Source organism: Myotis nattereri (assembly GCF_964212035.1).
Source record: "Myotis nattereri genome assembly, chromosome: 21".
NCBI classification, from domain to species: Eukaryota; Metazoa; Chordata; class Mammalia; order Chiroptera; family Vespertilionidae; genus Myotis; species Myotis nattereri.
Window position 1 is genome coordinate 830,001 of NC_138097.1, and position 127,500 is coordinate 957,500.

At 64.4% G+C, this 127,500-nt stretch overlaps 3 protein-coding genes and 1 pseudogene across 4 annotated transcripts; 2 read left to right on the forward strand and 2 right to left on the reverse strand.

Moving 5' to 3' along the window:
* Positions 1 to 2,681: 2,681 nt before the first annotated feature.
* RASGRF1 (Ras protein specific guanine nucleotide releasing factor 1) lies at positions 2,682 to 57,940 on the reverse strand. Its single transcript, XM_081114915.1, has 27 exons — positions 57,630 to 57,940; positions 44,689 to 44,795; positions 42,329 to 42,476; positions 38,591 to 38,692; positions 34,913 to 35,166; positions 33,150 to 33,229; positions 31,773 to 31,966; positions 31,045 to 31,154; positions 28,251 to 28,369; positions 26,470 to 26,630; positions 25,332 to 25,395; positions 24,486 to 24,622; positions 22,344 to 22,426; positions 20,448 to 20,696; positions 18,962 to 19,338; positions 17,712 to 17,897; positions 16,730 to 16,900; positions 16,405 to 16,511; positions 15,396 to 15,508; positions 15,112 to 15,172; positions 14,054 to 14,157; positions 13,845 to 13,929; positions 12,035 to 12,232; positions 9,971 to 10,050; positions 6,793 to 6,910; positions 5,840 to 5,908; positions 2,682 to 4,030 (listed from the first exon to the last, which is right to left on the reverse strand). The coding sequence occupies exons 1-27, from the start codon at positions 57,903 to 57,905 to the stop codon at positions 3,938 to 3,940; spliced, it is 3,846 nt and encodes a 1,281-aa protein (XP_080971041.1). The 5' UTR covers positions 57,906 to 57,940; the 3' UTR covers positions 2,682 to 3,937.
* Positions 57,941 to 64,748: 6,808 nt separating this feature from the next.
* On the reverse strand, positions 64,749 to 65,420 carry LOC308535757 (ferritin light chain-like; annotated as a pseudogene). Its single transcript has one exon. The product of its transcript is annotated as a ferritin light chain-like (transcript).
* Positions 65,421 to 84,391: 18,971 nt separating this feature from the next.
* On the forward strand, positions 84,392 to 88,097 carry TMED3 (transmembrane p24 trafficking protein 3). The gene is made up of 3 exons (XM_081114955.1): positions 84,392 to 84,650; positions 85,567 to 85,815; positions 87,466 to 88,097. The coding sequence occupies exons 1-3, from the start codon at positions 84,471 to 84,473 to the stop codon at positions 87,697 to 87,699; spliced, it is 663 nt and encodes a 220-aa protein (XP_080971081.1). The 5' UTR covers positions 84,392 to 84,470; the 3' UTR covers positions 87,700 to 88,097.
* A 27,120-nt stretch (positions 88,098 to 115,217) lies between these two features.
* On the forward strand, positions 115,218 to 125,403 carry MINAR1 (membrane integral NOTCH2 associated receptor 1; the record flags this gene model as incomplete). The annotated part of the gene is made up of 3 exons (XM_081114916.1): positions 115,218 to 117,584; positions 121,046 to 121,297; positions 124,666 to 125,403. The coding sequence occupies 3 exons, from the start codon at positions 115,218 to 115,220 to the stop codon at positions 124,861 to 124,863; spliced, it is 2,817 nt and encodes a 938-aa protein (XP_080971042.1). The 3' UTR covers positions 124,864 to 125,403.
* Positions 125,404 to 127,500: the final 2,097 nt, after the last annotated feature.

Consider the following 127,500-nt stretch of genomic DNA (forward strand, 5'->3'; position numbering starts at 1 on the left):
ACTGTTTGTCTTTAAACGGGTGTGAAATCTATAGAACATACAATTAGCCGTTCTGAGGCGTGCTGTTCAGACTTCTCCCATCAGCCGACCTGCCTGGCCTCCGGTCATGAGGACTTTTCCACGAGATGAGGGCTGCCTTCGGTTCCTCCCCTTATTTGTTTTTCTTGGGGTTCAGTTCCCATCACATGCAATCAAGCATTTTAAAGTGTCTTGTTCTGGGGCCTTGAGTGCCTTCACGGTGTTGTGCAACCACCCCCTCTTTAGTTTCAAAACGTTTTCACCCCAAAAGTGCACCCTTCACCCATTCAGTAACTGCTAATCTGCTTTTTTGGAAGTACTTTTAAGTATATATATATATATACACACACACACACACACACACACACACACACACACTAATGGCCGGTGAACGAAATTTGTGCGGGGGGGGGGGGGGTGTGTGTTGTCCCTCAGCCTGGCCTGCACCCTCTCCAATCTGGGGCCCCTCGGGGGATGTCCGACTGCTGGTTTAGGCCCGATCCCATTAAACCAGCAGTCGGACATCCATCTCACAATCAGGAACCGCTGGCTCCTAACCACTCACCTGCCTGCCTGCCTGATTGCCCCCTAACTGCTCCCCTGCCTGCCTGATTGCCCCCTAACTGCTCCCCTTCCTGCCTGATTGCCCCCTAACTGCTCTCCCCTGCTGGCCTGATCGCTCCCAACCGCCTCTGCCCGGCCCCACCACCGTAGCTTTGTCCAGAAGGACATCTGGAAGGTCTCCCAATCTAATTAGCATATTACCCTTTCATTAGTATAGATTTTTACTGATTTCAGAGAGGGAGGGAGAGGGGGAGAGAGAGAGAGAGAACATCCATGATGAGAATCATGGACCGACTGCCTCCTGCACGCCCCACACTGGGGATGGAGCCCGAAACCCCAGCCTGTGCCCTTGACCGGGAATCGAACCCTGACCTCCTGGTTCCTAGGTGGACGCTCAACCGCTGAGCCACGCTGGCCGGTCAATCATGATTTTTAAAGTTTCCCCAAGGTTCACTTTTGAGCACACGAGTCAGGAATGCAGTTAGATTGCCAGGTTTAACCTGTGTGTGTGAGCTTTCCCGTGGGGTTCTCATTAATTCAGAAGAAGAGTGTTGAGGGGTCCCGTTGGCCAGGAAGTTTGGGAACTGCGGTGCAGGGTGGTGGCAGAGGTGGGAGGAGCTGTCGCTGGCTGCAGGGTGCAGGATGACCTCGCCGGGACCCGGTGAGTCCCTGGAGGTGGAGGCACGGTAACTCCGGGGTTCTGGCTGGCACACCCGGGCGGGTGTGGCTGGAGTTGACGAGGTCAGCGGGTCCAGCTGAGTGTGAGGCGGCAGGAGGGCACCCACATGGGGGCGGCTTCCAGGGCGTCGGCTGCGAGGGCCTGGAGCCTGCAGGGCAGCGTGGGCTGGAGCTGGAACGGGGGCTCCTTGCTTTGTGGGTGTCCCCCTCACTGGGCAGGCGCCCTCGGTGGTCGGGGACTCAGGCCCGGGGCTGGGTGCGTGTGGGTGCGTGTGGGTGCGTGTGGCCGTGTGTGGCAAGCTGTGCACACCACATGCAGGGCCCGATGATGACTGGGTGGTACCTCGTGTTCCTGTGACAACAGCCACCGGGCCTCCTGCCCCCACGGCATCGAGGCCTCCGCAGGGCACCGTCGGGAAAGGCACCAGGACCGGTGAGCACAGGGCGAGGCCTGGCCGGGGCCTCAGGTGGTTGGCCATCACCCTGTCCACCAGGGTTGCAGGTTCGATTCCCGGTCAGGCACACCCCTAGTTGGGGTGTGTACCGGAGGAAGCCGTGCGATGTTATGTTTCTGTCTCTCTCCCTTCCTGTCTCTCTAAAATCAATATAAACATATCCTAGCCCCGGCCAGTGTGGCTCAGTGGTTGAGCATTGACCTATGAACCAGGAGGTCACAGTTCAATTCCCGGTCAGGGCACATGCCCGGGTTGCGGGCTCCATCCCCGGTGTGGGGCGTGCAGGAGGCGGCCGATCCATGATTCTCTCTCATCACGGATGTTTCTCTCTCTCCCTTTCCCTCTCTCTTCCTCTCTGACATCAATAAAAATATAGGGTGTCCCAAAATTCACGCAAGATTTGAATTTTGCGTGAGCATTAACAACAACAACAAATAAAAGCCTGATTTGACTTGGTTGATTGAATCAGATTCTCATATCTGTTGCCCTTGGATGCCAATCCCTTCCATTGGATCAGCATCCCCAAGTACCAATGACGGCCCAGGAGCAGGGACAAGGAAGACCCATGAAGACCGTCTGTGCCAGCAAAGCCGGGGAGGCCATGGACCCGATGTGCTATTCCGTACATAACCCTAGACTGTCTACTTCATGAATCAATAAAACATTTACAATTTTTAATTACAAACCCGTGTTTTCTATCAAAATCACTTCTTGCGTGAATTTTGGGACACCCTATATATTTTACAAAATGAAAATAGACAGAGGCGGCCAGGCTTCTCAGGGTCTGGCCTCAGGGTGCCCAGAACATCACACCCACAACATTAATAACAATAACACACTACGGCAATCGCTTGGGTTCATGTTGTTGGGTTGTGTTCTGGTCCCAACGCCTACACCCCCCCCAATAGGGACCAAGTGTCCCCTCAGATTCCTCCCCGGGAAGGAAGGACACCCCCAAACTCACTGTTCACCCTGAGATAGAATAGATTTATTTAGCAAGAGGTAATCAGGAAACGTACATCTTTACAAAAAACGGAAAGTTCTTTTTCTGTGTTTTTTTTTGTTTTGTTTGTTTTTTTCTCCAAACGAGCCGGACGTGGAAAGAGGGTGTAGGGCGGGAAATAGAATCCTCAGACCAGTGGGTATTGCTCACGGCAGACGTGGCCTGGGGCTGCCACAGCGCCTGCCCCCCCCCTCCTCGCCCCCCCTCCTCGCCCCCCCCCCGCCCTCTGTCCCGCGTAGAAAACGGGGGTGGTGGTCACAGGGTGAGCATGGGGGCCTATGTGCCTCGAGGGGCCTTTGGCAGGAGGGCACACTCCGGACGGGGCTCTAAACGCTACGGCGGGCGCGATGGTCAGGGTCAGAGACGGACGCGGAGCATCTCAGGGAGGCTGGGGGGCGGGGGGGGCACGAGGCGTCTGATGGAGGAGAAGTGGCGTGTGTGTGCGTGTGCGCGCGTGTGTGTGCGTGTGCGTGTTCCCAGCTCGCAGGGACCTGGGACAGCAATCGGTCGGCCGGTGTCGACTTGGCGATGTGCCTGCGTTTTCCTCGGCGAGTTTCGGGGCCTGGTTCCCGCTGTCCGTCTGTCTGTCCGTCTGGTGTGATTCCCAGAGCAAAGGAGTACGGGGTGCCCGGGCGGGTGTGGGTGTCGCGGAGCCTGGGTCTCCCCGGGTGGGGGCTGGGGGGGACCCCCTTGCGTCCAGGCGCCCGGGAGATCGGGGGGCGATGAGTCCCCAGGCCTGCGACTCTGGCGGACACGCAGCGGCTTTGGGAGATGGACGTGGCCGTCCACGGGGAGATCCGTCGATGGCTGGGCTTTGGGGTATGGCCCCCCCGTCCCACCTCCCCCACCCCACCCCACCCCGTTGTAGCAACTACATGGGACATGCTGGGAGGTGCTGGTGGCCGGCTGGGCCCGGCTGGGGGGGGACAGAAGCTGGACGTGTCCGAAGGTTCATGAGCGCACGGCCTGCCGCCCGTGGGGCCGGACCGGGCGGGAGGGGCGGGGAGCAGGGACCAGGCCCCGCCGGTGGACAGGGCTGGGCGGGCGGCGTCGGGGGGGCCGGAGCAGTCACAGTTCGGGAACGAAGACGGGGCCGGGTCTGTGTCCTTGGAGAAGCACACGGAGGAGGAGGAGGAGGAGGAGGATCCGGAGAGACGGACGAGTATGTACAGTGCGGCCCGGCGGCCTCCGGGGGGCGCGGGCGGGCGGGCGGGCGGCCTCAGGTGGGGAGCTTGGGTTCGATGCGGAGGGAGGCCTCGTAGAGGCTCTCCTCGTCCATCACGAAGGACCGGTCCAGCAGGTACTGGGTGACCTGAGGGCGGGGCGGGAGAGGGGGAGGGGGTGTAACCCGTGACGGTGGGCACCGGGGTCTCCCGGGAGCCAGGCACTCCTGGGGGGCACCGGCAGCCGAGAGGGGTGAAGCGGGGTCTTGTCTTATTATTAATATTACTAGAGGCCCGGTGCATGAAATTCGGGCAAGAGCAGGCCTTCCTTCCCCAGCTGCCGGCACGGGCTTCCCTCTGGCACCCGGGACCGGGGCTGGCTTCCCTCCGGTCCCCGCTTTGTCCGGGAGGACATCCGGAGTGACGTCTGGAAGGATGTCTGGTCTAATTAGCATATTACCCTTTTATTATTATAGAGTTGCCATTGTTCGTCCTCACCCGAGTCCATGTTTTCCATGGATTGATTTTTAGAGCGAGTGTGAGGGAGGGGGCGAGACCGAGAGAGAAGAAGATCAATGTGAGAGGGACACCCTGACTGGCTGCCTCCGGCCCGCACCCCGACCAGCGCAGGGGATGGAGCCTGCAACCAGGGCATGTGCCCTTGCCCGGAATCAAACCCGCGACCCTTCAGTCCGTGGTCCAGTGCTCCAACCACTGTACAGCACTGGCCAGCTGGGACTCTTCTGATCGCTCCCTTAGAAAAACCACCTCTTGGCCAGGCCGGTTGCACAAAGGTTATCGCACCAGCCTGCACACTGAAGGGTCCGTTCTTGGTCAAGGCGTGTCCCTGGGTTGCAGGTGTGACCCCTGGCCTGGGTCAGTGTGTGTGTGCGGCAACCAATCCATGTGTCTCTCTCACATGTGTCTCTCTCAATCCATGTGTCTGTCTGTCTGTCTCTCTCTCTCTCTCTCTCTCTCTCTCTCTCTCTCTCTCTCTCGTCCCCGGCCCTCCCTCCTGCTCCCTCTAAGGATCAATGGGAACAATGCCCTCCAGTGAGGATTAACAATAAAAATCAAATACATCGGGCTCCTGGGTGCGTCCGGCTGGCTGCCGGGGGAGGGCTGGAGCCCGAGGTCTCGTGGGCTGGTACCAGCCACCGATGAGCGGTTACAGGTCTGCCCAGGGCTCCCGCCGGCCCCTGCAGGCAGGCAGGCAGCTCAGATGGGGTCTGGTGAACCCGTAACCCCTGGGAAAGACGGGGTGGGGCGCCTCACGGCCCCGGAGGCAGACTCGTCTTTCACGCCTCGCCGGGAGCTTCTGGGAACGGCCCTGCTCGGACCACAGAGATCTGCACCCTCCCAACCCCTCCTCCATAGTGAGCTGGCTCAAGGTCAAATCGCCTTCAAGGTCATGTGCCTCAGGGTCGTCTCCTGCTCAGGTTCTGCTTTAGGGGGTGACAGTCGAAGCTGCCGGTGGAAGGGTCTGAGAGCAGGGAGGGTCCCTGGCATCGCTGACGGGGCTCGCGGGAGAGTGTAAGGCAAGGGGCCCAGGCCCAACGCCGGGCCTGGCACACAGCAGGTGCTCAGTAAATGCTGGCCTAAGAGAATGAATGAGTTCAGAGCGAGGGAGATGTTGCCCAGTGGTTAGGCTGGCGATATGCAGCTGATGGGGGCCGCAGGAATTTTTAAGCCCGGCCGGCGTGGCTCAGTGGTTGAACGTCGACCTGTGAACCAGGAGGTCAGGGTTCGATTCCCGGTCAGGGCACAGGCCCGGGTTGCAGGCTCCATCCCCAGTGGGGGTAGGAGGGTGGCGTGCAGGAGGCAGCCGATCCATGATCCTCTCTCATCATGGATGTTTCTAACTCTCTCTCTCCTCTCTTCCTCTCTGAAATCAATTTTTAAAAATATTAAAAAACCCACAAAAACAAAACAAAAGCGGAAGTGACATCGCCCCTTACCTTCGCCTGGTGCTCTATCTTGTAGGCGGTTTGCTGGAACTGGCGAATCTCTCGGATAATGTGGGATATCTGCGGGGAGGAAGGGGGTGCTGGAGGGAGACAGGCTCCCCTCTCAGTGCCACCCCCACTCCCCAGGGCAGAAAGGCACCCCCACTCCCCAGGGCAGACAGGCACCCCCACTCCCCAGGGCAGACAGGCACCCCCACTCCGCAGGGCAGACAGGCACCCCCACTCCCCAGGGCAGACAGGCACCCCCATTCCCCAGGGCAGACAGACGCCCCCACTACGCAGGGCAGACAGGCACCCCCACTCCCCAGGGCAGACAGGCACCCCCACTCTGCAGGGCAGACAGGCACCCCCACTCCGCAGGGCAGACCAGCAGCCACAGCTCAGGCTGCAGGCAGCGTCCTGGCCACGGTTGAAGGCCTCCGCCTCCCTCCCGTCCTGAGGGCCTACTGTGTGCAGGCTCCCAAGAGGCCCCTCTATTAAGCGGGGAGCCCGATACATGTGGGGGCTCCAGGGGGGAGGGCAGAGGGGGAGGGATGGCGAGCAGCCAGGCGCCCCCCGGCCCCCCTCTGGGGTTCCCCTCTCCCCGAGAGCCCAGGCTGCTCGCTGGGGACAGGTGAAACCTCCCGGCCGTGGGAGGAGCTGCCGGAGTGCCTGTCCCGCCCCCGTGACCCGCGGTCCGTGCACAGGGGGACGGGCCTGAAGGAAGGTGTGGCCGGGGTCAGACAGACAGGGCTCTGGTCCCGGCTCTGCCCTGGACAGAGGGGTGCCCGGGGCCGGTCCCCGCCGCCCCCCCCCCCCCAGCCTCGGTGTGCTGGTCTGTGGGGTGGGCAGCACAGGAGGAAGGCGGGAAGGCTGCCCGGGCGGCCACACGCCAGCCGCTCGCTGCCCGGGTCCCCGGTTCTCACGGGAGGGGCCGGGCCGGGTGGGGGCCGTGGGGAACGCACCATCCTCATCTTGGAGAAGTTGACCAGGCCGTCCTCCGTGTAGTTGGGGGTCCCCTCCTCGATGAAGGCCAGGTCGGTGAGGTACATGCCCAGGTAAGGGACGCAGGGCGGGTCGCAGCTTGGAGGCAAACGCAGGGACATGCGTTTTCACTCACACACGGGCCCTCGGTTACCGGTTCGAGACCGTTACGGGGTTCGGGGTTCGGCGGGCTCCCGCTGGAGGAGCTCGGAGTTTGGGGAGCAGGGACGGGAGAGCGTTTCAAGCCCCAGCTCTTGACCCTTCAGGGGCGCTGAGGTCAGTGCCGTGGGCGTGGACCAGATGAAAATAAAAATACTTTTTCTAGAAAAGTAGAATTGCCTGGCCGGAGGGCGGAGGCCTGTGAACCAGGAGGTCAGGGTTCGATTCCCGCTCAGGGCGCAGGCCCGGGTGGCGGGCTCCATCCCCAGTGGGGGGTGTGCAGGAGGCAGCGGACCAGTGATTCTCTCAGCATCGATGTTTCTCTCTCTCTCCCTCTCCCTTCCTCTCTGACATCAATAAAAATATATTTAAAAAAATAGAAGAGAGGCTGGGGTGGGGGGGAGACTTGGGGTGCAGTGTTGGCCGGCAAAGGCAGTGAGACCCGCTCCCGTGCCAGGTGCTGGCACAACACTGAGTATGTTAGTGAAAGGGGCCCCTCCCAGCTCCCTGTCTGTGCCCACAACTGCCCCCCCTACCCTCGCCCGCTGTGCCCGGCCTGGGGAGACCCCCCGGTGCCCACGCAGCTCGCCGTCTGGGAAGCCAGGGCCTCAGGTGGCCCCAACCTCGCCCCCCTCTGCAGGGCGGGCCGCGTGTCCCTGAAGCGAGAACCCCTCTGAGCTCAGGTCTGGGGGGCCCTCTCCCCCCAGTGCCCGCGTGGCAGGGCCGGGCGTGGGAGAGGCACTTACAGGGGCCCAGGGGCCCTGGGGGAGGGGCGGGGAGGGTGGGGACGCAGACAGAATGGGGCCCGCGGGCCTGGAGGCGGAGGCAGCGGGCGGCCGAGAAGCCATGTGAAGGAGGCGGATGGAGGCGGATGGAGGCGCCGGGGGCGGGCGGACGCACGGACGCACGGGTGGTGAATGCACGGAGGGGAGCTCCCCACAAGCACCGTCCACGGGGCTCCGGGAGCCCGGGCGGGGGGCACACGGCGGGCAGCACGGAGGGGCAACGTGGTCTGAGGACACAAACAGAGGGCGATGGTCAGGCCATGGACGCGGAGCCGGCGGACAGACCAGACGCGGGAGGACGCGGGGAGGGACAGACGGACAGGCGGGCCCAGGGCTGAGCCCGGAGCGGGGCTCCCCATCGGCGGGCACCCTGGGGCCCCTGGGGAGACGGGAGGCGTCCGGGTCTCCATGGTAACCAGGGTCTCCCGGTGTCTCTCCAGGGCCCAGGGGTAGCCAGTCGCGCGGGGAGAGTGGGGACAGGCAGAGCCGCCAGGGGGCATGGCAGCCCCCCTCCTGTGAGCTGGGCCTCGGGTGTCCAGGGCCCCCCTGCTGCCCTGGGGAGGCCGGACACCAGCTCCGGGGTCCTGGTCTGGGGGGGACGCAGGAGGGGGCCTGTCAGCGGAGGTTGGCCTCCAGGGGGCGTTTGGCAATGTCGGGGCTCTCCTGGGGTCGTCGCTGGGGGTGGGGGTCACTGGGGGCGGGGTCGCTGGGGGCGGGGTCGCTGGGGCGGGGTCGCTGGGGGTGGGGTCGCTGGGGGTGTGGGTCGCTGGGGGTGGGAGTCACTGGGACAGGGGTCGCTGGGGGCGGGGTCGCTGGGGGCGGGGTCACGGGGCGGGGTCGCTGAGGGCAGGGGTCGCTGGGGGCGGGGTCACTGGGGGTGGGGGTCGCTGAGGGCAGGGGTCGCTGGGGGCGGGGTCACTGAGGGCGGGGTCACTGAGGGCAGGGTCACGGGGCGGGGTCACTGGGGGTGGGGGTCACTGAGGGCAGGGTCGCTGGGGGCGGGGTCGCTGGGGGCGGGGGTCACTGGGGGCAGGGGTCGCTGGGGGCGGGGTCGCTGGGGGCGGGGGTCACTGGGGGCGGGGTCGCTGGCATCTCGGGGGCGGGGCCAGGAGGTTGCTGGCCGCCCTGCCGGGCACAGGCCGGGTCCCCCCCTGCTCTCGGGGACCCGCCGGGGCTGAGCACCCTCAGGGGCACGTGGACGAGCTGCAGGGGCGGAGGGGGGGCGGGGGGGCGGGTTCTGCAGACCGAGGGGCAGTGATGGGCCGAAGGGCGTTTCTTTGATTCTAAGATGCACTCACTGTCCGGGAAGGGACTTACTGTCTGACCCTCACCCAGGCTGTCTGTCCCGCTGATCTCGGGAGAGTGGAGAGGAAGATAGACACACGGACTGGCTGCCTCTCCCGCATCCCGGCCGGGACTGGCGATCAAACCCAAACCCGAGCCCTGGCCGGTGTGGCTCAGTGGACAGGGCATCGGCCTGCGGACCGGAGGGTCTCGGGTTCAATGCCGGTCAAGGGCACGTATCTCCGCTGGAGGCTCATCCTCGGCCCGGGTGCAGGGGGGAGGCAGCCCAGGGATGTGTCTCTCTCACATCGATGTTTCTCTCTCTCCGTCTCTCCCCCTCCCTTCCACTCTCTCTAAACAACAACAACGACGACAAAAATCAGTGGAAAAATAGCCTCAGGTGAGGATTAACCAAATAAATAAATAAAAGTAATTTTTAAAAATCTGCAACCGAGGTACCTGCCCTCGACCAGGAATCGACCCCGCGGCCCTCCTGTGCGCAGGCCGACGCTCTAACCACTGAACCACACGGGCCAGGGCGTCACTTTTGTTTTGAGGCCCGATTCCCAAGTACAGGAAGTAAAAACACACTCCTATTCGAGAGAGTCGGCGCCTGTAAGACGTATCCCAGTGTCAGAAATACTAAAATGTTAAAGAAAAATAAAAATCCCCAAACCGTGCATTTTAGAATCAAGGACTCTGACGCCCGGGTCCTCCCTGGGCCTGTCCGGGAAGGGCCCCGAGGGAGTTTCTCCGGCAGAGGGTGGAGGACAAGGCTGGCCCGCGGGGGGGGGGGGGGGATCTGGGGGGAGACAGACGGACACACAGACACACAGACAGACAGACTCCTGCTCCAGGCAGATGGGGTGCGGGGGGTGAATGCCGGCGGCGCAGGCCCCGCGGGGAGGTGACGGTCGGGGGACACACTCACTTCTTCAGCGCTTCTCGCAGGTTCTTAAACCGGCCGTCGGAGGACACCAGCTTCTGCAGCTTGTCGATCAGCGCTTTCGTCTGCGGAGTTAGAGGCGCTCTAGCCCGCGGCCCGCGCCCCACTCTGTACCCCCACTCCCTGCGCCCCCACTCTGCGTGCCCACTCCCTGCGCCCCCACTCCGCGCGCCCCACACTCGCTGCGCCCCCACTCTGCATGCCCCCACTCCCTGCACCCCACTCTGCAGGCCCCCACTCTGCAGGCTCCCACTCCCTGCGCCCCACTCTGCAGGCCCCCACTCCCTGCGCCCCCACTCCCTACACCCCACTCTGCGCGCCCCCACTCCCTGTGCCCCACTTCCTATGCTCCCACTCCCTGCGCCCCCACTCCGCGCGCCCCACGCTCCCTGCGCCCCCACTCCGCGCGCCCCACGCTCCCTGCGCCCCCACTCCGCGCGCCCCACGCTCCCTGCGCCCCCACTCCCTGTGCCCCACTTCCTATGCTCCCACTCCCTGCGCCCCCACTCCGCGCGCCCCACGCTCCCTGCGCCCCCACTCCACGCGCCCCACGCTCCCTGCGCCCCCACTCCGCGCCCTGTGCCTCCAAGGCTGTGTCCAAGACCACGTGTGCTCTGCCCTCCGTGGGCGGAGTCAGGGGTTCCTTTGGGGCCCTCCCTGGGCCTGGGAGCTGTGACCCCAAACTCCTGAGGATCCTTGTGCCCACACACATACCCTCCACACACACACACAGGGAAGTGGGGCGCCGGCAAGACCCGGAGGTTGGAGGAGGACTTGGTGGGTCACCCCTGGAAGCCGGCACCCAGAGTAATTGCTGGGCTTCTCACACCTTCACGTTTCTCTATCGGGACCCCGCCCACATTCAGGAATTTAGGAAAAAGACAGCAAAAAAAAGTCCCCAGGTGCTCTGGCGGTGTGGCTCAGTGGTTAGCGTGCTGGCCCGCAGACCAAAGGGTCTCAGGTTCAATTCCCGTTCAAGGGCACGTATCTCGGTCTCAGGTTCGAACCCCGGCCCGGTTCGGGGCACGTGCAGGAGGAAACCCATCGATGTCTCCCTCTCACATGGATGTTTCTCTCTGTCTCTCCCCCTCCCTTCCTCTCTCTCTATAAATCAATGGAAAAATACCCTCAGGTGACGATTAACAAACAGAACAAAACAGAAAGTCACGGGGCCCCGGAGGCTGGCCCTGGCCCCTGTGGTGCCCGCCCTGCCCCCGCACACATGCCCGCTGTGGCTGGCGCACCCCCCCAGGTGCCAATGACACCCCCAGCTTTCAGAACTGCCCCTCGGACCCTGGCAGGGCCCTCAGTCCCCAGGCAGGACCCTCCTATGGGTCTTCAGACCGTGTTTTGAATAAATCAAGATCAAGGCCCCCATTGAAGATGGCCAACTGGCCGGTGGGTAGCAGGGACCGCCTGGTGCTCTGGTGGGCAGGGGTCTGGGCAGGTCAGGGTCCTGAGGAGGGGCCTCGGGATCCCCGAGCACCATCTCAGCCACCGGCAGGATGTCCCAGGTGTGGGCTGGGGTCCCCACGAAGCCCCCACGCTTGTCCCAGCTCAAGGAGAAGACTGTTGGGACCAATAGTCAAGCCCTTATAGTCCCCATTTTGGGGTATTCGTTCATTTTTTTTTTTTTTTAATTTCAGAGAGGAAGGGAGAAGGAGAGAGAGAGAGAGAAACATCAGTGATGAGAGAGAATCACTGACCGGCTGCCTCCTGCATGCCCCCTACTGGGGATCGAGCCCGCAACCTGGACATGTGCCCTTGGCTGGAATCGAACCTGGGACCCTTCAGTCTGCAGGCTGACGCTCTATCCACTGAGCCAAGCCGGCTAGGGCTGGGGTATTCATTCTTCAAGTGGGAGTTACGGACGCTCGGCCCCCGTGCCACACCTGTGGGCCTGCTACCTGGTCCCAGGCGATGCCCGAGTGGGTCTCTGTTGTGCCCGGGAGTGCTGGCCCTCACGCTGTCCTCTGTCCACCGACGGCTGCCCAGTGTCCAGCGCCCTGGCCTCCCTGCCCCGGCCCAGCCCCGGCCGCCCGCCCACACCTGCTTGGAGACTTTGAGCCACGTCTTCTTCAGCCGGAAGATGGCGCTGCGGTTCATGGAGGAGGTGATCTCCAGGACGGCGTTGTAGTTGTGCAGGCAGCGGCAGATGTCGGCCACGGCCACCCACTTCTCGATGGCGCTCACCCGGGCGCTGATGTCTTCGTTCCGGATGATTTCGGACGCGATCAGGTTACTGATCTTGAAGCCCATGAGATACGACAAGAAAAAAATAAGGGTGAGAGGAACGCGTGTCGCCAAGGCGACAGGTCACCGTGATCTGCGGACGATCTGAAAGTCCCGAAAGAGCAGCGACGGACTCCACAGACAGGCCTGAGAAGCTTTTCTCAGAATGAGGCAGACCAGTGAGAGGATACAGTGAAAACCGATTATCTTCAAACTACCGGCGGGAATCTGTGAATTACCTGGGATGCAGGTGGGACGGGATATGAGAAACAAACAAGTAACACACAGGCACCGAAGGCTATCATAGGTCTGAATAATGAAGAAAAAGGTCAGATTCCCAAAGGGAAATATAGAGATGCCATTTTTCTTTTCTTTTTAAAAAAATATATTTTTACTAGAAGCCCAATGCACGAAATTCATGCACGGGTAGGGTCCCTAGGCCTGGCGGGTGATCAGGGCCATCTGTGGGGCGACTGGTGGGGCGATTGGGGAGGGCGGCGTCCTGCTGGCACCCGCTTTGGCCGGCCTGGGGCCTGCAGGCTGGGGGCAGCTCCTGTGTTGAGCGTCTGCCCCCTGGTGGTCAGTGTGCATCATAGCAACCACTTGTTCCACTGGTTGTTCTGCCGGTCGATTTGTGTATTAGGTTTTTATTATATAGGATTGATTTCAGAGAGGAAGGGAGAGGGAAGGAGAGAGAGAGAAACATCCATGATGAGAGAGAATCACGGATCGGCTGCCTCCTGCACGCCCCCCACTGGGGATGGAGCCCTCATCCCGGGCATGAGGCCCCGACCAGAATCGAACCCGGGCCCCCTCCGTCCAAGGGCTGACGCTCTATCCACTGAGCCACACTGGCCAGGGCAAGATGCCATTTTCCAAAAGCAACGTGTGACGCACATTATCCTAAATGGGGACATAGGAGAGGCCTCTCGCTAAATCCACGAACGAGATGCACTGTCTTAGGGGCCTGGACTGGAGGCCGCTGGTGGGGCAGCAACAGCCACGGGAGGGTGGTGGCTCCTTGGGATCCGCCCCTGGGCACCTGCCTGCCTCACCCTCCCGGGTGCTGGCCCTGAAGGAGGTGCTAGCTAGCCTGTCAGGCAGAGAGAGGACCTGAGGCCAGAGGGACCGGAAACAGCAGAAATGTCTGTGCCAGGAGATGAAACAGTCTCAGGCCACGGTTAACCCGCCACGGAGGAGCGTATACTGTGTCAGAAAGAAACGGAAGAGCCGGTGTGGCTCAGTGGCTCAGTGTCGACCTACGAACCAGGAGGTCACGGTTCGATTCCCGGTCAGGGCACAGGCCCGGGTGGAGGGCTCCATCCCCAGTGTGGGGCGTGCAGGAGGCAGCCGATCGGTGACTCTCTCTCATCACGGATGTTTCTGTCTCTCTCCCTGTCCCTGCCTCTCTGACATCAATAAAAATGTATTAAAAAAATAAAAAGTGAGCACAGCAGGGCCCTCACCCTGTCCCTCCCAATCTCCTTCCCTCATGTGGGCGGTCTCCCCAGGAAGCTGCTGGGAGGAGCAGGGATGGGGTGGGGTGTGGGGGGTGTGTCCCTTCTCCGCCCAGCCCCTCGGGCTCCTGCGGGGCGAACCAGAGAGAAAGGGCGGCCGCCACACTCACGTCGTTGAAGTGCTTCGTGGTTTTCATGATGTAGGGCGTCCTCTCGTTCTTCTCCAGCTTCATCCAGCCTTGTCCGAAGAACTCCCTGCAGGACACGGGAGGGGCCCCAGGCGGAGGCGTCAGGCGGCCCTCGGGGTCCCTTTGCTTCCGAGGCTGTCATCTGGGGGGGGGGGGGAGGCGGGGAGGCCCGCACCGCCCCACGCACTCACTCGTAAGGGATCTTCTTGAAGACCAGGTGGTCCAGCAGGGTCAGCTGCTCCGCGATCTCCAGGGCCGAGTGGTTCTCAAAGGGCTCGGCCTTCACGCCCGCGGCCTGTGGGGGGCCAGGTCCCCGTTAGCCCCACGTAGCCGGGTGGGGCTACCTCCTGGCTTCCAGACACCTCCCCAGGGGATCGCCACTGATGGGGGGGGGGCAGGTGGATGGAGGGGTGTGACTGGGAGGCCCCTCCTGGCAGACCAGATGGGAGAGGAGGCCTGGCTGGGAGAAGGTGTGCTGGGCAGGAGGGGCAGGCTGCCCCCTCAGCTCCCCCGCTCCTGTTTTTATAACCTATATTCTTTTAATAGTTATTCTTTTAAAAAATATATTTTATTGATTTTTTTACAGAGAGGAAGGGAGAGGGACAGAGAGTCAGGAATATCGATGAGAGAGAAACATTGATCAGCCGCCTCCTGCACGCCCCCCACTGGGGATGTGCCCTTGACCGGAATCGAACCCGGGACCCTTCAGTCCGCAGGCCGACGCTCTATCCACTGAGCCACACCGGCCAGGGCTCCCTCTGCTGGGGCCTAGGAAAGAGGGTGAGCCTGGGAGCAGAGGTGGGGGGCGGGGTGGGGGTACAGCCTCCTTCCCCCTTCGCAGGGCTTGGCGGAGCCCTCACAGCAAGAAGGCGCTCTGAGGCCACCGGAGCCTCCTCCAAGCGGGACGTGCCGCACACGGGCCCCCAGGGCCCGGCAGCTCAGGGGCACTTGGTCCGGAAGAGTCTCAGGCTGTTGCCCTCCAGGGGTGAATAGTCCAGCCGGACCCCATGGGGGGCAGGGGCCCAGGGCAGCCGCTCCCCTGCAGGGAGGTGCAGGGCGACCCCTTCTCCCAGGGCCAGTCTGAGAGGAGCCGTGTCTGTGCAACCCCCTTCCCGCCCCAGGGGTGAGGGTGGGTTCCAGACGAGCCCCCCGAGCTGCCCTGGGGATGGGGCAGGATCTGGGCAGGGTGGCTGTGCTTGCTCAGGGAGCCTGGGGGGCAGCGGGCGGGGGCAGGGCAGGCCCGGCTCACCAGCTGCGTGATCTCCTCCAGCGTGATCTGGTTGTCCCCGGGGTCCTCCTGCGTCAGAGTCCTGGGGGCCAGACGCAGAGATGAGCTGTCTGCACCCACCTGGACTCCAGGCACCCACCTGGCCTCCGGGGCAGCCCCTGCCGGCCCCTGCACAGACGCCTGCAGGCTCTCCTGCCTGGCTGCTCCAGGGGTGACTGCCCCAGGCTGCTGGCCACCCCTGTGAGTCAGCGGCCGGCTAATCCCACCCCCGAGCCCGTCCCAGCTCATCCAGCCCCAGGCCCCACCGCACGATGTTGGCGGCCGCCTTCCGCTCCTGGGTCAGCAGCTCGGGGTTGCGCGTCACCTCCTCCAGGAAGCCAACCACCTTGCTCTTGAGCTCCTTGTTGGTCTCAAAGTCCTGCGGGAGAGGCGCCGGCTGTGGCCACTCCGTCCCAGCTGCCCGAGGGGTCCCGGCTCAGGCCGGGGAGGCGGCGGTTTCCAGTCCCACCCGCGGAGGCGCCCCCTCACTCCCTTCTCACGGGGCCCCAGCGGCGCCCGCAGACCTTCCGTGAAAGGCTCACGCGTGGCTGCCTGTGCCTGGGAGCCCGGGGCTGGGCGGGGCCCTGGGAGGTAGACCTACTTTGCACCCGAGACAGGAGCCCAGCAGCCCTGCTTCCCACGTCCCAGAGGCTGGGTGCGCCTGCCCTTGAATGTCCCTGGTCCCCTCCCCGGGGTCTGAGACGGCAGATGGCGCCCTGGCTTCCCCTCCCGCTGCCCTCGCCGCCCCCTCTTCCCAGATCTGTGCCCACGCCCCTGTCCCCGCCGCCCCTGTGCCCAGCTTCGTGCCCACCCCCATGTCCATCCATCCCTTGTCCCGCCATGGCCCCGCCCACCTGCGCGTGCTTGGACACCCAGTGCCCAGCCCCACCCACCTGTCCTGTCCCCGCCCACCTGCACGTGCTGGGACACCCAGTGCCCGCCCCCCCCACCTGGCCCCGCCCGCCCATCCCCTGCCCCGCCCACCTGTGTGCTGGGACACCCAGTGCCTGGCCCCGCCCACCTGTCCAGGCCCCGCCCACCTGCGCATGCTTGGACACCCAGTGCCCGGCCACGCCCACCCACTTTCTGCCCGCCCACCTCCCCGGGCCCCGCCCACCTGCGCGTGCTTGGCACCCAGTGCCCGCCCCGCCCACATGGCCCCGCCCACCCGGCCCCGGCCCCGCCCATCTCGGCCCCGCCCACCTGTGCGTGCTTGGACACCGAGTGCCCGCCCCCGCCCACCTGGCCCCGCCCACCCGGCCCGGCCCCGCCCACCTGCGCGTGCTTGGACACCCAGTGCCGCAGCACGTTGAGCACGCGGTTGGTGGCCGCCCTGCGGATCACGAACTCCTTGTCCCCGTTCCTCTGGTCCGGGGGGAAGCCTGGCGGCACAGGGCAGGGGGTCACGGGGACACGGAACCCGCCTCCCACTCGCCTCACCTCCTACCCCGGGCCTGGCGGACAGAGCCCGTCCCCGCCCACCGGGGCCCCCCACGTGCGCGAGTGGGAGGGGGGGGTGCCCGGGCGCCGTGGGGAGCGGGCCTCCCTCTGGGCACAGGCTGCCCACGAGGAGAGGGGTGAGCGAGCCCCCGCCCCGCACCTGTGCTGGCCAAGGACATCCGCCGGTACTTCTCCTTGTTGGGGGTGCCCTCGTTGGCGCCCGAGGTGGCGATGGCGAAGGCGGAGGCCGCCGACAGGCCGCTGCGGCTGTTGTCCAGCTCGCGACAGGACCTCATGACCACCCCGTTGTTGTAGGAAAAGAAGGGGAACTCTGGGGAGGAAGGAAGGCCAGGGTCCCAGGGCGGGGGCAGGGCCGAGCTGGGGAGGGGTGTGTGCCCTACCCGCCCCCCCTGTGCCACCCCCTCCATCTCCCCGCCATCTCCCTGCCTCTCCCTGCTGTCCCAGACCCAGCCGGGCACACGCCGCGTCCTCGCCTACATGCTGTGTGGCCTCGGGTAGCTACTTAACCTCTCTGGTCTCAGGAGGCAATCAATCTGTGGACAGTGGGGGTAGGAACACGCCCTCGAGGGGGCAGGTGAAGGTGAAAGGAGGTACTGGGACCGTGCAAAAAGCTCTGTGTCCGCAGATGCTATCAATAATGCCTGTTAGGCTGGCCGGTGTGGCTCAGTGATTGAGCGTCGACCTGTGAACCAGGAGGTCAGGGTTCGCTGGGCACATGTCCGGGTTGCGGGCTCCATCCCCAGTGTGGGGGGTGCAGGAGGCAGCCGATCGGCGATTCTCTCTCATCATTAATGTCTCTCTCTCTCTCTCTCCCTACTCCGTTCCTTCCTCTGAAATAAAAAAAAAAAAAGGAAAAGAAGAAAAATGGGAATAACCCGGCCCCTCGATGGGGCTCCCAGGAGTGGCCCTGGGTGCTGGCCCTCCGGTCCCCTGTGGGGCGGGTTGCGCATCCTGTCTGGGGCCAGGGGTGAGTGCCGGGTGTAAGAGCAGGACCCACCCAGTCCCATGGTCGCCCCGGGTTACGGGGCGTGGGGCCCAGTGGCTCTCTCTCTCTCTCTCTCTCTCTCCTGCCCGCCCACCTGGTCCCTGCCCGGCCCCGCACGCCCTCTGGTGAGCGGTACCTGAGGGATTTTTGCTTTTGACGGGCTTGGGTGTCGTCGGGGATTTGGTGGGCGACGTCTCAGGGTCGGCCTCGTCACTCTGGTTCTGGTCCGTGTCCGACTCCTCCCTCATGGAGACGTCGGAGCCTGGGAGGGGCGGAGACGGTCTGACGTCTCCCAGACGGTCCCCGATTTTTGGATTCGGGCCTGTAGTTCCGGATGAAACAGAATTCGTGTGGGGTTCTCCGTGGGGGAAGGGTGAGCGGCTCCCCAGGGCCCCTCCACCCTTGCACGTGGGAGCGGGCGCTGACCTCCCGGCGGCTCTGCCCTGAGTGGCCGACAGGCTCCAGGGGGCGCCCCCCGCTGGTCCACGGGCCGCACTGGGAGCAGGAGGGTGTGAGTGAAGCATCTGAGGCAGGCGACCACCTGCCCGGGGAAGCCGGGCTTCCCACCTGCCCGTGCACCGGGGCCTGGCCAGGAACTCACAGGCTCCCCGATCCGGGGAGACTTGTGGGCAGGCACTGTGGGGGAAGCTGGCGGGGTACACGGAGAGATCGGCTCCCGCGTGGGGGGGGGTGCTCAGAAAGGGCCTCTCCGGCCCTCAGTTTCCCCGACTACAGAGCGAGTGGGGTTGCACCTGGACGTGTTAGAGAGCTCACGGGACGCCCGCCTTCTCTTCAGAATACGGAGTCCAACATGTGTGTGCACACATATGCAAACACACACACAACACACAGGAACACACGCAAACATGAACACACATGAACACAAAGCACACCAACACACAAACACAAACACACCGACATATACATGTGTGCACATGTAAAGCACACGTCCACGTGCACATGTACACACGTGTAGACACAAGCACACAGACACGAACACACATGCACACAAAGCACACCAACATATACACAAACACATGCATGCACACAACTGTATACACACATGCACATACAAAGCACACAAGCATGCATGCAAACATGGACGTGCGTGCACACACAAAACACACCAACATACAAACACACCACTGTATATGCACACGTGCACATACATGCACACACACAACAAACACATGCACGAGCACACACACAAGTATGCGTGCACGTGGGCACATGTACATACAAGCACATGCACACACAGTCTGGGGGGCGGGACCAGTCTGGTGGTGACTGTGGCCTGGCCCCGGATGCGTCCCCTGTGGAGACGACACCCCAGGGACTCAGAGGGCCCCCCCCCGGAGCGGAGCCGGGGCCCCACGTGCCACTCACTCTGCTTGCCGGGGGCCGAGGGCTCGTCCGGCTTCTCGGCGGCGGGCTCGGCCTCGTCGGCGATCTTGCTGGCGAAGCCGCCGGACATGCACAGCTTGCCGGTGTCCAGCGCGGCCTTGCCGAGGGGCGCCACGGCCGAGTAGACGGGGGAGTAGCCGTTGGAGCCGCAGCCGAGCGCGGCCAGGTCCAGGGCCTTGCCGCCCGTGATGATGGGGATGTTGAGGGACAGCTTGCGCCGGCGGCTGGGCGAGGCCGTCTTGGTGGTGAGCGACAGCGGGGGCGGCGAGGAGAACTTGCGGGTGGCTCGCGGGGACTTGGGGGGGTCCCCGTACAGCAGCTTGTTGTTCTGGCCGCTGGCAAACAGGAGCTCCAGGGACCTGCGGGGGGGGGGGAGGGTCGGCGTGGCCCAGGCTGAGGGTCGGGGTCCCCCATGCCTGCTGGGCCCCCGGGCACGTGCCCATCCTGGACGGGGTCTCTCCTGCTCTCGGGGCCCCTGGGGGGCTGGTGCCGAGGTCAGAGCCGCCCGTGGGGCCCGAGCCGGTGGACAGTGGGCGCAGGTGGGGGTCCTGGGGGGCCCTGGCAGGTGGGGTCGTGCAGGAGGCCTGCCCCCGACAGCCGGGGGCCCAGCTCCAGCCCCATGTCGTGCCTGGGGGGACGGGGAGCACAGCGCCCACACTGTCCCCCAGCCTCGGACGGCCGGGCACCCGCGGGTCAGCGAGACCAGGGCTCCGGGTGCAGGCGCCCCCTCAGCCACGGACTCCTCTGTGGGCCTCGGGGGCACGTCACAGGCTCAGGCCTGCCGCCCCGTGCTGTGCCCATAGGGACCCCACTTCTCCTCAGAGCAGGATGCGGGCTCAGAGAGCAGGAATACGTTCCCGTCTCCTTCCCTCCATCCCTTCCTTTTTCTTTCTTTAAATATTTGTATTGATTTCCGAGAGGAAGGGAGGGGGAGAGAGAGAAACATCACTGATGACAGACAACCATGGACCGGCTGCCTCCTGCACCCCACAACCTGGGGATCGAGCCCGCAACCCAGGCCTGTGCCCCGACCGGGAATCGAACCCTGACCTCCTGGCTCACAGGTCGACGCTCAGCCCCTGAGCCAGGCCGGCTGGGCCAGGCTTTTTCTTTCTTAAATGGGGAAGGTGTGAACTCTGACCCTTGGAGAGGGGTGGGCCCAGCTTCATGGAGGGGCTGAGAGGTGAGAGCGTGGAGGACAGAGCAGGTGTCCACCTGCAGCGGACCCCACCCGGGAGCCCGAGGGAAGAGGTCAGCCCCCCCCCCCGTCACTCGGCTCTGCTCTGGGGGTGCCCGCCTCCCCCGCTCAGGCCACGGCTCTGCTCTGGGGGTGCCCGCCTCCCCGGCTCAGGCCACGGCTCGGTTCTGGGGGTGCCCGCCTCCCCGGCTCAGGCCACGGCTCGGTTCTGGGGGTGCCCGCCTCCCCGGCTCAGGGCTCAGGCCACGGCCGGCCGCTCCGGGCGCCCACCTGGCGGGGATGGCGCTGATGGGCCGGCGGTAGATGGCCACGAGCTTGTCCAGGACCACGGCGGCGGAGGTGAAGACGCGGTAGGAGTGCAGGAAGGTGTTGAGGAAGTCGATGCTGAGGAAGCGCAGGTCGGTGAGCCGCTCCAGCAGCCGGCCCACGCTGGCGTAGCGGATCTGCAGCACCTTGCAGGAGTTCATGGTCTTGCTGAAGCGGATGTCCACGTCGTCACAGTACAGCGAGGCGTCCGACCTGCGGGGGCGGGGGGGGGCACCGGGTCACACGGGGCCGGGGGGAGGTGGAGGGGGGCGCTCGCCACCGGGCATCGCTGTCTCCCGATGCACTGACAGCCAGGGCGGGCGGACGGACAGACAGGCTGCTCGTGGAACAAGGAGGGCTTTGGGAGGAGGACACCAAGAGGAAGAAGGGGCTGCGACTTATTTTATTTTTTTGGCAACGATACTCTTAGCAACCGGCCACTGTTATTATGTTTTTTTTAAAGTGTTTTTATCGCCCTAACCAGTGTGGCTCAGTGGATAGAGCGTCGGCCTGCAGACTGAAGAGTCCTGGGTTAGATTCCGGTCAAGGGCATGTACCTGGGTTGCGGGCACATCCCCAGTGGGGGGTGTGCAGGAGGCAGCTGATCGGTGTTTCTCTCTCATCGATGTTTCTAACTCTCTATCTCTCTCCCTTCCTCTCTGTAAAAAATCAATAAAATATATATTTAAAAAAAAACACAATTGCTATTTCCTTTAAAAAAACAAAACAAAAACAAACAAAACACACACACACACACACACACACACACACACACACACACACTCTAGAGGCCCAGTGCACAAAATTTGTGCACAGGTAGGGTCCCTAGGCCTGGCCAGTGATCAGGACCAATGTGTGGGACGACCGGCAGGGTGATGCGGGGGGGGGGCCCTGCTGGCACCCACCTTGGCTGGCCTGGGGCCTGCGGGCTGGGGGCAGCTCCTGTGCTGAGCTCCTGCCCCCTGGTGGTCAGTGCGTGTCATAGCGACTGGTCATTCTGCTGGTCTTTCCACCATTTGGTCAATTTGCATATTAGGCTTTTATTATATAGGATATACAGTGGGGCCTTCACTTACGAGTTTAATTCGTTCCGTGACGGAGCTCGTAACTCAGATTACTCGTATGTCAAATCAACAGTGAACGAGTGAGACACGTGATGCTGGGCCGATGTTGTGGCGTTCACTGTGACGTTCGCTGCGCCAACTAGCAGTGGGGTATCTGAAGCTGGCTCATAACCCGAATTTTAGCTCACAACCCAAAGCAAAGAGTCGGCTGAGAGACGGCTCATATCTCGAAAAACTCGTTAGTCAGGACACTCGTAAGTCAAGGCCCCACTGTATATACTTAAAAAAATGATGAGAGAGAATATGCATATCCCACACTGGGGATGGAGCCCGCAACCTGGGCATGTGCCCTGACCGGGAATCGAACCGTGACCTCCTGGTTCCTAGGTTGACACTCAACCACTGAGCCACACCAGCCAGGCTCCACTGTCATATTTTAAACAGCCTCAGGCAAAAACCCAGTGAGCCAGAGCCGTCTTCCAAACAGGCATGAACTAGCCCTGACCGCGTGGCTCAGTGGGTTAGAGTGTCGTCCCCGTGCTCCAAGCTTGCGGGTTCGGTCCCCGGTCAGGGCACAGACAAGAATCAAGCAACGAACGCATCCATCAATCAGTGAGACCACACACGGGTGTTTCTCTCTCCACCCCCCCTTCTCTCTCTCAAATCAATAAAATTCTTTTAAATAAGAATTTAAAAAACCCCAAATAGATATAAACTCAAAACAGACAAATACCCAAGAGACAAAAGCCGGGTGTCAGAGCCAGCACGGCCGGCCCAGGGGGCCAGGGGCACTCACTTGATCATCTGTGGCACCGTGACCTTGGAATTCTCCTCGAAGGCGTTCATCATGAGGCCGTTGCACCGGATGTTGTCCACGCACTGGAAGCACAGGGGGCCCCGTGTCAGAGCCGCCGTCCCCATCCCGGGACCGGCCCAGCGGGGGCTCCGCCCAGCGACACAGGTGCCCGGCCCCCGAGGGCCCCGTGCATTGGGCAGGGGCAGGGTGGATGCATAGCCACCCACGAATGTTGGTCAGAAGCCAGGCCCCTGCTCAGGGACCTTGTGGGGGTTCCCCTGGCCTCCCTGAGCCTCAGTTTGTCTACCTGCAAAATGGGGACAAACCGAGGCTGGCTGTTTGCAAGGTCTGCTTTGAATGGGAAGTACCCACTCGAACCAAAGAAAAGCTACATCTTGGTGTGTGTGTGTGTGAGACCTTTCCCCTCTCATTGTCCTCTGCCCCAAGCCCACACGTTTCTGCCCGGAGAGGGTTCCTCCTTGGCTGGGGATGTGGGTGTGGGGGAGGGGGGCTGTATTGGGTCCTATCCCAGAATCCTCTGGTTTCAGGATGCATGTGGTGGCAGTGGGGACGTCACTGGGGTGCAGCAGACAGGCGGTGCAGTGGGAGGTCAAGGCTGGGGCCCCCCGCCCCCCAGTTTTGCAGCCCGCACTCCCGGACCCTCCCCAGCCCGGCTCCAGCGCAGCCCCGACATGCATCACAGGGCGGCTGACCCAGAGGCAGGGCTTCCCAGACCCGGCTTGGCGGGCGGCCCAGGGAATGGACGGCCGGCCCGGAGGACACAAGCCTTGTCCATCGGAACCATCCAGGCGTGGGGGGCTCAGGTGTGGGGGGCCAGGCGAGGAGGGGCCAGGGGTGGAAGGGCCAGGGGTGGAGGGGTCAGGGGTGGAGGGGCCAGGGGTGGAGGGGCCAGGCGAGGAGGGGCCCAGGGGTGGAGGGTCCAGGGGTGGAGGGGCCGGGGTGGAGGGTCCAGGGGTGGAGGGGTCAGGGGTGGAGGGTCCAGGGGTGGAGGGGCCGGGGTGGAGGGTCCAGGGGTGGAGGTGTCAGGGGTGGAGGGGTCAGGGGTAGAGGGTGCAGGGGTGGAGGGTGCAGGGGTGGAGGGCCCAGGGGTGGAGGGGTCAGGGGTGGAGGGGCCAGGCGAGGAGGGGCCCAGGGGTGGAGGGTCCAGGGGTGGAGGGGCCGGGGTGGAGGGCCCAGGGGTGGGGGGGCCAGGGGTGGAGGGTCCAGGGGTGGAGGGGTCAGGGGTGGAGGGCCCAGGGGTGGAGGGGTCAGGGGTAGAGGGTCCAGGGGTGGAGGGGTCAGGGGTGGAGGTGTCAGGGGTGGAGGGGTCAGGGGTAGAGGGTGCAGGGGTGGAGGGTGCAGGGGTGGAGGGCCCAGGGGTGGAGGGCCCAGGGGTGGAGGGTCCAGGGGTGGAGGGGTCAGGGGTGGAGGTGTCAGGGGTGGAGGGCCCAGGGGTGGAGGGCCCAGGGGTGGAGGGTCCAGGGGTGGAGGGGTCAGGGGTGGAGGTGTCAGGGGTGGAGGGGTCAGGGGTAGAGGGTGCAGGGGTGGAGGGTGCAGGGGTGGAGGGTCCAGGGGTGGAGGGCCCAGGGGTGGAGGGCCCAGGGGTGGAGGGGCCAGGGGTGGAGGGGTCAGGGGTGGAGGGGCCAGGGGTGGAGGGGTCAGGGGTGGAGGGGCCAGGGGTGGAGGGCCCAGGGGTGGAGGGGTGCAGGGGTGGAGGGGCCAGGGGTGGAGGGTGCAGGGGTGGAGGGGTCAGGGGTGGAGGGGCCAGGGGTGGAGGGCCCAGGGGTGGAGGGGTGCAGGGGTGGAGGGGCCAGGGGTGGAGGGGTCAGGGGTGGAGGGGTCAGGGGTGGAGGGGCCAGGGGTGGAGGGGCCAGGAGTGGAGGGCTGAGGCTTGGAGGGCCCAGGGGTGGAGGGGTCAGGGGTGGAGGGGTCAGGGGTGGAGGGCCCAGGGGTGGAGGGGCCAGGGGTGGAGGGGTCAGGGGTGGAGGGCCCAGGGGTGGAGGGGCCAGGGGTGGAGGGGTCAGGGGTGGAGGGGTCAGGGGTGGAGGGGCCAGGAGTGGAGGGGTCAGGGGTGGAGGGGTCAGGGGTGGAGGGCTGAGGCTTGGAGGGGCCCAGGCTCTGGGGAACGGGTCATGGGCTCACCTGGCTGATGTCACTGGTCCAGGCTGCCTTCTCCTGCCGGGACGAGGCCACCAGGATGACGGTGAAGGGCGGGGCCTCCTTGGGCTCCACCCCGATCTTGAAGTCCAGGTGGTCCATGTCCTGGCCGGACCCTTTGGCTTCCGGGTGCAAAACACGCAGTCAGCCCAGTGAGCGTGGGCCGGGCCCCTAACGCTCTGCCCCCCCGGGCACAGGCCTCTGGCCGCCTCCTGTCGCCCCCCCGCCCGCCAGCCCCCCTTCCCCCTGCCCCCCCATCCCCGGGGACCACGCCCAGCCTTCGGGTGAGTGTGCGTGTATGTGCGTGTGCGTGTGTGCGTGTGCGTGTGTGCGTGTGCGTGTATGTGCGCGTGTGCGTATGTGCGTGTGCGTGTGCGTGTATGTGCGTGTGCGTGCGTGTGTGCGCGTGTGCGTATGTGCGTATGTGCGTATGTGCGTGTGCGTGTGTGTGCACGTGTATGTGTGCGCGTGTATGTGTGTGTGTGTGCGTGCGTGTGTGTGCGCGCGCGTGTGCGTGCGTGTGTGCGTGCGTGTATGTGTGCGTGTGCGTGTGCGTGCGTGTGTGTATGTGTGTGTGCGTGTATGTGTGCGTGTTTGTGTTTGTGCGTGTATGTGTGCGTGCGTGTGCGTGCGTGCGTGCGTGCGTGTATGTGTGTGTGCGTGTGTGTGTGCGTGTATGTGCGTGTGTGTATGTGCGTGTGTGTGTGCGTGCGTGTGTGTGTATGTGTGTGTGCGTGTATGTGCGTGTGCGTATGTGCGTGCGTGTGTGCGTGTGTGCGTGCGTGTGTGTGCGCACACGCGTGTGCATGCACGCGCAGCTCCCACACCGACCTTCCTCCTCCGTGCCCTCCGGGTCCTCCAGCAGGGTGCACTCGATGAGGGACACCACCCCGTTCTGCAAGAGAGCGGCCAGGGGTCGGGAGGCGGCCTGACCGTGAGCAGCCACGGCGTGTCCTATCCCGGTGGCCTTGAGAACATGCGTCTCTATTGGTTTCACCCACTGACGTTTCTCTCTCTTAGAGACATCCATGACGAGAGACAGTCATGGATGGCCGCCTCCTGCACACCCCCCACTGGGGATCGAGGATTCGGGGGTTTCCGACGGAGGGCTTCTCACCCCCACCGTGCAGACCCGCACACGGAGGGAGGCTCAGGGGGGCCAGGTGCCGGGTGCGAGGTCCGGGCAGTGACGCCGAGAGCCCAGCCCCGCCCGCCCCGCCCACCCCCTCACCTTGGTCAGGTGCAGCTTCCCGCCGGAGCCCCGCCCGCCCCCTCACCTTGATCAGCCCCCGCCCCCCCTCACCTTGATCAGCCCCTGCCCCCCCCCTCACCTTGGTCAGCCCCGCCCCCCCTCACCTTGATCAGCCCCGCCCGCCCCCCCCTCACCTTGATCAGCCCCCGCCCCCCCTCACCTTGATCAGCCCCCGCCCCCCCCTCACCTTGGTCAGCCCCCGCCCCTCCCCTCACCTTGATCAGCCCCTGCCCCCCCCTCACCTTGGTCAGCCCCCGCCCCCCCCTCACCTTGATCAGCCCCGCCCGCCCCCCTCACCTTGGTCAGCCCCCGCCTGCCCCCCTCACCTTGGTCAGGTGCAGCCCCGCCCCCTCACCTTGGTCAGCCCCGCCCCCTCACCTTGATCAGCCCCCACCCGCCCCCCTCACCTTGGTCAGGTGCAGCCCGCCCCCTCACCTTGGTCAGCCCCGCCCCCTCACCTTGGTCAGCCCCTGCCCCGCCCCCTCACCTTGGTCAGGCCCCGCCCCCTCACCTTGGTCAGGCCCCGCCCCCCTCACCTTGGTCAGGCCCCGCCCCCTCACCTTGGTCAGGTGCAGCCCCGCCCTCACCTTGGTCAGGCCCCGCCCCCTCACCTTGGTCAGGCCCCGCCCCCTCACCTTGGTCAGGCCCCGCCCCCCCTCACCTTGGTCAGGCCCCGCCCCCTCACCTTGGTCAGGTGCAGCCCCGCCCCCCCCTCACCTTGGTCAGGTGCAGCTTCCCGCCGGAGCCGCGCGTGCAGATGATCAGGTGCTTGGAGAACAGGAAGCACTGCCGCTCGCCCTCCTTCCTCAGGGACAGAGACCCCAGGCGGCCCCGGGGGATCTTGCCCTTCTCGGACATGGGCACCTGGATGAGGGAGCCTGTGGGCCGAGGGAGAGGCCGGCTGACCCCTGGGTGACCCCTCTCCAGTTTGATCCCTGACCCCTGACCCCTGGCTGACCCTTGACTAACTCTGGATGACCCATCTCCAGGTTGACCCCTGACCCTTGACTGACCCCTGGCTGACCCTGTCTCCAGGGTGGCCCTGGCCTCTGAGCACCGTGGGAGTTGAGCGTGGGACTGAGCTTAGGATCAGGGGGACCCCAGTCCTGGCCAGGCACGGGGACAGGGCTGGGCGGATAGAGAGGCGCCGTGGGGGACCCCGTGACCTCCCGGCCAGGGCCAGGCCTGGGCGGCACGGAGCCCTCAGGACACGGACCCCCGGCCAGAGGTGGTGGTGTGGTGGGGGGGGCCTTGGCTGGCAGGAGGCTGACGGGGGGAGGGGCTGGCTGTGGCCCAGGGGGACGAAAAGAAACGGGAAGATGAGGAGCCAGGACGGAGGGATTGACCTCCCCGCCCCCTCAGACGCTGCAGTGCCCAGACGTCTGTCCTCACCCTCTGCCCCCGCGCTCCCCAAAGGGACACGTCACAACCGTCCACTGGGACATGCAACAGGCAACCCAGGCCGCCTGCGAGAGCCGTGCCCACACTGGACAGAAGGAAACCGGAGCCAGAACCTTTGCATCTCCCCCCAGCCCTGGGGACCCGCGGTCACTCCCCCCAGCCCCGGGGACCCGCGGTCACTCCCCCCAGCCCTGGGGACCCTGTGGTCACTCCCCCCAGCCCCGGGGACCCGCGGTCACTCCCCCAGCCCCGGGGACCCGCGGTCACTCCCCCCAGCCCCGGGGACCCGCGGTCACTCCCCCCAGCCCCGGGGACCCGCGGTCACTGCCCCCAGCCCCGGGGACCCGCGGTCACTCCCCCCAGCCCCGGGGACCCGCGGTCACTCCCCCCAGCCCCGGGGACCCGCGGTCACTGCCCCCAGCCCCGGGGACCCGCGGTCACTCCCCCCAGCCCCGGGGACCCGCGGTCACTCCCCCCAGCCCCGGGGACCCGCGGTCACTCCCCCCAGCCCCGGGGACCCGCGGTCACTGCCCCCCAGCCCCGGGGACCCGCGGTCACTGCCCCCAGCCCCGGGGACCCGCGGTCACTCCCCCCAGCCCCGGGGACCCGCGGTCACTCCCCCCAGCCCCGGGGACCCGCGGTCACTCCCCCCAGCCCCGGGGACCCGCGGTCACTCCCCCCAGCCCCGGGGACCCGCGGTCACTCCCCCCAGCCCCGGGGACCCGCGGTCACTGCCCCCAGCCCTGGGGACCCTGTGGTCACTCCCCCAGCCCTGGGGACCCTGTGGTCACTGCCCCCAGCCCTGGGGACCCTGTGGTCACTCCCCCAGCCCCGGGGACCCGCAGTCACTGCCCCCAGCCCCGGGGACCCGCGGTCACTCCCCCCAGCCCTGGGGACCCGCGGTCACTGCCCCCAGCCCCGGGGACCCGCGGTCACTCCCCCCAGCCCTGGGGACCCGCAGTCACTGCCCCCAGCCCCGGGGACCCGCGGTCACTCCCCCAGCCCTGGGGACCCGCAGTCAGGCCGGCAGGCGCGGCAGCCACAGCGGCCAGAGGGGCCGAGTCCCCCGCCCCCGGCCGGGCTGGCGCAGGGCCCACCTTGCCTGACGAAGGTCTGGCTGGTGTCCAGCAGGATCTCGCAGCCCTCGATGATCATGCGCTCGATGGCCAGGTTCTTCCGGATGTTCTCCGTCTCGCTCACCTCGTCGTGCATGATCCTGGGGGGCGGACGGGGAGCGGCGCGGTTGGACGCAGCTCGGGCGGCCGCCCCGGGGGGGAGGGGTGCCGGGCCCAGCCAGGTCTGGGGAGAAAGCCTGGCACCCCCAATTCCCAGCGGGGCCCCCCACAAAGGGGTCGGGAGCAGGAAGGAGCCAGCGTGCTGGGCAGGGAGAGGCCCAAGCTCATGTTATCTCCCACAGCCCAGGAGGCGGGCGATCTTGTGTCAGAGAAAAGGAGATGGAGGTGAACAGCCAAGACGCAGGCCGCTGGGATTTAAAAGTCTGACACATGCCCAGCCGGTGTGGCTCAGTGGTTGAGCATCGACCTATGAACCAGAAGGTCAGGGTTCGATTCCCGGTCGGGGCACATGCCCAGGTTGCAGGCTCGATCTCCAGTGGGGGGCATGCAGGAGGCAGCTGGTCCATTATTCTCTCATCATGGATGTTTCTCTCTCTCTCTCCCTCTCCCTTCCCACCCCTCCTGAGGGCTTCTATACTTGTGGTTCCATCCCCACTGAATTCTCTTATATGGCTGTTTTTAAACTTATTATTTTTAAAAATAACGTTTAAGTTGACTTTTAGAGAGAGAGGAAGGGAGAGGGAGAAAGAGATAGAAACACGGGTGAGAGAAAAACATCATGGATCGGCTGCCTCCTGCATGGCCCACCCTGGGGATGGAGCCCGCAACCCGGGCCTGTGCCCTGACCGGGAATCGAACCCATGACCTCTGGGTTCCTGGGTCGACGCTCAGCCACGGAGCCACGCTGGCCGGGCTTTGGCTGTTTTTTAAATCCTGGCTCGGGCTTGGCTTATTGTCAGAGGTCAGGGCAGTGCCGCCGGCGCAGGGACAAACCCACTGGGTGAGTTTTGTAGGTGCTGGCGGGGCTGGGAGGGAACTTGGCTGGGTGCGTCCCAGTCTGAGAAACAAATCAAGTCCCGCCTCTCCCTGCAATACCGCCCCTGTCCACAGGGTGGCAGCATTCACTCACTTTTTTTGGGGGGGGGGATGCCCATTCGTGAAGGTGGAACGCACGAGTTCGTAGCCAACTTTGCTTGCAAACTTGGTTTCAGAAACTAGTTTTGTCATTTTTTAAAAAAATATTTTTACTGATGTCAGAGAGGAAGGGAGAGGGAAAGAGAGTTATAGAAACATCCATGATGAGAGAGAGCCATGGATCGGTGCCTCCTGCACGCCCCCCACTGGGGATGGAGCCCACAACCCGGGCATGTGCCCTGGACCGGAATGGAACCCGGGACCGTTCAGTCCGCAGGCGACGCTCTATCCACTGAGCCACACCGGCCGGGGCTGGTTTGTCATTTTTGAGCGACAGTCTGAACAAGTTTCCTGCCAACTCCTTCTCAGGGTCTTAGTATTTCTTTCCCCAGGAACCCTCTTCTATGTTGGTTTTTAAGGTCTCGGCTCTAAACGGGCTCATTACGGGAGGGCCTGGCGATGCAGCTCTAGCTCAGCTGAGTCTGACCTCGGTGAACGTGTGGGTTCAGGCCGGTGTGGGAGGGACGCTGGACACAGCTGGTTCCTAATCTGAGATAAAGAACCCAAGACCCTTCAGTCCGAGGGCGGGGGCTCTATCCACTGAGCAACCTGGCCAGGGCGGTCCCGGCACATTAGGGAGGGAGGCAGGTCACCTTAGCCCCTAATCCGAGAGGACAAAGAGTGGACTGCACGCCGGGGCCCTGGAGGACCCGGTCAGCTTCTTAGGGCACATGCTTGGGCAGCTAGGTGCTCCCTGCCCTGTGACCGCCCTGTGCCCGCCCTGTGCCTGCACCTGTGCCCGCCCTGTGCCCGCCCTGTGCCCGCCCTGTGCCTGCACCTGTGCCCACACCTGTGCCCGCCCTGTGCCCGCCCTGTGCCTGCACCTGTGCCCGCCCTGTGCCTGCACCTGTGCCCGCCCTGTGCCCGCCCTGTGCCCGCACCTGTGCCTGCCCTGTGCCTGCCCTGTGCCTGCACCTGTGCCTGCCCTGTGCCCGCCCTGTGCCTGCCCTGTGCCCGCCCTGTGCCCTCCTGTGCCCGCCCTGTGCCTACACCTGTGCCCGCACTGTGACAGGTGTCCTGGGTCAGGGGTCCCTCTGTGCCAGGAGCCCCGTTGGAACGTGTGTGTGGGATCTGGTACTCAGGTTTGTGGTCCCTCCTCCCTGCACACCCTCCCCCACTCTTCTCGTCTGCTCACCCCGCCCTGACTCGGCCTGTCTCCGTCTCCACATCGGACCGTCAGCAACTCCAGCTCCAACACCCGCCCCGAACCGGACCCTCCTGCTCACCTCCCCCCTTCCTGGTCTCCCCTGCCCCCCTCTGCCTGCGGGAGGCCCCCAGGCTTCAGGGGCTGAGAGGGGCCTTGGCTGGTCCCCCGTGGACAGGGCCTGGGCTGATGGGGCCTTGGGCACACGAAGGCCCACCCCCAGGCCCCGCGGGAGACGAGGATGTGAGCCGCTCCCGTCCCGGGAGGTGGCCCTGCCTCGGACCTGACCCCGAGGGAGCTGGGCCTTCCGCCCGCGTGGGTGTGAGCTGTGAACCAGGCACTGCTCCCCCCCCCGCCCCCCCACCTCGAATCCTACCCTGAGCAGGAGCTCCCGTGTGCCCAGCACCCCGGGGGGGGGCGATGGGGGCACCCCGGGGGGGGCGATGGGGGCACCCGGGGGGGTCGGGCAGCGCTCACCGGGACAGCTCCTCCAGCTTGGACTTGGCGTAGTCCAGGCTGTTCCGCTCCACGTGCTCGTAGGGGGTGTGCGCCAGGAGCTCGTGCAGCGTCAGGATGTACCTGGGGATCTGGGGGGGCGGGGGGAGGGGGGGGGGACGGGGAGGGGACAGGGACGGGGGAGGACAGAGGGACAGAGCAGCATTGGGAAGGGTTCCTGCAGCTCGAGGACACCTGCAGGGGCAGGGCCTGGGGTGCCTGGGGCCAGGAGGGACAGGGCCCCTGAGGGAGCTGCCCCGGCCGTCCTACCACGCCTGCTCTGTGGGGCACCCCCCGTCCCCTTCCCCCCGCCCCCGTTCTCCAGCCCCGAGCAGGCATGGCAGGGCCTGGACTCTCCCTGTGTGGCTATGGGAGCCCCACAGGGCGGCCCACCTGGGACATGGGGTAGGTGAGGACGCACCTGGGGTGGGGAGTGGGGGGCAGGGGCACACCTGGGGTGGGGGTGGGGGGGCGCACCTGGAACATGGGGTAGGTGGGGGCGCACCTGGGGTGGGGGGTAGGTGTGGGGACGCACCTGGAACATGGGGGTAGGTGAGGATGCACCTGGGACAGGGGGTAGGTGAGGATGCACCTGGGACATGGGGGTGGGGGGGATGCACCTGGGGTGGGTGGGGCGCACCTGGGGTGGGGGCGGGGGGGCACCTGGAACATGGGGGGGGGCACCTGGGATGGGGGTGGGGGGGACGCACCTGGAACATGGGGTAGGTGAGGAAGGTCTCTAGCGTCCGCTCCTCACAGTCGGGCTTGGCCTCGTAGTGCTTGAGCAGCTTGTCGAAGTCGCGGTTCTGCTTGCAGTGCGCCAGGATCTGCAGGCTGTACTGGTGGTTGCGCACGAACTCCTGGTAGATGTTCAGCATCGGCAGCAGGATGTCGAACAGGTCGGCTGCGGGGCGGGGGCGGCGGGGTCAGCGGGTCGGTGGGGGCAGCAGGCAGCACCTCCCCCCTGAGACAGACAGGCGCTCTAGGCCCCTCCCCCAGAGACCCTGCCTTTGGAGGGGACGCTGACCAGGGGGGAGGCCCCGATGTAGGGGTCCCATCAGAATCTCAGATAGTTTTTTGTTAATCCTCCCCCATTGATATTTAAGAGAAAGTGGAAGGGAAGGGGAGAGAAAGAGAGAGAGGAACATCGATGGGAGAGAGACACATCCATTGGTTGCCTCCTGCACCCGCCCTGACCAGGGCCGGGGATTGAGCCTGCCAAGAAGGCACATGACCTTGACTGGAATCGAACCTGGGACCCTTCAGTCCATGGGCTGGTGCTCTAACCACTGAGCACACCAGATTTTGAGAGATGGGCCCTGTCGAGTCTGACATGTGCCCCGGAGGACAGGTGTAGGGGGTGCTGTGCTTGCACCCTGCCTCTGGCAGCACACAGACCCGTTACAAACACCCGCAGCAAGACCCAAATCCTGTATGCAGTGCGTTCACAATCACGCAAAACGGGGGGAACCACCCTGAGACCCACGCACAGAGAGACGCTGGGAGAAAACCCCGTGTTTACAGCGGGACCCGGGGAGGCAGAGCCATGGGGGGCGTTTTAAAATGTTTCCTCCTGTTTTGGGGATTCTTGAGTTTCCTCCCACGGGCACACGGACATCTCTCTATATAAAAGCCTAAGCGACCATTACAACCGAATGATGGGAACGACAGGTCCACCAGTCGCTAGGACGTGCACTGACCACCAGGGGGCACATGCTCAATGCAGGAGCTGCCCCCTAGTGGTCAGTTCGCTCCCACAGCCAACCTCCCATGGCCCCTCCCCCAGGCCGGCCAGCCCCCCAATAGGCCTTGATCACCGGCCAGGCCGAGGGACCCCACCCGTGCACGAATTCATGCACCGGGCCTCTAGTTATTTATAAACGGGAGAAGCGGATAAAGAACGAAGGCTATGTCACCTCCTCCAGTGACAGCGCCTTCTGTCCGACTGGTCTGTCCTCCCGGATCCCTCTCAGGGCTTCCGGGGGATCCTCAGGGGCCGCTGGGTGTCCCCCCGGAAGGAGGGACGTGCCCCGGCCTGGAGGGTGGCCCTGGAGGGGGGACCCCGCGGGTGGGGGCCCGGGACTCACCCAGGACCAGCGTGGGCCAGTTGGAGATCCGCGCCTTCAGGCCCTGGTAGAAGATCTGGTGCAGGAACATGATGGTCTCGCTGGAGGGAAAAGGGGGGGAGGTCAGGGGGGACCCCCAGAGCTCCTGCCCCGGGGTGCCTCCCCCCCAGGTGTACACAGCTCGGGGGTCTCGGGGAGACTCCAGCAGCAAACCCCTTTCGCAGTGAGACCTACTGTGAAACCCCTTGGGTCCCATGGACTGTAATATGGGGGGGCCCGGAGCAGAGGGAATACGGGAGCCCCCTGCTCAAAAAGGCCTAGGAGTTTCCAGAGGAGACATCAGAGCGTTGGGGTCCCCAGCCCGGGAGGGAGGCCCCCCAAGGGGCTGGGGCAGAACCGCGGCTGGGAACATCACAGGCTAGACCTGGGGTCGAACCCGTTGTCACTCGCTGGCCAGGGCGAGGCTTTTGTTGTTGCTAATCCTCACCCCAGGGTATTTTCCATTGATTGTTAGAGAGAGTGGAAGAGAGAGAGAGACAGAGAGAAACATTGATGTGAGAGAGACGCATCAATGGGCTGCCTCCTGCATGCGCCCCGACCAGGGCCTGGGCCGGGGAGGAGCCTGCGATGGAGGTCCGTGCCCTTGACCGGAATCGAACCCGGGAACCGTGGGTCTGCAGGCCGACACGCTAGCCATTGAGCCACATGGCCAGGGCAGTATTTTTTCTTTTTAATGTATTGATTTGGGAGAGAGAGAGAAACATTGATTTGTTGTTCCCCTGATTGACGCATTGTCGGTGGATTCTCGTCTGTGCCCTGAGGGGGGATCGAACCCAAAAGCTTGGCGCTTCGTGACGGACCCTCTAACCGACTGAGCTGCCCGGCCAGGGCTGAATGGTCAGTTTTGACGGAGACCAACGGGCCCACAAGGTCTCACACGCTTCCTGTGTGGCCTCTCGGAAGCTGGGGGGGGGGTCCCTGGTTGGTGTGAGGGGAGCCCCTGGCTTGCGCGCTTGTGGGCAGCTGCCTCCAGGCCCTGTCTCTGCCCACAGCACCATCGCACACCCGTGGGGACCAGACACGAAGGGAACGACCACTCAGTGTGGTGGATGCTGCCACAGAGGGGCCCGGCCGCGTGGCTCAGGGGCTGGGCGTGGACCTATGAACCAGGAGGTCAGGGTTCGATTCCGGTGGGGGCACATGCCCAGATTGCCGGCTGGATCCCCAAGTGCGGGGCGTGCAGGAGGCAGCCGGTCCATGTTGATGTTTCTCTCTCATCATTGATGTTTCTCTCTCTCCCTCTGAAGTCAATAAAAAAATACATTTTTAAAACGTCCCCAAACATGGACACATGTCCCCTGATGGGGGGACGGGCGCGATACTGGCCGCGCTCAGAACCAGCCCTTAGACGTACACCCTGCGGCCCCCCTTTGCCCTCCTGCCCCCCAATCCACACGGCTGGGGGGCGTGGCTTCCTCCACGTGGCCTGGGCGCCGCCTTCCTCCCGGGCCTCGGTTTCTCTTCTGCACCCACCTCTGCACCGGGTGGGACCTGGCTGTGCGGCCGGGGTCCCAGGGAGGCCCGGCTCGGGTGCGCCCCCGCGGTGGGGCGGGGATGGGGTGGAGGGTGGGGGTGGGGGGTGGGGGTGAGGCGGGGGTGGGGGTGGGGCGGGGGTGGGGGTGGGGAGTGGGGGTGGGGAGTGGGGGTGGGGGCCCCGGTGGGGGGTGGGGGTGGGGGTGGGGCGGAGGTGGGGTGGGGCGGGGGTGGAGGCGGGGCCCGCCCACCTGTTGAGGAAGATGCTGCTGACGTCGTCGTGCGTGATGGGCGGCCGCTTGGAGCTGGCGGCCATGCGCAGCGGGCGCAGGAAGTTGTTGACCAGGATGTGCAGCTGCTGCACGTACTCGGCCTCGGCCTCCAGCATGCTGAACACCAGCTGGTTGCGCTTGCGCATGCTGTCGGCGTGCGGCGACCGGATGTAGTCCTGGATCACGGTCTTCCACTTGCGGCGGCACAGCCAGCCGCGCAGGAAGCTCTGCACCTGGGCGCGCACGGGGCGGGGCCTCAGTGCTGCGGGGCGGCGGGGGTGGGCAGGGAGCCCCCCGACTGCCTGCCCCTCACCCTCGGGCGCGCGGGGACCAGGGCACATGCGGGGACCAGGGCGCACACGCGGGGACCAGGGCACATGCGGGGACCAGGGCGCACACGCGGGGAACAGGGCGCATGCGGGGACCAGGGCACATGCGGGGACCAAGGTGACCAGGGATCAGTGCACACACGCAGGAACCAGGGCGCACACGCAGGAACCAGGGCGCACACGAGGGACCAAGGTGACCAGGGACCAGGGCACACACGCAGGGACCAGGGCGCACACGCGGGGACCAGGGCACATGCGGGGACCAGGGCGCACACGCGGGGAACAGGGCACATGCGGGGACCAGGGACCAGGGCGCACACGCGGGGACCAAGGTGACCAGGGATCAGTGCACACACGCAGGAACCAGGGCGTACACGCAGGAACCAGGGCGCACACGAGGGACCAAGGTGACCAGGGACCAGGGCACACACGCAGGGACCAGGGCGCACACGGGGGGACCAAGGTGACCAGGGACCAGGGCGCACACGCAGGGACCAGGGCGCACACGCGGGGACCAGGGCGCACACGTGGGGACCAGGGCACACACGCAGGGACCAGGGCACACACGCGGAGACCCAGGCGCACACGCGGGGAGCAAGGTGACCAGTGACCAGGGAACACACGCAGGGACCAGGGCACACACGCGGGGACCAGGGTGAGCAGGGACCAGGGCACACACGCGGGGACCAAGGTGAGCAGGGATCAGGGCACACACGCAGGGACCAGGGCACACACGCGGGGACCAGGGTGAGCAGGGACCAGGGCACACATGCGGGGACCAAGGTGCGCAGGGACCAGGGCACACACGCGGGGACCAGGGCACACACGCGGGGACCAGGGCACACACGCGGGGACCAAGGTGAGCAGGGACCAGGGCGCACACGCGGCGACCAGGGCACACACGCGGGGACCAGAGCGCACACGCGGGGACCAAGGTGACCAGGGATCAGGGCACACACGCAGGGACCAGGACGCACACGAGGCACCAAGGTGACCAGGGACCAGGGCACACACGCAGGGACCAGGGCGCACACGCGGGGACCAGGGCGCACATGCGGGGACCAAGGTGAGCAGGGACCAGGGCGCACACTGGGGACCAAGGTGACCAGGGACCAGGGCGCACACACAGGAACCAAGGTGAGCAGGGACCAGGGCACACACGCGGGGACCAAGGTGAGCAGTGACCTGGGTGCACACGCGGGGACCAAGGTGAGCAGGGACCAGGGCGCACACGCGGGGACCAAGGTGAGCAGGGACCAGGGTGCACACGCAGGTACCAAGGTGACCAGAGACCAGGGCACACAAGCAGGGACCAGGGCGCACACGCAGGGACCAAGGTGACCAGGGACCAGGGCACACACGCGGGGACCAGGGCGCACATGCGGGGACCAAGGTGACCAGAGACCAGGGCACACACGCAGGGACCAGGGCGCACACCCAGGGACCAGGGCGCACACGCGGGGACCAAGGTGAGCAGGGACCAGGGCACACACGCGGGGACCAGGGCGCACACGGGGGGACCAAGGTGACCAGGGACCAGGGCACACAGGCGGGGACCAAGGTGAGCAGGGACCAGGGCACACACGCGGGGACCAGGGCACACAGGAGGGGACCAAGGTGAGCAGGGACCAGGGCGCACACGGGGGGACCAAGGTGACCAGGGACCTGGGCGCACACGCAGGGACCAGGGCGCACACGCAGGGACCAGGGCGCACACGGGGGGACCAAGATGAGCAGGGACCAGGGCACACACGCAGGGACCAGGGCGCACACGGGGGGACCAAGGTGACCAGGGACCAGGGCGCACACACGGGGACCAGGGCGCACACGCGGGGACCAGGGCGCACACGCGGGGACCAGGGCACATACGTAGGGACCAGGGCACACACGCAGGGACCAGGGCGCACACGCGGGGACCAAGGTGACCAGGGACCAGGGCGCACACGCAGGGACCAGGGTGAGCAGGGACCAGGGCACACATACGGGGACCAGGGTGTGCAGGGACCAGGGCACACACGCGGGGACCAAGGTGAGCAGGGACCAGGGCACACACGCGGGGACCAGGGCACACACGCAGGGACCAGAGCACACACGCGGGGACCAGGGCACACACGCAGGGACCAGGGCACACATGCGGGGACCAGGGCACACACGCAGGGACCAGGGCACACACGCAGGGACCAGGGCACACAGGCGGGGACCAAGGTGAGCAGGGACCAGGGCGCACACGCGGGGACCAGGGCACACACGCATGGACCAGGGCACACACGCAGGGACCAGGGCACACACGCAGGGACCAGGGCACACACGCGGGGACCAAGGTGAGCAGGGACCAGGGCACACACGCAGGGACCAGGGCACACACGCGGGGACCAGGGCACACACGCAGGGACCAGGGCACACATGCAGGGACCAGGGCACACACGCAGGGACCAGGGCACACATGCAGGGACCAGGGCACACACGCAGGGACCAGGGCACACACGTGGGGACCAGGGTGTGCAGGGACCAGGGCACACACGCGGGGACCAAGGTGAGCAGGGACCAGGGCACACACGCGGGGACCAGGGCACACACGCAGGGACCAGAGCACACACGCGGGGACCAGGGCACACATGCAGGGACCAGGGCACACACGCAGGGGCCAGGGCGCACACGCAGGGACCAGGGCACACACGCAGGGACCAGGGCACACACGCGGGGATCAGGGCACACACGCAGGGACTTGGGCGCACACGCGGGGACCAGGGCGCACACGCGGGACCAAGGTGAGCAAGGAATTTGGCGCACACGCAGGGACCAGGGCACACACGCGGGGACCAAGGCACACACGCAGGGACCAGGGCACACACGCAGGGACCAGGGCACACACGCAGGGACCTGGGCGCACACGCGGGGACCTGGGCGCACACGCGGGGACCAGGGCACACACACGGGGACCAAGGTGACCAGGGACCAGGGCACACACACGGCGACCAAGGTGAGCAGGGACCAGGGCACACACGCAGGGACCAGGGCACACACGCAGGGACCAGGGCACACACGCGGGGACCAATGTGAGCAGGGACCAGGGCGCACACGCAGGGACCAGGGCACACACGCGGGGACCAGGGGGCACACGCAGGGACTTGGGCGCACACGCAGGGACCAGGGCACACACGCGGGGACCAAGGTGAGCAGGGACCAGGGCGCACACGCGCGGACCAAGGTGAGCAGGGACCAGGGCTCGGGAGTGCAAGGCCACTGGCAAGGTGCTGGGTGCCTCTGAGCCTCTGGGCCACTGGACTCCAGGCGTGGCCCCCGGGCGGGGCAGCCGGGCGGTACAGACCTTCTTAATCTTCTTGATGTCGCTGTCCTCGTCGCCGGGGTCGCTGGTCACGGTGGTCTGGGTGGACTGGATCCGCTCGTTGTCCTTGAGCAGGGACGCGATCTGCGGCAGAAACACAGGTCAGCCGCCCCCAGGGTCACCGCCCGGTGGGAAGCTGAGGCCCCTCGCTCTGTGGGAGGCCGTTGAGCCAGACATCCGATGGGACGGAGGGGGGACCAGCCCACCTGGGTCCCAGGCTGCTGGGCTCCCGCTCCGAGTAACCTTGGGCAATGCCCTTCGGCTCCCTGGGCTACAGGCAGCACCCGTCCCCTGTCCCCTGTGCCCTGGGAGTCAGGCCTGGATCTGTGCCCGATGCCTCAACCGTGGCTGCCTTTACGCTTGGGTTTTTATTGGGGTCAGATGCCTGCAACATAAAGTTTGCCATCTTAGCTGGTTTTTAAAAAATATGTTTTTATTGCCCTGGCCCTTTTGGCTCAGTGGATAGAGCGTTGGCCTGCGGACTGAAGGGTCCTGTGTTCCATTCCAGTCAAGGGCGCAGGCCCGGGTTGCGGGCTCAGTCCCCAGTGGGAGACGTGCGGGAGGCAGCCGATCCATGATTCTCATCATGGATGTTTCTCTTTCTCTCCCTCCCCCTTCCTCTCTCTGAAATCAATAAAAATATATTTAAAAAAATAAAATATGTCTTTATTGATTTTCGAGAGAGGAAGAGGAAGAGAGTGAGAGAAACATCCGTGATGAGATAGAATCATCGATCAGTTGCCTCCTGCACGCCCCCCCGCTGGGAACTGAGCCTGCAACCCAGGCATGTGTCCTTGACCGGAATTGAACCTGCAACCCTTCAGTACACAGGCCGGCGCTCTATCCACTGAGCCACGCAGGCCAGGGCTTGTCACAAGTTTTGGGATTTGCACCTGGCAACCTTTTCCCTTTAGTTGGGCGATGTGCGTGTGTGTGTGTGCATACACATGTGCGTGCATGCACATGCATGTATATGCCCATGTGTGTCAATGTGTCCACGCGTGCACACATTGCATGTGCGCGCGCATGTGTATGCATGTGCGTACATGTGTGCGCACATGTATTTAAATTCGGTGGCACTCCTCTAAGGGAGAGGCATTCCAGGACATCCACTCAGCAGGGACCAGGTCAAAAAATAGATGTAATTAGGCCAGGCTCTCACTCTGTGCTCAGCGAAGCGGGCAGCCCCGGAGGCTTAGTTAAGCATCAGGCTGGGCGGGCAGAGCTCTGCAGAGCGGGGAGCCAGCCGGGGAGGGGGCCCCGGGAGCTCGGGGAGCCAGCCTTGCTCTCGCCCTGGCAGGCCCCCTTGGGGGTGGATGGGCCGGCTTTGGACCCTGGTTTGCTGGCGTGGCATCAGGAGCTGCCCTGCTGACCTCGTCCCTGGAGGCCGTGGGGACTTGGGACTGGCTCACAGCCCAGCTTGCCGGCGAGCGCCCAGCTCTGGCTGCCCCCCGCAGGAATGGGAAGGGCTTTCCACAAGAGGTTTTGCAGGGCAGATAGGAGCCCAACAGGTGGCTCTGGCACAGGAGGAATTTGAGCAGAAGGGATGGCGTGATCCGGGCGTCTCTGTTGCCCACTTATCCCCCCGCCCTGAAGACAAAGACGGGCTTTCTTTTTTTAAAAATATATTTTTATCGATTTCAAGAGGAAGGGAGAGAGGGAGAGAAACATCAGTGATGAGAGAGAATCATGGATGGGTTGCCTCCTGCACGCCCCCCTGCTGGGATCACATGCCTGCAACCCGGGCATGTGCCCTGACCGGGAATCGAACCGTGACCTCCTGGTTCATAGGTCAACGTTCAACTCCCGAGCCATGCTGGCCGGGCACATGCCTGGTACGTGCACCCTTTGATCCGGTGGCCTCCGCCGCGGGGAGAGGTAACTTGCAGGGGGTCTGAGCCGGGAGGTCCAGGTCTGGGCTCGGCCTCCAGTGCTGACGGCGACCCGTGGCCCTCGATGTCTTCAGAGCCCTCCCAGCTCTGACCTGGTGAGACCTCGTCTGTCACGGGGCCGCCTGTCACTCCCCGGCTTCTCAGTGCCTCCTGCCACCTGGCGGCCACCTCCCGGGCCGTGGGCTCTGTGCTTCCGCGTCCTGGAGCCGGGCCAGAGCGGACAGGTGCCCTGCGCCCTGCGGGGTGTGCGTGTGCGAGAGACACAGAGCCACGGCGGCCCTCGAGCTCGACCAGCCGGCCCTGCAGAGTCTCCTTGAAAAGAAATCTCTGCCCCGAGGGCGAGGCGCTCAGTTGGAAACATTGCCCCAAACTCCCACAAATGGACCCAGTGGTTGAGCATCGACCCATGAACCAGGAGGTCACGGGCCCATTCCCGGTCGGGGCACAGGCCCAGGTTGCAGGCTCCATCCCCAGTGTGGGGCGTGCAGGAGGCGGCCGATCCATGATTCTCTCTCATTGTGGATGTTTCTCTCTCTCTCTCCCTCTCCCTTCCTCTCTGAGATCAATAAAAACATTAAAAAAAAAAAGAAAAGAAATTTCCACAAATGGGCTTTTGCTGCCACACACACTCACAACCACCCCTGCGCCCGCCCCTTCTCTGCCCTCCCAACCCCCGAATCCAACCCCGGAATCCCTTTAGGGCAGAAGCAACACCAGCCCACACCCACGTCGGCCACGAAATGACTCACTTCCAGAGCCGGGTGCCCCTGAGCTCTATGCTTGTGACCCACAGTCAGACCTCTGCTTCTCCAGTGCCCACCACAGAGCCCGGCGCCCTGACTGACCACCTACTACGTGCCAGGCTGGGGGCGGGCAGGGCAGGGAGTCCCCAGGAGGGGGCCTCTGAGCCTGGGGTGACAAGGGCATTGCAGTCGGGTGTCGGCAAGGCCAGAAGCCATGCAGCACCCACCCCCGGAGCCTTGGGCTGGTAACGTGGAAGGCTGACTCAATGTGCATGTCGTCACAGAAACTAGGAATCTACCCAGACGTAACCTTGTAGCCTTGAGGGTTAGATGTAAAAAAAAAAAAAGCCCATAAGAAGGGGAGGCACAGATGCCCGGCCGGCGTGGCTCAGTGGTTGAGCATCAACCTATGAACCAGGAGGTCACGGCTGGATTCCCGGTCAGGGCACAGGCCCGGGTTGCGGGCTCGATCTCCAGTGTGGGGCATGCAGGAGGCGGCCGATCCATGGTTCTCTCTTGTCATGGATGCTCCTCTCTCCCTCTCCCTTCCTCTCTGAAATCAATACAAATATCCTATATAATAAAAGGCTACTATGCAAATTGACTGAATGGTGGAACGATGGGTTGCTATGACATTCACTGACCACAAGGGGGTAGATGCTCAACGCAGGAGGAGTGCCACCACAGGAGGAGCGCTGCTCAGCCAGAAGCCAGGCTCATGGCAGCACTGAGGACCCCTTGGGGGATGTCCGCCTACTGGCTTAGAGGGCGCAGGCCGGGCTGAGAGACCCCCCCCCCAGTGCACGAATTTGTGCACCGAGCCTCTAGTGTTAAAAGAAGAAGAAGGGGTAGGGCACACGGAGGTTGGGGGTTCGCTCCAGGTTGCAGGTTTAGGTGTCAGAAGTGGGATCTGAATCCAGCTCCGACCCCAAGGACTGCCCCACTCGGCCAGCATCACCGGTTTCAGGGGTGGAGGCTGGCAGGGCAGCGGTGGGGAGCCGCCCCCGGCCCGTCCTGTGGCCCCCCCCCCCCGATCCCGAGGAACCTGGGTGCAGGCGTGGGGCCCGGCCCCGGCCGGCAGTCACCTCTGCCTTCAGCCGCTCGATCTCGACCTCCCCGTCCTCGATCTGCCTCCGCAGCTGTTTGGCCACCGTCTTCTCCGTCTCCACGATCTGCAGCAGGTGCAGGTACTTCTGCATCAGCGCCTCGTGCTCCGTGGCCAGCTCCTGGTAGCTGTGGGCACACGGCCGCCGCCGCGGGTCAGGCACAGCCCGCTCGGCCCCCGAGACCCCACCACTGCCCTCAGGAGAGGGTCCCGCCGCCCAGGCACGACGCTGGGCCTCCCCCGGACGCTGCTACTGGTCGCCCAGCCCCTTCCCCGCACTCTGACCTCTGCTTCCGCCCACGGGCCCTGGCCCCCTGCCCCACCCCATACACCCCAGGGCCTTTGCACAGACAGATCTTCTGTCTGAAGCATCCTCTGCCCCCCAGCCCCGCTTCCCTGGACCAGGTCCGTCCTCTTTCCTAGCTTAGCTCTGGGTCTCCGGAACTTTCCCTGCCCCCCCTCGTCCCGACTTGGTGGGGTATCCTAGAAACACTCTCGGCTTCCACTACCACAGCATCGGCCGGACTGATATATTTTTTTACAACTTTTCTTTTTTTCCTTATCCTCACCTGAGGATATTTTTCCATTAATTTTAGAAAGAGTGGAAGAGAGAGGGAAAGACAGAGAAACATCAAAACACATCGATGGGAGTTGGCCTGGAGGTCAAATCCCCCCAGTGTTACCTACAACAATCAAGGCTTAACTACAACAAGACGGCGCACAAAGACCCCTCAGGGGTGCACCAAGAAAGCATAAAAAATGCGGAGACAAAAAAACAGGACAGAAATGGAGGAAGGCAAAATGCTGGATATAGAGCTCAAAACCACACTTTTAAGGTCTCTCAAGAACTGTCTAGAAGCCGCCGATAAATTTAGTAAGGCCCTTGAAAAGACTGGTGAGACCGCCGATAAATATAGTGAGATCCTCAAGAAATCTAATGAGACCCTCGATGTTGTGATAAAGAACCAACTAGAAATTAAGCATACACTTACTGAAATAAAGAATATTATACAGACACCCAACAGCAGACCAGAGGAGCGCAAGAATCAAGTCAAAGATTTGAAATGCGAAGAAGCAAAAAACACCCAACCGGAAAAGCAAAAAGGATCCAAAAATACGAAGATAGTGTAAGGAGCCTCTGGGACAGCTTCAAGCGTACCAACATCCGAATTATAGGAGTGCCAGAAGATGAGAGACAGCAAGATATTGAAAACCTATTTGAAGAAATAATGACAGGAAACTTCCCCTACCTGGTGAAAGAAATAGACTTCCAAGTCCAGGAAGTGCAGAGAACCCCAAACAAAAGGAATCCAAAGAGGACCACACCAAGACACATCATAATTAAAATGCCAAGAGCAAAAGACAAAGAGAGAATCTTAAAAGCAGCAAGAGAAAGAAAGTCAGTTACCTACAAGGGAGTACCCATACGACTGTCAGCTGATTTCTCAACAGAAACCATGCAGGCCAGAAGGGAGTGGCAAGAAATATTCAAAGTGATGAATGCCAAGAACCTACAACCAAGGTTACTTTACCCAGCAAAGCTATCATTCAGAATTGAAGGTCAGATAAAGAGCTTCACAGATAAGGAAAAGCTAAAGGAGTTCATCACCACCAAACCAGGATTATATGAAATGCTGAAAGGTATCCTTTAAGAAGAGGAAGAGGAAGAAAAAGGTAAAGATACAAATTATGAACAACAAATATGCATCTATCAACAAGTGAATCTAAGAATCAAGTGAATAAATAATCTGATGAACAGAATGAACTGGTGATTATAATAGAATCAGGGACATAGAAAGGGAATGGACTGGCTATTCTTGGGGGGAAAGGGGTGTGGGAGATGCGGGAAGAGACTGGACAAAAATCGTGCGCCTATGGATGAGGACAGTGGGTGGGGAGTGAGGGCGGAGGGTGGGGTGGGAACTGGGAGGATGGGAGTTATGGGGGGAAAAAAGAGGAACAAATGTAATAATCTGAACAATAAAGATTTAATTAAAAAAAAAACACACAAAAAAACACATCGATGGGTTGCCTCCTGCACGCGCCCTGACCCGGTCCGGGCCAGGGAGGAGCCTGCAACCGAGGTCCGTGCCCTTGAGCGGAATCGAACCCGGGAACCCTTCCGTCCCCAGGCCGACGCTCTACCCACTGAGCCACACCGGCCAGGGCGAACCTCACGTACCTTCTGATGCCCAAACTTTGTCTCTGTCAAGCTCCCATCCCCCCTCCTCTCCTCCGCTGCCTTCCTCCCTCGTCCTAAGGCGGGGGTTTGCCCGATCGGGCCCTCGGGTTCAGGGTTCCGCCACTCGTGCCCGGACCCCGGGGCTGGGGGAGACCCACCTGGCGTGAGCGATGGCCGCCACCCACTCGTCACAGTCCTTGGCATCCTCAGTCCGCAGCTCCAAGGCCTTCTGGTTCTCGTGGCTGAAGTTCACGGTGAAGTAATGCTGCGCCGAGGAGAGAGCTCCGGTTACCGGGGCGTCCGCAGACCCAGCGGCGCCTGCCCAGCCAGCTGTCGGCAGAGCGCTCGCTGCCACCCCAGCCGGGCACGGGCTCCTTATCCGCGGCTGTGGGGGCGCGGGCCCGGGGAGGACGCTCACCCTCTCGATGAGCGTCGACCTGTGAACCAGGAGGTCAGGGTTCGATTCCCAGTCAGGGCACAGGCCCGGGTTGCGGGCTCGACCCCCAGTGGGGGGCGTGCAGGAGGCAGCCGACCCATGATTCTCTCTCAGCATTGGTCTCTCTCTCTCTCTCTCTCTCTCTCTCTCTCTCCCTCTCCCTTCCTCTCTCTGAAATCAATAAAAGTATATTAAAAAATAACATCCTATGTAATAAAAGCTTAATATGCTAAGTGTCTGGTTGTCCATTCAATCAATCAAAGGGTAATATGCTAATGATATGCTAAGTCCACTCAACCGCTCGCTATGACATGCACTGACCACCAGGGGGCAGACACTCTGACCAGTAGGTTAGCTTGCTGGTGGGGTCCGGCTGATTGGGACTGAGATGGGCTAGACACGCCCCAGAGCCCTTCCTCGGTCCCTCCCCGGCTGGCCAACCTCTCAGGTCCCTCCCCAGCCCCGATCGTGCACCAGTGGGGTCCCTCGGCCTGGCCTGCGCCCCCTCGCAATCTGGGATCCCTCGGGGGATGTTAGAGCGCCGGTTTCCACCCGATCCCACAGGCCAGGCCGAGGGACCCCACTGGTGCACGAATTCGTGCACCGGGCCTCTAGTTAATTTATAAAAAAAGAAGAAGAAATGGGGCTGAGGGGCCAGCCTTTTAGCTGAGAGGGAACTGGGAGATGGGGTGGCTGGCCACTTGCTGGGGGAAGTCTGTAGGGGCCCCTGGAGAAACCAGAGGAGACAGGCAGGCGGTGGGGGACAGGGCGGGACCCTCAAGCCTGCCCATCCATCCGGAAGAGGTCATGGCGGGGCCATGGGTCAGAGAGGGCGCCGTCCTGGTCCCCTGTCCCTGGGTGTCCCCTGGGTGTCTGGGCGCCAGGGAGCAGCAGGCCGAGGTGGGGCATGTAAAGTCCTTTTAGCTCCTGCTGACATTACTGCATTTCTGTTAATAGCCTGGGTGGCAGCCAGGGTGCGTGTGCATGCGTGTGTGCGTGTGTGCATGTGTGCGCGCGTGCGTGTGCGGGTGAGCACGTGAGCCTGTGGGTTGCTGCAGCCACTCTCTCTCACTTGTTTCCTGGGAAACAGATACTTGGGGCTATAGCATGAAACGTCATCCGCTGGGTTGAGGGGCTCCGATGGGCGCCCCCTCCCCCTCGAGACGGAAGCAGGGAGAACATGGGGCCGCAGGGGGGTCCCCAAGCGCTCCCCCCTCTCTCACGCTCTCTCGCTCGTCTCCCAGGGCCTGTGTATTCCCACCTTCCCCACGGGAACCGGTATGATTGTCTGAGGCTCAGAGAGGGTGAGCCACCTGCTTCAGGCCACACAGCGAGAAGGCAGAGAGAGGAGCCCGGGTGACAAACCTTCGCCGGGCACCCACCACCCGGTCAGGCCCTGGACGCGGCCCTGGGGTGTGAGGGGAAGGAGGCTGTGGGCAGGTGAGACTTGGGGTCCACACTCGGAAACGAGGCCCTCTCGGCGACACGAGGCCCGGTTTCGGGGAGCAGAAGGGGGGGCGCCGGGGAACTGGAGTGGAGGAGGAGGGGCGGGCGCGGCTGCTTGCCGTCCAGGCCTCGGAGACTCAGGTTCTAAGAGAGTCGGTCCTCGCTGTCGCTTAAGTTGCTCTGAATGGGCTCCGGTTCCCTCAAATGTGTGATTCCTGACCAGGAAACGCCGCCCACCGGGCACCGAGCCCAGCCGAGCTGGTGGATGACAGCAGCCATTCACGCAGGGGGCACCGGCTTGGCCCCGCAGATGTGGGTGGTGACAGTGGCCAGCGGGGGGTGGGGCGCCCTGGCTCCATGAACCACGCCCGCGACGCTCAGTCACGCGGTAAAGGCACTGACAAGTCCTGCGCGCGAGGGAACCTGTTCCCAAACTCGGTTCCCCACGGAACCCCACCGCTTGCATCTGTTGGAAGAACACTCCCAGTGTTCCTGGGAGTCCCATGGGGACCGGGGTTCGAGTTTATTCTTTAGGTCTCTTCACTCCTGCATTTTCTCTTTTTCACAAATCGGGGAGGATACCGCCCACCTCGCAGATCATATCGTGAGACTGGGGGTCAGTGAGGGGGGGATGCCCTCACTCATGGTCCACCCCACCCCTTGCCAGGCCCCATTCCAGTGCCCAGGTCAGCCATGGCGGCCTCTCCCCCCTGGGCACCTTGGGGGCTGCGGTCCCAGCTGGCACTGCCTCAGCAGCCCTCTCTACCCGATGCTGTCCCATGTCCCATGCAGGTGTGCGTGTGTGCATATCTCTGTGCATGCACATGTGCATGTGTGTGCATGCATGTGCACGCACACATGTATGTGTGCACGCACATGCCCTGGCCTGGAGTCCCTCTCTCTCCCCTCCTCCCTCACTAAGGGGCCATCCATGGGGGTCGTCCTTGCATCCTCCTAGACATCCCAGGTCCCCTTTCCACCTCACCCTTAGGGTCCCAGGGGAGCCACTCTGCTCTGCAGCCCTTGTAGGGGGAGCTCACCCTGACCCCAGCCAGGCGCCCCAAGAGTGTCTTCTGACCTCTCACCCCCTTCCACAGCCTGCTCCTCGCTGTGGCCCCTCCCAGCCTGGCCGCACCGCCCGGTGCCTGGCACACAGTGGGGCCGCAGGCACAGCATGTCCCAAAGGCCTGCTTGCCGGCTGTGCCCGCCTGCCCCCCAACCCCCACCTGATATGACCACACAGGGGGGCTGGGCTCACTCATGACCCTCTCCCCCCGCTAGGAGCTGAGTGCCTGGCTCAGCCCCCGTCTGGCTCCCAGGCTCCCACCTGGCCTGAGCCGCCAGTTGCTCCACCCGCCACCTGCCTGGGGCTGCAATGTGAGGATGGGAAAGCCCGGGTAAAACCCAGCCCAGCCCTGCCCGGCCGGCCGGCGTGGCTCAGTGGCTGAGCGTCGACCTATGAACCAGGAGGTCACGGTTCGACTCCTGGTCAGGACACAGGCCCGGGTTGTGGGCTTGATCCCCAATAAGAGGCGTGTGCAGGAGGCAGCTGATCGGTGGGGGATTCTCTCTCATCATGGATGTCTTTATCTCATTCCCCCTCTCCCTTCCTCTCTGAAATCAATAAAAACATATATATTTATTTTATTTATTTATTTTAAATCCTCCCCCGAGGATATTTTCCCATTGATTTTGAGAGAGAGTGGAAGGGAGAGGAAGAGACAGAGAGAAACATCGATGTGAGAGAGAGACACACATCGATGGGTTGCCTCCTGCACGCACCCCGACCAGGGCCCGGGCGGGGGAGGAGCCAGCAACCCAGGCACGTGCCCTTGACCGGAATGGAACCCGGGACCCTTTGGTCCGCAGGCCGATGCACTAGCCACTGAGCAACACCGGCCAGGGCAAAGCATGTGTGTGTGTGTGTGTGTGTGTGTGTGTGTGTGTGTGTGTGTATTTAAAAAGCCCCAGCCCTCAGGGTCAGCTTGGAGGAGGCCTGACCCACAGCCTGGGGGCCTGCGGAGTGGTCCTGGTGTTAATGGGTAGGAACGACTCCAGACCCCAGGTGTCACACCCGGCTGGTCCCACGCCCACCTCTGCCCGTCTGTCACCCCGCTCACCGCCCGCCGCTCCCCTCCCTCCAGCCCCCTCTCTGGACGTTTGCCGAACGAACCCGCCTGGACACATCGGCCCTTCCGCTTCCATGTGTGTCAAAGCAAGAGATGCCATTCACGCGCGCTTCTAAAATTAATTTCGAACAGCTTTTATTTTCAGGTCTGGGTTGGATTTCCCCATTTGGAAAACATAAAAACTCCACGCGGAAGTACCTTGTTGAAAACAATTATCTCACTCTTCAGGGGAAAGGCTGGCTCTGCATTTGTTTTGCTGGATTAGTGAGATCGGGTTTTTTTTATAAAAAAATATTTTAATTGATTTTAGAGAGGAAGGGAGAGAGAAACATCAATGATGAGAGAGAATCACGGATCGGCTGCCTCCTGCACGCCCCCCACTGGGGATGGAGCCTGCAACCCGGGCAGGTGCCCTGACCGGGAATTGAACCGTGACCTCCCGGTTCACAGGTTGACGCTCAACCGCTGAGCCCCGCCGCCCGGGCCAGATCGAGTCTTGATCGTGCGTGAATGGCTGAGGTTAGCAGTCGGCCTGGATGTCCATCCATCCGAAGGACCTGGAACCCGGAGGCCGGGTTCCAGCTCTGACTCTCGGGGCCTGGACTCAGGAGACCCTTCGTCCGTTGAGACATGACTCTGTCTATCTGAGCCCCGTGTGCCAAACAAGGGGCCCGTCTCCCTACGCCCCCCAGCAACTGCAGGGTGGCCGTGGTGCCGCCCAGACATGCTCATCGACACAAGGGTGCCACCTGCAAAGGTGCTTATCTGGGTGGCGGCTGGATAGGAAGGCACAGACCCGCACCCGGAGCTCTCGCAGGGTTAGAACTGGACGCTCCCGCCGCTGCCCACGAAGCTCAGGGTGCGGCTCAGTTGTCACTGCAGCAGAACCCAGCCCGTCCTGACTAATACACCAAAGTCCGGATGGGAGGCGAGAGCAGCCTGGGCTAGAGCGGTGGAGGGAGAGAGGGATGCACGTGGGTGCGTCTGAGAGAGATAGGAGGTCAGACCAACAGGCCGGTGGCTGTGTGGCCACCAGGGAGGAAGCAGGCTCCCCTAGCAACCCCCTTTCTTCTTGAAGGGGCACCTCGCTCAGACTTTTCCAGAAACCCACGGGTTCTTTATGTTAAGACTAGAGGCCCAGTGCATGAAATTCATGCACAGGTAGGGTCCGAGCAGCTGCCGACTGCAGGCCAGGGCCTCCCTTTCCCCAGCTGCCTGCCGCTACTGGCTGGGGTGGGGCCGGCCAGGGGAGGGGCCGTGGGCGGTTGGCTGGCCGGCCCGCCCCCTGGTCGAACTCCCCGTTGAGGGGACAATTTGCATATTAGGCTTTTATCATATAGGATGTACCATTCTAGCCTGGCCGGTGTGGCTCAGTGGTTGAGCGTCAACCCATGAACCAGGAGGTCACGGTTCGATTCCCGTTCAGGGCACAGGCCCAGGTTGCGGGCTCCATCCCCAGTGTGGGGCGTGCAGGAGGCAGCCAATCCATGATTCTCTCTCATCATTGATGTGTCTCTCTCTCTCTCCCTCTCCCTTCCTCTCTGAAATCAGTAGAAATATATTTAAAACACACACAATGTGCCATCCTATCTTTACGTCCAGGGTCAGGGCGCGGTGTTGACGTGCCAGAGGCCCAGGTGAGCCGCTGCGTCCCTGAGGAGGACCCGGTCGTAAGGTGGAAGCTGACTGTGTGCCAGTCGAGAAGACCTACTGTGGGTGTTGTGCTAGGACTTGGCACACAGCACCCAGGTTACTACTCGGGACAGGGCTGCCAGGCGGGCTCTCTTAGGGCCTCCATCTCGCCGATGGGGAAACGGAGGCCCAGAGAGCCCTGCAGGAGGCGGCAGAGGCAGGACCCCAAGCCAGCCTGTGTGGCCGGAGACGTGTGGTCAGAGGCGGAGTCACGCAGCTGCTCAGGGATGGGCGGGGAGCAGGGGCTGTGCCATGGAGGGGCTGCAGGGCCCGGTCCACGTGGGGGACGGGCGGCGGGGGCGGCCAGGGCTCCCAGCTGCTCCCTGCACGACGGCGGCCCTCCCGGAGGAGTCTGGGCGTTGGCAGCGTTCTGGGCTCGTGCCCAGTCCACGGGCACAGCTCTTACATCAACACCGGGGGCCGCGCTCTGTTCTTGGCTGCTTGCACGCGGGCCCCGGCTCCAGGCTCCCACGGAGTCCGGGCATCGGGGCCGTGGGCTGGGGACGCCTCGGTGAGTGTTCCCTAACACGCGTGGGACCCCGGCAGGCACAGGAGCCACCTGGCAGAAGCCACGGTGACACGTTTTCACGGCGGTTAATTGTGTTTCTCGCCCCCCACCCCTCTATGTATCTTGGCAGAGAATGATAAACTCAAACCGCCTCCCCCCCCACCCCACCCCGGCACACACACACACACACACACACACACCAGCCCATATCTTCATGTGGCTGGTGGGTCAAAAGCTCAGGTGTTGGCCCTGGCCGGTGTGGCTCAGTGGATAATAGAGTGTGAGCTTGCGGACTGAAGCGTCCCGGGTTCGATTCCCGGTCAAGGGCACATGCCCGGGTTGCAGGCTCGATCCCCAGTAGGGGGTGGGCAGGAGGGAGCCGACCCATGATTCTCTGTCATCATGGATGTTTCTCTCTCTCTCTCCCCCTTCCTCTCTGGAATCAATACAAATATATTCAAAACAAAACAAGGGAAGCTCGGGTTTTGGAGCCAGGCAGCCTGGGTTCCGGTGCAGGCGCTGTAACCGTGAACAGGGGACTTGAACATCTCCGGGCCTCAGTTATTTCATCTCAAAAATGGGTCAACAGTGATACCCCCCCCCCGCCTCAGGCTGTTGGGATGACTAAGGCAGGTGCCGCGTGTCAAACATGCCCTCTGGCGCCGGGCACACAGTAGGGCCGGGCACACAGTAGGTGCGCAATAAATTGTGTTTCCTGGGACCAGGTACATTTGGTCTGGTTTCTGAAGCGCTCTGCAAACAAGACATACCCATCTAAGCCCGCACTCACGCCCCATCGGGGCTGAAGGGCACATAGCAGTGAGTGTGGGCGCAGGTGACTTTTTATTTTTCTTTAATTATTGTTATTTTATATATATATGTATATTGATTTCAGAGAGGAAGGGAGACGGAGAGGGAGCTAGAAACACCAATGATGAGAGAGAATCATGGTTCGGCGGCCTCCTGCATGCCTCCCATTGGGTATGGAGCCTGCAACCCGGGCATGTGCCCTTGACGGGAATCGAACCCGGGACCCTTGAGTCCGCAGGCCGAGGCTCTATCTGCTGAGCCACACCGGCCAGGGCCGGAGCTGGCTTTTTAAAGCTAATAAACAAGAATGTGCGTGTGGACCCCTTGTCCAGGTTGCAGGCAGAAACAGGATGCTCTGATTGACAGGCGCTGCCCGAAGCACGTGCCTTGCACGCGCCTCCGCAGCGAGTCTGCTCACGTGACCGGCGAGAGGGAGCGAGCCTTTCCTGCCCTCACGCAGCCCAACTGTGATCTCGCGGGGACCCTGAGACCTCGCGAGACCTTGAGACCTCGGGAGACGGGGCTCGTGGCTGCACCTGGGCCTGCGCGCGCCTCGCCGCTGCCTCCGCCACCAATGCTGTGGGAATAGCGGGCGCCTGTGACCTGCGCCCCACCTGCTCCTGAGGGCGCCCCTCACACAGAGCGGCCCTGCGCCCCCTCAGGCCTCGGTCCCTCACGGACCCTGAGTTGCCTCGGTCGAGGCCCGCGTGCCAGCCCGTGCGTGGACGGCCCGCATCCGCGTGAGGACCCTCCACTGGTGAGTGAGCGCAGGGAGGAAGGTACCTGGAGTGTCCCGCGCGCGGAGGGGAGCAGCGGGGAGGCGGCTTGAGGATAAGGCCTGCTGAGCCGGGAGTAGGCCCCTCAGGGCTGGGGGCGGGGCCATCCGGGTGGGCGGGGCCTAGGCCGATTGGGGCGGAACCAGGTGTGTGGGCAGGGCCTAGGCCAATTGGGGGCGGGGCCTAACCGAGTTGGGGCAGAACCAGGCGTGTGGGCGGGACCTAGTCCGATTGGGGGCGAGTCCTAGTCCGAGTGGGGGCGGGGCCAGGCATGTGGGCAGGGTCAAGGCCGAGTGGGGGCAGAACCAGGCGTGTAGGCGGAGCCTAGTCTGAGTGGGGGCGGGGCGATCCGGCTCTGCTTCCGGTTTTGCTTTGGTTTCTAAGGGCGGTGGGAGCCCCTGTCGCCTCCGCAGCCTCTGTGCCCTGGTTTCGGTCTGACTGTGCTTTAGGGGGTTCCTCTGGTGGCCCGATGCGCGGAGGGGGACCTGACGGGACACGGGATCGGCTGACTAGGGGGCTGGGTGGGGGGCAGCTCCCAGCACATGGTCATCGCTGAGAGGGACCCCGAGACCCCCCTCCACTGGAGCACTTTGATCACAAGGCTTCCTCGTCGCCGGACCCACGGGGCCCAGCGCAGGTGTGGCCCCGGTCGCGTGTCCACCCCCCCCCCCCCCCCCCCCGCATGGTAGTCACACACCCGTGTGAGAGTTTAGGCACCGGGGCAGAGGGGTGGGGACCTGGTATTTCTTGTCTCCGTGAAGGTAAAATGAACCAAGCTGCGCAATGCAACCTGATTTCAGCTCGAGCAATCTGTGGGGGGTGGGAGGTGGGGGGAGGGACACCCCACATGGTTAATCCCGGGGCCTCAGGCCTGCGGGGCTGGCGTTTCCATGGGCCCCGGTCTGAGCGGCTGGCTCCGCGTGTGTGCTGTGTTGCTCTTAACTCAACCTCTGCCCCTACGTTGGGGTTGGCCTTTTCCTCCGTGGCCTAGAGGCTGGGTGTGCGGGGTCAGAAAGCCAGAGAATGGCCCTGGCCGGTGTTGCTCAGTGGATAGAGCGTCGGCCTGCGGACTGAAGGGTCCGGGGTTTGATTCCCTGTCAAGGGCACGTGCCCGGGTGTCCCGCTGGATCCCCAGTGGGGGGCGTGAAGAAGGCAGCTGATCAGTGATTCTCTCATCATTGATGTTTCTCTCTCCCTCTCCGAAATCAACAAAAGTATATTAAAAAATAAATAAATAAAGCCAGAGCATGCATCTCAGCCACTGACACCCCCTCTGTGAACCAGGCACACTCACAGCCTCAGAGCGGTTGTAGATCAAAACCCACCAGGGCCCCTGTCCTGTGTCCTGTGATGAGGGCCTGGAGTGGGCTTCCTCCGGCCTCAGGGAAAGGCACCCACTGGGTGCACACACAGCAGGCACTATGGGTCCCCCAGCTTCCAGAACCTCCACCCACACTGCTGCCCACGCTCTGGCTGAGGAACCTGTCTGAGTCCCTCTGTCCAACGTGAATCAGGGAGAGCCCGGGGTCCACATTGTGACCCTCCTGGTTGGGGGTGAGGGGCGTGCTGGGGTCCCCCCGTTAGAAGCTGGGGCTGGACGCTTTTTTCAGGGGGCTGGGAGTGAGAAAAGCCAGTTTGGGTAACTCCATGCCAAAGCGGGGCAAGGGTCTCCCTGTGGGGAAGCTGAACCCACACTCTAAGTTCAGGGGCCTGTGCCTCCAGTACGTGGCTGTGGGGTCCGGAGGCGAGGGGGTGGGCACTGAGTGAGCAGGGCCCAGGCCAGGGAGGGGCCTTGCAGCTGCCAGTGGGCACTGAAGCTTGGCGGTGCCAGTCTGGCTCCATGAGGCCTGGGGGTTCCCAGACCTGAGCTCCAGGACACAGGGGCTGCACTGGACACAGGACGTGTAGGAGCAGCCAGAGCACAATGCATCGTGTCATGGTGGGCGTGGTGCTCCATGCCTTCGCATCCCGGCACCCTGCCTGTTTCACTCTTAGAGCAACGTCGCATATTTAGGGATTGGGGACTCTGAAAATCCTACTTCTTAGGCCTGTGACATAGCCCAGCTGGCCCTTAAGACGTAAAATGGGGAATTAGCATGAGATACACCAGCAAATTCAGTTCAGTAAACATTTCCGGCGCACCTACTATGTGCTACACCTCCCCCCACCCATTCCTGCCCACCTACTACGTGCTCCATCCCTAACCCCTTCCTGCCCACCTACTACGTGCTCCATCCCTGACCCCTTCCTGCCCACCTAGTACGTGCTCCATCCCTGACCCCTTCCTGCCCACCTACTGTGTGCTCCATCCCTGACCCCTTCCTGCCCACCTACTACGTGCTCCATCCCTGACCCACTTCTGCCATTGGGGGAGCTCCCTGCCAAGGTTTGGTTTCTGTTCCTTCAGAACCTGTCGTGGCCCTTCTGGGTGGCAGCTTCCTGTTTACACCTGGATGAAACCACATCTTGCTAACACCACGTCTTCACCAGACACCAGCCAGTCCAGTCAAGTGGTCAGCCTCTTGGAGGCCTCCTGGTGTGGGGGCTCGGCCACGTGCTGGCAGGTTTGGAGTCAGAGGATTCCTGGGGGCCCCAAGGCAAGGCACACGCAGCTGGGCATCCGCCAGGGCTCGGGGGCGGGCATGGGGCACCCAGGCCCAGGAGAAACATGGAACCACTAACTGCTAGGTCACCCGTTTGCCTCCAAGCTTTAGACGGGAACAAGCTGTATGTCTTGTAGACACACACAGGCTAAAGGAGCAGGGTCTTCCGAGACAGGCGGCTCTGATGGCATCTGCACCTGAGCTGGGGGTGCCAGGCCATCGCCCACTCTTCCTCCCTGTTTGGTCCCCTGGTGCCGCGCGGGGCCCTCCCTGAACACACCAAGCCTCTGGCTGGTGGGGTCCGGGGAGAGGGCCCTGAACATGTGTGCGGACCCTCAGCGGGTTCTGCGCTCCTGCTCCTCCCAGAATCCACTGCTGGCCCGAGCCAGGGCCTGAGCCGTGAGCTGAATGGTTTGGAATCAGCGGAGGATCTGTCTCATGTTCACGAATTCTTAGACGTGGGGTGGGATCTAGGTCTGATTCTGCCACTGATGACGTTGGGTAACTCCCTTCCGCTCTTTGGGCTTCAGTCCCTCTCTCTGTGAAACGGGAAGGAGGGCCCGGCCAGTGTGGCTCAGTGGGTGAGCATCAGCCTGTGAACCAGGAGGTCAGGGTTCGATTCCCGGTCAGGGCACATGCCGGGGTTGCTGGCTCCATCCCCAGGGTGGGGCGTGCAGGAGGCAGGCGATCCATGATGCTCAAAATTAATTTAAAAAATATCTATGATAATAAAAGTGTAATATGCTAATTAGACCAGACAGCTGAAGGACCTTACAGACAAAGCCAGGGCTGCGAGGGCCGAGCCCCTTGCACGGATTTCGTGCACCAGGCCTCTGGTCTGTATATAAAGACATGGGAAGGAGGCCGTGCGTGTCAGGTTCCTTTCAGCGTTCACATTTTGTGTGAGGCCCTTATTCCTGTCCAGGTGGATGTAATTCAGACCCAACTAAGATGGACCTAGATCCATCCAAAATGCGTCATGAGCATGCGTTCATACGTGTTATTTAATTGTATTCACAAAACCCCCCAGAATGCTGGGTGTGGAGACCCCCATTTTGTGGATTACAAACGGAGGCTCAGAGAGGTTGAGTGTGTTCCCTGAGGTCACACAGCCAGGAAGTTGCAGAGCTGAGCAGCAGTCTCAGGCCTGCTTCTGGCTCGGAGGGGCTGAGCCTCCTCCGCCCTCTCCCTGCCTCCCAGGGAGCTGAGCTTGGGCTCTGAGCAGGGGCTGAGGGCGAGGTGGGTTCCACTGCGGGCCACTGGTGGCACTCAGAGGTGGGGGGCTTTGGCGGGCAAGGGGTGGCGATGTTCTGGAAGGCTCGGCAGGCTGGGGGAGGGGCAGGTCATGGAGAGTCGAGAGCAGCGTCTCTGGCGGGGCCTGGGTCTGGCCCTCCCCCTTGCGCCTCTAGACCCGTGTACCTTTGCAGCTCAGGCTGCCTGCGCTGCGCTCTGCCCTGGCATCGGGGAGCCCCTAGAGGCCCCAATCCCCGGAAACCCCCTTCAAATATTCCTGTCCATTCCCCAGCCCCCGCCCGCCCAGGCTGAGGGCAGGGGAGGGAGGGGCAGCTTCAAGCAGTGCCTTTATTTCGGCCTGTCCAGCCCCCCCCCCCCCCCCCCCCCCCCGTCCCCCCGCCCCGGGTCTGTATGTAGCAAGGGCTTCTGAGAGTTGCTGGCGACTGGGGGGGGGGGGCAGCCCCGCTGCTGGCATGACACTGGGCCAGTGGTGTCCTCCGTGTGCTCACCGGGTGTCACCGGCTGGCGGGCCTCCTGGGTCCCTCTGGCCCCTTCCCGCGGACAGGACAGGTCGGGTCCACTACCTTCACTTCACCTTCCCAGGCCGGAGGGCGCGCCAGACGCCTTTGGAGAAGCATCAGCGGAAAACGCTGTCGCCCCGTCTGGCTGTTCCCGCTCGGCCTGCAGGTGCTCAGCCTCCCTCCACGCTGAGGGCGCACCCCCACCCCCGCCCCCGCCCCCGCCCCCGCCGGCCCAAGCCCCGAGATCCAGGCCGGGCCCTTAGCCTGGCAGCTCAGGAAACGCGCGCGAGCGCAGCCCTGGAGCCGGACTGCGGCGGTGGCGGTGACTGGCAGCGGTGGCGGTGGCGGAGGTGGAGGTGGAGACGCAGGGGGGGGGGGCGCCCACTCGTCCGGCCCGCCGCCACCGCTGCAGCCCCGTCAGCGGGGCGCTTGGGACCCCTCGGTGTGCTGCTGGGAGACCATCACCACGCGATGGCGCCCAACCGGCCCCTGCGGGCCTCAGCCCCGAACTTGGCAGAGCCCGCGAAGGCGCCCCCGCTCCCGGCTGCGGGGAGGCAGGGCTGCGGGGAGGCAGGGACGCGGTGCCCCGTGCATCCATCTCTGCCTTCCCCGCCACCGCGCTGGAGCGACGCCTCCCAGGTCTGGGCAGACGGTCGGGCTCTCCGGGTCGGAGGGGTGGCAGCGGGGGTGGCGAGCACCATTTTGGGCTGGGTGTGGGTTCACATTCCTTATGGCTGTCAGGCCCCCGGACCCCTCCCCCTCGCCTCTCCCCCTCGCCACCCCGCGGTCCTGCCTCCCACCGAAGTGGCAGGTGGAGGGCAGCAGCCGCCGCACCCCCTGCCCGCTGCCCCTGCCCGCTCTGCGCCACGGGCGGGCGCTGAGTCCAGGGACCAAAGTTTGGGTCCTGTCGGCGGCGGAAGGCCCCGAGCCCCGGCGCGGCCTCACCTGTTTCTCGGGCGGTTCCTTGGCCGAGAGCGCGGGCTTGGGGGAGGGCGCGCGGTCGCAGACGCAGCCCTCCAGCAGGTAGAGCCCCGAGGGCCTGGTGCTTGAGTCGCTCTCGAAGTAGAAGAGCAGGTTGTGCAGCAGCGCGAACCACTTGGTTTGCCATTTTGTGTTGTCCGCGCTCCGCTTGCTCAGGTAGCCCTTGCGCGTGCCGTCCTGGCGCGCCAGCAGCCCCAGGGACGCGACGTGGCCATCGTTTAGCCGGATCCCCTTCTGCATGGTGCTCGGAGGCCAGCCAGACCCCACGCGCTCACATCTTCCCCGCGCAGCCCCTCGTCCGTGCCCGCGGCGCGCTCGCTCGCTGGCTCGCTGGCTCCTTCTCACGCTCCCCTCCCCCCCAAATGTCTACACTCCGGGATCTGGCGCCGAGCCACGGCCTCTGCAATCCAGAGGTACCATTCCGCCCCACAGGGCCCCCGGGCCCCGGAGATGCCGCGCGACCCTGCCCCCTGGCACCTGGGCAACGGAGGGAGCGGGGAGCTGCGCTGCGCGCTGGCGAGGGGCAGGCGGAGTCATGTGACGCGATCCCTCGAAGCGCCCGTTTCAGCGGCGCGGACAGGGACACACGCACGCAGCCGGCGAGGCGCAGAGCCACGCAGGCTGTACCTTGGCGCCTCCTCCCTCTCCGGGACACGCTCGCACCAACGCAAACCCTGCGCCCCCGCCCTCGGCCTCCCTTCCCCCCTCCGGGGGTTAAAAAGCAGATCGGATCCGTTTTCGTTAACCTTGCGGAGCCCCGAAGGCTCGCCATCCCGGAGTTTGCGTTCTCTTGACCCTTTTTGCAGGACGCAGTTGTCATTGTCCCCAAAGGCTCCCTCCTGTGTATGTGTCCGGTCCCAGGTGGATGGAGGGAGGTGCATGCGAGGTGCATGTGAAAGTGCCTTCAGTGCTTGTCTTGGCGCGATCGGCCGGCCACCTCCCTGTCGGCATCCAGCCCGCTCCCGTGGCTTCCCCGCGGCATAAGGACAGTACAGGGGCGAGGTGCGGAGGGGGAGGGGCGCGGGCCTTTATTTTGGGCGTTGCCACGATTACCGGCGCACCCCAGCGCCCCGGGGTGCGGCTGGCTCTGGCTGCTGGAGTTTCCTGCAAATACCCCCCAGAGCCCGAGGGCGGGCTGCACGCGCCGGCGCTGGGGACCATGGGAGCCTTCAAATAGCTGCGCTGGCGCAGTGATACCTTAATGATAGATTTTCCGCTCTTATTTTTAGCTCTCACTCGCCTACACAGTTACAAGGCGTTTATGCGAGAACGTCATGGCGCGCGTGCTGCACCAGGCGGGCTGCCGGCTGGTCGGGGCGCCGGAGCGGGGCGCGCCGCTGTCTGCCGCAGAGGCAGCGCTGCGCCGGACCGGGGGCGCCCGGCCTCCCTCCGGTCTGCATGGGGGGGATGGCCTGGTGCAGACACCATCTTTCAGCACCGAACCTGAGGCTCCTCGTCCTGGGAGGGCTCGCGCACACACGCACGCGCACACGCACGCACACATGCACACGCGCAAACACGCGCGCACGCGCGCACACATGCACATGCGCAAACACGCGCACGCGCGCGCATGCGCACATATACACGTCTCGCGTGCCACCGGCCACCGAAAGACCCACCATAGAGGACTTTTAGGGGCCCCGTTCTGGGCACGATGGCGCAGGCCTCGATTCCCAGGGGGCGGCGGGCGTGGGACATTCTTGGGGAGCTAATGACCCTATGACCTCGGTCTTTCCTCGGGGCGGAAGGACCCTGTGGGGCTGATCTTCCTTCCAGCATCTGGTTGATGGACAGGGAGGTGAGAGCAGAGTCCCCGTGAACCGTAGGCACCGAGCTCCTCTGTGAGGAGTGGCTGTTCCGAGCATGCGCGGTAGGCCCGCCACCAGCCCTGCCGCTAGGTTCCAGGGACCGCCCCGCCCGCGGCGCCCCAGGCCCGGCTGGCCCTCCCCAGGCCAGAGCCTCTCTGGGGTCTCCCTGCTCCCAGCCCTAAGCTTTGCAGAGCCCCTCGTGTACACTCCCCGCACATCATGCGGCGCCATGGTCCCTCTTGGCCCCTGCGGGCCCCGCCCCGCTCAGAGCGGGTTGGAAGAGTGACGTGCCCGAGGCTGCGCCGGGACCAGAGTCCGGGCCTCTGGGGTCCTAGCGTGCCAGTCCTGCCTCCTCTCTCTCTGGTTGAAACGTGTTGCCTATGGAAGGCGAGGGGTGACTTCTGAATGTGGGAGAAGACGGCAAGGCTCACCGCCCCCTTCACTGGGATCTGCCCCGCTGATCCGACCTTCTGAATCATTGTCTTCTTTCCCTTCTTATCTGTGTTTTCTCCTTTTTGTAATAAAACAGACAGGGACGTGCACACAGGCTTGGGAGAAATGCTTTCAGTCAAAAAACTCCTGGTGCTTAAAATAGCTCACCAGCTATTCAGAGAGTGGACCTATCCCGATGGAACATTCCGGGGAGTTCTGGGGTGTGCTGGGGGAGTGGCGACCCCAGTCACTGCACGAGGAGTTGTCGTTCACAGGCCCCATGTTCATTCTATGGGGTATGTGTGCTGCAGAGGCCAAAACAGCAGAGAGAGGCTTTTAGGAGATGGAACTCTGAGGAATTTAAAAGTCAACTTATTGTCATTAGTCTGGTTTTAATGTTTTAAGTAAAAAGAAAAAAAAAAAGAAAAAAATGCCCCAGCCGGTGTTGCTCAGTGGATAGAGCGTTGGCCTGTGGACTAAAGAGTCCCAGGTTTGATTCCCGGTCAGGGCACATGCCTGGGTTATGGGCTGGTCCCCAGTAGGGGGCGTGCAGGAAGCAGCCGATCTATCAATAAAAATAGTTTTTTAAAATATATTTTATTGATTTTTTTACAGAGAGGAAGGGAGAGAGATAGTTAGAAACATCGATGAGAGAGAAACACCGATCAGCTGCCTCCTGCACATCTCCTACTGGGGATGTGCCCGCAACCCAGGTACATGCCCTTGACCGGAATTGAACCTGGAACCTTTCAGTCCGCAGGCCGACGCTCTATCCACTGAGCCACACCGGTTTCGGCAATAAAAATATTTTTTAAAAAGTGAGGGGATTTATATTTTTAAATAAATATATTTTTATGTTTTTATTGATCTTTAGAGAGAAAGGGAGAGGGATAGAGAGAGAGGAACATCAATGATGAGAGAGAATCATCCATCAGCTGACACACTGGGGATGGAGCCGGCAGCCCAGGCAGGTGCCCTGACCAGGAGTCGGACCGGTGGCCTCTTGGCTCCTGGGTCAGCGTTCAGCCACCGAGCCACACCGCGGGGAGGGCATTCCCTGTTATCAGTGACGGGAACAGGGTGGGTGGTCCGGTAATAAATACCTTCCCGGGGCGCCCGGCCTCCCCAACCGCACACCCCGTGCGCTCCTCCAACACGAGGAGGAGGCAGGTTCCTCAGAGAGCGGGTCCCGGCAGCTTCCGCTTCGGCTGTGGCCGCGAGTCCCGAAGACGCCGCCTCTCGCACGGGTGCTCATGGTTATGGAGAGAGTTACTCCCCCTCGTGACCCAGAGCAAACACGGGGGCCGCAGGCGGGACACGCCCCCCGTGGTTTCCAGCAGGCGGCAGGGCACACGGGGCTGTGGCCGATGAGCTGCTCTCCCTCGGCCGCCCTGCGGCCAGAGCTCCCGGGGCCTGGCTCCCTCGGCTCGGGGCTGCCAGGGGCCTGATGGGCGGGGGGGGGGGGGGTCCCTGCCGCCAGTGGACAGGGTTATGGCTGCCGCGAGCTTTTAAAAATGTTTAGCCCTGACCGGTGTGGCTCAGTGGATAGAGCGTCGGCCTGCGGACTGAAGGGTCCCGGTTCGATTCCGGTCAAGGGCATGTACCTTGGTTGCGGGCGCATCCCCAGTAGGGGGCGTGCAGGAGGCAGCTGATCGATGTTTCTAACTCTCTATCCTTCTCCCTTCCTCTCTGTAAAAAACCAATAAAATATATTTTAAAAAATTCTTAAAAATCTTCATCAGGGATAATTTTTCCAGTGATTTCCAGATAGAGTGGAAGGGGAGGGGGAGAGAGACAGACGGACCTCAATGGGCCGATTGGTTGCCTCCCGCACGCGCCCCGACCTGCTGGGATCGAGCCTGCACCCGCATACTTGCCCTTGGCTGGGAATGAACCCTGGACCCTTCTGTCGGAGGGTGCTCTAACCACTGAGCAGCCGGCCGGGGCTGCGTAGGGCTTTCGTATAAGTTAATGAGAGGTGCCCCTAGGCGTGTACCGGCTCCGTGCAGGGACCAAAGGCTGGCAGATGGCGAGCTGGGCTGAGCCCCTAAGGACATCTCCCCCAGGCCCTGGGGCAGACCCCCCACCCCTGGGGCGGAATCGGTCCCGTTCCAACAGCACAGCCACTGGAGAGTGGGGAGCATCCTGATGGGCTTAGACTAATCAGGACCCTCCTGGGGCAGGTCGCGGGTTAGCGCAGGGGGTGGGGGGAGGAGCCACAGAGCACTGGCCGAGGACCAGCAGCGACCCCTGCAGGGGTGTTGGGGAAGGGCACCCTCCGCAAGAGGAGCAGGAGGGGGGGACGGCACAGGGGAAGGTGGGGGGGGCAGGGGGAGCCGGAGGGTGAGACGTGGAGGCCGAGTCGCCAGCCCAGAGGAGAGGCTGGCCCGCGAGGAGGGCCCCCAGGGTGACGGGAAAGGCTGCGCGGGCCTCCAGGGCCACACTGGGCTCCGTGAGCAGCCGCCTGGGCATCGGACGTGGCGTGGCGGGGGGCCTGCTCTGTGGGAGGACGGCTGGAGGGCGGGGCTGCACGGCCTGTTTCACACACTCCTCACATGCGCCACGCACCACGCGCCACACGCCACACACACCACACACACCACACACGTGCCACACCACACACCACATACATGACACATACCACACCCACACACACCACACCACATGTCACACATGCCACACACCACACACGCCACGCACCACACCACACATGCCACACAACCCACATGCCACATGCATGCACACATGCACCACACGTACACACTACATGCACACACCACACACGCCATATAGACACACACACCACACACGCCATATACATACCCCCCATGCCACACACACACCCCATGTGCACACACACACGGCATATACACCCCTCCCCCCCACACGCACCACACACACAGACGCCACATGCAGCCTCGCCATCTCCGGTTGTCGCTCCTCAGATGGCGCAGCTGCTCTCTGCCTGAGCAGCACAGGCCTGGTTCCCACTCAGGGAAGCGGGGGGCTTGCCTGCACCCACTGTTCTCATGCATCGCCACCTGGACATCTCACAGCCCTGCCCCCCGTGCCCCCCGCCCCGTGCCCCCCGCAGCCGGGGCGGCTGGTCCCTCGGGGGGGCGTTGACGGGGGGGGGGTGGCAGGGCTTTGCCAGGGCGGCCGGCTTCCCAGGGGACGAAGGAGAGGGAGCTGCAGCTGTGAGGTCTGGGCTCGGAAGTCCTAGACTCCCCCCCAGAGGGTCCATCCTCGTGTCCCCTAGACTCTCTGCACCCCCGCGGGACACACACTGCGCCCGCTGGCTGTGGCCGTCACTGGGCGCCCGTCTCCTGCCTCGGACCGGAGGCCCGGACCCCGGCCACCCCCGCGGAACCGCGGGAGCCGCCTCTGCTGTGAGCAGGTCGGGTCCTGGACCGTCTCCACGGAGACCCGAACCCGCCCGGGCAGCTCCCGCTGCGCCCCTCAGCCTCGGGGGGCGTGAGGGCCCCCGACAGCCGTCCGGCAGCCTCTACTGAGGTCCCTCTGTGCTCAGCGCTGTCGGAGGCCGAGCCCAGCAGGAAACGGAGCACACACCGCTCGCCCGCCCTGGCCCATTCCCCGGAAGCCCGTCCGTGCCCGCGATTCACCCCGTCCGCCCGGCACACGGCAGCTCGGCACTGACATCCTGCGCACCACAGACGGGCTACAGTTTGCTGATCCGACAAAAACAGGTGTAATTTTGACTCATTTCACACCGAACAGCTGTTGCTGTGTTTGCCGTTGTCATCGCTTCATCTGACCGTCCAAGGCCGTGGCCCTCAACCTTCCTGATGCCGCGGCCCTTTAATGCGGCTCCTCGTGCTGTGGGGACCCCCAACCATAACATTATTTCCGTGGCTCCTTCATCGCTGTCATGTTGCTGCTGTGATGAATCGTCATGTAAATCTCTGATGTGCAGGATGGATTTTCATGGTTACACATTGAACATAATGAAAGCATCGTGATTAATCACAGAAACAATATGTAATTATAGATGTGCTTTCCGATGGTCTGAGGCGACCCCTGTGAAAGGGTCGCGACCCACAGGTTGAGAACCGCTGCCTAAGGCGAGAGCTTGGGCCCTGACTGAGCAGTCGGGCACCTCACGTTCTAGAAGCTCTTGCGGGACAGGGTTGGAAACGGCTGCTCCCTGTTTCCTCTCTGTCTCTCCGTAAGGGGGACCCCCGTTTGCCCTGGCGGCGATTCTCATTAAAGGGGGGACCAGGTCAGCACCAGGGGCAGATGCAGGGAAACAGGTTTCTTCCCTGAACGTGCTCAGATCCACAGTGCGAGCTCCTCCACGTGGAGGCGAGAGCCGGCCTTCTGGTCCGGACTCCGCCCCGGCCCTGTGACCGTGGCCGGGCCACCTGGACGGTCACAGGCCCCCCCTTCTCATCCGTGAAGTGGGTGCAGGGCTGCGTCCCCGGCTGGGTCGCGCTCGCGGGTGTGAAGTCACGGTGACCGCGGGGAGGAGGACGCCGGCCCTTCTGATTCTCTGCGTCTCTCTCCTTCCTGACCCGCGGCTGCCAGACCGCAGGGTGTGGTGTGTCTGCCCCGCGTTTACCCCGGTTCCCGCCTCAGTGCGGGGCTTGCTGCCCTCAGCAGCGGCCTCGGACCGGACCGGCCACCATCACGCACACCAGAACCGCCCAACCTTCGCTGCCATGGCAACGCTGCGGGTGCTCCTTGCAAACGCCCCCCTCCCCGCCCCCAGTGGGGTCCCTTCCCTCGGGATGTCTCCTTAAGGAAGGGGACCTTTCCCGCACCTCGAAAGCAGCTCACGATTTATCTTATAAAACAACCATTTTATTTTATTTTTTTAACTGTTGCAAAAAGCTTTATTGTCTCATTTGGTCCAATGCATGGGAGAGGGCTCCGGGGTGGTTAAAGGAATGGCTAGTAGTTTCGGGAAGAGGCTCGGGTATAAGCCAGAGACGCCAAGGGGGTGCGGGGGGGGGGGGGGGCCTCGGAAAGGCCTCTGGGCTCCAAAGGCTCCTAGTCGTGCTTGAGGGTGAGCCTCTCGAAGAGATACTCGCCCAGCCCAGCCGGGGGGCCGGCCAGCCTGCGGATGTGAGTCAGGTGGTCGCCCATCTTCTTGATGAGTTTCACCTCCTCATCCAGGAAGTGGTTCTCCAGGAAGTCGCAGAGATGAGGGTCGACACGGGCCGAACCCAGGGCCTGCAGCTCCAAAAGGGCCTGGTTCAGGTTCTTCTCCAAGGCCAGGGCGGCTTCCATGGCGTCCTGAGTTTTGCCCCACTCATCCTGGGAAGGTTTCTGCACGTCCTGGAGGAGAATGCGGCCACCGCGCTTGTTCTGCAGCTTCAGGAGATGCTCCGCCAGCTCGCGGGAGAAGTGGCCCACGCCCTCCAGAGCCGCATCGTCGCGGGCGAAATAGTAGCCCAGAGAGAGGTAGGGGTAGGAGGCCCGCAGGTGCTGGCTGGCCAGGCGGGTGATGGTGCCTCCACCGCGGGGAATAATTCTGGCGAATTTGGGAGCTCATGGTTGTCCGGCAATAAGGAGTTTAAGGTAGAAAAAAAACAAAACCAAACCGGTGTTGGCTGGTCCCGGGGGTGGTCCTGAAGGTGGTGAGTGGCTGAGACGCAGGAGAGTGGCCGGAGGCTGGAGAAGGGGCGTCCCTGGGTCTTTTCCGTCCAAACGCTGTTGAAGCTGGAGACAGATCGGGAGCTCCGAGTGCGCTCTAAAAACAGCCATTTTAAAACGAAGTCCTGCCAACACGCCATGTAAGGGCAGATACAGATTAAAGATAAGAGGCTTATGCCCGGCCGGTGTGGCTCCGTGGACAGAGCGTCGGCCTGTGGACTGAAGGGTCCCGGGTTCGATTCCCAGTCAGGGCACAGGCCTGGGTTGCAGACTCGCTCCTCAGTGTGGGGCGTGCAGGAGGTAGCCGATCTGTGATTCTCTCTCATTGATGTTTCTATCTCTCTCCTCCCTTCCTGCCTCCCTAAAAATCAAGAAAAATATATTTTAAAGCTCTGGCCCTTGTGGCTCAAGGGATAGAGCGTCGGCCTGCGGACCAACGGGTCCCGGGTTCGATTCCAGTCAAGGGCGCAGGCCTGGGTTGCAGGCTCCTCCCCGGCCCGGGCCCTGGTGAGGGCGCGTGCAGGAGGGAATCCATCGATGTTCTCTCTCACATGGGATGTGTCTCTCTGTCCTTTCCTCTCCCTTCCACGCTCTCTAAAAATCAATGGGAAAATATACTTGGTGAGGATTTTTAAAAAAAGCGGAATAAGAAAGTTTAAAAAAGAAATAAAGAGCATGGGACCCACTTTGGGCTCATCCCCGTCCTGGGTGAGGCTGTCCAGCTGCTGGAGACGCATCCCACACCCGCCTTCGCGTCACACTCTGTCCCCAGGGGCTGCTCCGTGTGGTTTGAAGAGCTGTTTTGGGGTCACCCCCGGTGCTGCACCCCCAAGGGCCTCGTCACAGCTGCTGGGAATGCGCCGGCGCCCGCACAGCACCGTGCGGGGAGGCTGGGGGGGGGGGGTGCAGGCGGGGAGGTTAAGTGCCGACTGGTCCAAATTGTCGCAGTGACTTTACACCAAGTGTGGCCCTGCCTTTTCTCTCCGGAGTTAACCGCCAGATAGCTTTGCTGTGCCGTCGCCATGGCAACGGGGTCTAATGGCGCTTTTACTTTTTCTCTCCGCCTGGTCTCCCTGCGACCGGCCTGCTTTCCGGAGGCGACACCGGCGGCGGGACCGGGACCGGGACCGCCCCGCGGAGCCCCCTTTCGCTCTGACTCAGGACGGCACCGGGTCCCGACCGCGGACACCGTCGCCCCTTCCCTCGGAGGGGACGGCATCGCTGCTCCGACAGCCGTGCGCTTGTCATTTTAAAATTTCCGGAGTTATTTTTGGTTCACTGCAGGAAAAAAATGCGAAAATGCAAATGATGCAACACACACGCCCGGTCCCTTCGCGCTGGTACACGCGTCTGCGCCCCATTTCATTGTCGGGCGGAACCAGGCGGCGCCCGCCACCCCGTGCCGCCCAGCAGGACTGGGCCTCGGCCTCAGGCCACGGGCGTTGTGGTCCGTCTGTCTCCCAGGCGGGGAGGCCGGGCCCGGCACGCACCCCTCACCATCCGCAGGCGCCCTCGGCCCTGTCACAGCCTCTCTGACGTGCTTTCCCAGGGGTTTCTGGTCCCTGGAGGTGCAGGAGCCAGGCACCCCAAAGGGAGCCCCGACCCTTGACTGCATCGTGAGTATTTTTTAAAAAATAGGTTTTTATTGATTTCAGAGAGGAACGGAGAGGAAGCGAAAGAAACATCCATGATGAGGGAGAATCACGGATCGGCTGCCTCCTGCACGCCCCGCACTGGGGATGAGCCCGCAACCCGGGCCTGTGCCCTGACCGGGAATTGAACCATGAGCTCCTGGTTCAGAGATCGACGCTCAACCACTGAGCCACACCGGCAGGGCCATCATGATTCAGAGAGGAAGGGGGAGGGACAGAGAGATAGAAACACCGATGAGAGAAACATTGATCAGCCGCCTCCTGCACACCCCCCACTGGGGATGTGCCTGCAACCCAGGTACATGCCCTTGACCGGAATCAAACCCGGGACCCTTCAGTCCGCAGGCTCTATCCACTGAGCCACGGTGGCCGGGCTGTCATGTTTCTTAATAGGCCTTCTCTGTAGCTGCCTCTTTTTCCTTGTTTGTTTTGAAACAGAGAGCTAGAGAATTTGGGGGTGAGGGGTCATGGGTTCCCTGATGTCTGGCCGGGTGTACCCATGTCACAGATGTGGGCACTGAGGTTCAAAGACAGCACGGGGTGGTAGCCTCGGGCGGGAGAGGGGTGCTGGGTAGGATTTCCGGTTCTCCCGTCACATTGAAAGGGTTTAACGCTTTGTCAGATTGTGTCGTGTGGCAGTGCAGCGTGCACCGCGACGAGTGCAGCTCAGGGAAGCTTTGTGTATGCACAGCCGTGCAACTACCACCACGTCAACACAGACCATGGCCTGCACCCCAGCGGGCTCCCGTCTCCCTCCTGAGCCACACTCCGCCCGAGAACCACTGCCCTGCAATGAGTTTTGCTGACAGTGTGTGGTCACCGCCATCCCCACATGAGCAGCCTGTGACCCTGGTCCAGTAACAGCAACAGCGTGTGGTACGTGCTGCCGCGTCCTCTGTGCCGGGCACTGTCACACGCGCATCTCATGGAGCGCTCAGATCTCTGGGAGGCAGACAGTTACCGCCTGGTGTCTGTCCATATCCATCCATCATCCATCTATCCATCATCCATCCATCATCCATCACCCATCCATCCATCCATCCGTCACCCATCCGTCCATCCATCCATCACCCATCCGTCCATCCATCCATCCATCACCCGTCCGTCCGTCCATCCATCATCCATTCATCCATCATCTATCATCCATCCATCCATCCATCCATCATCCATCCATCCGTCCATCCATCCATCCATCCATCATCCATCATCCATCACCCATCCATCCATCCATCCGTCACCCATCCATCCATCATCCATCACCCATCCATCCATCCATCCATCCTCCATCATCCATCCATCCATCATCCATCCATCCATCCATCCATCCATCACCCATCCATCCATCCATCCATCCATCCATCACCCATCCATCCATCCATCCATCCGTCACCCATCCATCCATCCATCCATCACCCATCCGTCCATCCATCCATCCATCACCCGTCCGTCCGTCCGTCCATCCATCATCCATTCATCCATCATCTATCATCCATCCATCCATCCATCCATCCATCATCCATCTATCCGTCCATCCATCCATCCATCCATCATCCATCATCCATCACCCATCCATCCATCCATCCGTCACCCATCCATCCATCATCCATCACCCATCCATCCATCCATCCATCCTCCATCATCCATCCATCCATCATCCATCCATCCATCACCCATCCATCCATCCATCCATCACCCATCCATCCATCCATCCATCACCCATCCATCCATCATCTATCACCCATCCATCCGTCCATCCATCCATCATCCATCCATCCTCCATCATCCATTCATCACCCACCCACTATCCTCCTATTTAACCATTCAGTCTTCCATCTACTATTCAACTATCATCTATCATCTATCTATCCATCCATCCCCATCATCTGTCTGTCTGTCCATTATCTCCCTATGCATACATCATCTATCTGTTCCCCGTCTGTCTGTCTGTCTTGCAGGGGGTTGACCTCCACATGGAGGCTGTAAGCAGCCTCTGTAAGGCTGTTTGTCGGACGTGCGCTGGGCTTCGAATTCCACGGAGCAGCCAAGGGGGAGGGAGCTGGGTGGAAAGTGGGGGAGAGCGAGGACAGACAGACCCCCGAGCGTGACCTGGGACAAGGGGACCAACGGTCCTGTCTTCCCAGGACTGAGGGTCCGCCAGGTGGAGACTCACTTTCCAGCTGGGGACGTGCAGGCGAGCCCCGGGGAGGCGGTCCCCCGGCGGGGGCAGGCGGGGGCAGGTGCTGGTCAGGGCCCCCCCCCCAGTCTCTCTGCCCCAGCCCCGACGGTCACCTGCGGGGGCTGGACTCCCCGGCCCGGCCTAGGAGTTGGAGGAGCTGAAGGGGTGCCGGGAGGTGGGCACTGCAGCCCCCACACCAGAGCTGCGCCCCCAGGGGAGTGACGGCCTCTGTGAGCTGCCCAGGGCCCGGCGGGAGCGCAGTGCCTCCAGTGTCACTCCCACCCCCAGGGCCCCCCTAGGTCTCCGGTGGCTCCAACCAGAAGTTCACAGAGCAGAGAATTCTGGGAAATGTAGTTCAGCCTCGCCAAGGTGACAGGCCGCAAAGCCACCCCCTTCTATAGACTGTAGACGGGGACTGAGCCCCGAGAGCCTGTGAGCACGCCCAGGCCCACCCTGAGCAGCTGGGGGGGGGGCCCGAAAGGCCAGGGCGCTGCTGCTGTGCTGATCCCTGTGTAAGGCGGGCAGGTTCCCTAGCGTCCGCAAGCCTCACTTTGCCAGTCCGCCAGATGGGTTCACACAGCACCTCCGTGGAGGTCGATCCGGGACGGGGAGGCAGTTACAGCCGCGATTCAGAGCAGCACCCGCTCCTGGAGGACGGGCTTCCGGCCGGAAGACGGGGAGGCAGTGAGTCATGGAGGCCCAGCCCGGGCCCTCCCTCAGCCAGCGGTCCCCGCACAGGACGGGGGGGGGGGGGGGGGCAGGTGCAGCTCAGGCCCAGCCGTGGGGGCGCAGGGGCGCAGGGGCGGCAGTCAGGGCGGGGGGGGGCACCTGCCAGGCCTTGGACACTGAGCTGTGAGGGGTCTCACCTGCCCCTTCGCTGTTCCTGCCACCGGGCGGCCCCGTGAGTCAGCAGCGGGTCCCTGGCATCCGGACGGCCGGCAGAGTGGGAGGAGCACGCAGCCACCGCGCACGCAGCCCACGGTGCCCGGCGCTGGGGCCACGCGCCAGGTCCCAGAGTTTGTGCTAAATTTTAGAACCCGGTGTGGTGTCTCGGTGAGCTCAGCCCTCCTTCCTCAGAGCGACATCCAGGCCTCACGGATCCACCTGCCCTTGTCTGCACCCCTCGTCCTCCCCGGCAGGCTGTGCGGCCGCCACGCCAGGGCCTGGGCCTTGACCTTGGGGCTGGAGCGCATAGGCGTGCTCCCGTGAGGCTGACTGTGCTCCCGTGAGGCTGACTGCGTGCTCCCGTGAGGCTGACTGCGCTCCCATGAGGCTGACTGTGCTCCCGTGAGGCTGACTGCGTGCTCCCGTGAGGCTGACTGCGCTCCCGTGAGGCTGACTGCGTGCTCCCGGGAGGGCTGACTGCGTGCTCCCGTGAGGCTGACTGTGCTCCCGTGAGGCTGACTGTGTGCTCCCGTGAGGGCTGTGTGCTCCCGTGAGGCTGACTGTGCTCCCGTGAGGCTGACTGTGCTCCCGTGAGGCTGACTGTGTGCTCCCGTGAGGGCTGTGTGCTCCCGTGAGGCTGACTGTGCTCCCGTGAGGCTGACTGTGCTCCCGTGAGGCTGACTGTGTGCTCCCGTGAGGCTGACTGTGCTCCCGTGAGGCTGACTGCGTGCTCCCGTGAGGCTGACTGTGCTCCCGTGAGGCTGACTGTGTGCTCCCGTGAGGGCTGTGTGCTCCCGGGAGGCTGACTGTGCTCCCGTGAGGCTGACTGTGCTCCCGTGAGGCTGACTGCGTGCTCCCGTGAGGCTGACTGTGCTCCCATGAGGCTGACTGTGCTCCCGTGAGGCTGACTGCATGCTCCCGGGAGGGCTGACTGCGTGCTCCCGTGAGGCTGACTGTGCTCCCGTGAGGCTGTGTGCTCCCGTGAGGGCTGACTGCGTGCTCCTGGGAGGCTGACTGCGTGCTCCCGTGAGGCTGACTGTGCTCCCGTGAGGCTGACTGTGTGCTCCCGTGAGGTCTGTGTGCTCCCGGGAGGCTGACTGTGCTCCCGTGAGGCTGACTGTGCTCCCGTGAGGCTGACTGCGTGCTCCCGGGAGGGCTGACTGCGTGCTCCCGTGAGGCTGACTGTGCTCCCGTGAGGCTGTGTGCTCCCGTGAGGGCTGACTGTGTGCTCCTGGGAGGCTGACTGCGTGCTCCCGGGAGGGCTGACTGCGTGCTCCCGTGAGGCTGACTGTGCTCCCGTGAGGCTGACTGTGTGCTCCCGTGAGGTCTGTGTGCTCCCGGGAGGCTGACTGTGCTCCCGTGAGGCTGACTGTGCTCCCGTGAGGCTGTGTGCTCCCGTGAGGGCTGACTGTGTGCTCCCGGGAGGCTGACTGTGCTCCCGGGAGGGCTAACTGTGTGCTCCTGGGGCGGGGCAGGGCGGGGCCCGCTCTTCACTGGGAACCTGTCTGCTGTCAGGACTTCGCATCGGGAGCAGGGTCCCCCTCACGGCTCTGGGGCCCCCGGGGCCCTGCCTGTGGCTTCAGGAGACCAGCTGCTCCCCGAGGGCAGAGCACGGAGTCCCTGGGAGTCAGACAGGGGATTCCTGAGCACCTACTGTGTGTGAGGCCTGTGGGCGCAGAGCTGCCTGTTGACAGCAGGGCTTAGAAATTAGGAGTTGCCGCCGGCCGGCGTGGCTCAGTGGCTGAGCATCGACCTAGAAACCAGGAGGTCAGGGTTCGAGTCCCGGTCAGGACACAAGCCCAGGTTGCAGGCTCATCCCAGTGTGGGGCGTGCAGGAGGCGGCCGATCCAGGATTCTCTCTCATCATGGATGTCTCTCTCTCTTTGTCCCTCTCCCCTCCTCTCTGAAATGAGTAAAAATATATTAAAAAATAGAAATTAGGAGTTGCCACTCACTAGGGGCTGTGAAATCAGCTAGTGGCTCATGAGCTGCATTTAAGGAAACCAGACAAGCTGGGAGGGCTCCGCCCACCTGAAGCCCCCGGGCGACGAGGCTTTGCATGAGGCCTCCTCCCTCCCCACGGGGCGGGGGGCAGGGGAGGGGCGCTCGGATGCAGGTGTTGGTGACAGGTGGGCACTGGCCTCCGGATCCTGTTGCCATGACGACGAGGCCTGGGGCCTGCCCGGGCTCAGGCTGATCAGCCTCTCCCAGCCGCGATGTGTGAGGGCGTCCAGGCCGGGACGGGGCCTCAGAGGAGGGTTGGGGGCATGTTGGGGGTCTGACCTCAGGGGCCACAGCCGTGCATGTGGTCTCCTGTCTGCATGTCGGCCCACAGCAGCCCGGGGCCACCCCTGCCTGCGACGCGGGTTTCGGGGAGTAAAGCGCGTTCGTCCCGGGCTCCTGGCCGAGGACTCGCAGGTTCTCCGCTGTGACCCGCGGGCGTGGGCTGGCGTGGCCTTGGCGCTGTCACAGGCCGGGGGGGGGGGGGGGGGACACAGGACGTCCCCGAGGGGTCAGCCAGGCCTCACGGAGCCCGAGTCTCCCCTCCCCATCCTTCCTCAGACCGACGCCCTCCCGCCCCGGGTGGGGCCACTCCCCCCCCCCCTCCGTGGTCTGGGAGGGAACTGCCCGCCCTGACACTGGGAACAGGCTGTGAGGCTGCGAGCCTTCCCTTCACCTCCTGCCTCCTGTTTGGGGACCGATGGGTGGGGGGAGGGGGGAGGGGGGAGGGGGGAGCGGGGGGGGGCCCTGGGGCAGCTCCGTCCGCTCTCAGGCCACCCTCCTGGCCTCCCGCTCACCACCACCCGCCGTGCCCCAGCGTGGGGCGGGGGGGGGGGGGGCGGCTTGTCCACGCGGAACGGGCCCCGAGGGAAGTTCTGTCTCATGGGCCTCGCTCCCCATAACCATGGCAACAACGCAAATGCGGGCTCAGGGCTGCTGCTGCCTCTGGCTTCACGGAGGCCGGTGGGGCCGGAGGCCTGGGAGGAGTGGGGCCGCGCAGCCCTGGCCCGTCGCTGTGACTTCAGCACCGAGCAGCTCCTCCAGCCTCAGTTTCCCCAACCGGGGCGTGGGGATGGGGCCGGGTGTCCGAGGGCGATCCCGCCGCGTCTCCGTGAGCGAGGAGCCTGTGCATTCGGGGGGCGGAGGGGAGTCCCGGCCCCTCAGCTGGGAGCTGGCTGCGCCCCAGGAGGTGGGAGGCAGGCCCCCTGCTGGGGGGGTTCGGGGGGGGGTCCCCACTGTGTGATGATCCGAAGGCTCCCTGATGGAGGCTCCCACCCTCCTCGCCCAAATCCAGATGCCTGACCCGGGGGGGCGGGGGGGGGGCGTGGGCAGCCCTGGGCGGGGAGCCCGCCTTCTCCCAGTTCCCAGCCGCCCGCCCGGGCCCCAGGGGGGAGCACGGGGCCTTCAGAACCGGAGGCTGTGGGGTTCGAGGGCTCTGGGGCTCGGCTTTCTCATCTGCCCGGCGGGGAGGGGCGTGTCTCCTCGTGGGGCGATGGGCGAAGACGACCCACGGTGACCCCAGGGGGTGCGAGGAGACCGGACGGGCTCCCTCCCTCCTCGGGGCCTGAGGCTGTGCGCACCCCTCTGAGCCTCGGTTCCCCAGCGAAGGAACCTCACAGGGGCTGCGGGGCTCCGTGGGTGCTGCCCCAACGCACCTGGCGGTGCTCGAGGTGCTGGTAGGTCGTGTGGCCGTGGGCAGAGGTAGGGCGTCCCGTCACCTGTGCTCTGCAGGGTCCTGTGCAATCGGGGCCGTGGGCTGTAGGCCGTGGGCTGACTCTGGGCCATGGGCTGTGGGCTGTGGGCTATGGGCTGACAGTGGGCCATGGGCTGTGGGCTGACTGTGGGCTGTAGGCCGTGGGCTGACTCTGGGCCGTGGGCTGTGGGCTGTGGGCTATGGGCTGACTGTGGGCCATGGGCTGTGGGCTGACTGTGGGCCGTGGGCCGTGGGCTGTGGGCCGTGGGCTGACTGTGGGCCGTGGGCTGACTGTGGGCCGTGGGCCGACTGTGGGCCGTGGGCCGTGGGCCGACTGTGGGCCGTGGGCCGTGGGCCGTGGGCTGTGGGCTGACTGTGGGCCATGGGCTGACTGTGGGCTGTGGGCCGTGGGCTGTGGGCCGTGGGCTGTGGGCTGACTGTGGGCCGTGGGCCGTGGGCTGTGGGCTGACTGTGGGCTGTGGGCCGTGGGCTGTGGGCCGTGGGCTGTGGGCCGTGGGCTGACTGTGGGCCGTGGGCCGTGGGCTGTGGGCTGACTGTGGGCTGTGGGCCGTGGGCTGTGGGCCGTGGGCTGTGGGCCGTGGGCTGACTGTGGGCCGTGGGCCGTGGGCTGTGGGCTGACTGTGGGCCGTGGGCCGTGGGCTGTGGGCCGTGGGCTGTGGGCTGACTGTGGGCCGTGGGCTGTGGGCTGTGGGCTGACTGTGGGCGGCACACACAGCACAGAGGCCGCGGCTCATTCAGCTGAGCCGCCGCCGCCACCGTCTGTTGTGAGACACCCACAGGCCCAGGCCCTGTCCAAGCAGAGTTACTGTTCACCTCAGTGATGGCCCCGCCGGTGCGGCTCAGTGGGCAGTGTCGGCTCCGCACACTGGAGGGTCCCGGGTTCGAGTCAGGGGCACGGACCTCGGGTGCAGGCTCCCTGGCCCTGGCTGGGGCGCGTGCTGGAGGCAACCAGTGGATGTGTCTCATATCAGTGTCTCTCTGTCTCTCCCCCTCCCTCCCACTCTGTCTAAAAATCAATGGAAAAATATCATCGCGTGAGGATTCACAAAAAATAAAAAAATAAAGACGGCCCTCATTAAAATTACTAGTACGTTCTCTTTTTAAAAAATCTCAATTACAGTAGCTCTCACAGGGGACTCACGATGTGCCCGGTGTTGTCCTAAGTGCTTCATAGGCATTAATTCGCATCACGGCCTTCGACACGCCACGGCCTACGGACACGCCACGGCCTACGGACATGCCACGGCCTTTGACATGCCACAGCCTACGGACACGCCACGCCTGCGGACACGCCACGGCCTATGGACACGCCATGGCCTTTGACATGCCACAGCCTACGGACACACCACGCCTACGGACACGCCACGCCTGCGGACACGCCACGGCCTACGGACACACCACGCCTACGGACACGCCACGCCTGCGGACACGCCACGCCTGCGGACACGCCACGCCTGTAGAGAAGGTGCTGGAGTCCCCTGGCTTTGCAGGCAGGAGACGGGTCTGGTTGGAGCCTGAGGGCAGCGGGACCTGGGGGAGTCCCCAGGGGAGTCCCTGAGGCCAGGGCGGGTGCACGCGGGTTAAGCCCGTCACCCAGCGCCACCTGCTCCTCGGTGCCCTCTGACCCGAGCAACTGCTGCCCGAGGTGCCCCGTCCTGTCCGACGGGGCGAGGCCACCACGGACCCCCCTGCCCTGGATTTCACCCCATCGGTTTCCCACCCCAGGCCCCCAGCTGTGACCCTCCCGGGAGAGGAGTCCTCAGTGACAGGAAGTCAGCCCTCAGCACCCGCTGCCTGTGCCGTCCGGGGGGCGGGGCACCTCCAGCCACGACCCTCCCTCGCCCTGCTGTGCCCGGCCAGCACCCCCATCTGGGTGCCCCCGGGAGGTGGCGGAGGGAACCCCGCCCGAGGGGGCTCTGCTGTCCCAGGCCCAGTGTCAGCGACGGGAAGCCTCAGTCACCCCTTCTCTGCCCGAGCGCTCACTCCTCACTCCTCGGGGCGTGACGGCTTCCAGCGAGGCCTGGGGGATGGACACGCACAGGCTCGGACACATGGGGGGAGGGGCGGGGAGGCCCGTGGTGCTGTACCCCTCGGAGGGAGGGACGGAGGGACAGCAGGACGGCTGGGCTCCGGTGGCCCCGACAGCCCCCGATGCAGGCCCAGGGCTCTCCCAGAGGTGACTCGCCGCGGCCGCGCCTCCGTCACCCGTTCGCAGAGTCACCGAGCCCCGCGCTGGGCCCTCAGCCGTGAGATGGGATCATGGTGCCGCCCGCTGCCTCCGGTGTGAGGGCGAGTCCACGCGAGCGCAGGCGGTAAACCCTACGCCCACCCGGGGACACGGGCTCTGCTCCTGGTGCTGAGCCAGGCGCTTGGGGCAGACTGCCCCCCCCCCCACCGTGGCGGGGTCGCTCTCCGGGGGGCGGGGGACGCCCTCGGGCCTGAAGAGGGAGGTTGAGGTGCGTGGAGGTGCTTCTGAAATTCTGGGGTAAAGAGCCGCTGCCCCCCAGGCCTCCCCCGGAACACGTGACAGAACGTAGAGGTGCCCTTGCCCAGCCCGCTCAGTGGTTAGGGCACCGGCCGCGGACTGGACTGGAGAGTCTTGGGTTCGATTCCCAAGAGGGCACCTAGGCTGCAGGTCCAATCCCGGCGTCTGGGAGGCATCCCCCCCCACCCCCCAATCTGTGTGAGCTCCGGGTCCCATGGCACCTGGACCTGCCCGCTCGTCCCTCCTGCCCCTGCCCCTGGGCCCCGGGGGAGGGGCCGCTGGCTCCCCGCCCGCACGTGCGCCGTGTCCTGTGCTTCTGCTCCCGGCACAGGCCTGGCCCTGAGCGACAGGTGAGTGAGCGGGTCCGGGTGCGAGGCCGCGAGGAGAGGGTGGGGGCCCTGGGTGCTCGGGGCAGCGGCACCGCGGAGCCCGCCTGGGCCAGGGGCTGTCAGACTCCGTTCCCACGGCCTTTCACGTGGGAGCCGGGGGGAGCACAGCCCTGTCCCCGAGTCCCGTCCCCCAAGCTCCCATGAAACCCAGCGTCGCCTCGGGGAGGCGGGTTCTCGCCTTTGGGACCGGAGGGGGGAGACGGAAGGTTGTAGGAGGAAGACACTCGCTCAGGACACTGCCTCAGTTTCCCCGTCCATCACCAGGGGGACGAGTTCGCTGGCCCACCCAGTGCCAGGGGCTCGGGTTTCGTCTCACTGACGTGTGGCAGCAGTGCCCCCTGGTGGCGAGGAGGGGCCGTGGCAGCGGAGAGGAGCCTGGGAGGTGGGTGTCCGCAGGGGGAGGCAGGGGAGGCTGGGCAGGTGACCCGCCTCTGGATACAGGGGTGAGGCGGCAGGTGAGAACCCCCCCCGCCCCCCGTGCTGCCACGGCCCCTGCGGTCTTGGCCAGCCTTCCCGTTCTGGGTCTCAGCTTCCCCCTGGGCAGCCCAAGGGGGTGTGTGCTGTCCCCGTTCCTAACGTGGCAGCCGTGGCTGTGGCCGTGGCCGTGGCAGGCAGGGGCTTCGTCTCGGAGATGGGAAGAGCCGTGCGGGCACCCAGTGTGCGGGCGAGAGCTGTACCTGCTGCCTGGGAGGGGCTCCCATCGGGGCGACCAGGGCTCGGGGATCCCGGGAGCTTCCCCCTGGGCACGGGGCACGTTCGCAGTCACGCCTGGCACATGCGCCTGGCTGGCCGGGGACGTGGAGAATGACCGGGAAGCCACAGCACCCAGTGGAGGCCCAGGACCCAGGGATGCAGCCCAGTCCCCGTGGCCCCACTTGGCGGCTGACCTGTGGGCTCACCGATCTCCACCAGGTGGTGCTGGCTGGGCTCCCCAGCCCCTGGGCAGCTTCAAAGATGGGAGAAGGCCTGGCCGGTGTGGCTCAGGGTTGAGCATCGACCTAGGAACCAGGAGGTCAGGGTTCAATTCCTGGTCAGGGCACAGGCCCGGGTTGTGGGCTCCATCCCCGGTGTGGGGCGTGCAGGAGGCAGCCGATCAGTGATTCTCATCGATGTTTCTTTCTTTCTCTTCCTCTCCCTTCCTCTCTGACATCAATAAAAATATACTTTAAAAAAGGAAGATGGGGGTTGACAAGGTGAGACCTGGAGGGCGTAGGCCCTGGTCCAGCTCCTTCTAGGCCAGTGACGGCGAACCTATGACACGCGTGTCAGAGGTGACACGTGAACTCATTTTTTTGGTTGATTTTTGTTAAATGGCATTTAAATACATAAAATAAATATCAAAAATATAAGTCTTTGTTTTACTCTGGTTGCAAAGATCAAAAAATGTGTCTATGTGACACGGCCCCAGAGTTAAGTCAGGGTGTTTGAAACGCTGGCGCCGAGCTCAGAAGGTTCGCCGTCACTGCGAGTCCAGGCCTCAGCGATGGGCTGCCCCTCCCCCTGAAGCCCGTTTCTCTCAGGGCTGCTCCCCCAATGCGCCCCCTCTGGCTCCTGCAGGTCCCAAGGCGGGGGGGGGGGGGTGGAGGTGTTGGCGGTGGAGCGTCTCACCCTCGGTGGCCCTGGGACCTCGGACGTTCCCACGGGGGAACTGCGGACTCAGAGGCTCAGAGACGGTAAGCGACCGGCCCGGGACCCTAGACCTGGCCACGCTGGGGGTCCCCCTCCCGCCTTCCGCCAGCCCTGCTCAGCTTGGGGATGGACGGACGGACGGACGGACAGGGCGGGTCTGAGCGGCTCCGCCCGGCTGATCCCGGGTGTGGCTGTCAGTTCTCGTTACTAGAATCTCCCGCTGACGCTGAGGCTCCACCCGGGGTTCTCACTGCCTGGGGGTGACCGAGGGCTGGACCCGACACTCCCCAGACCACACCTGGCTTTGCCCCCCCCCACCCCCGGGTGGGGAGTCCCCCTGGCAGAAGTCCACACCTGCTCTCCGCTCCCCACCCGGGGCCTTCGCCCGCCCCGCCCGCCCCAGCAGCAGGCCACCCTCAGGTCGGGGCTAAAACACACAAAACGGCAGGTTTGTGAGCAGCTCTTCTCTGCAGGGGTTTCCCTGCGGCCCCCCTCCCGCCCCCCCGCAGGCCCCGAGGCTGCCCCGCCAGCTCTGTCCTGGGCCCCTGGACAAGGGGCGCTTCCGGGCCCAGCGCACGTGTCCGCGTTGGGGACGGAGAGCTCAGGCCGGTGGGGAGGTGTGTTTCTCCCCCTCCCTCTGCGCCGAGGCCGCTCCTGTGCCGGCTCCCGCCTCCCTCTGTCCCCTGAGGCCTGCCGGTCGGAGCCACATCCCACTGGGTCTGGGCACCCAGGCGCTTCTCCACCGTTTGTCCGTTTGTCTCCCCCTCATTCCGTGGCGATTGCTCCGTGTCCCAGGCCCTCGGCCCGGCCCTCGGCTGCGGCTCCGTGTCCCAGGACGGCCGGCCAGAGGGAGAGGGTCGCTGAAGGAGGGACACAGGAGCCCAAAAGGGGTGAAGAACTATGCATTTATTAGGCCATCTGGGTACCTGATGGCTGAGCCCCAAAACGGCGCCAGCCTCCAAAGACGTTTAAAGGCCTCTCGGGGGCTTTTTTCTGGGCGGAGAGCCCTCTGTGCAGGTCCGGGTCCGGGAAAGCCGGAGGGAGAGAATGGCCTTAGCAGGTGGCGTGTGGTCTAAGTGAGGGCCGTGTCCGCTGTGCAGCGGCCTGAAGGTCAGCTCCCGGGGGAGGGGCATCGGTTTGACACCGATCAGACCTCGCAGGTGCCTTCAGAGACGGGCTGACGGCTTCAGGGCGGGCCTGGTGCGCGCCCCTTGTCTGCAGAACATGAGATGCAGGCGCCCCAGTGTCCTGAGCAGCCCGGGGGAGGCGGGAGAGGCGGGGGGCAGAGCCGGGCAGGGCCCTGCAGGAGAGGGGCCAGAGCAGACGCGCCCCCAGCGCATTCCTGAGCTCATTAGAGGGATGAAGGGAGCCCAGGCGGACGGAGAAGGCGGGGCCAGGCCATGGCCTGAGCACAGCGGGCAGGGCAGCTGCTCAGGAAGGGCTCCCCTCTGCCCCCCCCCCACCCCCCCGCCTGTCCCGGCTCAGTCCCTCCCAGGCCCTTCTCCCCCCAACCCCGGGCAGGTGCGCGGGGCGGGCTCCGGGCGGGCAGGCTGGGGGCACCGGCTGCTCTTGGGAACTGGCTCTCGGGCTCCGGGCGGGGCGGGCGGGGCGGAACCAGTGAGCCGGCAGGAGAGGATTAGGTGGGAGCCAGCGGACATGCCAGCCGCCTGGCCAGACAAGGAAGGGTGGGGTTTCCTGGCCCCGGGGTCAGCCAGGCTGTGGACGTGCCCAGGCAGCGGTGGGAGTCGGGGGGCCAGGAGGGGGGCGGGCGGGGCCAGCATCTCCGTGTGAATCTGCCTTCCCTCCTTGAGGCCGGTGGTACCTCAGTTGCTTCCCTCTTCCCTGCTCCTGGACGGAGGTCAGGGGTCACCTCTCCGTCCCCCCAGAGGGTGCCAGGGGCCCCCCAGGATCAGCCAGGCCGGCTCATCTCCTTGGGCGCAGACACGGACCCCCGCCCAGCGTCCAGAGCCCCCGTTTTAACCTCCCAGCAGCCCTGGGGGGCTGTGTGCGCCCTCCTGTTGTTTAGGGGACACGGCAGGGACCCGGGCCCGAGCCCCCAGGCGCTGGTGTGGGACTGGAACCCATGCGCATGAGCCCTTCCAGCCTTTTCTCACCGGACTGGCGATCCTGGGAGTTGGGGGACCGAGGCTCAGAGAGGTTCAGTGAGCCCCCAAGTCACACAGCCCGGCGGTGGGCGCCTCAGGGGGACCCATTCCTGAGCTGGGGGGGTCTTTGGTTTCATCCCAACGGGGGTCGTGTTAGGGTGCCCACAGCTGAGGCCCCGCCCGCAGGCTTGGGGTCCACAGGCCCTGTCGTCGGGGTGGAAGGTCCGCGGTCACGGAGGCCTGGGCGCACGAGGGCCTCTCACCGGCTCCGCCCCAGCCGCCGGCTCAGTGGGCGCCCCCCCTGGGGACCGGCTGCGGCCGCCCCCAGCACCTCTGCCCGCCCACTCCCGGGGCGGGACTCGGGGGACGTTATGAATGGGGGCGGCCTGGGCGCCAGCAGAGCCGGGAGCAGAATGTCCAGCCTCAGCCCCAGGAGCTCTGGGTAACGACTGCTCGTTCTGGTATATTTATTCATTTTATAATTTACACTTAAAATTTTAATTTTTAAAAAAATGCAGAGTCCACGACTTCCCACAGCTACTCAGGGCTGCATGCCTCAGTCTGTGTGTGCAGGAGCCGAACTGCTCCACGGAGACTTGGGGGGAGGGGAGGGGGTTGCAGGCCTTGGGGGAGGGGAGGGGGTTGCAGGCCTTGGGGGAGGGGAGGGGGTGCAGTGATGGTGGGCGGACACTTGCCTGAATCGGATGCCGTTTTCTTGGTTCTGCGAAGGTTCGTCAGCGCCTCCCGCCAGCCACGTCCCCTTATCACTTCTCCAGCCGGCTGTGCCCGAGTGCTGGACGGAGAACTGATAAGGGCAGGTGACTGCGCTCAGCCCCCGCCCGAGGCACCTGCATCGTGGGGAGACCCGGCGCCTGCTCTGGACTCGAGGGGGAGGCCCTGCAGTCGGGGGGCCTTGCCTGCGCCCCCAGAGGGAATGTGGGAGCCACCTTGGGGGTCGGGGGGCCCTGCCTGCGCCCCCAGCGAGGAGGTGGGGCCATCTTGGGGCCCTGTGCTCAGGGGTCTTCACTCTGCTTATGTAGAAATCTCTGTGCGACGGGGTTCGGGGTCCCCCAGGAGGACGAGTGGGGTGGCTGGGGCTAATCCTGAGGCTTCCTCATGGCAGCCGGAGGGGTCCAGAGGCTGAGGGCTGAGGGGGTTCGGGCGATCAATCTCATTAAAAAAAAGCAGGACTCGCCCTCGGATCCGAGCCGACAGTTCCATCCCAGACACTGTCCTCAGCCAGTGACAGACGGACGCACTGAGCTCAGGCCATGGGGGCCACAGGGGCCACGGGGGCGTCCGTGCATCCGGCCGCCGGTCCTTCCCTGTGAGCCACGTGCTGAGCCCCGGGTGTGGCTCCGTGGGTAGAGCATCGGCCTGAGGACCGAAGGGTCCGGGTTCGATTCTGGTCGAGGGCATGAGCCTCGGTGGCAGCTCGGTGGGTCCCCGGCCCGTCCGGGTTCGGGTGTGGGACAGAGGCAGCCACTTCCTCTCCCTCAAAAACTCCACAGGCCGGTCCTTGGCGAGGACTGAAAACACAGATCTACGATGGTGAGGAGCGGGGCTCCCAGTGGCTTAGAACCTCCTCAGTCCACTCCCGACCCGTCCTGTCCCGGCCACACCCGCAGGTCCCCCCGCAGCTCCCAGCTGGGCAGGGGGGGGTCCCCAGAGCTCGCATCGCGGGCGACAGTCTAGACCGCGGGCCGCAAGGGAACGGGACTCTGCACGCGCTGCTCCCAGCAGACGGGGTGCCTGGCAGGTGGCACCCCACTTCACAGAGCGCCACAGGCCCAGGGGGCGACCTTGTCACCCACAGAACACCCCCGGCCCCTCGGCCGTCGGGGAGGCCCTCGCAGGCCACACACGTCATCGGTGTGAGAGTCGGCCTGTCTGTCCGTCAGACACGTGGGTGCCTCACCCCAGGACCTGGGCAGGGCCGCACCCCAACTCCCCGGGGCTGTTAGGGTCACGCCCGTTGTGGATGAGGACACTGAGCCCCGAGCAGGTCACGGCCGAGGACGCACAGCTGGGCCGGGAGGACCGAGCCCCCCTCCTGGAGCCGCTCAGCCCGCAGGGCCCGCAGCCGGGGGGTGGGGGGGGGGCGCAGGCGTCACACACAGACCCCTCCAGACAGGCGGTCGGGGGGTCAGGCTCCTGCTGACACCCCAGGGCGAGGAGCACAGTTGGACGCTCCCCTCCCCACTCGCTGTGGCGCCCCGACTCTGTCGGCGACAGCCCTGCCCCCCCCCCAGGTGTCAGAGGCGCCCTCGGAGCAGGTGGGGAGGCCGCTGGTGCCCACGCCGACCCGTTGCGGCCTCGTGGTGACCCCCCCCCCGCGCCCCCTGTCTGCCGGCCGCTGCCTGACTGCGCCCCAAAGCGGGGCTGACAGCTCCCGGAAAGCCCTGCGGCAGCGGTTCCTGCGAGCGAGTCCGGGGCTTAAGGGACGCAGGCCGGTCTGGGGCAGCGGAGCTGCGGGGAGGGGAGGGGGGCCCGGCTTGGGGGGGCGGGCACGCGGCCCCAGATGGACGCCCGGAGGGGAGGCCTTCATCTCCACGGATGAGGAAGGGCCCAGCGTCTGGCAGAGGAGCCGGGGGCCCAGGAGCCGGAAATGCCGTCCCTGGAGGGGACCGAGGAGCGAGGGGCACAGCGCCCGGCCCCTCCCGCTCCCCCCTCAGCCTCAGGGGCCTGGGTGAGCCCCCTTTTCAGGCTGGAGGCAGCCCCCGCTCCGGCACCGCTCAGAGCCGCACGCCTTTCCCGACAGGAAACCAACGCTGACAGCGGCCCCTGTCCCCCCAGATCCCGGGCTCCTACACCCCGAGCGGGAAGGCTCCCCGCCCGGCCGCGCCCCGCCTCCCCCACCCCCCCGGGAACCGGCCGGGGCTGCCCACGCCGGGGAGGGAGCTTCGGGGCAGGTGGGCGCCGAGCAGACACCCCGCCCAGCGGCTCCGGCCGGTCGACCTGTGACCAGGCGGCCAGGGGTCCGGGCACAGGCCGGTGCGGGCTCATCCCGGGCGCGCGGCGGGCGGGAGGCGGACGCCCAGGATCCTCCCTCATCACTGGCGCTTCTCTCCCTCCGACGCCAATAAAGACGCTTTTTAAAATCCTGTTTTCAGTTCCTTTGGGCAAATCCACAGACGTGGGCCACCGGGTCCTGCACTGGTTCTGGCTCTGGTTCCGAGGGACTCCGCGTCCTTCAGCGGCGCGGCCGCCCGTCTACAGTGGCTCCCACGGGGCGCACGGCGCCATTCACTCCGGGCGGACCGACACCCGCGCGCCCGTGGCTCCCGCCGCCGCCGGGGGGTGGGGGTGCGGGGGCTGCAGGTGACTCGCGCTCCTGCGGGGACGGGACGCGGGAAGGCCCAGCGCAGCCCCAGGAGGAGGGGCGAGTCCTCTGGGAACCCGACACGAGCGGCAAGAGGCGGCGGAGCGAAGGGTCGATGCGCTCAGTGCGGCGGGGGTGGGGGGGGGGCACCCCGACCCGGGCCGGTCCGGAGTCTGTCCTTCCCCGCGCGGCCCGATGATACCCGTCCCTGGGGGGGCGGGGGGCGCGGAGCCTCCTGCGCCCGGACCAGGCCGCACCCCTCCCCCGGGGCCGGGACTGTCCGTCTCCCTCCCGCTGCCCCCCCACCCCCCGCCTCTGGGCAGGGACTGGAGGGACCGGCACCCGCTGGTGGCCGAGGACGGGGGACCCGGGCGGCGCGCGGGGGAGGGAGCCGGAGGGGAGGGGAGGGAGCGGGCAGCCCCGGGCGCAGGTGACGGACGATCCGGGCAGCACGTGCCCGCGCTCCATCCCGGCGCCGCCCTCCCCCCACCGCCCCCACCCCCGCGCCTGCGCCCTGCGCTCCCGGAAGCGCCACGTCCGTGCGGCGCAGCCGCTGGTGTCGGTGTCGGTGTCTGTCGCGGACGGACCGCCATGGGCCGCGCAGCCCCGCGCCCCGCCGCCGCGCCGCCCCTGCTGCTCCTGCTGCCGCTGCTGCTGCTCCGGGCGGAGCGGGCGCGGGGCACCGAGCTCACCTTCGAGCTGCCGGACAGCGCCAGGCAGTGCTTCCACCAGGACGTGGAGCGGGGCGCCCGCTTCTCCCTGGACTTCCAGGTGGGCCCGCCCTCCGGTGCCGCCGGTGCGGGTGCGGTTGTGGTGGGGGTGGGGGTGGCCCGCACCCGGGCAGCTGGCGGGGCGCCCCCTCCGGCCGGCGGGACGCGCGCTGTGCGGGCCGCTGGGCGCTCCGTGCCATCCCGCGCGCCCGTCCGCGTGAGGCCGCCGTCAGGGGAGCGCAGGGGGCGAGACGGGGCGACAGGGTCTCCGCGCAGCCGGGCGCCCGTCCTAAGGGCGCGGGCAGGTCCAGGCGGGGGTACGGTGAGGAGGGGGGGCTGGAATGTCCCCAGAAAACCCTCGGCGCGTGGACACCTGCCGGCTGCGCTCGGGGAGGCGGCGGCCCAGCCCGGGCTGGAGGCTCACGCGGTGTCGGAGCCCCTGGCCGGCCACAGCCCTGCGGGCGATGCGCGCCTGGCGGCTGGGCCGCGGGCAGCCCGGACACAGGCACCCACGGGGGTCCCTGCGGCGGGAGAGGCCGAGGGGTCGCCCGGCTGTGGGTCCGGAGCCCGCGGGTTCCGGTTCCGGGCTGTGAGCACCGCCCCCGCCCGCAGCAGGAGGTCAGCGCCGCACGAGGTCCTGCGTCAGGGAGGGGACCTCCCGCTGGAAGCGGCGGCCTGGCCCGTCCTCTGCGGGGCCTTCGCGGGGCTCACAAGGCGTTTGAAGGGAAGGACCCCGGACCCTCCCCTCCCCGGTCCTGCGGGGCCGATCTCACCGACCGGACCTGCTCAGCCGGGACCGGGAGGGACCGGCTCATCCCGGGCGTCCCGAGCGAACCCCCGGAGCCGGGCCGGGGCCGAGCCTGTGCCTCCGGGGGTGGCGCGTCGGCCGGGCACCTGCTCCCGAGGGGGAGGGAGGAAAGGACGCGCCGGGCGGCCCCAGGGAGGCGGCCGGTGACCGCAGGCGGGTGTGTCGCCAGGTCATCAGCGGCGGCCACTACGACGTGGACTGCTACGTGCAGGACCCGCTGGGCAGCACCGTCTACAGCGAGACCAAGAAGCAGTACGACAGCTTCACCCACCGGGCGGCGCACGCGGGCGTCTACCAGTTCTGCTTCAGCAACGAGTTCTCCACCTTCTCCCACAAGGTCGTCTACTTCGACTTCCGAGTGGGCGATGAGCCCCCCATCCTCCCAGAAATGGGGGGCAAGGTCACAGCGCTCACCCAGGTGAGTGCGGTCCTGAGGCCGCCCCCCACCCCCGGCCTGTCCCCCCCTGGGTCAGGGAGCAGTCCCTGCCCACCTGGTCCCCGTCTGCGGCCTGTGTGGGCTCTGCCCGCCTTTCCCGTCGGCCCAGGGGCGCTGTGTCCTCCCGACCTTGCCCTCTGACCTTGCTCTCCGCTCTGAGCCGCACCCCTGCTGAGGGTACCCCCCCTCCCCCGCCCTCCCATCACCACGTCCCAGTGCCTGGCGGGTGCCCCTGCTCACAGGCTGTCTGCCTCGTAAGGACCAAAGTCCCGCTCTGGGTGGTGCGTTAGTTGGGGTAACACACGTGGCTCTCACATGTGAACCCCAAACCTCAGCGTCTCCACACGATAGGCATTTGTCTCCGCAGCAGTCGGAGGGGTGAGGGCGGGGAGCCCAGCTCCACGGAATGACCCGGAGTCCATGCCCAGAGTCCCACACATCCGCCCCCACCCTCAGCTGGGCGAGCCCGCGGCCCGTCTGGTGCACGGAGGGCCCGCAGGTGCAGCCCCGTGGGTGGTCACCTGGCAACAGCTCCACCCTCACTGGCTAGGGGGCCGGTGCCCACTTTGGAGAGAGATGGTCGTGTCAGCCGTGCCCCCAGGAGAACTGTGGTCCGACCCAGCCCCCCCCACCCCCCCCGCAGGCTCCCCTCCCCCAGGGCTGTTACTGGCCCCACCGCAGGACCTGGCTCGGACGGGTGGTCGGGGACTGAGTGATGCGCTTGGGGGCCTGCGAGACAGGCCTGACCCTGTGGCCGCACCTGCTCCGGGGCCAGGGCACCTGGGTCTCCTCGAGGCCGGACGCCCGCTGCCCTCAGGGGGCCGTGCGCCCGGCCCTGGCGGCTTCAGCTGGGGGCTCACAGGCGGGTGCCCCCTCCCCCGGCGGCTGGAGGCCAGTGGCGCTGGTCCAGTGCACGCCCTCCACGGTGGCTGCTCAGTGCACGGTAAGTGGGCTCCCCGCCTGCTCTCCGGTCCCCAGTGCGGTGCACAGGCCCAGGCAGAGGCCCCGTGGGCAGAGGCGCTGTGCCCGCAGGAGCCCTTGCACAACCTCTGCTCGAGGCTCCCGGGCGCTGATGAAACGGCGACGGTTTGGAAGGTGTCGTAACCCTCCGACCGCGGGCGGGAGGACGCCCCTAACGGGTGAATTCGGGCTGGAGAGACCCCGTGCCCTGATGGGTGTGACCCGACTCTTCTGGGTCCTTCGCGGGTCCCAGCCCCGCCTGCAGGGACGGGGGCCTGCAGGGCCCGGGCCAACGGGCGCCTGCGCCTGCCTTCCTTGCCGACCCTCCCTGGGCCGGTCATGGCAGTGCCTGGACAGGCCCCGGCCACGGCCCCGCAGGTTTAGTTGTGGCCGCTTTCCCGCTCCTGCCCAAGGCAGCCCCTCCCCGCCCGGGAACAGGGATGTGCCTTTGAGAGTCTGGACGGAATAGCTTAGAGACCAGGCTCAGGGCCTTGCGTTCCAGCCCCGCCCCTGCCACCCGCTCACGGTGCCTCTGGGCAAGTCCCTTCCGCTCCCAGGGCTCCGTCCCGCCGTGCGGAGGGTCAGGGACGCGGGACGTTCGGCTGGTCACGGGGCGATGACGCTCCTGTGTGCCGGCTCCAGGCGGCCACACGACCCTCTCCTCTCCCCCAGATGGAGTCCGCCTGCGTGACCATCCACGAGGCCCTGCGGACGGTGATCGACTCCCAGACGCACTACCGGCTCCGGGAGGCCCAGGACCGGGCGCGGGCCGAGGACCTGCACAGCCGGGTCTCGTACTGGTCTCTGGGCGAGACCGTCGCCCTGTGCGTGGTGGGCGTCAGCCAGGTGCTGCTGCTCAAGAGTTTCTTCACCGAGAAGCAGCCCGTCAGGGCGGCCCCCTCCTAGTAGGGGCGTCCTGGCCAGCCCCTCACCCCCGGACGGGGCAGCTCCGAGGCCGCAGGGCTGAGGGCTGTGGGCGCGACCCCGGGTGTGGCCGCCGGGCGCTCACCTCCCCTTCGGTCAGAGGCTTCACCCTTGTCCCCGGCCGCCGAGTGCGTGGAGCTCAGGACTGACAGCGTCCCCCTGCGCTGGGCGGGAGGCTGGACGGAGCGGCCTGCAGTCGGCCGGGGGTGGCTCCGTGCTCCCTGTGCCTGGTCCTCAGCCGGTGGAGAAGGAGGGAGGGCTCTGTCCAGGGACAGTGCCGCCCGCCCGCGCGCAGGAACAGAGCGGGGACTGGGTGCCGGTCGCTGTGCGTCCGCTAGGAGGGGGGACGTCGGCTAATAAAGACCAGCGTGAGCGCCGGGGACGTGTCCTTCTGTCGCACAGCCTGGGGGGGGGGGGGGCACATCTCTGCCTTCCTTTCGCGGATTTGACCCTCTGCTTCATCTAACCCAGCGGTCACCAACCTTTCGGACCTCACAGACCACTGGTTGGCGACCGCTGATCTGTCAACTCCCTCTGCGTATGTTTTTATTTTTATTGATTCCAGAGAGGAAGGGAGAGGGCGAGAGAGGAACATCAATGATGAGAGAATCACTGATCGGCTGCCTCCTGCACGCCCCCTCTTCCCCCGACTGGGGACCCAGCCCACAGCCTGGCAGGGGCGGGGCGGGCAGGCAGCGCTTTGACCCCCGGGAGTCAAACAAAGCTCAGGGTCTGCACGGACGGACGGAGGAGAAGTGGGCTGATGGCCACAGCGAGCACAGGCCAGTCGCCGTACTTCTCTCGGGACCACCTTGAGCCTGAGGAGGAAACGGACAGACGGACAGGCCCATCCGCCCAGCAGAGTCAGACACTGAGCTGCTGAGCGGGGCCGCGGGGCCGGCAGGCGCAGGCTCTGCCCCGAGACAGCCCCTCCGTGTGGCCACCGAGACCCCGCGCTGCGCCTGTGCCCACCGGGCGCGTACTCCGGCTTCGGGCTCCTGGGCACACAGGTGGTCTGAGGCCCTTCCTGCCTGAAGCGAGGCGACCTCTTAGGAGCTGCCGGGTACAGGCCCCGGCACACGCACACGCCTGCAGCCCCGGCACACGGACACGCCTGCAGCCCCGGCACACACACACACGCCTGCAGCCCCGGCACATGCACACGCCTGCAGCCCCGGCACACGCACACGCCTGCAGAGCACCGCCCACCCTTACACACTGGGCGGGCGGGAGGGAGGGAGGGGGGCACGTTCGGGGCCTTTGCTCTGTCCTCAGGAGATTCTCCCTCAGGAATGACGACTGACTTGACACTTTTGGGGGGATAAAGAGGTGAACCCCCCGTTATAAACATCCGCACACAGGCCAGCTGCCCAGGCCCCGGCCTCACTTTACCCCACGGAACCATCTGACCTGCGCAGCCCCAGCCGAGGCCGGGCAGGTGCTGGGTCAGCCTTACCGGGTCCCCCCAGGGGCGGCGTGGGAACTGCCAGGGCCTCAGGGGTCCCCCCTGGGGCGGTGTGTGAACTGCCAGGGCCTCAGGGGTCCCCCCTGGGGCGGCGTGTGAACTGCCAGGGCCTCAGGGGTCCCCCCTGGGGCGGCGTGGGAACTGCCAGGGCCTCGGGGTCCCCCCTGGGGCGGCGTGGGAACTGCCAGGGCCGCGGCGGCTCACGGCTCCGACGGGCGGCAGGGAGGGCCCGGGGTCTGGGGGCGCCCGTTTTCCCGGGTGGGGAACCAGGCCCCGTGCCCAGCCCGACTGCCCTCCGCACGTCTGGGACGACAGCGGGCGGACCTAGGAGTCCATTCCCTCCCACGTCCGTGCCTGGCATCCCTGCAGCGCCTCCCTGCACCCCGCCCCCCCCCCCACGGGGCTGAGGAAACCCCCTGTAACCGGCAGGTCCAGCCCACGGCCGGGGGGCAGGGCAGCCTTAGGGAGACGGCACCCCCAAAACCAGCTCGGAGGCCGCGGGCGTGATGTCCATGCCCATCGGGAGCCCACGGGCGTCCCAGCTGCAAACAGCCCCGTGAACAGGACCCAGTGCCCGCACCCCGGACACGCGCACCAACTCCTCCCATCGCGGGGCTCACCCCTCCGCGCGGGGGAGACGGTGCCGGCGGCTTCCCTCCTCCTCGGCAGGACGGCCTCGGCCCGGGAGCGCCGGAGGGGCCGCACACCCGCCTCCGCTCGCACCCGGTTCTGTTCTCTCCCGGGTCTGAGTGTTTGCTGTTTCCCCGCCTTTAGGGTCACGGGCTCTGGTTGGAGCCGCCCCAGGCGCTTCCCTCCGCCGCCACCGGGGGGCAGCACGCGGCAGCTGTTGGCGAGCGGGAGGGGGCGGCTGGCGGTCGGGACCTCAGCGGTGCCGGTGCCGGTGCCCGTGGGCTGAGCCAGGGCCGGGCGCACGGCCGCCCCGCCTCCAGGAGAGGAGCCCCGCGGACGGAGCGGAGGGCGCCGGGGTCCCGCCTCCAGGAGAGGAGCCCCGCGGACGGGAGCGGAGGGCGCCGGGGTCCCGCCTCCTGCAGCTTCAGCTCCGTGGCCGGGAGCCGCCCAGCAGAGGGCAGGGGGGTCCGGGCGCGGTGAGGAGGCGGGGCCCCCTTCCCGGGGGGGGGGGGGGCTCTGCACCCGGAGCGCCCGCCACCACCTGGGGCTTCTGTCCGCGCCCCTGGGCGTCGCCAGGTCTGTGCCCGGCACCGGCGCCCGGCGGTTCCCCAGACCCTTCGGCGAGGGGGGGGGGACAGGGATGCCCCACGGCTCCAGCCCGGCCCGCCCGCCCGCGGGGTGACACGCACTCCTGGGCCTGGTCCTCTCACGGCCTGAAAGGGCGCCAAGTCCGCCCAGACCCTCGGACGTGCCAAGGGCACAGCCACCGCGGCCGCCCTGTGCCCAGCGCCCGCCCGCCCGACGGGAGGCACAGTCCTGTCCTCAGTCCCCGCCGACAGAGCGATCCGCCGGCAGCAGGGCTCCCGCCCTCCTCGCCGCCCGGGACCGGGCTGAGTCCTTCCTGGGTCCGTGTGAAGGTCCCCGGACCGCGGGCAGCTCTCGCCCGGAGTCAGGCTGCGCCGGAGAGACGGACACCAAGGCCTCGCTGCCCGGCGGCTCCCACTCCCACTCGGAGCCGGGACGGAACGACCGTCCGGTGGGCACCCACCCCGGGGGCCCTGCGCTGGCCGGACTCCACCCCCCTTTCCCCTAGGGCAGCGGTTCTCAACCTGTGGGTCGCGACCCCTTTGGGGTGGAACGACCCTTTCACAGGGGTTGCCTAAGACCATCGGAAAACACACCTATCATTACATATCGTTTCTGTGATTGATCACTGTGTTTCATGATGTTCCATTTGTAACCATGAAATTGGGGGTCCCCACAGCATGGGGAGCCGTATGAAAGGGCCGCGGCGTGAGGAAGGTTGAGAACCGCTGCTCTAGGGCCTGACCGTCTGCCACAGGCCGGGCTGCGGAGCTGCATCCGCCGGGGCCGGGTGCTGGCTAGACCAGGCCACCCTCCCCCTGGGCGTGGTCTGTCCCCTGCTCCCCAGGGGTGTCGCGGAGAAAGGGCTTCCCCACCACCGTGCTCCCCTCCCTCCTTCCTCATCCCGGTTCGCTCCCAGCTCCTCCCCTTCCCTCCGAACATCTCCTGGGCTGAACCCGGCAGCTGTGTCCCCTCTGCGCCCCCTACAGGGCACAGGGCACAGGGCACACCCCGCTGGGCGGCTGTTGGGGAAAATGAAACAATTAGATCAGGTAGCGCAGGGGGCGGGCAGGAAAGCCGCACTCGCGGTGCAGATCTGCGTTTCCGGTTCCGCGATGCGCTCAGGGCGACAGGCCGGCCGGCAGCTCCGGAGCCGCAGGACGGACAGCGACTCCAGGACGGACAGGCTCTCCAGAGGCAGGGCCAGCAGGAGCGGTGTGTGCACGTGTGCCTGCCAACCGGCTCAGCGGACACGCGTGTACATGTCTGACCAGCTCAGGGGACATGGGTGTACATGTCTGGCCGGCTCGGGACATGCGTGTACATGTCTGACCGGCTCAGGGTACATGTGTGTACATGACTGGCTCAGGATACACATATGTACATGACTGGCTCAGGATACACATGTGTACGTGACTGGCTCGGGATATATGCGTGTACATGACCGTCTGGCTCAGGATACACGTGTGCACGTGACTGACTGGCTCGGGATACACATATGTACATGACTGGCTCAGGACACACACGTGTATGTGACTGACTCAGGTCACACGTGTGTACATGACCGACTGGCTCAGGACACACACGTGTATGTGACTGACTCAGGTCACACGTGTGTACATGAATGACTGGCTCAGGACACACGTGTACATGACTGGCTGGCTGCTCAGGCCACACGCGTGTACATGAAGGCCCGAGAAATGGGGCCAGAGGTGTGGCTGGTCCGAGGGCCGGCGAGCGGAGCGTCAGCTCAACGGCCTGACGAGGTGCGGCCTCCGCCCTGGGCCCCGGGAAGGGCCTCGCGGCGGGAGGAGCCCCGGGGGGGGGGGGGGCTGCTCTGCTCCGCGCGGACTCACCCGCTCACCTGGTGACGCCGACGCATGCGATTAACAACGGAGCCGGCTGGCCACGGGAGGGATCGGGGGGCCGCGGGGGGTGAGGACGGGGAGGGGGCCGCACCCCGAGACCCGGGGCCGCAGGGGGAAAAGCCTGGGTGCGCGGACCACCTGGAGCTGCCGAGTCCACGGCCGGGAGAGGCGGCGGGCGGCCCGCTGAGGGGGCCCGGCACCCACGCCAGCCAACGCGTGCTCCCTCCCGCAGCCACGAAGGGTTTCGCCGGGAAGAGGCCGGTGGCCTGCCTGTCGGAAAGGTCTCCGACTGCTCCCCACGCACAGCGCTCCCGGCCTTCCCTCCCCAACGCCAGCCGGCCGGGCCCTGCGAGCAGCCGCTCTCCTCCGCTCACAGCTGGTCCTGGCCAGCGAGGCTGGTGCCTGCTGGTCCGGGGACAGCGCCTCCTCGCCTCCAGCCAATGGCCCCTCTACCTGGCACCCGGGGGTTGCAGAGGGCACCCCATCCGGCCCTAACGCCAACGGCTCTCAGCGCACGGGGGTGGGGGGGGCAGTGCCAACACCTCGCCAGCCTCGGGCCCTGCCTGGCTCCTCCCTGTGCTGCCACCACAGGAGCCCCCTGCTCCCCGGCCGGCCCGCACGCCCGCTCAGCCTCAGGGCCTTTGCGCCTGCCCCCCCGCCCCTTGCCGGCGCAGCCGGCCCCCTCCTCGCAGCACTGGCTCCGTCCGATCCCCAGGGTCGCTCCATCGCGCCCACAGGGGTCTGCGGGAGCCCGTTAGTCACCATCCATCCATCTGCTCAGTGTCTCCGGGCCCTGGGACAACCTGTGGTCCATTCCCGTTCCCAGCGACCTGCTCCCTGTCCGTCTGCCCTGCGCCCTGCAGGCACCGAGGGCAGGGGTGTGGCCTGCCTTGTTCACCTTCCAGTCCCCACACGGAGGGCCATCCTGGCCGCAGTGACGCTGGGTAACTACGCGCTGAGTATGAACGACGCACAGATAACTCCCGGCCTAGAGCTGCCAGGAATGCCCATGGTCGTCATCGCCTCAGTGTCCGTTACTGGACGTGCCCCAGACGCAGGACAGTGGGAGAGGGGGCGACACACCCCTGCGCTGTCACCCTGTCGCCGCCGTCACCTTCAGAACGGAAGCGTGAGAACCGGTGCCCGCAGGCGGGCTGAGCGTCAGAGGGGAAAGGCGTGCAGGCAGCACAGGCGGGCGGGGGAGGGTCCGGCACTCAGACCTCCATCTTGCCGGCCGCTCCCTCTCGGGCTGTCACCACAGCGTCTCATGAGCCCAGACAAAGGCATGGAACCTGCTTCTCCACAGCTTGCCCCACAGCGCGGTTCGTGATGCCTTCTTTCCCCGGAGCCCGTAACGTGCACGACCAGCAGGGCACGGGTGTCCCCGACGCCCGCACCCACTTCCCACCGCGGGGCACCTCTCGGGGACCGCGGCCCAGGACTCGCCGCCGGCTGGTGCCGAAAGCTCTTCTCCGGGAGCCGGCGGGAGGCACTCCTGAGCGTCACTCACCCCCACGGGCCAGGCCGACCGAGCGCTGAGGACGGGGCGGGGGGACCCCGGCCGCCACTGCTCGGAGCCCAGCGAACGGGCCTCAGCATCACCCCTGCCGGCCTCCGCTCCTCCCCGACACGCCGGGCCACCGCGTGGGCTGCCTGGACCTCTCGGAGCTGCCCTCCGTGGACCTCTCGGAGCTGACGCCGTGGACCTCTCGGAGCTGACCGCGTGGACCTCTCAGAGCTGACCGCCGTGGACCTCTCGGAGCTGCCCTCCGTGGACCTCTCGGAGCTGACCTCCCTGGACCTCTCGGAGCTGACCGCCGTGGACCTCTCGGAGCTGACCTCCGTGGACCTCTCAGAGCTGCCCTCCGTGGACCTCTCGGAGCTGACCGCATGGACCTCTCAGAGCTGACCGCTGTGGACCTCTCGGAGCTGACCTCCCTGGACCTCTCGGAGCTGACCGCCGTGGACCTCTGGGAGCTGACCGCCGTGGACCTCTGGGAGCTGACCGCCGTGGACCTCTCGGAGCTGACCTCCCTGGACCTCTCGGAGCTGACCGCCGTGGACCTCTGGGAGCTGACCGCCGTGGACCTCTCGGAGCTGACCTCCCTGGACCTCTCGGAGCTGACCGCCGTGGACCTCTCGGAGCTGACCGCCGTGGACCTCTCGGAGCTGACCGCCGTGGACCTCTCGGAGCTGACCGCCGTGGACCTCTCGGAGCTGACCGCCGTGGGCCTCTCGGAGCTGACCGCCGTGGACCTCTCGGAGCTGACCGCCGTGTCCCGCAGACCATGCAGCGAGGGGGCCCCTGTTATCACAGAGAAGAGAACGCCTGTCACTCACCGGGGCCTGGCACAGCCGAGGATGACGAGGACGACGGGGAGAAGGTGCCAGGCTGGGCGCCAGGCCCTGGTCCAGCCACAAAGGGACCGGCTGTCGGCCGGACGCACCGTCGGGCTGGTCTATGAGATCAGCCACGGGACACGCCGGACGCGTCCCCGCAGCGGCCCCTACAGACCCGCCCGCGGCCCGGCTCCAGGAGGGCGCGTGGGACCCGCATGAGCCGTCGGCCGGTCGGACCACCCGCTGCGCCCAGGCACCTCCCGTTCCCCACGCATTTCACACGCACTTGTCCCACCTTTTCATGAACGAACACGCTTATAAAGTCTGTAACGCGTGAGCCGACGCTCCTCCTTCCGTCAGCGAGACCTGCTGCGGTGCCCCGGCCCCCGAGCTGCGTGCTCAGAGGGTCTGCAGTGTCCCCTTCCCTTGTCGCCGTCACGATCTTACAAACAAGACTCGATCCTGGCGCCACAGAAACCGAAGTAAATGACAGCGCAGCACCCGCGCTGGTGAGGCCGTGAGCAGGGGAGGAGGCCCGATGCCGCCCCGCGGCCCCCCCCCCCCGGTCTCCCCAGCCCCCCCACCCCTGCAGCACGAGCGCCCGATCCACGGCTGGCAGCGCGGAGCGCGGTGACGCTGCCTGTGGCCGCGCCCAGGGGCTGCCGAGACGTGCCCGGCGAAGGGATGCCGCCGCCAAGACAGCCAGGCCGCCGGGCAGGGCGTCCACTGCCACCGCATGCAGTTGCTTTAGTTCCATCCTAAGTCCCCCCCACCTCCTTCAGGAGGGAACGCCGGCTCCCTGGAACCTATGGACTCACGCCTGGGGACTCCCCGCATGTCTGAGCTGCGCATGTGGGGAAGGCGAGGCGTGTCACACACATACATCGCACAGACGTGCGCGCCGCGTGTGCCGAGGGCGAAGGACACAGAACCGGGAGCCGGCAGCGGCACCTCAGGGGCAATGACTGGCAGGCGGCTGGCTCCAGGCTGTAGCGTCCCCCGCCCATCGCAGTGCGTTTCCAGGGCGTCCCGCCTCTGACCGCCACGTGTGACAGGAGGCCGGCGCCTTCCCCGCAGCTGTTTCATGGGAGCCCTTCTGACCCCTGACCCCCGGCATCCTCGGCGAGTATGTCTTCCAGCGCCAGAGGCACGCTGCCGCTCACGGGGCCAGAGCCGGCTGTGCAGGCCCCGGGCTGCCGTCCGTGAGTCCATCGCTCAGTGCGGGCAGCCTGTCCGTGGGCACACAGCCGCGGGGGAGCAGGCGCGGGGGCCCTCCACAGGCTGGCGCCCCCAGCTCCCACGCCTGGCAGGGGAGCGTGTGCCCCCCCCCTCGGGCGGGAGGAGAAGCCGGGGGCGTGACAGGCAGGGTCCTCCCCTAAGGCGGCCGTGAGGCGGCGGGCAGTGCGGGCTTCCCCTGCGTGCGTGGTTCTGAACGGCGTCCCCTGGGTCTCCAGCCTCTTCAACAGCAGGAGACCCAGAGGAAGGCTGTGTGAGCCGGCTCTCCGAACGCACGGCAGGCGGTCGTCTGGCTGCACTGGCGGCTGCCCTTGGGGCTCCGTGAGTCATCCGTCCTTGGCCCGCGGGGCTGGGAGGGCGGCCAGGTGCCCTGCGGGGCTGCTCCCCCGGGGGAGGACGGAGAAGCTGATTTTCCCAATGACCCTCCTGACTGGAGCCATCGCCTTCTCAACACAGACATGGGTGGGCGGGGGGGGGGGGGGGGGGGGAGAGCGCCGTCCAGGCGAGGACCCGTCGGGGCCAGGCTGGGGCCTGCAGGCACTCAGCGAGCCGTGACGCCCTGGGCCAGTGACAGCGAGCCTTTTGAGCTCGGCGTGCCAGCATTTTGAAAAACCCTAACTTAACTCTGGGGCCGTGTCACATAGAGAAGTTTTTTGATCTTTGCAACCATAGTAAAACAAAGACTTATATTTTTGATATTTATTTCATATATTTAAATGCCATTTAACAAAGAAAAATCAACCAAAAACATGAGTTCGCGTGTCACCTCTGACACGCATGTCATAGGGTCGCCATTGCTGCCCTGGGCCCTGCGAGAACCGGCGGGTTTGACTGCAGTCCCGTCCAGCAGGGTGAAGAGCTGGGTAGGGACACACGCAGGTCGGGGGCAGTGCCTCCCCCGCACCCCCTGGCGCCGAGGCTGCCCTAACGCTTCCGTCACCACTGTTCTGAGCGGCAGCGCTAACCCCGGGAGGACCCGCACACAGGGCTGAGGGCTCCGTGTGACGGGCCGGGGGTGGGAGCCACGGATGCTCTGTGAACAGTCCGGGGCTCCGTCGCCCACCGTCATTTTAAACAAAGGACACTTGGTACCATGCACAGAGGAGGAGCATGCAGACCGCCCACCGTGGGCTCTTCATCGTGTTGCGAGCCACGCCCTGGTCCTGTCTGTCACTGTGGTTTGGGGGTGAACTTACTCACATATCTCCCTACTCCCGGTGGCTGAATGCTTCCAAAGTCACAGACCGGAATCACTAGGGGCCGTGGGAAACCTCTGCACAGAGGATCGGCTTAGGAAACCATGTGATGGACGTGGATGAGGGCAGCTCCACGCACGCCCGGCCGCTGCAGCCTCCCGGGGCCGCGAGTCTCTCCCTCCACCCCGTCTCAGGGCCTGATGTCGGGGGGCTCAGAGCCACACAGAAGGCAGCGAGCCCACGAAGGTCCAAACAGGAACCGCCAGCCTCACCGCAGGCCTGTGCGCCGGGCCCTGAGGACATGCCAGGGACCAACGACCAAAGGCAATGAGGCTCGAAGACTCCCTTTTCCTGTTCGGTAACAACACCTTAAAAGAGAATCCACAGAGACCACCCGCAGCTCCTAGGATCCTCGCTCCGTGCCTCCCGGTCCCGCAGAGGCAGCTGCTTTGGAGCAAACGTAGCACACGATTCCTCCTGCGGCTTCAACATGTAGCACACGATTCCTTCTGCGGCTTCAACATGTAACGCACGATTCCTCCTGCGGCTTTAACATGTAGCACACGATTCCTCCTGCGGCTTCAACATGTAACGCACGATTCCTTCTGCAGCTTCAACATGTAGCACACGATTCCTCCTGCAGCTTCAACATGTAGCACACGATTCCTTCTGCGGCTTCAACATGTAACGCACGATTCCTCCTGCGGCTTCAACATGTAACGCACGATTCCTTCTGCGGCTTTAACATGTAACGCACGATTCCTCCTGCGGCTTCAACATGTAGTGCACGATTCCTCCTGCGGCTTCAACATGTAACGCACGATTCCTTCTGCGGCTTTAACATGTAACGCACGATTCCTCCTGTGGCTTTAACATGTAGCGCACGATTCCTTCTGCGGCTTTAACATGTAACGCATGATTCCTTCTGCGGCTTTAACATGTAACGCACGATTCCTTCTGCGGCTTTAACATGTAACGCATGATTCCTTCTGCGGCTTTAACATGTAACGCACGATTCCTTCTGCGGCTTTAACATGTAACGCACGATTCCTTCTGCGGCTTTAACATGTAGCACACGATTCCTCCTGCGGCTTCAACATGTAACACACGATTCCTTCTGCGGCTTTAACATGTAGCACACGATTCCTTCTGCGGCTTTAACATGTAACGCACGATTCCTTCTGCGGCTTTAACACGTAACGCACGATTCCTTCTGTGGCTTTAACACGTAACGCAGCATGAACGTGTCTCAGGTACCACGTTAGCGTCGCTGGACTGAGCGAGGAGCACGCCTCCAGGTGAGCGAGCATGAGCCACACTCATCAACACCCTCCTCACGCAGGGCGCTTCCGATCGCAGACAAAGCCGCCGCGGGCTCATGGGCAGCGTTGGGCAGTGCCTCTCGGCCTCCCAGTCTTTTTTCCTTTTTTATTTCCATTTTTACAAATCAGCCTTACAATTCCAGTGCAGCCCCGAATTTGGCAACTGGTATGCCATTTCAAGCATCTGGCAGGTTCTCGCCTGGCACACGGGTAGGGAGGGCCCCGCTGGTGGCAGGGCAGACTCCACGGCCACACCCCTGGCCAGCAGGGCCGCCGGCGCCGCCGTGGCCGGAAATCCCAGCCTCTGTCCGGGGCTCTCCCTCCAGGGGCCGCGGGTCTCACCTCACCAGGAGGACGCGCTTCCCTGGAGAGCGGTGGTGGCTGGCTCACGGGACACTGTGGCTTCAACGCCCTAGTTCACAGATGCCCGGTGTCTCAGACTGTCCGCCCCCCAATGCACACGCCAAGAGAGGCCACACACACCAAGCGGCCCCTCACTCAGCACCCCGACCCCTGCACACACCGATGTGGAAACGGGGGGGGGGGGGGTGACACCAGCTGACAACGAGCTCTCCCCAGGGTCTCCCTTCGGGCAAACGGCTGCAGACGCCACAGCCGCAGCCCAGAGCCTGAACCGCTTCCTGCCTGGCCCTGCAGACTGCGGCCTGCTCCGCGCGGGCAGGTGCTCGTCCACGCGCCGTCCTGGCGGAAGCAGCTTCCCTCCCCTCCGCCCTCTTGGACATGGGGTTTGGGTTGCACCTATGCTTGGGTCCCCCCCGTCCAGCTACATCTGGACAAGGACCAGAACACCACGCACGCAGTCCAGGTACCGCTGCCTCCTGCCCGCTCAGTGGCAGCCGCGTCCCGGCGTCCCTGCAGGGCGAGCCTTACCAGCCCCCAGGGAACAGTCCCTTCTTCCCTGGCAGCATCCGCACCGAGGGCGGGGCCGGGCCTGACCCGCCCGGGCCCTTGTGAAACACACGCGTCCCCTCCGCGGCTGCAAGGCCCCGCTGAGCCGGCCCGCCCGGCCTGACTGGGTGGCGACTGCCCCCCCCCCCGCCCGGGCCCCCGAGGGCTTCCCCTCGTTCATTCCCACGGGGCTTCCCTGCTCCCCTCCCACCAGGCCGCGGCTGTGAGGCCTCCATCTGCGGCTGCCGGGCCAGGGCCTCCCTGCCGGGCGGCGGCACCTCCAGGGCAGGATGGGCTGCTCCGCCTTCTACACTGCGGGGTTTCTTCTCTTCCATTTTCTTTTTTTAAACATATTTTATTGCTTTTCCACAGAGAGGAAGGGAGAGAGGCAGAGAGCCAGGAACATCGATGAGAGAGAAACATCGATCAGCTGCCTCCTGCACACCCCTCACTGGGGATGTGCCCGCAACCAAGGTACATGCCCTTGACCGGAACCGAACCCGGGACCCCTCAGTCCGCAGGCCGATGCTCTATCCACTGAGCCACAACGGTTTCGGCTCTTTTTCCATTTTCAAAAGCAGGGAGCGCGCACAAAGCCAGGCCAACGGGAAGGAGGCTTAGAGCAGACGGGAGCCCTGAGCACCAGGCTATTAAAACACATATATTTATATATATATACACACACAAATACACACACACACTATATATGTATATATGTATATATATATATATTCCTTTTTTTACATTTTATTGATTTTTTACAGAGAGGAAGGGAGAGGGAGAGTTAGAAATACCGATGAGCGATAAACACCGGTCAGCTGCCTCCTGCACGCCCCCTACTGGGGATGTGCCCGAAACCAAGGTACATGCCCTTGACCGGAATCGAACCCGGGACCCTTCAGTCTGCAGGCCGACGCTCTACCCACTGAGCCACACCGGTCAGGGCTATATTCCTTTTTTATTTCAGAGAGGAAGGGAGAGAGAAAAACATCCTATATAACAAAAGGCTAATTGCAAGTTTTTCCCAAGCTCAGGAGTTCAACCAACCAGGAGTTAGCCGTACATTAACCACCACCGGGCAGCACGGAGAATGGCAGGCATTGGCAACGCGGTGCTGGCGTGGGCGGCAGTGGAGGTGCTGCCAGCCCGATGGGCCCCGATGAGAGGGGGACCGAGGCGGGATGGTGGAGCAGGTGAGTGGGCGGCACCAGGCCAAGGTGGGTGCGCAGGGAGGCCCCGGCCAGCAGCTGCTAGGGACCGTACCTGTGCATGAATTTCGTGCACTGGGCCTCTAGCCGATGATAAAAAACTGATCGGCTGCCTCCTGCACGATCAGGGATCAGCCCGAAACCCAGGCGTGTGCCTTGACTGGGAACTGAACCTTGACTTCCTGGTTCATAGGTTGACGCTCAACCACCGAGCCACCCACGGGAGCCAGGCCAGGCTATATGGTTTGCCCCCCTGGGTGAAGAGCTGGTTCCTGGGACAGATACAGATGCATGAGCTGAAAAATGCTCACAGCAACTTGGCAAAGAGCTACTTCCTACGGACTGTGAGCGGGGCGTGGGGCCTCCCCAGGAAGTCGCGTCCTACTGGACAGAGATGAATGTGGGCCCGTCCTGGAATTGTCATCCACTGTCATGTGAATTAATGAGGCTTCACGGCTACACCCCGTGCAAAGGCGGAGGCTGGGGAGGGAAAAAGTGACCGGGGTCCCCCTGGCCAACAAGGAGGGGCAAGCTACCAGGTGTTCATGGGAACCTGGGGGCAAGATGGTGGGCTGTGCTGCTATACAGTCATGTATAAATGTAGATTCCAGCGCCGGCTGGTGTGGCTCAGTGGCTAGAGCATCAGCCTGTGGACTCGAGGGTCCTGGGTTCGATTCCGGTCAAGGGTACATGCCCGGGTTCTGGGCTCAATCCCCAGGAGGGGGCGTGCAGGAGGCAGCCGATCCATGATTCTCTCATCATTGATGGTTCTATCTCTCTCTCTCCCCTCTCCCTTCCTCTCTGACATCAATAAAAACTGTTTTGTTTTTTTTAAAAAGTAGGATTTCAGATGCAAAGAAGCTCAAGGGTCAGCCTGCCCCAACCCTTCATGTTGCCGTGAAAAATGCAATCAGGGAGGTTACAGCGTTTGTCCGAAGTCACCCAGAAAAGCTAAAAGCCCAAACCAGGTGTTAATAACATACTCAGGTTTAAACTGGCTTCTATTTATTTTTTAATTTTTAAATATACTTTTATTGATTTCAGAGAGGAAGGGAGAGGGAGAGACATCCACGGTGAGAGGGAATCATGGGTTGGATCCGCCGCCTCCTGCGTGCCCCCTGCTGGGGAGGGAGCCCCCCTCCTGCTGGGGACGGAGCCTGCCTCCTGCGCGCCCCCTGCTGGGGAGGGAGCCCGCCTCCTGCTGGGGACGGAGCCCGCCTCCTGCGCGCCTCCTGCTGGGGAGGGAGCCCCCCTCCTGCTGGGGACGGAGCCCGCCTCCTGCGCGCCCCCTGCTGGGGAGGGAGCCCCCCTCCTGCTGGGGACGGAGCCCGCCTCCTGCGCGCCCCCTGCTGGGGACGGAGCCCCCCTCCTGCTGGGGACGGAGCCCGCCTCCTGCGCGCCCCCTGCTGGGGACGGAGCCCCCCTCCTGCTGGGGACGGAGTCCGCCTCCTGCGCGCCCCCTGCTGGGGAGGGAGCCCCCCTCCTGCTGGGGACGGAGCCCGCCTCCTGCGCGCCCCCTGCTGGGGAGGGAGCCCCCCTCCTGCTGGGGACGGAGCCCGCCTCCTGCGCGCCCCCTGCTGGGGAGGGAGCCCCCCTCCTGCTGGGGACGGAGCCCGCCTCCTGCGCGCCCCCTGCTGGGGAGGGAGCCCGCCTCCTGCTGGGGACGGAGCCCGCCTCCTGCGCCCCCCTGCTGGGGACGGAGCCCGCCTCCTGCTGGGGACGGAGCCCGCCTCCTGCGCGCCCCCTGCTGGGGACGGAGCCCCCCTCCTGCTGGGGACGGAGCCCGCCTCCTGCGCGCCCCCTGCTGGGGACGGAGCCCCCCTCCTGCTGGGGACGGAGTCCGCCTCCTGCGCGCCCCCTGCTGGGGAGGGAGCCCCCCTCCTGCTGGGGACGGAGCCCGCCTCCTGCGCGCCCCCTGCTGGGGAGGGAGCCCCCCTCCTGCTGGGGACGGAGCCCGCCTCCTGCGCGCCCCCTGCTGGGGACGGAGCCCCCCTCCTGCTGGGGACGGAGCCCCCCTCCTGCTGGGGACGGAGTCCGCCTCCTGCGCGCCCCCCGCTGGGGAGGGAGCCCCCCTCCTGCTGGGGACGGAGTCTGCCTCCTGCGCGCCCCCTGCTGGGAGGGAGCCGGGGCCTGAGCCTGACCCGCAGCTGAACCCTGACCTCCCGTGACCTGGCTTCCAGAACCACCTCCGTGAAGACTGACCCCCCCTCCCCCCGCCCTCCCCGTCCACAAGCGCCACGGAAATGACAGTTTTTTAAAAAGTGGCCACAACCTTGTCAACTACCCCGGATGCCTGCAGGCAGCGGGGCGGGGAGGCCGGGCGCTGGCGCAGGAGGGGGCCAGGCTGAGGCCAGGCGGGAGGGCGGCCTGTGACCCCCCTCTCTCCCCTCCCCTCCCCTCCCCCCGCAGCAGGAACCCCGGGTCCTCAGGGAAAAGCTGGGAAGGGCGGCCCCTGGGCGAACGGGACACGCACACCCGGGCCCGCTTGCCAGGCGCCCCCGCAGGGGCAGGCCCCCCCCACCCCCCGGCCTCCGGGGCAGCAGGTCCGCTCCCCGGGCCTCCGCTCCCAACATGGCGGCGCAGGGCCGGCCTCTCCTCCCGAGCACAGAGCGCACCGGCCCGCACGGACAGACGGACAGCCCGCAGGACAGACGGCATCCTCCTGCAGGCCCCCGAGGCTGAGCCTTGGCTTCTGACAACAACGACCAGCATGGCGGCGGGAGCGCGGGCTCTCGGGCCCGAGGAGCGGGGCCCGGGCCTGCGTCCTCCACCCGCACAGGCGGGAGTTCCGGGGCCTCTCCTACCTGCAGGGCCCGCCGGGCTGGGCGCTCACGGCCACACGCGGAGCCTCGGGCCTGGAGCAAAGGGAGCACCTGGGACCACAGGGCGTCGCCGCGCGCACCGGCCACGCGCACCGGCCTCCCCAACCAGAGCGCGCTGCACGCGCAGGCTCGTGCCCCGGATGTTGAGAGCACGTGCCCTGTGCGTCAGAGTGCGTGCCCGTGCGTCAGAGTGCGTGCCCGTGCGTCAGAGTGCGTGCCCGTGGGTCAGAGAGTGTGCCTGTGGGTCAGAGCGCGTGCCCGTGGGTCAGAGAGTGTGCCCGTGGGTCAGAGCGCGTGCCCGTGGGTCAGAGAGTGTGCCTGTGGGTCAGAGCGTGTGCCCGTGGGTCAGAGCGCGTGCCCGTGGGTCAGAGCGTGTGCCCGTGGGTCAGAGCGCGTGCCCGTGGGTCAGAGAGTGTGCCCGTGGGTCAGAGCGTGTGCCCGTGGGTCAGAGCGCGTGCCCGTGGGTCAGAGCGCGTGCCCGTGGGTCAGAGAGTGTGCCCGTGGGTCAGAGCGCGTGCCCGTGGGTCAGAGCGCGTGCCCGTGGGTCAGAGCGCGTGCCCGTGGGTCAGAGAGTGTGCCCGTGGGTCAGAGCGCGTGCCCGTGGGTCAGAGCGCGTGCCTGTGCGTCAGACCGCGTGCCCGTGGGTCAGAGCGCGTGCCTGTGCGTCAGACTGCGTGCCCGTGGGTCAGAGCGTGTGCCTGTGCGTCAGAGTGCGTGCCCGTGGGTCAGAGAGTGTGCCTGTGGGTCAGAGTGCGTGCCCGTGGGTCAGAGCGTGTGCCTGTGCGTCAGAGTGCGTGCCCGTGGGTCAGAGAGTGTGCCCGTGGGTCAGAGCGTGTGCCTGTGCGTCAGAGTGCGTGCCCGTGGGTCAGAGAGTGTGCCCGTGGGTCAGAGCGTGTGCCTGTGCGTCAGAGTGCGTGCCCGTGGGTCAGAGAGTGTGCCCGTGGGTCAGAGAGTGTGCCTGTGGGTCAGAGTGCGTGCCCGTGGGTCAGAGCGCGTGCCTGTGGGTCAGAGCGTGTGCCTGTGGGTCAGAGCGCGTGCCCGTGGGTCAGAGAGTGTGCCCGTGGGTCAGAGCGTGTGCCTGTGGGTCAGAGCGCGTGCCCGTGCGTCAGAGTGCGTGCCCGTGGGTCAGAGTGCGTGCCCGTGGGTCAGAGCGCGTGCCCGTGGGTCAGAGAGTGTGCCCGTGGGTCAGAGCGTGTGCCTGTGGGTCAGAGCGCGTGCCCGTGGGTCAGAGAGTGTGCCCGTGCGTCAGAGTGCGTGCCCGTGGGTCAGAGCGTGTGCCTGTGCGTCAGAGTGCGTGCCCGTGGGTCAGAGAGTGTGCCCGTGGGTCAGAGCGTGTGCCTGTGCGTCAGAGTGCGTGCCCGTGGGTCAGAGAGTGTGCCCGTGGGTCAGAGCGTGTGCCTGTGCGTCAGAGTGCGTGCCCGTGGGTCAGAGCGTGTGCCTGTGCGTCAGAGTGCGTGCCCGTGGGTCAGAGAGTGTGCCCGTGGGTCAGAGCGTGTGCCTGTGCGTCAGAGTGCGTGCCCGTGGGTCAGAGAGTGTGCCCGTGGGTCAGAGCGTGTGCCTGTGCGTCAGAGTGCGTGCCCGTGGGTCAGAGCGTGTGCCTGTGCGTCAGAGTGCGTGCCCGTGGGTCAGAGAGTGTGCCCGTGGGTCAGAGCGTGTGCCTGTGCGTCAGAGTGCGTGCCCGTGGGTCAGAGAGTGTGCCCGTGGGTCAGAGCGTGTGCCTGTGCGTCAGAGTGCGTGCCCGTGGGTCAGAGCGCGTGCCCGTGGGTCAGAGAGTGTGCCTGTGGGTCAGAGTGCGTGCCCGTGGGTCAGAGCGTGTGCCCGTGGGTCAGAGCGTGTGCCTGTGCGTCAGAGTGCGTGCCCGTGGGTCAGAGAGTGTGCCTGTGGGTCAGAGCGTGTGCCTGTGGGTCAGAGCGCGTGCCCGTGGGTCAGAGAGTGTGCCCGTGGGTCAGAGCGTGTGCCTGTGGGTCAGAGCGCGTGCCCGTGCGTCAGAGTGCGTGCCCGTGGGTCAGAGTGCGTGCCCGTGGGTCAGAGCGCGTGCCCGTGGGTCAGAGAGTGTGCCCGTGGGTCAGAGCGTGTGCCTGTGGGTCAGAGTGCGTGCCCGTGCGTCAGAGTGCGTGCCCGTGGGTCAGAGCGTGTGCCCGTGGGTCAGAGCGTGTGCCCGTGGGTCAGAGAGTGTGCCCGTGGGTCAGAGAGTGTGCCTGTGGGTCAGAGCGCGTGCCCGTGGGTCAGAGAGTGTGCCTGAGGGTCAGAGCGCGTGCCCGTGGGTCAGAGAGTGTGCCTGTGGGTCAGAGCGTGTGCCCGTGGGTCAGAGAGTGTGCCCGTGGGTCAGAGAGTGTGCCCGTGGGTCAGAGCGCGTGCCCGTGGGTCAGAGAGTGTGCCCGTGGGTCAGAGCGCGTGCCCGTGGGTCAGAGCGCGTGCCCGTGGGTCAGAGCGCGTGCCCGTGCGTCAGAGTGCGTGCCCGTGGGTCAGAGCGCGTGCCCGTGGGTCAGAGCGCGTGCCCGTGGGTCAGAGCGCGTGCCCGTGCGTCAGAGTGCGTGCCCGTGGGTCAGAGCGCGTGCCCGTGGGTCAGAGTGCGTGCCCGTGCGTCAGTGTGCGTGCCCGTGAGTCAGTGTGCGTGCCCGTGGGTCAGAGTGCGTGCCCGTGAGTCAGTGTGCGTGCCCGTGAGTCAGTGTGCGTGCCCACTGCATCAGAGTGCATGCCCTGGACGTCGAGAGCGCATGCCCAGCGCCGTGAGCGCCTGCTCAGATCCCCGCGGCTTCCCAGCACCTCGCGGCACATAGAGCCACGCGGAGCTCGCGTGTGCACGACCCTTTTCGGGGCAACCGACCAGAGCGACTACAGAGAAAGCCGGGGAGCGGGGAGGGGCCGGGGAGCACCCTCCCCACCTCCACAGGCGGCAGGGCTCCCTCCAGGCTCGGGCCTGCCCGCCGCTCACTGCAGGTTTCTGGACGCATCAGCCCAGCCCGTTTCCGCATCAACGCGTCTCCCTGCACCAAGGCAGCCGGTGGGGTCAGCACGGCCCTGACCCCCACCTGCCTCCCCCCACCCCCGGGACCACACCCCTCTGCGGGCCGGGGCCCCGGATGCCTGGATCGGCCCCCACCAGCTCCCCAAACCACCGGGCGCACGTGGTCAGGCCGGGTTTCCAGGACTGGGAGGCACAGCTACATGATCTCATTCATGTAAACAAACTGGGAGTCAACATGGAAAGACAGAGCAATCTCTCTCAAATGGAGGCACACACAGAAAATACCCGGAAAAATAAAAAGCCAAAGGAAATGGAGAGAAGCCCTTCGCCTGATAAAGAATTTAAAGAAACAGTCATCAAGCCCTGGCCGGTGTGGTCCAGTGGATAGAGCGCCAGCCTGCGGACTGAAGGGTCCCGGGTTTGATTCCGGTCAAGGGCATGTACCTGGGTTGCGGGCACATCCCCAGTAGGGGGCGTGCAGGAGGCAGCTGATCGGTGTTTCTCTCTCATCCGATGTTTCTAACTCTCTATCCCTCTCCCTTCCTCTCTGTAAAAAATCAATAAAAAATCTTTTTAAGAAATTAAAACTAGAACTACCACATGACCCAGCAATCCTACTGCCGGGTATTTATCTAGAGAAACCCAAACACAAATTCAAAAAGATATATGCACCCGTGTTCATTGCAGCAGTATTTACAATAGCCAAGATAGAAGGCAACCTAAGCAAGCATCCATCGATAGACAAATGAATAAAGAACGTGGGAGATTATATATATATATTTGTCATAAAAAAGAATGAGCCCTGGCCGGTGTGGCTCAGTGGATAGAGCATCGGCCTGCGGACTGAAAGGTCCCAGGTTCAATTCCCGTCAAGTGCACATGCCCAGGTTATGGGCTCGAGCCCCAGTCGGGTGTGTGCAAGAGGCAGCCGATCCACCATGATTCTCTCTCATCATGGATGTTTCTATCTCTCCCTCTTCCTTCCTCTCTGAAATCAATCTTCCTCCTCCTCCTCCTCCTCCTCCTCCTCCTCCTCCTCCTTCTCTTCCTCCTTCTCCTCCTCCTGTTTCTTTCCTGCAAAGGACAGACCCGTATGGGAAAGGGGTGAAGTGGAAATGGGACAAACACATCCCCTCTAAACCCACAGGCTTCTGTTTCAACGCGGCTGTTGCATCAACAGACTGTGATATCTGACTGTGTTGTCGGGGCGTGGGCCCCTTTCCCCTTAGATTGTCCAATAAAAAATTTAAAAAAAGATGACAACAGCCAACACAGCAATAACCGTCTGGTGTGACTGAATCATAGCTTTAGAGAACAGACTGATGGTTGCCTGCTGGAAGGGGCGTGGGGGGTGGTGGTGGGGGGAATAGAAAAAAACGTTTTACAAAAGTCCTATATAGCCCTAACCGGTGTTGCTCAGTGGATAGAGCGCCGGCCTGCGGACTGAAGGGTCCCAGGTTCGATTCCGATCAAGGGCATGGACCTTGGTTGTGGGCACATCCCCAGTGGGGGGCGTGCAGGAGGCAGCTGAGCGATGTTTCTCTCTCATCCATGTTTCTAACTCTCTATCCCTTTCCATTCCTCTCTGTAAAATATCAATAATTATATATATATATATATTTAAAACTCCTATATAATAAAGGGGTAATATGCAAATTGATCCTAAGGCAGAACAACCAGGAACAATCAGTCGCTATGACACACACTGACCACCAGGGGGCAGACGCTGGATGCAGGAGCTGCCCCCTGGTGGTCAGTGTGCTCCCACAGGGGGAGCTCTGCTCAGCCACTAGCTGGGCTGATGGCTGTGATCCCAGCTGCGGTGGCAGGAGCCCCCCCCACCCCACCAGCCTCCTCCACAGCACTAATGATGTCCGAATGATGGCTCCCAGGCTGCCAGGGGGTGTCTGACTGCCAGCTTAGGCCCGATCCCCTGGGGAGTGGGCCTATGCTGGCAGGTGGACATCCCCCGAAGGGTCCCAGACTGGGAGAGGGCGCAGGCCAGGCTGAGAGAAACACCCCCCACCCCCAGTGCACAAATTTTCATGCACCGGGCCTCTAGTAAGTCAATAAAATCCTGGGGGAGGTGGAACGCACCCAACTGTAACCCCATCTACCCTTTCACATCCTTCTGCCCTCTCTCTCCATCAAACGGTTAAAACGGCCTCACTATTGGAGGTAAATGCATTTCAGAGCTCCCGCAGCTGAGCTCCGGGGTGGAAAATCAGGCTGTCGACACACATCGCCCTGACCGGGCGGTATTTAAAGTATCCATTTATTAGCAGGTTCACTTTTAGACCGTGTTGCCAGCCACCGCCACCGCCACAGCCAGGCAGCACGTGGAGGCGGGAGGCGGGGACGGATCGTGGTTCCCCCGGGGCCCTGCTCAGACCACAGGTAGCGCTCGGCCGCCTCCTCGGCCGCCGGCTGGACTGCACCCCCCGGGGAAGCCACAGCCCCGGGCGGGCAGGGCCCTGTCCCCGCCAAGGTAGGCTCCTCCACAGTCCTGTTCCGCCCCTCGCTGTCTTCTTTCTTTCTTTCTTTTTTTCTTTTTCTTTTGCGATGCGTCCCCTGCGCGTGCAACTGCCTGCTTCTTGGGGGGTGGGGGGGGGGGAGACCCAGGTGCCATTTGCGGGGAGCTCGCTCCTGGTCCGTGGAGGACGGGGCCCCACTGCGGCGCGCAGGGTGGCGGCAAAGGCCTCGGTTCTGGTCCGTGTACCACCCATCAGTCCCGTGTTGGTCCTGGGGCGTGAGTGTGCGCGCCTCTGTGCGCGTCTGGGGAAGGGGTGTCCGCTGACCGCCCACCTCTCCAATCCGGGACCGCGAGGCCAGCCGGGAGGGACAGTCCAGGGTCGGAGTGACCACTTGGCCCGCCTGACAAAGGGCAGCGGGGGGGTTGGGGGGGACGAGCCCAGCGCGCCCCGGGAAGGGAGGCGAAGACACGGCGCGCCCCTGCTCGGCCGCTGGGGGCCGCAGTCACCTTCAGCGCAGGGAGCGGGGAGAGGGATGCGAGCCCCGCTGGCCGCTCCGGCCGCGCTCCCTCCTGCGCGCAGCCTCGCCTCCACCCGGGACCGCGGACGTGGCCTCGGCGCCCGCTCGCACCCTCGGGGCTGCAGCCGCCGGCGGGGCCCCCCTCCCCCTCCCGGGCCCGCCCCTCCGTCCCCGGGGCGCGCAGTCCCGGCCGGTGCGCCCCGCCAGCCTGCGCGCGCCGGGCGGGCGGCGATGGGGAGGCCGAGCCCGGCTCTCCGCCGCCGGCTGCCCCCGAGCCCGTGACGCGGCGGTGCGGGCGGAGGAGACACAAAAGCCCGCAGCCAGCCCGGGGCCGCCCGGGGCCCCGAGGCCCCTTCCCGGGGTCGCCGCCAGCCCGGCGACATGCGAGCCGGGGCGCGCCGCCCCCCGCCCGGGAGGGACCCGCCGGCCCGCCCCGCCCCGGCCGCAGCCCGGAGGGGGGCGCGCAGGTGAGCGCAGAGCCGCCCCGGCCCCGGGAACCGGCTGCCCGGAGGCGGGGACCGGCGGGCTCCGAGTCTCCCCGGAGGCGCGCAGCCGAGGCGGCGTGAACACGGCGGGAGAGGCGCGGAGACCCACCCGCGGGGCAGCTCCGGAGGCCGCGGAGGTAACTTCGGCGCCGGGGAGGGGGCGGGGGAGACCGGGGAGTGGGGCGCGCGCGGCGGGGGGCGGGGGAGGGGTGTGCGCGCCAGTGCGCGGTGGGGCACCGGTGCGGGCGCCGGGGGTGCGCCTCCCTCGCTCCCCTGGGCTCGGACCCCCGGCCCTTCCTGGGGGTGCAGGGCTGAGCCAATCGGGTGGACGGATCAGGGGTTGGGGGGAGAGAAACAGTGGAAAGGGGAGCCTGCAGCGCGGGGCAAGTTTTCGTGGCTGCACATTCGCGTCTGGAACACGGTCTGGGGAGGGTTCAGGAGACGGGCTCCGGGTGCCAAGGGCCTGACTCCCCGGCGCAGAGTCAGGTGGAAAGTGGACAAACCCCAGGACCGGCGGCCAGGTCTCCTCTTTTCTTTTTTTCGGTGAATCTTCACCGAGAATATTTTTCCATTGATTTCTAGAGAGAGTGGAAGGGAGAGGGAGAGGCAGAGAGAAACATCGATGTGAGAGAGACACATGGATGGGTTGCCGCCTGCACGCACCCCGACCAGGGCCGCGGAACCTGCCACCTGGGCATGTGCCCTGACCAGACTCGAACCTGGGACCCTTCCGTCCTCAGGCCGGCGCTCTATCCACTGAGCCACACCGGCCAGGGCCAGCCGGGTCTCCAGGCAAGATTTCCAGTCGCGTCCTCATGGAACCGGAGCGTGGTTCCTACCGAGGAGATGGGACGCTCAATGCCACCCTCCGACCAGGGGTGCACTCACCTGCCGGCCAGCCCGGGCACCCCCCCCACCTGCCCGCCAGGCTCCCGGGGCGGCCCAGCCCCCACAGCCATCCCTCACCTGCTCCCGTGGGCTGCTGGGGCTCCTGGTGGCATCTGAAGGGGTTTAACCATGACCCCCGATCCGTGTGGCCTTGTTCTGCGGGAAGACCTCAGCGGGTTAAACTGTGAGTCTGCAGTTGGGGGGGGGGTGCAGGCTCAGCGCCCCCCTCCCCAGGGCTTCGGACCCTTGCTCCCCAGGATGGGGGTTGTGGCTGGCAGGTGGCAGGGTCCACGCTGCCGCCCTCAGGGCTGTGGCTGGGCGCTTGGCTGCTGGCTCTGCCATGTGCATGACAGGGGGAGCCTGGCAGAGGCGGACGTGGCCGGCGAGGCACCCCTTTTCCAGCAAACAAGCTGCTGCGATCCCTCCTCTCCCGCGTGGAGGGGTGGGGACGGACGGGGAGTAGGTGCCCCTCCTTCCTTCCCGTGTCCGTGGCCACCGGCGTGGATGGATGGAGCCTGGCCTGCAGGGAGAGGAGCCAGCGGAGCCGTGGCTACACGAGGTCTTTAACCACGAGCTCCGGCCGCCGGTCCCTGGGAGAATGGCAGCAGTGTCTGGGGCCCCTTTGAAATAAGAGGCCCCAGCCAGCGTGGCTCAGTGGCTGAGAGTCGACCTGTGAACCAGGAGGTCACGGTTCGATTCCCGGTCAGGGCACAGGCCCGGGTTGTGGGCTTGATCCCCAGTAGGGGGCGTGCAGGAGGCAGCTGATCCGTGATTCTCTCTCATCATGGACGTTTCTCTCTCTCTCTCTCTCTCTCTCCCTCTCTCCCTTCCAATCAGAAATCAATACAAATATATTAAAAAAATAAAATAGCCCTGGCCGGTTTGGCTCAGTGGATAAAGTGTCTGGCTTTAGACTGAAGGGTCCTGGGTTCGATTCCCGGTCAGGGCACGTGCCTGGGGTGCGGGCCCGATCCCCAGTGGGGGGCGTGCAGGAGGCAGCCGATCCATGGTTCTCTCTCATCATTGATGTTTCTATCTCTCTCTCTCCCTTCCTCTCTGAAACCAATAAAAATATATTTTAGCCAAAACCGGTTTGGCTCAGTGGATAGAGCGTCGGCCTGTGGACTGAAGGGTCCCAGGTTCGATTCCGGTCAAGGGCATGTACCTGGGTTGCGGGCACATCCCCGGTGGGAGATGTGCAGGAGGCGGCTGGTCGATGTTTCTCTCCCATCGATGTTTCTAACTCTGTATCTCTCTCTCCCTTCCTCTCTGTAAAAAATCAATAAAAAATATATTAAAAAAATATATATATATATTTTAAAAAAAGAAAGAAAGAAGAGAGAAGGGGGTCAGAGGGAGTAGGCCGCCTGGTCCGGGAGGGGCAGGTGTACCCCCTTTCACTGTCTTTCTTCCTGTTTATCCGAGGAACGTGGAGCGGGAGGAGGAGGGGAGTCCGCAGAAAGAGCAAATGTAGAGAATTTCTTAGGCGACTGGGGCCTGCAGGGGAACGTCGTCAATGTCTGATAAATACAGTCCGCTTCTGCCGTGCGCGTCCGAAAGGTCCGCGCGGATCCGGGGCCCTGGGATCGTAAATGTCAGTCGCCGGAGAGAGACTCCATCTGTTTATTTGCATTTCTGATGAGTTTGGCGAGGGAGCGGTCTGAGGCCCTTAATACGTGGAAGGCAGACAAAGGGTTCTTTGTCGGCCGGCGGGAGCCCGTTCTGGATTTTACATATATAATGCCATCTTCTCTCTCCTGGCCAGGCCGGATGCAGAATGGATGGGACTTGATTAACTCTTTGAGTTAATCTACCTTCCAGTGGGGGGCAGGCGGGAGGGTGCCTGCCTGCCTGTCCGCCTCTCTCCAGGGCACACAGAACCGGTCTGGGGGTTCCTCCCTTGGGACCCCCCCCCAGTAAGTCCTTCCTCGAACCAGGACAAATGGGGAGCAGAAAGCGGTGTTGTCGGTCCGGCTCTGGGGCTGCCGGCTGTTGCGGGGGGAGGTGCCCACAGAAGGAGGGGGCAGGGGCTGCTCTCCGCCGGCTCCAGCCACGTGGTCACGTCTGTTCTCCAATTGGCTGGAGCGAGGTCCCACGGTCCTCTGTGACCATGTACCTAACCCCCGGATGGTCTTCCCCACGGACACGTGGGGCTTAGATGTTGGAGCTGACCTGCGGGTTTGGTGCAAATGAAAAAAAAAAAAAAGAGGGGCCCGGCTGGTGTTGCTCAGTGGTTGGGCGTCGACCTGTGAACCAGGAGGTAAGCGTTCGATTCCCGGTCAAGGGCACCTGCCTGGGTTGCGGCTCCATCCCCACTGGGGCGCGTGCAGGAGGCAGCCGATCCAGGACTCTCTCTCATCATGGATGTTTCCATCTCTCTCCCTCTCCCTCCCTCCCTCTCTGAAGTTAATAAAAATATATTTTTTAAAAAAACCCACATAACAACAAACAAAACCAAACATAGAAAAACAGCTTAAAAAACGAGGGGGGGAAAAAGAGAAAGGAAAACAGCTCGCCTCTGAGAATATAGAGGAGGAGGCGGGAGGACTTCCGCCATGAAGGATGCACCAGAGGGTTCTCCTGCGGTTGGCCCACGTTTCGCTCCCGTGGCAGGAGAGAAAGAGGTATATCCGTCTGTCCCTCCCGCGTCCTGCTGTCCTCATCTCTGGTCCTGGGAGGTCAGAGGTCAGCAGGCAGGCTGCCCTGGGCGGGGCTGCAGGTGGAGAGAGGGCAAGCGAATCGAGCGCCTCCCTCTGGCCACCCCTATTTCCCGCGCACGGGGAACCCCAGCCCGGCCTCAGCAGGGGGGACGCTGCTCCTGGAGACATTTGGGTCCAGGAAGGAATCCTTTTGGAGAATCGGACCGGACCTCCGCGACGGCCAGTCTTCCTTCGTTCCCGAAACTCCATCCTCTCTGGGCTGAACCCGCGGAGCCCGAGGGTTCCGTGGACCCCAGTTTGGGAAACGCCACAATGGACGCTCAGCCCTCTCCCAGGAGGCATTGAGACCGCATCGTCCCCGCCCAGGGATAAGGGGGCCACACCTTATTAGACGCATCGATACGGTTTCTTTGCCTCTTTTATGAAGGGCCTCGACGCCCAGCACACAGGCCGGTTAGGTTTCTGCCTTTACGCACACGGTTCCTCCTGCCGCGGCGCCGGCCTCCGTGCCCGAGGCTCGCTCCGTTACCGGCCTGCGTGCGGGCCTCACTCGCCTGTAATCTTCCCCCTGAGGATGTCTTTGTCTTGTTTAATATACTAGAGGCCCGGTGCACGAATTCGTGCACCAGTGGGGTCCCTCGGCCTGGCCTGTGGGATCGGGCCAAAACCGGCTCTCTGACATCCCCCGAGGGGTCCCGGATTGCGAGAGGGCGCAGGCCAGGCCGAGGGACCCCACCAGTGAGTGATCTGGGCCAGGGAGGGACGCAGGAGATTGGCCAGCCGGGGAGGGACCGCGGGAGGGCTCCAGGACATGTTCGGACCATCTCGCTTAATCCCGATCGGCCGGACCCCAGCAGCAAGCTAACCTACCGGTCAGAGCGTCTGCCCCCTGGTGGTCAGTGCATGTCATAGCGAGCGGTCGAGCAGCCTTAGCATATCGTTAGCATATTATGCTTTGATTGGTTGAACGGCCGACTGGTCAACCAGACACTTAGCATGTTAGGCTTTTATTATATAGACTATTTCAGAAAGGAGGGGAAGGGGAGAGAGAGAGAGAGAATCATCACTGATGAGAGAGAATCATGGGTCGGCTGCCTCCTGCACCCCGGGCACGTGCCCTGACCGGGAATCGAACCCTGACCTCCTGGTTCCTAGGTCAACGCTCAACCACCGAGCCACGCTGGCCTCTTGATGTTTTTGCTTAGAAAATCACAAAATCAGAACTTTTAAGTGACACAGACCTGAAAGGAAGAAGAACGCACGCAGGGAAAATGACTGTTAGCATTTCAGGAGAGAGTTCACACACAGAGACAGAGAGAATTTGACGTATGACAACATGTCTTTGGCAGCGTGCTTTGTCACTTCAGAAGAGGCCCGTAACGATCAAACCTGCCCAGCCCCCTCTTCCTGCAGCCCTGTGACTTATGAATGCTGCCTGGTATCCCACCGTCTCCACGGACGACACCGTTACGTAACCGATTGGATGCCCGGGTTATTATCGCTGTCTTTTTCTATTACGAACCGCCCCGAAGAGACATATTGGCAGCACTTTTATAAAACACATTTTTGTTGATTTCAGGGAGGAAGGGAGAGGGAGAGAGAGAGAGAAAGAAACATCGGTGCTGAGAGAGAATCGTGGATCGGCTGCCTCCTGCATGCCCCCCACTGGGGATCGAGCCCGCACCCCGGGCCTGTGCCCTGACCGGAAATCGAACCCTGACCTCCTGGTTCCTAGGTCTATGCTCGACCACTGAGCCACACCGGCCGGGCCCTGGCATTTCTTTATGTGTTTGACAACAAGCTTGACTTGAAACTCCACTGGTGTTGATAACTCTCTTTTCCGCCCTCTCTTTTCCGATGCTGTCGCCGTAGAGCTGGCCGGAAGGTTCCGTGCCGTCGGCGAGCCTCCGGGCGTCCGTCCGGAGCCATGGAGGCCGGTCCGGACGCCTCCCTGTTCCTGGTGAAGATCCTGGAGGAGCTGGACAGCAAGCGCAGCCACGTCTCCTACCAGGACCTGTGCAGGTCGCTGTGCGCCCGCTTCGACCTGCCGCAGCTCGCCCGGCTGCGCAGCCTGCTCTTCTGCACGGCCTGCCTGGACCCCGGCTTCCCCGCCACCTTGTTCAAGGACAAGATGAAGTGCCCGGGGAACAACCAGCAGTCCAAGAAGATCATGGTGGCGGCCGACATCGTCACCATCTTCAACCTCATCCAGATGACGGGGGGCGCGGCCAGGGAGAAGCTGCCCGCCGCCGGCGGCCGGCCCGAGGCGCGCCCGAAGGAGGCGGCCCCTGACTCCTGCCGGCCCGACGACCTGGAGGAGGCCTGCGAGCCGCTGGGCTGCGGGCTGGCCGAGGGCCCGTTCGGCCGGGCCTTCCCCGCCAGGCAGCCGGCCCCGTGCCGGGACGTGGACTGCGCCGACTGCCCCCAGTTTGTACCCGTTTCCGAGCCCGACTTCCTGCTGGGCGTCGGGCAGGAGGCCAAAGCCCAGGCCGCCTCGCTGGACCGGCTGCAGGCCCTGGCCCCGTACGCGGCGGCCAGCCCCCAGCCCTGTGAGATGCAGAGGACCTACTTCCCCATGACCCTGGACAGCGAGCCCGTCTCCGATCAGGACTCGCTGCCCGGGCCCCCCGACGTCAAGGGGACCTTCGTCGCCAACGTCGACGACGACGGGCCCTTTGGGGTCCAGTCCTGCGTCCAGAAAAGGAGTATCTTCAAGGAGGATTTTCACAACCTGCTGCCCGTGTCCCCCGGGTTGGTCGGCCCCGCGAACCAGGCCGAGGGGGAGCACGGGGACCCCCAGAGCCGGAAGGAGCCCCCCAAGGGCCCCTTCTTCAATCACAGCTTCGAAATGCCCTACAACGGCCGGTACCTGAACGCCGTGTACTCCCCGGTCCCCGACAAGAGGCGTGCCAAGCACGAGAGCCTCGACGACCTGCAGGCGTCCACGTATTTTGGGCCCACTCCCGTGACGGGGACCCCGGAGGCCAGGCGCTGCCCGGGGGGGAGGCCCGGCAAGCAGACGCCCTGGCCGGCCAAGAGCTGGAGCCTGAACACGGAAGAGATCCCCGACTTTGAACGGTCCTTTTTCCACGGGAACCCGTCCCGCGAGAAGCTGCGTTACCCCAACCCCGGCAGCCCGGCGCCCGGCTTCCCGGCCCTGGACCAGCGCCCGGCTTACCTCGCGCCGACGACGGAGCAGCAGCCCATGCTCCCTGCGGGCTACGCGGCCACGGCCAACGGGCTCCACGCTCAGGAGCTCTCGTCCCCCGTGGACGTGGAGGAGCGCGAGCCGGTGAAGAAGAAGTTCAAGGACAAGAGCATCGGCTGCACCGGGGGGCAGCTCAGCTCCGACACCAGCAGCGTGGGCACCCAGACGGAGCAGCCGGTGCCGGAGCCCAAGACCCGCCGGGATCTGCCGGGCAGGTACGGGGACAGGCCCGCCGCGCGGCAGTCGGACGACGACTCGGAGGTCGTCAGCGACGACATCAGCGACATCTTCCGCTTCCTGGACGACATGAGCGCCAGCGGCTCCACAGGGGTGATCCCCTCCTCCTGCTACAACAGCACGGGGTCCCTGTCCCAGCTGCCCAAGTCGGACGGCGACAGCTCCCCGGAGCGCGGCGGCGGCAGCGGCCACATCGTAGCAGCCGCCGTCAAGCTGGCTGGCAGCAGCGAGCTCCCCGGCGGCCAAGGAGAAAAGGGCAAGCGGCCCGAAGCGGGCCACCGCTCCGAAGAGGAGCTGAAGACCAGCGTCTGCAGGCTGGTGCTCAGGGTCGGCGAGATCGAGCGCAAGCTGGAGTCGCTGTCGGGGGTCCGCGAGGAGATCTGCCAGGTGCTGGGCAAACTGAATAAGCTGGGTCAGAAGATGGAGCCGCCCGAGACGGCCAGGGTGCAGGTGGACCTGAACTCCCTGACCAGCGGGGCCGCGTCGGACGAGAGCGCCTCCCCACGGGTGTTCCGGGCCCGCAGCGGCTCCCGTGGACCCAAAGCGGACGGCGGCGGCGGCAGCAGCGGCGGGGGCGCCGACTGGTGCTGCTCAGATGCCAGCGGTGGCAGCAACAGCGAAAGCCTCCGTGTCAAGGCCTTGAAGAAGAGCCTGTTCGCCAGGCCGTCCTCCCGGTCGCTGACGGAGGAGAACAGCGCCACGGAGTCCAAAATCGCCAGCATCTCCAACTCGCCCAGGGACTGGCGCACCATCACCTACGCCAACCGCCTGGGCCTGGACGAGGAGGAGGCGGAGGTCAGAGACCGAGGCCCCGGGGGGAGCAAGGACTGGCGTCGGAAACCCAAAGAGGTAATTGAGACTCCGGCTCGCGTGGCCGGGGCGCGGCTCCGTGCGTGTCCCGGGGTCCAGGCCAGCTCTACCCCCCACCCCATGGGGTGGGCTTCCCACGTCAGGGCAGAGAGCAGAGCACAGGCAGGCGGCCGGGGTCAGCTGGGAGGAGCTGGTGCAGTGACCCCCAGGTGTGGGAGCCCAGATCCTCACAGAATAGGGCGGCGGGGTGGGGGGGGTGGGGGAGGGGGACACGGCGGGGCAGGCACAGTCCCCGAGGATGTCAAGCAGCAGGACGCGGGCAAGGAACACGAAGGAAGTGACGTAACAGTGTCCCTTTCCTGGACTTCAGTGCATGCATGGCGTTCCTTTTTTTAAAATACATATATATTTTTAGCCCTGGCCAGTGTGGCTCAGTGGATAGAGCGTCGGCCTGCAGACCAAAGGGTCCCGGGTTTGATTCCGGTCAAGGGCACGGACCTCGGCTGCAGGCTCCTCCCCGGCCCGGGCCCTGGTCGGGGCGCATGCAAGAGGCAGCCCATCGGTGTGTCTCTCTCACATCGATGTTTCTCTCTGCCTCTCCCTCTCTCTTCTGCTCTCTCTAAAAATCAATGGAAAAATATCCTTGGGTGAGGATTAACAAAATAAATAAATAAGTAAATAAAAATATATTTTTATGGATTTCAGACAGGAAGGGAGAGAGAGAGAGAGAGAGAGAGAAACATCCATGATGAGAGAGAATCATGGATTAGCCTCCTGCACGCCCCCTACTGGGACCCAGGTCCCGCGTTCCCCTTGGGGCCTCTGAACGCTGGCTTCAGCGTCTGAGACCTTCCCAAGGGGGTGACTGCTGGTCTCGGCCCCCCCCCCGGCCCCGCCCTCAGTCGTCTTTGCTCAGATGGTAGATTTACACTTGTGTGTAGAAGCCTGTGGTGTGTGTACACTGGCTTCCCGGTCAGAACGCAGGCTCCCCGGGGGCAGGAGCAGTGAGGCAGGTGTGCTCAGCTGGTAGGCTTCCCTCCTTAGAAGTCAGGTTCAGCCCAGCTGGCGCGGCTCAGGGATGGAGCGTGGACCTAGGAACCAGGAGGTCACGGTTCGATTCCAGGACCTGGGCACAGGCCCGGGTTGTGGGCTCGATCCCCAGTGTGGGGCGTGCAGGAGGCAGCCGGTCCATGATGCTCTCTATCATTGATGGTTTTCTCTCTCTCTCTCCCTTCTTTCCTCTCTAAAATCAATAAAAGTATATATATATATATATATATATATATATATATATATATTTAAACATATTTTTATTGATTTTTTTTTTTACAGAGAGGAAGGGAGAGGGATAGAGAGTCAGAAACATCGATCAGCTGCTTCCTGCACACCCCCTACTGGGGATGTGCCCACAACCAAGGTACATGCCATTGACCAGAACCGAACCTGGGACCCTTCAGTCCACAGGCTGACGCTCTACCCACTGAGCCACACCGGTCAGGGCAATAAAAGCATATTAAAAAAGAAAAAAAAAGTCAGGTTCAAACCCCAGCCGTCCCACTGACGGGCTGTGTGACCCTGGGTCCGTGTCTCACCCTCTCTGATCTGAGCTTCGCGTCCAGAGTGGGGACGATGGATTCAGCAGGTGCTGTTGGGAGGATGAACGAACTGAGATAATGCGCCTTAGGCCCTGAGCAAGGCCCTCGGAGGACTGTGATGTGATGGCGGTGGCGGAGGCTGCTGGCATCGGCCCGCCCTCAGCTTGGTGTGGGCCACGCCCCCAGCTTAGTGAGGCCCCGCCCCTAAACCGTTGAGCCCCGCCCCTGACTTGGCAAGGCCCCGCCCCATCTTGGTGTAGGCCCCGCCCCAGCCTTGTACAGCCCCACCCGCTCCTGGCTCAGTGTGAGCCCCGCCCCCAGTTTGGCGAGGCCCCGCCCCCAGCTTAGTGAGTCCCTGCCCCTGGCTTGGTGAGTCCCCGCCCCTGACTTAGCGAGGCCCTGCCCCATCTTGGTGCAGGCCGAGCTCCCAGCCTTGTGCAGCCCCGCCCCAACTGGGTGAGGCCACGCCCCAGCTCAGTGTGGGCCCCGCCCCCGGGTCAGTGAGGCCCCGCCCCCAGCTCAGTGAGGCCACGCCCTCACCTTGGTGAGGCCCCGCCCCCAGCTCAGTGAGGCCACGCCTTAGCTCAGTGTGGGTCCCGCCCCGGGTCAGTGAGGCCCCGCCCCCAGCTCAGTGAGGCCACGCCCTCACCTTGGTGAGGCCCCGCCCCCAGCTCAGTGCAGCAGGCAGGCAGTGGCAGCTCAGTGAGGGCCAGTGATGGCGGGGTCGCGGGAAGGAGCAGAATGAACACAATCCCCAGCCTCTTAGAGGACACTCCGCTGATGAGTTCGGACCCGGGAGGCAGCCTCGCCTCCTCATTGGGGCTGAGACAGGTCCCCGCTGTCTCCCCATCAGTGTCAGCATCTCAGCATTAGCCCTCGTCTGTTCCAGCGCTCGTGGTCCTGTTGGGGGTGAAGGGGGTGCGGGGATGGGGCGCTGCGCTGGTCCCAGCCCAGGTGTCAGCCACAGTCCTGCACACACAGCTGCTCCGTGTAGCAATTTCCCTGGAGTCAGGGGTTAGGAGGCCGACAGACAGCGAGCCCTGCCCTCCGGGGGCTCCCAGGCCAGCGGAGGAGACAGATGGGCAAACCTGGGGGTACAGTTCCCCGGGGACAGTGCCGGCCGCGGGTCTCTGTCCACGTCCCATGGGGTGACATGCTGGGCACTGACCCAGTGTCGGTGCATCAAGGAGGGCTCCCTGGAGGAGGAGGCCTTCTATAGGGATCTGAGAGCCTGGAGTTAGAATGAGGAAGTATCCGAAGGCCTGGTGGTAGCAGGCTTCACAGACAGAGAACAGAGTCCCTGGTGCCCACGCAACTCAGGGACCGAGAGCGTCAGGGGTGCCCGCTGTGCTGGGCGCCTTCCCACCCACCCCCACCGCTGTCCACTCTGCTGTCTGGATCTCCAAGGCCACGCAGATGTCTCTGAAGTCACTGGAGGCCCCCACGTGCGCCCTCTGGCCCGGCTCCTTCCCCCGGGAGCAGCGACATGGTGTCCGCAAGCTCCTGGCGGGAAAGGCCATGTCTTTTACCCCTGGTACCAGGGACCAGTTGGCAGGAGAGAGAGGGAGCGGGCAGTAACGGTTCAGCAACGGTTCCCTGAAGCCAGGCGAGGAGGTTTAGACCAGCTTCACCTCTGGGCTGCTGTGCGCCCTGGGCCAGTCACTGAGCCTCTCTGGGCTCCGTTTCCTTCCCTGACCACGGGGAGGGGGTTGGGGAGAGAGCAGGGGTGCCGTGAGGCTTGGGTAAAGCCGTGTCTCCCTGGCACAGAAATGCTCGCTCCTGGTCGGACCGTTCTCTGTTTGTTTGGGGATCCCTGCCTTTTGCCATCTGATGCCCATGGGAGGCCCGGGGCCGAGGGTGGCTGCCCGGCCACCCTGAGACCCGCCCGCGCTCTGCCCCCTGCAGGCGGACAGGCAGTACGACGTCCCCCCGCAGCACCGCCGGCCCAAGCAGCCCAGAGACCTCCTGGTGGAGCAGGTGTTCAGCCCGCACCCCTACCCCGCCTCGCTCAAGGCCCACCTGAAGAGCAACCCGCTGTACACGGACATGCGGCTGACCGAGCTGGCCGAGGTGCGGCGGGGCCAGCCCTCCTGGGCCGGCGAGGAGTACGCGCGGAGCGTGGGCGACAAGGGCAAGCTGGCAGCCCTGGACCTGCAGGTGAGCATGGGGGAGGGGGGAGAGCCGGGGGGTGCGGAGAGGGGGGGGCCGGAGGGGGAGGGAGAGGGGGTGCCACGCCCTCCAGATGCAGGAAGGGACCACCGTGGCCCAGACCTGCCTGTGCCCGGGGCCTCCAGCTCCCTGGCCCCGCCCCGGAACTCTGAGCAGAGAGGTTAACAAGCGGGCTCCTGTTTTGTTACTTGTTAGCAAACATGTAGCTGCTGTTTTTTAAAAAAATATATTTTTATTGATGGCAGAGAGGAAGGGTGAGGGAGAGAGAGAGAGAGAAACATCCATGATGAGAGAATCATTGACCGGCTGCCTCCTGCATGTCCCCTACTGGGGATCGAGCCCAAAACCCTGACATGTGCCCTGACCGGGAATCGAACCTGGGACCTTTCAGTCCGCAGGCCGACACTCTACCCACTGAGCAACACCAGCCAGGGCTGTAGCTGCTGTTTGGTTACTTATCTGCAAACACGTAGCTGCTGTTGGTTAACTGTTTGCACACATGTAGCTGCTGTTGGTTACCTGTTTGCACACATGTAGCTGCTGTTGGTTACCTGTTTGCACACATGTAGCTGCTGTTGGTTACCTGTTTGCACACATGTAGCTGCTGTTGGTTACCTGTTTGCACACATGTAGCTGCTGTTGGTTACCTGTTTGCACACGTGTAGCTGCTGTTGGTTACCTGTTTGCACACATGTAGCTGCTGTTGGTTACCTGTTTGCACACATGTAGCTGCTGTTGGTTACCTGTTTGCAAACATGTAGCTGCTGTTGGTTACCTGTTTGCACACATGTAGCTGCTGTTGGTTACCTGTTTGCACACATGTAGCTGCTGTTGGTTACCTGTTTGCACACGTGTAGCTGCTGTTGGTTACCTGTTTGCACACATGTAGCTGCTGTTGGTTACCTGTTTGCACACATGTAGCTGCTGTTGGTTACCTGTTTACACACATGTAGCTGCTGTTTTACTTGTTTGCAAACATGTATCCCTGAGGATGCCTCGCTGATCTGCCGGCTTTGACCTTCTGACTTGTAAGCATACATTTACGGCTCCGGCTCCGCACCAAGCGCACGTGCTCATATCTGCTCAGGAGACCGGAGCCAAACAATCTCATGTGACACAAGCTGGCTTCTCCCTCCCTATGTAGCACGCGGGGTAGCATGTGGTGGGAGCCAAGCTATGGACGGCGGCCACCAGGGCCTGCGAGGGCGGGTGTGCCTGGAGGGCGTGCTGTCTGTCTGCCCACAGGCAGGGCGGGCTGTGCTCACTCATTTTGGTGGCAGCTGCACCGTCTGCCTATGTCCCCGCTGGTCACCTCAGGGGCTCAGGCCCGGCCGGCGTGGCTCAGTGATTGAGCGTCAACCCATGAACCAGGGTTCAATTCCCGGTCAGGGCACAGGCCCGGATGGCGAGCTCGATCCCCAGGGTGGGGCGTGCAGGAGGCAGCCGATCCATGGTTCTCTCTCATCATGGATGTTTCTCTCTCTCTCTCTCCCTCTCCCTTCCTCTCTGAAATCAATAAGAATATATTTTTAAAAATTGATAAAAAACAACAACATAGATCTTCGGATTAGAGAGCTTTAGGTGACATGACTTAAAAGTGTGCAGCTGCGCCCTGGCTGGTGTGGCTCAGTGGATGGAGCGTCAGCCTGCAGACTGAAGGGTCCCGGGTTCGATTCCAGTCAAGGGCACATGCCCGGGTTGTGCGCTCAATCCCCAGTGAGGGACCTGCAGGAGGCAGCCACTCGATGATTCTCTCTCATCGTTGTTGTTTCTCTCTCTCCTTCTCCCTTTCTCTCTGAAATCAATAAAAATATATTTTTTAAAAAAAATGTGTGCAGCCGGTCGCACAAAATATGCAGAAACAGCTTCACAGGCTCTGGAGGGCGTGAGCAGCACGGCTCAGGGACGCGGGCCCCATCTCAGGGCCCCGTCAGCATCTGGACCGCCTTCGGGGTGTCCCCGGGGCCCACCTGCGGGCGCCGGGGCAGGTGCAGGCCCCGTTCCCTCTCTGGTGCTGGGGAGGCCCGATGAGGACCGAGCACGCTCGCCTGGGACCCCCGGAGGCCTCGGCGCCATTAGAGCGAGCAGCTAGCGGGAAACCTAATTTAAAATATTTTATTCCCAGGCTGGCTCCAGGCACATAAAGCGTGCGTAATGACCAAAGGGAGCCGGGTGCCTTCTGGCGGGGTTGGATGGGGAGAGTGCATGTCGGATCTGGGGTTCACGCACCGTTCCCCTGCGGGGCCGGCTGGGGAGGCCGGGAAGCAGGTGGCCGCCTGCTCCATCCTCCGGGGGCCGGAGCCTGGCTCCCAGGTGCCCGGCAGGGGTGGGGGGCTGAGCCTCCAGCCTTTCCCCCCGAACCTGCTCTGAGGGCGCGCCAGCCACTTCGTTCCAGCAAAACCTGGCCGTCCTGGGTCCATCTGTCCCTCTGAGTGTCCGTGACAAAGCCCAGGCCTCAGCACAAGTATGAAGACACGCGTTCTAACCAGCGGAGCTCAGGGCAGCTCAGGGAGCCCAGGCCTCGGGGACCCGCAGTCGCAAAGGCCGAGAGCCGTCCATTTTCAAGTGTCCACTTTCTTCTTCTTCTTTATAGAATATTTTTATTGATGTCAGAGAGGCAGGGAGAGGGAGAGAGAGAGAGAAACATCCATGATGAAAGAGAATCATGGATCGGCCGCCTCCTGCACGCCCCACGCTGGGGATCGAGCCCACAACCCGGGCCTGTGCCCTTGACCGGGAATCGAACCTTGACCTCCTGGTTCATAGGTCGACGCTCAACCCCTGAGCCACGCCGGCCGGGCCGATAGCCTTGCTTGAAACTTCTCCCTTCTCAGGGACCCCCCCTGCTTGCCCTGCGGTGGAGCCAGCCTGTTCTGGGTCGTGTGCCCTTGAATTTCAGTCTCATGTTCCTTGGCCCTGTTTTGCTCGCTTATACACAGACGACCCAGAGGTCGTGTGGGTCAAAACATGATGGCATTGCCCGGCCGGCGTGGCTCAGCGGTTGAGCATCAACCTGTGAACCAGGAGGTCAGGGTTCGATTCCCGGTCAGGGCACAGGCCCGGGTTGCGGGCTCCAGCCCCAGTGTGGGGCGTGCAGGAGGCAGCCGGTCCATGATTCTCTCTCATCATGGATGTTTCTCTCTCCCTCTCCCTTCCTCTCTGAGATCAATAAAAACATTAAAACACAACACAGTGACATTATAGTCAGGCAGGGGCAGGTGCCTGGCCCGTGGGGGCCGCATGGGCAGGGGCTGGGGGCAGTGTGGGGCCAGGAGCGCGGGAGGCCGGCTGTCAGGATGGCGTTGACCTGGGCCCGGGGACTCGCCGTGTCTCTGACGCCTCCTCTTCCCTTTCAGACGCAGGAGTCCCTGAACCCCAACCACCTGGAGTACTGGATGGAGGACATTTACACGCCCGGCTACGACTCCCTCCTGAAGCGCAAGGAAGCCGAGTTCCGCCGGGCCCGGGCCTGCAAGCTCGCGGCGCTGGTGGCGGCCGCCGCCTGCACCGTCATCCTGGTCATCGTGGTGCCCCTGTGCACGATGAAGTCCTGAGCGGGACCCGCGCGCGCCGGGCCCCCCACGCCCCCCTCCGCAGGCTGAAACCGCGTGGCGCGAGGCGGCGGGAGGCTGAGAGGGAGACCGGACCCGGACCCTCCCCCCCAGGGGCCGCCGAGGGTCCTCAGGAGGCTCGCATCCCCCACGGACGTCCCCTGCCTGGGATCCCGGAAGGCCTGACGTCGGATGCGCTTTTTAAAAATTTTTCGTTTATCCTCTCCCCCGAGGATATTTTCCTATTGATTTGTAGGGAGAGTGGAAGGGAGGGGAAGAGGCAGAGAGAAACATCGATGTGAGAGAGACACATCGATGGGTTGCCTCCTGCACGCACCCCGACCAGGGCCCGGGCCGGGGAGGAGCCTGCAACCAAGATCCATGCCTTTGACCGGAATCGAACCCGGGACCCTTGGGTCTACAGGCCGGCACTCTATCCACTGAGCACACCAACCGGGGCTCGGATGCGTGTTTTAGACTGCAATGGGGTTTCCTACCGAACGAATGGAATGAACAGCCAGCGATACAAATGGAATGATAAGCAAAAAAAAAAAAAAGGCGGGAACATGGATTCGATTCTTTCCAATTCCATGGTGTTTCAGAGGCAACCCCCCAGAGTGAGGAGGGAGGGGTGCTCTGCTGTCCCCCGTGCCCTAGAGGGCTGCAGGGAGGCCACAGGGAGTGTCCACAGGGCACGCCCCTTCTCGGCTGACTTTCATCAAGGGCTACGACACTCCCTCCCGCCCTCCCGGGGCCACCATGGAGTTCACAGCGGATCTTTCCCGAGAACCTCCGGCCTCGCCCTCGTGCCCACGGTGGGAAGGAGCCGATGGCCCCATGGGGCATGGCACGCAGGAGGCGCCCTACTCTCTGCTCCCAGGCCAGGGGACAGGCCAGGCCATGCAGGCCGACACCTTCCTGTGCCTGCCTCACGGGGGGAGGGCTGCTCGCGGACAGTGGGAGGCCCACGTGTGGAGATTGTGACCCCTCGATCCCCCACCCCAGGGTCCCCCGTTCCTGCTGGGCTGTGGGGCTCCGCTCCCCGATTTACGCTCTTGCTCGGGAGTGAGGGGTTCAGGCCTGTCCTTGTGCCTTGAAGGGTAGAGACGATGACGCGACCTCGAAACCTTGACGTTCTGGCCGTCAGCCGAGGCCTCTGCGCACCGTGTCCAGGGCCTTTGCAAGCGTTTGTCGATGGAGACGCTGGGCTATTCTCAGCGCCCCCAGCCCCCGGTCCGGGGTTCTGAACACGGGCCCGCGTGCCGACGGTAACCGCTCCGTAGCCACGTAGCCGTCGATCTCTCTATGTCGGCCTCAGTACCCACTTTGGGTTCGTCGTCTTCTCTGTCGGGTACTGGCAGCCGCTGCGGTTTTGCGGGATCGTGGCCTCTGTTCCCACCGGCGACGGAGCGGGCTTGGCCATACCGGGCAGAGAGCACCCCTCGCAGCGTTCGCCCCCCGACGTCGTATTGCAGGCGCAAGCCAGTGCTGGACAGGAACCGGCTGCCCCATCATCACTAAAGCTCCCGAAAAAGATGCCAGGAAAACATCTCGGATGTTCGAGCCTCAGGGGCCCAGCGTCCAGCCCCCCGAAACCCCCTGATTACGCTCAGCCGCTGCGTCCGGCTCGGGGGCCCGCCGTCGGGGGAGACGGGACACTCGTGCTGTTGGCCAGGCAGGGACGCTGCCCTCGAACCTGGGGGTGGGGGCTGCCTTTCGGGAGGCCTTCGGGGCACCCGTCCGGGTCTGGGGTTTTCCCCGCGGCGACCGAGATGGGAGCCCGAGACAGGAGCCTGAGGACATATCACGGAGCACAATCTATCGGCCGCTCTCTGTCGCCGGAAGTTTAGTCGTATGGTGCCCCGTATGGGGTCGGGCACATTAAATAAGGTTGTTGTTGGCTTTTTGTTTTGTTTTGTTTTGTTTTTCACCCCAAAGGGGAAGTGGTTGTGGCCCTGGGGGGCGGGAGCTCCATCCGCTGCCCCCGGCCAGCTCTCTCCCGCGTCCCCGCCCCTCCATCGTCCCGGCACCACCGACGAGACCCCTGAATGTCAGAGGCGGGCGGTGCCACCCTCTTGCTCCGTCTGGCCAGGAGCCTGGCGACCCAGGGAGGGGGTGACCCTGCGCCCTGGCCCACGACGCATGGGGGCGAAGGGACCCTGTGGGATTCTCTTCTACCCTTTGGGGATCTGGGGAGGCCATCGGAGCTACAGGGTTTTGCTCCAAGCCCAGTAGAGCAGCGGTTCTCAACCTTCTGGCCCTTTAAATACAGCTCCCCATGCTGTGGTGACCCCCAACCATAACATTATTTTCGTTGCTACTTTATCATTGTCATGTGGCTCCTGTGATGAATCGTCATGTAAATATCTGATATGCAGGGTGGTCTTAGGTGACCCCCGTGAAAGGGTTGTTCGACCGCCAAAGGGGTCGCGACCCACAGGTTGAGAACCACTGCAATAGAGCTTTTTTTTTTTTTTTTTTAATTTTATTTTCTAAATCCTCACAGGAGGGTATTTCCCCTCCATTGATTTCTAGAGAGAGTGGGAGGGAGGGAGGAGGAGGAGGAGGTGAGAGAGAAAGAAACATCGATGTGAGAGAGACACGTTGACGGGTTGCCTCCCGCACGTGCCCTGACCGGGG

What these genes read in the sequence shown, in the direction of transcription:
- RASGRF1 (XM_081114915.1), bottom strand. Translation starts at nt 57,905, where the DNA reads ATGCAGAAGGGGATCCGGCTAAACGATGGCCACGTCGCGTCCCTGGGG. An exon ending in TCGAGCGGCTGAAGGCAGAG is followed by an intron (nt 38,693 to 42,328) that starts GTGACTGCCGGC and finishes TTTCTGCCGCAG; the next exon opens with ATCGCGTCCCTGCTCAAGGA. An exon ending in CAAAAGCAAAAATCCCTCAG is followed by an intron (nt 16,901 to 17,711) that starts GTACCGCTCACC and finishes CTTCCTCCCCAG; the next exon opens with AGTTCCCCTTCTTTTCCTAC.
- TMED3 (XM_081114955.1), top strand. Translation starts at nt 84,471, where the DNA reads ATGGGCCGCGCAGCCCCGCGCCCCGCCGCCGCGCCGCCCCTGCTGCTC. An exon ending in GCTTCTCCCTGGACTTCCAG is followed by an intron (nt 84,651 to 85,566) that starts GTGGGCCCGCCC and finishes GTGTGTCGCCAG; the next exon opens with GTCATCAGCGGCGGCCACTA. An exon ending in AGGTCACAGCGCTCACCCAG is followed by an intron (nt 85,816 to 87,465) that starts GTGAGTGCGGTC and finishes CCTCTCCCCCAG; the next exon opens with ATGGAGTCCGCCTGCGTGAC.